This window comes from Hyperolius riggenbachi, chromosome 1 (assembly GCF_040937935.1).
Source record: "Hyperolius riggenbachi isolate aHypRig1 chromosome 1, aHypRig1.pri, whole genome shotgun sequence".
Taxonomy (NCBI): Eukaryota; Metazoa; Chordata; class Amphibia; order Anura; family Hyperoliidae; genus Hyperolius; species Hyperolius riggenbachi.
The window spans coordinates 679,390,673-679,534,851 of record NC_090646.1 but is presented as its reverse complement, the minus strand read 5'-3'; the positions used below and the strand labels follow the sequence as shown (position 1 = coordinate 679,534,851).

The following is a 144,179-nucleotide window of genomic DNA, read 5'->3' as shown; positions in this document are numbered from 1 at the left end:
TTAATTGTTTGGAGTCATTATATCTCATACTGGACCTGGTATATGAGTAGATATCGATGTCCAAATCTCACATGTAAAACAGAAATCTTCATTTTTTTCCACCAATTGGAGTTTTTTTTTTTTTTAAATCACATTTTTCAATATTTGGGGATCGAGCATTCTACAGAATAGAAAGAAGAATCAATATTATTATAGCTTTTAAAGTGCACTTGACTGATCCTGCGTGCATTATGATGAGATAAACATGGGTACATATAGTACTAAGCCTGCGTACCTGAACCTGCGTGTATCATGATGAGATAAACATGGGTACATATAGTACTAAGCAGGGCCGGTTCTCTCAGGAAGCAAGGTGAAACATTTGCATCAGACAAAGAGATTTCAGGGGTGGCATGTTTGTACTGTGTGTACCACCTTCATGAAGAGGAATGGAGAGGCTGAGGGTGAGCAGTGTGTTTGTCACAGCCGTGCAGCCAGCCAGTGTGCTATTGTGTTGAGCTGCAGCATGTCATGTGAAAACATGTAAATTGTCAGGTGAGGTGTGATCATTCCATTCAGGGTGTGTGTGTGTGTGTGTGTGTGTGTGTGTGGGTGGGGGGGACAACATCATTACAAGTTTGCCTCAGGCAGCAAAAAGTCTAGAACCGGTCCTGGTACTAAGCCTACGTACATGAACCTGCATGCATCATGATGAGATAAACATGGCTACATATAGTACTAAGCCTACATACCTGAACCTGCATGCATCATGATGAGATAAACATGGGTACATATAGTACTAAGCCTACATACCTGAACCTGCATGCATCATAATGAGATTACTTATGATTAAGGTCGGAGATCATCCCTGATATCATGTCATGTATATGGGGATGTAAATATAGCCACGGTGATAGCATTTACTGGAGTTGGGGCCCAGAATGTGTTGCCTGTTTGAATCGCTACCTTCTCATTTGTATGTTTACATGTATTTTACATTAGAAGATTTTCGTGACAGAGGTCCTTTAAGGGTCTTTTTATGGCAGTGCCCTGTGTTAGCAGTGCAATTGTTCTGATGTATTAATGCAATGACTTCCTGCAGGTCCAGCGTTACATGCGCGGTGCCCGGAGCACTACCGCCACATCGCACCGCAGGCACACGTCTCAATGACTATACTGGCCACTGTCACACGCTGCAGCTGCAGGAGGACTGTGGCACAACGTGACTCGGTAACTGTAACAGGGCCCTTAAAGGACAACTAAAGTGAGAGGTATACGGAGGCTGCCATATTTATTCCCTTTTAAACAATACCAGTTACCTGGCAGCCCTGCTGATCTATAAGGCTGCAGTAGTGTCTGAATCACACCAGAAACAAGCATGCAGCTAATGTTGCCAGATCTGACTAATGTCAGAAACACCTGAGCTGCATGCTTGTTCAGGGGCTATGGCTAATAGTATTAGAGGCAGAGGATGAGCAGGGCTGCCAGGCAACTGGTATTGGTTAAAAGGAAATAAATATGGCAGCCTTCATATCCCTCTCACTACAGTTGTCCTTTAAGCTAATCAAATCACAAAAAGTGATACCTCACTGTAAACACTGGATAATAAGGATGCATGAAACACCCAACATACACTACATTCAGACAGACTGCGGGACTGCAGGAATCTTGCACTGTTTATTGTTTGACGCAAAAGGCTAAGAACAGTTACAAACTGACAACTATCATACAAACAGTACAACACACCCCACTTGTATAAATCCACATCTATCAGCATGCCTGTATGAGAATGTAAGCTACAGATATATACAAAATACATGATATTGTATTAGTTGCAGCATTCACATGAATAGCGATATAAAGTACAACCTTCCCTCCGCTATACCTGAGGCTGCTGTAACTAATAAGAGGTGGCAGAGTCCTGTTTGTAGAGGTGTGCACTGTATAGAGACACGTCTGTATATTGCTTGATACAAGGGGAAGTGTTGTACTCTTTAGGGCAGCGGACAGTTTTTACTTGGTTTTGTCCTCCTGGATAGTGATGCTGAAATCCGATTCGGGAGATACCCGGATAGTTGCTATCCGGATATCTCCCAGTAAACCTGTGCGGGCTGGGCAGGGGGGGTCAATCTTACCTGTATGACGTCTTCTTCGTCCGTCCCTCGGCGCCTCCCACGATGCGGTCCACGCGTATCACGTGACTACAAACCCTTCCTCCTTCAACCCGGAAGGAGGAAGTGTTTGTAGTCACGTGACCACCACATGGACCGCATTGTGGGAGGCGCCGAGGGACGAACTAAGAAGACGTCAGACAGGTAAGTTTGACCCCGCCCCCCCGCCCAGCCCGCACAGGTTTACTGGGAGATATCTGGATAGCAACTATCTGGGTATCTCCCGGATCGGATTTGAGCATCACTGCTCCTGGATACACACGACTACTAGATTCATCTGTAGTTCTCTAGTAGTGCTGTTTTCACAGAAAGGAACAAACACTTTTTTCTATCAGGCATTTCACAATATTATATCCAGGATACTAGATTATTGCAGGGGGTCAGGAACAGTGTCGGACTGGGAGGTGGAAAAACTGAGGAAGCAGGCCAAGCAGCAGTAACCCTGTGTTATCCCTCCCAATAGAAACCTGCAGCAATCCTCACTGTGAGGAAATCCACCCGCTGGCCAAGCAGCAGTAACCCTGTGTTATCACTCCCAATAGAGAACTGCAGCAAGTCCTCACTGTGAGGATATCCACCTGCTGGCCAAGCAGCAGTAACCCTGTGTTATCACTCCCAATAGAAACTTGCAGTAATTCCTCACTGTGAGGAAATCCACCTGCTGGCCAAGCAGCAGTAATCAGATGTTGCTGCTCACAGTGAAGACTTGCTGCAGGTTTCTATTGGGAGAGATAGCACAGGGTTACTGCTGCTTGGCCAGCAGGTGGATTTCCTCACAGTGAAGACTTGCTGCAGGTTTCTATTGGGAGTGATAACACAGGGTACTGCTGCTTGGCCTGATTCCTCAGCTTTTCCACCTCCCAGTCCGACACTGTCTCTGACCCCCTGCAATAATCTAGTATCCTGGATATAATATTGTGAAATGCCTGATAGAAAAAAGTGTTTTTACTGCTGCTTGGCCAGCAGGTGGATTCCTCACAGTGAAGACTTGCTGCAGGTCTCTATTGGGAGGGATAACACAGGGTTACTGATGCTTGGCCAGCAAGTGGATTTCCTCAGCTTTCCCATCTCCCAGTCTGACACTGGTCAGAGATGACTTCCAATCTCTCTCCTGACAGGCACTTTATAGGAAAGCTGAGATACATACCTCCCAACTTTTTGAGATGAGAAAGAGGGACACTTAAGCCATGCCCCTGCCACACCCCTGATCACGCCCCCATCGTACCCCTAGTGATGCATACCATAAAGATTTCATGAGAAAAATATGATGTTTTATAATTCAAACCACACTGGTCCTTTCTATCCTGGTTCATTTTCCTTCAAATTAACATTTTAAAATAGGCAATATATGAAGTTAAAGGATGGGAATAAAGTTTAGAATCAAACACATTTTTAGTAGAGAAATATATATATATTTACATAGAAAGAGGGACAAAGTTCTGAAAGAGGGACAAATGAGGAGGAAAGAGGGACAGAGGGACAGGGCTCCCAAAGAGGGACAGTCCCTTCAAAAGAGGGACAGTTGGGAGCTATGGGGATATGGAGGCAGCCAGATTTATTTCCTTTTAAGCAATACACATTGCCTGGCTGTCCTGTTAATCTTCTTTGCAAGTGTGTTCTTAGGGCCCATTCACACTAGAAGCGCTTTTCGGAGCATCTTGCAACTGATTAGCAGTTTTTAAAATCGCTTCCATTCACTTTCATTAACCACTTGCCGACCAGTGGATTTTAGTCTGATCTGTGCTGCGTGGACTCTCCAGCCCGCAGCACAGATCAGGTTTTAGCCAGGGCGATCAGACTACCACCCTTTTTACCCCACTAGGGGGATGTCCTGCTGGGGGGGGTCTGATCGCCGACGGCTCTTTGCGCTTTGCGGGGGGGGGGCTCTTCAAAGCCCCCCTCCGCAGCGTTTTCGGCGCTCCGTCACGCTCCCTCCCTCTCCCTCCCTCTCTGTGCTGCGCAGGACGGATATCGGTCCTGCGCATTGTAGGATAGGCTTCAGCCTATCAAATGACGGCGATCCCCGGCCAATCAGAGGCCGGGGATCGCCGATCTGCCTTACGGCGCTGCTGCGCAGCAGCGCCGTATGATGTAAACAGCGGGGATTTCTTCCACGCGTGTTTACATTTTGCCGGCGAGTCACGATCGGCGGCTCTCCGGCTGTTCACGGAGACAGCCTCCGTGAACGGACATGGAAAGGCCGCTCGAATGAGCGGCCGTTTCCATGGAAACCCGCAGACGACCAGTTTACGCCAATCGGCGTTAGCTGGTCGTCAAGAGGTTAAAATTGCGACAAAAATTGCAGAAAAAATTGCAGAAAAATTGCGATTTTAATGAAAGTGAATGGAAGCGATTTTAAAAAAACACTAATCAATCCCAAAACGCTCAGAAAATCGCTTCTAGTGTGAATAGGCCCTTATACTGTTATTCTGCGTTGTGTTCTTTGTTTTCTGGCTTTGAACTGTGTTGTATTGTTATCTTTATGTGTTATACTGTGTTGTATTGTTATCTGGTTCTCTGTTATACTGTGTTGTATAATTTTTTGACTCTGAGTTATACTATTGTGCTGTGTTGTGCTTTTTCTGCCTATGTGTGAGGTCTACTAACCCACTACAAGTTGCAAATCGCTATCGCAGTTGCTAGCGTTTTTAATTAGCGTTCTGTAAGCGATTTCATGAGTGTTTTCTTGCGATTTTGGTACCGATTTTAAAAAGTGTAAGCTTTTTGCCAGCGATTGTGATGGCAATTTGCGATTAGCAATTTTAATTCTGATTGGTCCTTTCAAATTATTGTAATCTTTTTACAGTTTGCAGTAATTCATGAGCGATTTGCCAGCACTTCAATACACATAGAAGCGCAAATGCTCCCAAAATGCAGCATGTCCTGTGATTGTGATTTGGCTAATCGCAATCGCTACTATGGAATTTGTTGCAATTTTTTACATTGGGAGAGCACTTAGGGAAATTGGTAGCGATTTAAAGTGATCCTTAAGGCCTCTTTTACAGTGCGACGTTAAAGTCACACGTTAGAAATTGTCTCAACGCAGTCTAACACACAGCAATACTAAGTCTGTGTGACATTCACAGTGCACACCTTGTGTTTGTGTGTAACGTGTAGCATTATTAGAAGGTGCTGCATGCTGTGCATTATACAAGTTATTAGCTGCGTTGGACTGTTTGCACATGCTCAGTAATGCCCTGGAAGCATACTTTTCATTGCCTGTATCTTCTTCTGTATGCGACCAGTTTTTTTTAGGACTGCATTATGCTGTGTTGTATTTTGGTGCTGCATTGGTCTGTGCTGTTCTGTGTCATGCTGTGTTATATCATGCTGTTCTGTGTTATATCGCACTGTTCTGTGTTGTAGTGTATTATTCTGCAGTTCTGTGTCATGTTGTGTTATATCATGCAGGTCTGTGTTATATCATGCTGTTCTGTGTTATATTGTGTTGTTCTGTGTTGTAGTGTACTATCCTACATTATGTTGTGTTGTGTTTTGGTGCTGCATTACCCCGTGCTGTCAGGGCCGGATTTATACTTCTTACCGCCCAAGGCCGACTATTACCAGCCGCCCCAACTGAAACCATATTCTACCATCTCTCTCCACACACACACACACCCAAACATGTTTGGGCCGCTGGTGTCCTCTATTGCGGCTAGTGCCGAGGTCTTCATGGCAATATGAAGTGAATCAATCACGTCACACGGGGGAACTGGTCAATCAAGCGTTCTACAGGTGATGGGCATGGTGGGAGCCATCCACCACACACACATTGTCAAAAGTGGCTCACAATTGGACATTGGGTGGGGTCAGCAACACGTAAAAGTGAGTCCTGTACCCACTGCTGTTTCCAGGGTAACAGCGCTGGCCAATCAATAATTAAGAAATAGGTACTGTGAGAGGCTGCCTTCTGTATTCTGTACTATTTGCTGGTGCTGTCCCTGGTCCTTTCATCCCCCACACCAAGTGTGTGAGATTCGGCCTTCTGTAACTGCCTGCAGCTGCTGCTATGTCATTGGACAAGGCCTGGCTTTTTGCTAGTCACAGCAGCTGCCTGTAGCACAGCACAGGCAGATGCCAGCTGGTACTAATAGTGCAGTTATCCTGACCCCTTTCATTTGTTTGGACACTTGCAAATAATGCCCTGCAAATAATTCACACTGTCTGCAGGCCGCCCCTTGTTTATCTGGTGCCCTAGGCCATGGCCTATGTGGCCTTGCCAGAAATCCGGCCAAGCGTGCTGTTCTGTGTTATATCATCCTGTTCTGTGTTATATCATGCTGTTCTGTGTTACATTGGGCTGTTTTGTGTTGTAGTGTATTATCCTACATTATGTTATGTTGTATTTTGGCGCTGCATTACTCTGTGCTGTTATGTCACGGTGTCATGTTCTGTGTTACATTGTGCTGTTCTGTGTTGTAGTGTATTATTCTGCATTATGTTGTGTTGTATTTTGGTGCTGCATTCCTCTGTGCTGTTCTGTGTTACATTGTGCTGTTCTGTGTTGTAGTGTATTATTCTGCATCATGTTGTGTTGTGTTTTGGTGCTGCATTACCCTGTGCTGTTCTGTGTTATATCATGCTGTTCTGTATTATATTGTGTTGTTCTGTGTTGTAGTGTATTATTCTGCATTATATTGTGTTGTATTTTGGAGCTGCATTTCTCTGTGCTGTTCTGTGTCACATAGTTCTGTGTTAGACTCACAGCTGCACACAAGCAGTTCAGAAGCTGGAATCTTCAGCTGATGCCATCGTTCTCTCTGTCACGGCTTTTCCCCAACAGTCTCATCTGTGCTCGGTGTAGCGCGGATCCATCACCTGCCGCAAGTCAGCCTTAAATAGGTGAATGGTGTCTAAATATTCCTTGCTCCAGTAATAATACAGCTCATGCTGGCACGGCGGGCTGCGGCTACAATTCAGGGGGGAGACGGATTGTTGCTAAAACGGCCACCTCGCAGCTTGCATCAGGAACGTGTAAATCGGGCATCTTTACAGATAACAGAATATAATGAGAGAGGAAAAAGATGATGTACGAATAAAGCAACATTCTATTATAGGTATCCTTTTTCTGCTAATGTAATAGGCACACAAAATTTATTTTACAAAAATAAATGGTTATGATTTTGGGGGACAAACTAGTGAGAGTACCCGGCCCCAGAGGCTGTATGAGTAATACAGGGTGGGCTCAGAATGCCTCTTTGGACCCTTATCATACACTTTATCTTATTCCATCCTCAACAACACCTGGATGCCCGACAGGTGCTTCAAACTCAACCTGGAAGAACTGAACTTATAACATCCCCACCCCATTCATCAAACCCTCTCCATGACCAATCCATTCTTATCAACAACACGTCCATCACCCTCAACTCAGCACTCTTCTTCACCCCCCCCCCCCCCATCCAGAACATCTTCAGGTCTTGCCACTTCCATCTCCACAACATTACCAAAACTCACCCCTACCCAACCCCTGACACCGCCAAACTCTGGGACCATGCTCTGGTCATGTCCTGTCTGGACTACTGCAATGCCCTCCTCTCTGGACTTCCTGCAGTCCATTATGAACACAGCTGCCGGGTCCATTCACTCCTCCTGCCGCTCCTCTTCAGCTGTCCCTCTCCACAAGTCCCTTCGCTGGCTCCCCGCCCTTCTCAGAATTACATTCACACTGCTCTATCTGCAATTCAAATCCATCTACCATACCTCCCCTTCATACATCTCAGATCCCGTCCAGAGATACTCCCCAACCCCCTCTCTCCACCCCTCCAACACTCTACAAATGTCCACCCCTCGCATCACTAGCTCACTCGCAAAGGCTCCAGGACTTCTCCAGGACTTCTCCAGACCTGACCCTACTCTATGGAACTCTCTACCCCATTAGGCGCGCCCCCGCCTTCAACTCATTCAAGAAGGCCTTACAGACCCATCTGTTCACCACTAACATCTTAATGGCTCCTTACCTTTACCTTTCCTACCCCCCCCCCCCCCCACACACACACACACAGGTCCCTTTTCCTTCACTCCTTAAATTGTAAGCCTATTTGGCAGGGCCCTCTTCCCCATGTGCTCTTCTCCAACCCCATGTGGACATATATGCTATTGTAGCAGGTAGAAAGAGGGGGGATCTATTTATTTTTATTTTTATATTATTACCTGGCCAGCAGCTTTAAAGAGAAACTCCAACCTAGAATTGAACTTTATCCCAATCAGTAGCTGATACCCCCTTTTACATGAGAAATATAATGCTTTTCACAAACAGACCATCAGGGGGCGCTGTATGACTGATTTTGTGCTGAAACCCCTCCCACAAGAGGCTCTGGTACCGTACGGTACTCTGGGCAAACTGCCACAATGTAACAATGTTCACAGACAGGAATTAGCTGTTTACAGCTGTCTGTAACAGCCAAAACTGCTAGGAACAGCTACATAACCTGCCTACAGTAACAATGTCACCATGTAATACATGTCAGAATGTAAATCTGGGAAAGGAAAGATTTTACAATGAGCAAACACTGACTAAATCATTTATACATCATTATGGTAAAAAATGAAGCACTTTTTTCACTACATTATTTTCACTGGAGTTCCTCTTTAAATAGAGGCGCTGCTGACACAGGTTTGTTAAGTAAGGGCATTTTGCCCTTAGTTGTAATGGGCGCTGCTGTGTGGGTAGGCAGGGCTGATGGCTGAGGGAAGGTTGCTAAGCAACCAGACACGCGAGCAGGGGAGCCGTTAGGGAAGAATAACGGCTCTCTGAAGGGTTGAGTTGGCAGTTGGAGCGGACAGGGGAATGGGAAGGATGCAGCGGGCACAGCTGAGGAGAAGCAGGCCAGACACTGCGACAGCTGACATTTTGGGAGAACATTACTGCGCCATGATGATTCTTCAATCCTCCATAAGATAAGCCAGCCATCAGTCAATCAAAGCTGACAGGAAGGGAGGAAGCGGAGAGAGATTTTGGCAGATGCAAAAGAGCCAGGCAGATGTATAACCGGTAGCTGATGATACAGAGGTGCTGAGAAGATGTTTACAAATCTGACACGTATGAAATATGATTAATATGGTGATAAATCAGCGTGTGACAAGAAAGATGCTTGAACACTTTGACTACAGTGAATTGGCTATGGTGATGTCCCTAACTGCTGAAGTATAGTGCTGGTGAGGCTGACAATTGAGACTGACAATCCCTAATTTCTATGATTATCACCTTTATTGTTATTTTCATAAGTTTTCCTGAACTGTTGCGGAAATGAGAAGAAAGGGTTTTTTTTATGAAAGTCCAAAAACTGCCTATCACTGATGTACTATGTATGGGACTATGAAATAGTGATTTGGAGAAGAAAGTGTATCTGCTTAACCTGCTGGGCGGTCTGGACGAGCTCAGCTCGTCCAGTACCGCCGGAGCCTGCCGCTCAGGCCCTGCTGGGCCGATTTGGCTCAAATAAAAAGCAGCACACGCAGCCGGCACTTTGCCAGCCGCGTGTGCTGCCTGATCGCCGCCGCTCTGCGGCGATCCGCCGCGAGCAGCGGCGAAAGAGGGCCCCCCTAGCCGCCTGAGCCCAGCGTAGCCGGAACAAAAAGTTCCGGCCAGCGCTAAGGGCTGGATCGGAGGCGGCTGACGTCAGGACGTCGGCTGACGTCGATGACGTCACTCCGCTCGTCGCTATGGCGACGATGTAAGCAAAACAAGGAAGGCCGCTCATTGCGGCCTTCCTTGTTTATTCTGGGCGCCGGAGGCGATCGGAAGATCGCCTCCGGAGCGCCCTCTAGTGGGCTTTCATGCAGCCAACTTTCAGTTGGCTGCATGAAATAGTTTTTTTTTTATTAAAAAAAAACCCTCCCGCAGCCTGCCTGGCGATCTTAATAGAACGCCAGGCAGGTTAATGAAATAATCCAGTGCCCTGTCTGCTAAAGGCCTGTTATTTACCCTCATAGCCAACTGACTTTTAAAATATAAAGTGCAAAAAGCATTTTGGTTTTTTTTAGTGTGGTACAGTGCAAAGCTATATTTATTAAATACTTACCTTTGGGAAGAGTCGTCCAGCTGGGTTCCTGTAAAGAAAGGAGAAATAGTAAATATGATGATTTACCAGCAGTAATGGATGACTTGGAAGAAGTACCTGGTAATAGACTGTTTCCTGATAGTAGTCTGATCCTGCGAAAGAACAGAAGTGGTTGAATACATGAGCTACAGACTTGGATCTAAGAACTATTTTTATTGTTATTATTATTATTCATTTTTCTCAAGTTTTTTTTATTTTTGGAACAAGCCGAATGGATAGTTTTGCCTACAAGAACATGTGACGGAGTCATTCGCTCCCTTTTTGTTGGTTCCAGTCTTTATTTATTTTTTAACCAATTCAAGTAACACTATTAATTTACTAAATACTCATTAACTCGCTAACTCATCTATTTGTTTATTTTTTTTATTAATTTATTAACCAAATAATTTATTTATTTTTTTTGTTTATTAATTTAATTATTTTATTTTATAAAACCTGGCTGAAGTATTGAATGAGTAATATAGCCAGATTTATTTACCAGACTGAGAACAAAAGTGGAAGTACTCCATTTACTATTGAGGGTGTAAAGGATTTTTTGCTGATCAGGAAAGCTAGAAGTTGATGTCTATATAACTGTATTGATGCAAAGTATTGGAGTGAAATTTCTTCTTACAAAACTAATATTCAGGAGTTTATCTAATCCAAATAGGGTCCAATTTTAATTCTATATAACTGAAAGTAAAGTGGGTGGTTACTCTTAGTAGATACTTACCTGGTGGGAGAGTCCCGTATTGAATATAACCAATTTTCTTCCTAGCTCTAAGAAGTATCCTCTAGAAAGAAGACAAGAAGATATTTCGAAGACTGTTATATTCGAGATTGTATTGTTCATAATTTTCATTGGTTACATGGAGTAGAAATTGTATTTTTTTTTTATAACATTTTTTTGAATTTTACAACCTGCATTGGTGTCTTTGGAGTTCTCCTTCAGTTGGCGGTTAAAACCGGTTACACTATAAGTATCCCTACATTGTTACATAACAAGTGGTGGTCAGCAAAATTTTGGAGTCATAAACTATTAGAGCAGTCATTCCCCAACCCCTGTTGCAGCATGGGGTATGTGTTGCCACTCTGCTCTGTCTCTCCCCGTTTCTCCCTGCCTCTGCTTCACCTGTAGTTAGAGCAGGGCTACAAGAAAATAGCCGCCAATGTTCACAAATGAGCACATTGGCAGCCATTTTTGTAGCCCTACTTTAACTACAGATGGAGTGGAGGCAGGGAGAGAAGAGTGACGTCAGTGCTGGAACATGTGGAGCTGGTGAGTGAGCTTCCGCCACCAGCACATGCCACTGGGGGCACCTGTAGCTGACTACCTATACTGGAGGCACCTAAGCCTGGCTACCTATACTGATGCCCCTACACCCGACTTCCTATACTGGGAGCAGCTATGCTTTGCTACCTATAATGAGGGCACCTACACTTGACTTCCTATACTGGGGGCACCTATGCTTGGTTACCTATACTGACAGTACCTACACCTGACTTCTTATACTGGGATTATCACCTATAGCTGACCAACTAGACTGGGGGCACCTATGCCTGACTACCTATGCTGTGGGCACTCTTGCTTGGCTACCTTTATTGAGAGCACCTGTCGTTCTATACTGGGGACCACTATAGCTGGCTACATATACGGGGTCACCTACGCCTGGCTTCCTATACTGGGTGCACCTATGCTTGGCTACCTTTACTGAGGGTACCTACACCTGTCTTCCTATATTGGGGGCGCCTGTACCTGACTACCTACCCATACTGAGTCTAAGAACATTTTTTTTTGAGGGGGGGAACGCACCACGGCTATAATGCGTCATGCAAATTGTTGGTGCTGTGCGATCGTTGCAAATTGAGGAGGCCCTAACTGTCCCACTGATTGTGTTTTATTAATATTCATAAAAGGTTCTAGCCTTCATTTTTAAGTGTATTCAGGATAATGCACTCTTTCCATCCATTTTGTGGTTATTATAAGTATGTTTCTATTATACATGTGTGATGTGTCACGGAGATCTGAGCTTTTGGAGTGCTGTCACAACTTTTTTTTTTAAGAGAACCTGTATAAAAAAAATCCCCTGGGGGTACTTACCTCGGGAGGGGGAAGTCTCAGGGTCCCAATGAGGCTTCCCTTTCCCCTGTAGCTGCAGGCACTCCAGAGCTGGCTCCCCCGAAGTCCTCCCTCAACAAGCCTGACAAGGCCTGATATATTTACCTTGCCACAGATGCAGTAGCGGCTCTTCCTTTGGGCTAGGTGGAAATCCGCTCTACTGTGCAGGCGCAAAAGGACTCACGCCTGCGCAGTAGAGCAGATCAATCGCATTCGTCTATTTCCACCTAACCCGGACGAAAAGCCACTAGTGCGCCTGCGCTGGATCGTGGAGAGGTAAATATTGACATTTCCGCACTTCAGAGGACCCGGGCAGGCTAACAGAGGGACACCGGAGGATGTCGGAAGCCTTGTTAGGATCCAGAGGCTTCTCCCTCATGAGGTAAGTATCACCCAGAAGGGTATTTTTTTATTACAGGATTTCATTTATAATAAAAACTTAAAATGTGTTGTTCCAACTTATTACACACAACAAAGTCTCAGAACGTTTTATAGGTTGTAGTGATGCTCAAATCTGATCCGGGAGACATCAGGATAGTTGCTATCTGGATATCTCCCAGTAAACCTGTGCGGGGTTCAATCTTACCTGTATGACGTCTTCTTCGTCCATCCCTTGGGAGGCCCACGATGCGCTCCAAGAGGCGGTCACGTGATTACAAACACTTCCTCCTTCCAGGTTGAAGGAGGAAGTGTTTGTAATCACTTGATGCATGTGGAGCGCATCGTGGGAGGCGCCAGGGACGAAGAAGACGTCAGACAGGTAAGATTGACCCCCTCCCCACGCCCAGGTTTACTGGAAGATATCCAGATAGCAACTATCTGGATGTCTCCCGGATCGGATTTGAGCAGCCTTACCTGCCAGGACCTCATTTATATGCACATTATTATATCCTGCCTGTATCACCCATTAACACTTTGCTGTTTATTATATTTCCTCTGCACTACATACACTTTTTTTATAATGCTCAGCACTATAAATATGCACACTGCACTTTATCATTGTGTCATCTAATATTGCCATAATTTGCATAGTTTGCATAGTTTATGCAAATGCATAGTTTATGCAAAGGGAGGATTATGTCATGATATATTTTTGCCATATTTTTGGCACAGTCACTTTATATGCAAATTGTTCATGTTACTATTAACTAATTGTTGACCTGCATATATGAATTCACCTACATTCAGTGTTAATTCAGTGTTAATGCTGATGCACTTAAATGCATCAACAATCCTATTCCAGCCCACTTCATTGTGTCCACACTCTAAGCTCTGCCTTGCTCACACCCTGTGTTGTGTTTTTTTGTTTTTTTATATCATGAGCCAATAAAAATTGTTTCATTGTTTGGTAATTGTGCCTTGACAATTTATTTATCAACTGCTGAGTATTATTTGGCAACTCTGGTGCCCCATCCTCTCGTGACCTCAATCCTATTGAGATCCTTTGGAGCAAGCAAAAGATCTAGGAGAGTGGGAGGCTGTTTACAGCCAAACAGCAGCTCTGGGAGGCTTTTCTGATATCCTGCAATAAAATTCCATCAGAAACTCTTCATAATCTCACAACATCAATTGATGCAAAAATTGTAAAGCTGTTTTCAAATAAGGGGTCTTATATTAATATGTTCAACAAATGACCATTTTCAGGTCTTTAAAACCTATACAATGTTATGAAACTGTTGTGTGTAATAATTTGGAACAACACATTTTATTTTTTTTTAAATATTGAAAAACATACCATTGTCATTGGGAGGTTTGTTCAATAAAATTCAAATTATACTCTCATGGTTGATGACTCAAAAAATATGCTGACTGCCACTTGCGTCGACTATTCAGGAAAATCAGAGAAAAATATAATTTGCATAATATAATTTGGAATGCAATGTATGACCAGCCGCACTCCTCTCCACTTCCTGGTGAAGGGAAATTCTGTAGAGCAATTGTGTGAGACTCAGAATTTCTGCCCCAGTCATGAAGCTGAGTGATCTTCACTCTTATTTCCATTTTTAGAATGTTTCGGTCCCCTCTATTTCCATTTCTTTGCCAGTCCCTATATTGGTTTTTGCGCCTAAACCTAGGGAACCCCTTTTGGACTGTTTCTCTGGTGAATGTGCAAGAGAAGAGGGTGAAATCCTGACCTTCTCATCATCATATCCATGAACCATTTGGTACCCATGGGCTCTATACCAGATTTGAAGCATCTTTTTTTGAGTAGGTACAAATCTGTGACTAGCTCTTCAGGTTTCTTCAGGAGACCCTAGTATAGATGCTTTCCCAGTTTATGCAGGGCACCCCCCCCTCCCCCCACACTGGGTGGAGGAGGGTCCAGCACTTGATTTGCTAATGTTTATGGAAATGTGTTTCAGAATATTTCAGTAAGTATGGTATCAGTCACCCATCTTACCCAGTGAGGTCTCAACTTTCCGTGGTTTATTGAGGTTCAGGTCACATTAAATATGGTTGAACAAGCTCTTATTGCCGTGCCAGTCTTTAGGTGTTTGAGCCTATCCTGCTATTGGTCCTTAAAGTAGTCCTTTGAAGACACTTTAGAGACCTTGATTGAAGGTAGTTTTCTGGAACTGCTTGGACCCAGGTGTTTGCTTATCCCAGCCATAGTCCAGGAAGATACAATTTGTAAAGGCTTCCCACAATTAGAGTTGGGCCAAACCTCCGATTTTAGGTTCGCGAACCGGGTTCGCGAACTTTCGCGGAAGGTTCGGTTCGCGTTAAAGTTCGCGAACCGCAATAGACATCAATGGGGATGCGAACTTTAAAAAATAAAAAATTATGCTGGCCACAAAAGTGATGGAAAAGATGTTTCAAGGGGTCTAACACCTGGAGGGGGGCATGGCGGAGTGGGATACACACCAAAAGTCCCCGGGAAAAATCTGGATTTGACGCAAAGCAGCGTTTTAAGGGCATAAATCATATTGAATGCTAAATGACAGGCCTAAAGTGCTTTAAAACATCTTGCATGTGTATACATCAATCAGGTAGTGTAATTAAGGTACTGGTTCACACTGACACACCAAACTGTTCACTGAACAGAACAGGTATGCAGTGGCGGGTTCACTGAACAGAACAGGTATGCAGTGGCGGGTTCACTGAACCGTACAGGTATGCAGTGGTGGGTTCACTGAACAGGTATGCAGTGGTGGGTTCACAGAACAGGTATGCAGTGGTGGGTTCACTGAACAGGTATGTAGTGGTGGGTTCACAGAACAGGTATGCAGTGGTGGGTTCACAGAACAGGTATGCAGTGGTGGGTTCACAGTACAGGTATGCAGTGGTGGGTTCACAGAACAGGTATGCAGTGGTGGGTTCACAGAACAGGTATGCAGTGGTGGGTTCACAGAACAGGTATGCAGTGGTGGGTTCACTGAACAGGTATGCAGTGGTGGGTTCACAGAACAGGTATGCAGTGGTGGGTTCACAGAACAGGTATGCAGTGGTGGGTTCACAGAACAGGTATGCAGTGGTGGGTTCACAGAACAGGTATGCAGTGGTGGGTTCACAGAACAGGTATGCAGCCAGGGACAAGCTAAGCCTAACTAATCTTTTCCTATGAGAGAGTGTGCAGCAGCTCGCCCTACTCTAACTAATGCAGGCACACGAGTGACCGTAATGGTCGCCGCTGCCTGCCTTTTAGTAGGGGGGGGAGTGGCTCCAGGGGCTAGTGTAGCCTAATTGGCTACACTGGGCCTGCTGACTGTGATGTAGAGGGTCAAAGTTGACCCTCCATGGTGCATTATGGGGCGAACCGAACTTCCGCAAACGTTCGCCTGCGGGACGCGAACGCGAACCATGGAAGTTCGCATGGAACCGTTCGCGGGCGAACCGTTCGGCCCAACACTGCCCACAATGCACATGCAGAGAGACAAAATTTAGAGGATAACTAAAGGCTATGCCATTCTGGCAGTAAGTCTACTAGTCAGCCCAGTCAATCCAGTTAGTACAGGCCAATAGTCCTTCCAGCAAGCACACGCCTACTGTGCCCTTTCAGTCAGTCCAGGCCATTAGTCCATTCAGTCTCTCCTATCATCCAAAATCTTTCCACCAATCCATCCTGTCCAGCCAGACCTGTCTGTTTTGCTTTCCAGTTCTGTCAGTTTTGCCAGTCCAACCTGTCAGTCTTCTTTGTCCGTCCAGTTAGTTTTGTCTAGTTCATCTTTTTAGTCTTGCCAGTCCATCTTACCAGGTCTGTCCTTTCAGTCTTAATATTCTGTCCTTTCAGTCTTGCTTGTCCATCTTGTTAGTCTTGCAAAGTACGTCCTGTCAGATTTGCCAGTCTATCCATACACTTTCTTTATTGTTTCTTGCAATATAAAAGCCAATGTATCAGAGCCATGTAGGGCCCCTTTATCAAGGTACACGTTGCTGAAAGCAACAATCTGTCTGCTGCTTCAGGGTTAGAGGATCTGAGAAGTCCTATAGGGAGTCAAGGCTCCTCTTTGCACTCACAATTGTGGTGTGCATCGAGTGAGTGGCTGCAGCTGCAAATTTGGGCACCCAAAATAGTTGTTAGTAGAATAGCTGTAAATTTACCGCTATTCTACTATTTTGCAGTGCAAACTCAGATTTTAAAATATCAGAAAATTATACTAATATATACAGCTAAATATAACCCTACTCTTACACCGGTCCTTAATCCCCCCTTTAATGCCTAACTCTAACCAACCCCACTGCCGATGCCTAACCCTAACCCTAACCCCCCTCCCCCAATTATGCATAAAATTAAAAAAACACTGAAGCTTATCATAAAAAAAAAACAAAAAAACTGGGGCACCTAACCTTAAACCCCCCAGCAATACTTAACCTTAACTGTCCCGCAACTGCAAAACTGCTCAAAAAAAGTTTCAGCGACCACATAGTGGGTGGCTCCATTTCGCAGTATTTTATTGGGTGCCTCTGGCCCAAATTTCCTGCACTAGCCAATATTACTATGGGCCCATATCATGGCAACCAAAGTTCTGCTTTCCTTATTTCTTGGAGGGTACTCTAGTGAAGTCCCATGGGGTCACTTAGGCCTGGAAAAGCACAAGTCTAGTGGTGCCAGGATCAGTAGGGCCCTGAAAGAGGGTTGTCTGGACATCCACCCAAAAAGTCCTGGATCAGATGGTGAAGCCTGCTGCTGTCTGATCGGTATGTGCAGCTAGACCTGCTGACATGGACCTTGTCTGCCAGTGTGCGAATAAACCACATTGTCGCTCCCATACAGTATATCTATGCCCCTTTAAACTTAATTTCTATGGCTGGGGAGTATATATACATATCACGACGCCACCGCCGCTGTCCGCACTTCTCGCTGGCACACTCCCGTGCTTGTTCACATCGCCGCCCACTCGCCCGGAGATCAATAAATAGGAACACAGTTCCCATTCATTGATCTAAGTCCCCATAGCAATGATTGTCGGCTTCTATGAGAAGCGATCAATCTTAGAAAAAAAGTTTCCCATCCACAATACACTTCCTGTAAGCGTAAGTAGTATGTATACAGGACATTTAAAATTAACCCCTTCCCTCCAACACTCTTCCTAAAGTACCCAAACATTTTTTGTACAATAAAAAAATTGACAAAAAAAATACACAAATAGTTACTTTAGGGACTGATCTTTTTTTAATATGTATGTCAAGAGGGTATATTTTTTAAAGAGGGTATATTTTTTAAAGTATGGGCTTGTAAATAGTGATGGATGCAAAACTGAAAAAAAATGCACCTTGATTTTCAAATAAAATATTGGCACAAGACATTGCGATAGGGACATAATTTAAATGGTGTAATAACCAGGACAAATGGGCAAATAAATTACGTGGATTTTAATTACCTTAGCATGCATTATTTAAAAACTATAATAGCTGAAAACTGAAAAAAATAAAAATTTTTCCCCATTTTTTCTTATTTTCCTGTTAAAAACATTTAGAATAAAATAATTCTTGGCATAGTGTACCACCCAAAGAAAGCCTAATTTGTTAGTTCATATAGTTCATTTCATTGTGATAAGTAGTGATAAAGTTATTGGCAAATTAATGGAAGGAGCACTGAAAGGTGAAAATTGCTCTGGTACTCAAGGGGTAAACTTCCTCAGTTGTAAAGTGGTTAAGTCTTTTGGCCAGCTGACCACCTGTGACTTTGAGCAGGTGACTCATCTCTGCTTCTGCTCACCATTTCAATTTCTAATCTTTTTAAAAAGGTCGCATTCACAGCGCCGCGTTGCGGAGTTGCGTTAAAGTCAATGGGACCCAATTAGTTAAAAAAAAGGACAGATACTTACCTAAGGAGAAGGAAGGCTCTGGGTCCTAATGGGCCTCCCCTCTCTTCTCCCGGAGCCCTCGTCCCAGCGGCAGCTTCTCCGTTCAAATCCCCCGCCGCGGGGGACTTCGAAAAGTCTTTGGGAGCCGAGTTCTCCCGAAGACAGGCGGCTCCACACTGCACACGTATGAGTATTATTATTATTTAGTATTTATATAGCGCCGACATATTACACAGCACTGTACAGTGTATATATATATATATATATATATATATATATATATATATATATATATATATATAAATATATATATAAGTACAGAGGGGCTGCAGCACACAACAGGAAAACAGTGACAGGGGCTCTTGGTTACGCTTTAACGCGCTTAAGCTCACCAACTGCGCCAAAGTGTCCCCAATCTGGTGAGTCCTACTCTAACCAGGCAAAAATGCTAGTTTTAATCAGCGTTCTAGTGGGAACCATACCAAAAGCCCAAGGGTCAACTAAATGGCAGAAATGAAATTAAAAACACCTCACCTTCTACTAGCTACTAACTAAACTATGAGCACCGCTCATTTATATGCTTAACTGTGCTAGAGGTGGGCGTGGTCATGCAGGCTCACAGGGGAAAGTTATAAATAAATTACCAAATTACCTCACCTTCTACTAGCTACTAACTAAACTATGAGCACCGCTCATTTATATGGAGTCTGGGGACCTCCAGCGCTGCGTGCATGCTTTGCATAGAATTGCATAAAAAAAATTTGGTTTGTGCTGCTTACCCCTTGGTAATTTATTTATAACTTTCCCCTGTGAGCCTGCATGACCACGCCCACCTCTAGCACAGTTAAGCATATAAATGAGCGGTGCTCATAGTTCAGTTAGTAGCTAGTAGAAGGTGAGGTGTTTTTAATTTCATTTCTGCCATTTAGTTGACCCCTGGGCTTTTGGCATGGTTCCCACTAGAACGCTGATTAAAACTAGCATTTTTGCCTGGTTAGAGTAGGACTCACCAGATTGGGGACACTTTGGCGCAGTTGGTGAGCTTAAGCGCTTTAAAGCGTAACCAAGAGCCCCTGTCACTGTTTTCCTGTTGTGTGCTGCAGCCCCTCTGTACTTATATATATATTTATATATATATATATATATATATATATACACTGTACAGTGCTGTGTAATATGTCGGCGCTATATAAATACTAAATAATAATGATAAAAGCGTAACCAAGAGCCCCTGTCACTGTTTTCCTGTTGTGTGCTGCAGCCCCTCTGTACTTATATATTTCTTATGGAGTCTGGGGACCTCCAGCGCTGCGTGCATGCTTTGCATAGAATTGCATAAAAAAAAAAAAATTTGGTTTGTGCTGCTCACCCCTTGGTAATTTATATATATATATATATATATATATATATATATATATATATATATATATATATCTTGTCATTATACACGATAGAGGGCGCTCACGCATGCGCAGTTTGGAGCATCCCATCTTCAGGAGCACTCAGGCTCCAGAAGACTGCAGAAGCCTCCCTTTGGCGGCGGAAGTAGCAGTATTTGACCAATTTAGTCAAATACTGCTACGGGGGAGCCAGCGCTTGAACGGGCAATGACTTTAAAGCAGGGGTCTCAAACTCAATTTACCTGAGGGCCACAGGAGGCAAAGTCAGGATGAGGCATAAGGAATTTCACAATCGCGGTGCATCGCCGCCTCTGCCCGCCCCTCTCACTCTTCCTACACAGAGAGGGGCGGGGAGAGGCGGCGATCCGTGCGGCGATTGACGTCAGGGGGGGCAGAGCTGAAGCTGAAAGCTCTGCCTCCTCCAGGAAATGCCGGCGGATTTCCCCCGGGCAATTTGGGGGCTCTGCAGTCCTCGTTTAGCGGCGGGGGATGCGGCGGATTACTTGGGAGCACTGAAGCGAACTATAAGGAAGCTTTTGCTGGCGAGGGCCACAAAATATTGTATCGAGGGCCGCAAATGGCCTGCGGGCCGCGAGTTTGAGACCCCTGCTTTAAAGTGCTTACCGCACTGCAATGATAATCCTATGGGCCGTTCACATTGCAACGTTATCGTCACGTTGAAAATGTTGCATTGTGGTAACTCACTGTTTACAGTGCGTTACCTCTAAACGCAGACACGTTGCGACTTTATCATCGCATTAAAACCTCAACGTCCCACTGTGCATATGTCCAAATAAAAATAAAAAGGGTATATTTGGGAGGGAAATAACATTTTATTGGGAAACTAAACATACACAATAATACTACAACAACAAAATAAATGAAACACACACTGTAAAAAAATGTACACAAAAAAAGTATAACCTAAACAAATACACTATTTTCTTATACTTCAAAAACAAAAACTAGGATCTATTAGAAAAAAGGTTGTAAGTATGCATGAGACCACTAGCTAAGCCTCCGTCCACCCACCCTACGCCACCAACCACAAGAAACACAACTTTCCGCTAGTATATAGGACAAAAGCACTAAGCTGCCCACCCACCCACCCACAAGCTCGCACTAAGCCACCGCTCACCCACCAAAAGCTAAAGCACTACGCTACCAGCCAGACGCTCACAAGCCCATCCAAAGCTTCCGTCACCCACACTAAGTCACCGCTCACCCACCAAAAGCTAAAGCACTACGCTACCAGCCAGATGCTCACAAGCCCATCCAAAGCTTCCATCACCCACACTAAGCTGATACTCACAACGCGGACATCACCGTATGAACATTACCATGCAATGATGCCACACTAAACTGCCATTGACATTAAAGCCTGCACCGCCCATACTAAGAGGAAGACAGAAGAAATAAGAGGAAGAGAGAGGAAAAGAGGGAAAAGTGAAAGGGAGAGAGAAAGAGAGAAGAGAGATTGGAAACATTAAAGAGGAATGACACAATGGAGAGAAGGGAATGGGGAAGTGGGTGGGAGAGCACTGGAAGCTGGACTGGTAACCTGGGGGGGAGGGGAGAACAGAGAGAGAAGATGTGAGGAACACAAAATGATGAGAAAGCAGAGAGGGTGAAAATAGGGAAATGTGTAAGAAAGATAATGAGACTACTGGGAAGGGAGGGGGGGGGGGGGCATGTGAACATACATGGGAAATAGTAAACCCCCAATTCTGACCTTTGATTAGTATATTAGACCAGTAAACTCCCCTGATTCTCAAAACAACCACATGCCCACCCACTTGCATGGTGTCGGCGGTGTTCGTGTTGTAGGCAGTAGTTGTGAGGTGTGTCTGTGACGAGATGAGGGTCCATACACCACGAGCAGACCGACAATTGGAAGATAGCCAGGGGCGGACTGGCCCGGGGGGACGGGTGGCATTCTCCCCCCGGGCCACCGCCACCTCAATCGATCAGGGCCGGTGCTCCAACACTTTATCCTACACGTCGAACTAACCTACATCCCATAGACTTTTACTATCCCTTCCCCTCCCCCAACCCTAACCCCTAACCCTCCTTGTATACGTTTGATAGTGGATGTAGGCAAATTCGACGTGTAGGTTATCACGTCGGAACACCGGTGCGGTGGTAAAAAAGTTTAGAGCAGCTCTGCAGCCACTCGATTCAGCCCCGCCCCCAGCAGCCCACTGCTGTTCTGATAGGCTTACTCAGTAGGGCCAGGGAGCAGGGCATTGGCTGAAAGCTCCTGCTTCTCCCGGCATCCTCTCATTGTCTCATCTCACAGACTGCGTGTATGTGTGTAGGCTCCGCCCCCCGGCCTGAGGAGACCACGCTGAGACACACTTGCCAGGCTGCTGTGTGATGTGCATTCATGGGGAGAAGCAGCCAGGCCCCAGAGAAGAGAGACACCACACTGCACTGGGAGAGAATCAGATGCATGGCTGGGAATTTCTTCTGCTGCTGTGCATGGCTGGGAATTTCTTCTGCTGCTGTGACTCTGCATGCCTTTAAGTTTCTGACACCCCTCCCCCACTCCACAGCATTAGGTAGCCCGTTTTTCCCCTCCCCCTCTATAGAGGTACCATATCTCCCAGCAGGTTCCCCCCATAGAGGCACTACTGTTCCCAGCATGTCCCTCCCCTCCATAAAGGCACCACAAGTCCCAGCATGTTCCTTTCCCTCAAAAGAGGCACCAAAGCTCCCAGGAAGTCTCCCCCTCCCCAATAGAGGCACTACTGGTCCCAGCATGTCCCTCCCCTCCATAGAGGTACCACAAGTCCTAGCATGTCCCTTTCCCTCAATAGAGGCACCAAATCTCCCAGGAAGTCTCCCCCTCCCTTATAGAGGCACTAAAGCTACCAGCATGACCCCCCCCCCATGGAGGCACCATAGCCCCATCAAGTCTTCCCCCTATAGAGGCACTACTGTTCCCAGCAGGTCTCTTACCCTCAAAAGAGTTACCACAGACCCCAGCAAGCTCCTCCCTATAAGCACCACGGCTCCCGTCATGCTCCTTGCCTTCCCTAGAGGCACCACAGGTCCCAGCATACCCCTACTCCATATATTGTTGGGTTGTTCCCCAGGGCCCCACAGCTGGTTGCTGGGCCCCCCTTGGTCTCCCCAAATTGAATAGTGGACCCCCGGAGCCTCTGCTGAGTATTTACAGCGGAGCGTGCTCAGCTGTGTGCTAACGTCTCCATCCTCACAGGCACCTTATCTCAGTGACCCAGCAGCACATCGGTGTGTACATGTCACCAAGTCATGGAGATGAGGTGCCTGTGAGGATGAAGCACACAGATGGAGGGAGCCCGCTGGCTGGACAGGTGAGTGTGCGCCACTGTAAATACTCTACAGGGGCACCAGGGGAACATTATTCACATTGAAAAAAGCCTGGGGAGCCCTGGGGGCTATCTAATACTATATGGAGGAGGAGAGGCATGCTGGGAGCTGTGGTGCCGCTTTGGAAGGGGAGGAGCATGATGGGAGCTGTAGTGCCTCTGTGGAGTGGGAGAGGTATGCTGGGAGCTGTATCTGTACTCCGCATGCGCAAGTAACATCCACACATGCCCAGTCAAATGGAGTGCTTTTACATGAATGAAAAGAGCCATGCACAAGTGCCTTAGTTCTCCTGGGCATGTGTTGGCCTCGTTTGCACATGCCCAGTATGGACATGCTTTCCCACGGTCAAGCTTCTGCACTGAAGAAACCTATGTGACCATTTCCCTGTACTGTCACTGCCGTTAGATGGGGTATTGTGAAATACTGAAGGGAGGGGACAGGCAGTGTAGCTTTAAGGCTGGTACACACAATGCTATATTCCATCAGAACCACGGGTCGAATTGATAATGTCCGGCATGTATGATCTGCTCCCTATCGAGAACGGGATCGTTTTTTTTTTTTTTTTTTGTAGTACTAATCTGAAAATCGATCCCATTCTTGATCAGGAACAGATCAGACATGCCGGAAATTATTGATTTGACCCATCAATCTGACGGAAAATAGCATTGTGTGTACTAGGCATTATGAAGCTGGGGGCACCTGCTTCATTTAGGGACACTGGGCACCAATGACTTAGGGGGTGCGGCTGGTGGTGGCTGCATTAGGCCCATGACTGAGGGGACTCTGGCTGCACCCAACACTGCACTGAGCAGAGGAGGAGACACTCACTGCTATACTACTGTGCTCCCCTGTATGCAGAGTAGCAGCACAGCAGTCACAGCACACTCACTGCTATACTACTGTGCTCCCCTGTATGCAGAGCAGCAGCACAGCAGTCTCAGCTCACTCACTGCTATACTACTGTGCTCCCCTGTATGCAGAGCAGCAGCACAGCAGTCACAGCACACTCACTGCTATACTACTGTGCTCCCCTGTATGCAGAGCAGCAGCACAGCAGTCACAGCACACTCACTGCTATACTACTGTGCTCCCCTGTATGCAGAGCAGCAGCACAGCAGTCACAGCACACTCACTGCTATACTACTGTGCTCCCCTGTATGCAGAGCAGCAGCACAGCAGTCACAGCACACTCACTGCTATACTACTGTGCTCCCCTGTATGCAGAGCAGCAGCACAGCAGTCACAGCACACTCACTGCTATACTACTGTGCTCCCCTGTATGCAGAGCAGCAGCACAGCAGTCACAGCACACTCACTGCTATACTACTGTGCTCCCCTGTATGCAGAGCAGCAGCACAGCAGTCACAGCACACTCACTGCTATACTACTGTGCTCCCCTGTATGCAGAGCAGCAGCACAGCAGCCACAGCACACTCACTGCTATACTACTGTGCTCCCCTGTATGCAGAGCAGCAGCACAGCAGCCACAGCACACTCACTGCTATACTACTGTGCTCCCCTGTATGCAGAGCAGCAGCACAGCAGCCACAGCACACTCACTGCTATACTACTGTGCTCCCCTGTATGCAGAGCAGCAGCACAGCAGTCACAGCACACTCACTGCTATACTACTGTGCTCCCCTGTATGCAGAGCAGCAGCACAGCAGTCACAGCACACTCACTGCTATACTACTGTGCTCCCCTGTATGCAGAGCAGCAGCACAGCAGCCACAGCACACTCACTGCTATACTACTGTGCTCCCCTGTATGCAGAGCAGCAGCACAGCAGTCACAGCACACTCACTGCTATACTACTGTGCTCCCCTGTATGCAGAGCAGCAGCACAGCAGTCACAGCACACTCACTGCTATACTACTGTGCTCCCCTGTATGCAGAGCAGCAGCACAGCAGTCTCAGCACACTCACTGCTATACTACTGTGCTCCCCTGTATGCAGAGCAGCAGCACAGCAGTCTCAGCACACTCACTGCTATACTACTGTGCTCCCCTGTATGCAGAGCAGCAGCACAGCAGTCACAGCACACTTACTGCTATGCCACTGTGCTCCCCTGTATGCAGAGCAGCAGCACAGCAGTCACAGCACACTTACTGCTATGCCACTGTGCTCCCCTGTATGCAGAGCAGCAGCACAGCAGTCACTGCACACTCACTGCTATACCACTGTGCTCCCCTGTATGCAGAGCAGCAGCACAGCAGTCACAGCACACTCACTGCTATACCACTGTGCTCCCCTGTATGCAGAGCAGCAGCACAGCAGTCACAGCACACTCACTGCTATACCACTGTGCTCCCCTGTATGCAGAGCAGCAGCACAGCAGTCACAGCACACTCACTGCTATACTACTGTGCTCCCCTGTATGCAGAGCAGCAGCACAGCAGCCACAGCACACTCACTGCTATACTACTGTGCTCCCCTGTATGCAGAGCAGCAGCACAGCAGTCACAGCACACTCACTGCTATACTACTGTGCTCCCCTGTATGCAGAGCAGCAGCACAGCAGTCACAGCACACTCACTGCTATACTACTGTGCTCCCCTGTATGCAGAGCAGCAGCACAGCAGTCTCAGCACACTCACTGCTATGCCACTGTGCTCGCCTGTATGCAGAGCAGCAGCACAGCAGTCACAGCACACTCACTGCTATGCCACTGTGCTCCCCTGTATGCAGAGCAGCAGCACAGCAGTCACAGCACACTCACTGCTATACTACTGTGCTCCCCTGTATGCAGAGCAGCAGCACAGCAGCCACAGCACACTCACTGCTATACTACTGTGCTCCCCTGTATGCAGAGCAGCAGCACAGCAGCCACAGCACACTCACTGCTATACTACTGTGCTCCCCTGTATGCAGAGCAGCAGCACAGCAGCCACAGCACACTCACTGCTATGCCACTGTGCTCCCCTGTATGCAGAGCAGCAGCACAGCAGTCACAGCACACTCACTGCTATGCCACTGTGCTCCCCTGTATGCAGAGCAGCAGCACAGCAGTCACAGCACACTCACTGCTATACCACTGTGCTCCCCTGTATGCAGAGCAGCAGCACAGCAGTCACAGCACACTCACTGCTATGCCACTGTGCTCCCCTGTATGCAGAGCAGCAGCACAGCAGTCACAGCACACTCACTGCTATGCCACTGTGCTCCCCTGTATGCAGAGCAGCAGCACAGCAGCCACAGCACACTCGCTGCTATACTACTGTGCTCCCCTGTATGCAGAGCAGCAGCACAGCAGCCACAGCACACTCGCTGCTATACTACTGTGCTCCCCTGTATGCAGAGCAGCAGCACAGCAGCCACAGCACACTCACTGCTATACTACTGTGCTCCCCTGTATGCAGAGCAGCAGCACAGCAGTCTCAGCACACTCACTGCTATACTACTGTGCTCCCCTGTATGCAGAGCAGCAGCACAGCAGTCACAGCACACTTACTGCTATGCCACTGTGCTCCCCTGTATGCAGAGCAGCAGCACAGCAGTCACAGCACACTCACTGCTATACTACTGTGCTCCCCTGTATGCAGAGCAGCAGCACAGCAGTCACAGCACACTCACTGCTATACTACTGTGCTCCCCTGTATGCAGAGCAGCAGCACAGCAGTCACAGCACACTCACTGCTATACTACTGTGCTCCCCTGTATGCAGAGCAGCAGCACAGCAGTCACAGCACACTCACTGCTATACTACTGTGCTCCCCTGTATGCAGAGCAGCAGCACAGCAGCCACAGCACACTCACTGCTATACTACTGTGCTCCCCTGTATGCAGAGCAGCAGCACAGCAGCCACAGCACACTCACTGCTATACTACTGTGCTCCCCTGTATGCAGAGCAGCAGCACAGCAGTCACAGCACACTCACTGCTATGCCACTGTGCTCCCCTGTATGCAGAGCAGCAGCACAGCAGTCACAGCACACTCACTGCTATGCTACTGTGCTCCCCTGTATGCAGAGCAGCAGCACAGCAGTCACAGCACACTCACTGCTATGCCACTGTGCTCCCCTGTATGCAGAGCAGCAGCACAGCAGTCACAGCACACTCACTGCTATACTACTGTGCTCCCCTGTATGCAGAGCATCAGCACAGCAGCCACAGCACACTCACTGCTATACTACTGTGCTCCCCTGTATGCAGAGCAGCAGCACAGCAGCCACAGCACACTCACTGCTATACTACTGTGCTCCCCTGTATGCAGAGCAGCAGCACAGCAGCCACAGCACACTCACTGCTATACTACTGTGCTCCCCTGTATGCAGAGCAGCAGCTCAGCAGTCTCAGCACACTCACTGCTATACTACTGTGCTCCCCTGTATGCAGAGCAGCAGCACAGCAGTCACAGCACACTCACTGCTATACTACTGTGCTCCCCTGTATGCAGAGCAGCAGCACAGCAGTCACAGCACACTCACTGCTATGCTACTGTGCTCCCCTGTATGCAGAGCAGCAGCACAGCAGTCACAGCACACTCACTGCTATGCTACTGTGCTCCCCTGTATGCAGAGCAGCAGCTCAGCAGTCACAGCACACTCACTGCTATGCTACTGTGCTCCCCTGTATGCAGAGCAGCAGCACAGCAGTCACAGCACACTCACTGCTATACTACTGTGCTCCCCTGTATGCAGAGCAGCAGCACAGCAGTCACAGCACACTCACTGCTATACTACTGTGCTCCCCTGTATGCAGAGCAGCAGCACAGCAGTCACAGCACACTCCCTGCCATACTACTGTGCTCCCCTGTATGCAGAGCAGCAGCACAGCAGCCACAGCACACTCCCTGCTATACTACTGTGCTCCCCTGTATGCAGAGCAGCAGCACAGCAGCCACAGCACACTCCCTGCTATACTACTGTGCTCCCCTGTATGCAGAGCAGCAGCACAGCAGTCACAGCACACTCACTGCTATACTACTGTGCTCCCCTGTATGCAGAGCAGCAGCACAGCAGTCACAGCACACTCACTGCTATACTACTGTGCTCCCCTGTATGCAGAGCAGCAGCACAGCAGCCACAGCACACTCACTGCTATACTACTGTGCTCCCCTGTATGCAGAGCAGCAGCACAGCAGTCTCAGCTCATCCAGCTAGATGTCTGTCCTCTGTAGCGGCCACCTGCTCACTACGACTTGGTTATCCTGAACATCGCCTGATTACACACAATGTGCAGGAGATGGAGATAGACAGAGATCAGACAGCCACTAGCTGTGGAGGACGGACACATTGCTGGAGGAGGTAAGACTGTCAAGCACCACCGCTGCACCACTACTCTGTTTATACAGGAGAAGAGTGGGAGGGTGACCACTAGGGGAGCTAAATGAGGATAGGGGACCACTAAACAACCAAACCAAGGATTACTGTAAAAGGGGGAGAGGGGACCACAAGATCATTAGGGAAAGTTATATGGAGATCAAGGGACCATAAGACCACCAGGGAATACCTCGAGGGAGATTTTTTAGTATTTATAAAACGTCTTTTGCAGCGTTCTACAGAGTACATAGTCATGTTACTGATTGTCCGCAGAGGAGCTCACACTCTAATGCTACCATAGTCATAGTCTAATGTCCTACCAGATTATTATTATTATTATTATGTATTTATATAGCACTGACATATTCTGCAGCACATTGCAAAGTACATAGTCATGTCACTGACTGTCCTCAGAGGAGCTCACACTCTAATCCTACCATAGTCATAGTCTAATGTCCTCCCATATTATTATGTATTATATAGCACTGACATCTTCTGCAGCACATTACAGAGTACATAGTCATGTTACTGACTGTCCGCAGAGGAGCTCACAATCTAATCCTACCATAGTCACAGTCTAATGTCCTACCATATTATTATGTATTATATAGCACTGACATCTTCTGCAGCACATTACAGAGTACATAGTCATGTCAGTGACTGTCCGCAGAGGAGCTCACACTCTAATGCTACCATAGTCATAGTCTAATGTCCTACCAGATTATTATTATTATTATTATGTATTTATATAGCACTGACATATTCTGCAGCACATTACAGAGTACATAGTCATGTCAGTGACTGTCCTCAGAGGAGCTCACACTCTAATCCTACCATAGTCTTATGTCCTACCATATTAATAGTATATATTATATAGCACTGACATCTGCAGCATTGTAGAGTACATAGTCATGTCACTGACTGTCCTCAAAGGAGCTCACAAGCTAATCCCTACCATAGTCATATGTCTATTGTAGTCTAGAGCCAAATTAGGGGTAAGCCTTTTAACTTATCTGTATTTTTTTAATGTGGGAGGAAACTAAAGTGCCCAGAGGAAACCCACATAGACAAAGGGAAAACCTACAAACTTAATGCAGATAGTACCCTCAAAGGCCCAAAGTGCAACAAGAAAATGTCCCCCACACAATTACACCCCCAGCCTGAAATGCTGACAGGAGGCAAGATGGATGCATGCTTTCTTAACGTAAATGCAAAATGTATTGTTGCTTTAAACTACCATTGAAACATATCTTTATTGCGTGGAAATGTATTTGGGCTGGGGATTCCGTGACCGGGCCTCTAGGTTGTGTTTTCCCCCCAGGCCAAATGGTCCCAGTCCTCCCCTGAAGATAGCTCATTTATTCCATCTCTAGTGAAAATGCAGTGATTATGATAACAGTTTGGGGCCATGTTCTGAGCAGAGTTCTCTTCTGAGCTATTGCTATGAGTGGGGCAGAGGGGTGACATGTGACATCAGCTGAAAAGGATTAATATGGAATGGGACACTAGGCAAGACAGCAGTTTCTGCCCACCACCGATGATCACCTTTCTTTTTTAGTAAGATATGGTAAGGGCTAGCATTCACTAGACACCTAGGCCCCTATGCAATTATGTTTTTCTCCTGAGTTATAACCTACAAGATGATTTTTCATCTTCATCTTAAAGGTACCAGAGATAAATAATAAAAAAGATTTTATACATACCTGGGGCTTCCTCCAGCCCCATCCGCCTGGATCGCTCCCACGCCGCCGTCCTCCTCTGCCCGCAGCTCCGGTACCGGGTCTTCGCACTTCCGTCAGTCGGTGCCAGTCTGGTGTAAGAGAAGTGTGCTGTTTGCGTATCTCTGCAGCAGCCGCTGGAGAGATACATAGAGGGCGCACTTCTCCTGCGTAGGCCGGCTCTGATGACGTCAGCGACGGGACCTGGTTCTTGTAGCTGTGTGCAGCTGAGGACAGCAGCGTGGGAGAGATACGTAGAGGGCGCACTTCTCCTGCGTAGGCCGGCTCTGATGACGTCAGCGACGGGACCTGGTTCTTGTAGCTGTGTGCAGCTGAGGACAGCAGCGTGGGAGAGATACGTAGAGGGCGCACTTCTCCTGCGTAGGCCGGCTCTGATGACGTCAGCGACGGGACCTGGTTCTTGTAGCTGTGTGCAGCTGAGGACAGCAGCGTGGGAGAGATACGTAGAGGGCGCACTTCTCCTGCGTAGGCCGGCTCTGATGACGTCAGCGACGGGACCTGGTTCTTGTAGCTGTGTGCAGCTGAGGACAGCAGCGTGGGAGAGATACGTAGAGGGCGCACTTCTCCTGCGTAGGCTGGCTCCGGTGACGTCAGCGACGGGACCTGGTTCTTGTAGCTGTGTGCAGCTGAGGACAGCAGCGTGGGAGAGATACGTAGAGGGCGCACTTCTCCTGCGTAGGCCGGCTCTGATGACGTCAGCGACGGGACCTGGTTCTTGTAGCTGTGTGCAGCTGAGGACAGCAGCCTGGGAGAGATACGTAGAGGGCGCACTTCTCCTGCGTAGGCCGGCTCTGATGACGTCAGCGACGGGACCTGGTTCTTGTAGCTGTGTGCAGCTGAGGACAGCAGCGCGGGAGCAATCCAGGCGAATGGGCCTGGAGGAAGCCCCAGCTATGTATAAAATCTTTTTCATTTCATCTCTGAGTCACTTTAAAATAACTTTTCAGCATTGAGAAAAAACCAAAAGTATGTAAAATTGTACTATATTAATTATTGTGAGTTTTTTTCTTGCTTTTTGGTTGTTTAATGGTCAGTTTATGGGCAGGTTTACAACTATCACTTAGGAGAAAACTCAGGAGAAAAACTTAATTGCATATGGGCCCTAGACTTTCCCCAGGCCCTAGGCAAATGCCTAGGTTTGCCTTGTGGATGATACAGCTCTGGTGGCATGTGGTACCGGAGAGAGCGGCATGGAGTGGCAGGGGTATGGAGGGGAAAAATGGTCTCAGCCGGCACATCAGATCTCTAACTGACTCATCTGGAAAATAACAAACCGCTGTACAAGGCTTTGCTCCCCCTCTCTGCTACTACAATATCAGCATATATGACTCACCCCTCTCATATACCCGAGAGGTGAGATAGCCCCTCTCATAGGTTTCTATGTTACTATGTGACTGGTCATAGCTCAGAAAGTAACTCAGAGTTACAGATTGCCCAGCATGCTCCTGGTGAACCAGAACTCCTAGGAGTGTGTAAGGCGTACAAATGAAATCGCCGCCGGTAGACTTTGGCTCAGGATACAACTGATATACGGCTTATCCTGCTTCTGCACAAGTTCCCGGTGGTGTTAATTACTATTCCCCCTCCAGGTCCACATGGATGGTAGGGAATGATGTAATTCGGCTTCCAGCTATTGCCGGCGGCCAAATTACAGTGTTTTACAAGTAACTTCAGCTCCGTCTTCTGATGAAGCCGAAGTTACTCACTGTGCGCTGCTATAGCCGTAATTGCTATTGCGGCCTATGGTGGCGCCGGCTGCGGCCTAATCTCCTCATGAGTTTATATGTAAGGAGCTGAAAAACCAAAAAAGCTTCTTTACTAAAAATGTTATGCAAAACATGAATTTGAAGGCAGATTTGTATTTTGTAAAGTGACTCAGAACTCGGAAACCAAAAGTTTATTGTTAGTCCACACCTTGCTCAGAATGCGAGGAAATGTCTACCGGTCAGAAGTGTAGGCCTGTCTGAGTTTTTACCACATTGTTTTACCACAAAACAGGAAATAAAAAATAATGTTACATAGATGGTTCAGGGGGAGCCGCTTCCTCTGCCACAGCCTGATGTACAGAATAGATAGAGGGTGACTGAGCTCTGTGCACACTGCGTGTGGCTGGGGGTCTGGCTGCCTATGGCTGGGGGTCCGGCTGCCATGTCTGCTCGGTGGTCTCTCCTGGTGATCGCTATATGTCTGCTCTATAGAACCAGCCATGTCTCTGCTCGGAATAAAGGTAAGCAGAGATGATGTAACAGATGATGATATAACAGATGATGTAAATATTTAGTAGCTGCTTCCTGTCCCTGTTCCCCTCCTGTGACTGCTGGATATAGCAGTGTTTATCTCTTGCTCTATTGCATGAAGCTCATTGTGAAAGGTTTACTAGGGAACGTATAGCTTTGAGCCATTGGTCGTTTGTGTTGTGTATATTTATATCTTGCTAGTAAACCAGGCTCTATGAAATTCACCATCAGACAGGATGTTATGTATGGAGTGGACACCGCATGGAGCGAGCGACTGGCTGACTTAATTACACACCACACCACTGCTCCAGCTCTGCAGGGAGGCACAGGAGGGGGGCCCATGGAGAGGGAGGGAGGATGTTGTTGGCCCCCCTCCCCCAGTGTCACCTATATCTGCCTACCTATACTGGGAGGATGCCTGGCTATTTATACTGTCTGCACCAATAGCTGGCTACTTATACTGTCTGCACCAATAGCTGGCTACTTATACTGGGAGCACCTATAGCTGGCTACCTGTACTAGTAGCACCTATACCTGGCTACCTATACTGGCTGCACCTATATCTGGCTACTTATACTGGGAGCACCTATAGCTGGCTACTTATGCTGGGAGCACCTATACCTGGCTACCTGTACTAGTGGCACCTATACCTGGCTATCTATACTGGCTGCACCTATAATTGGCTACCTATACTGGGGGTACCTATAGCTGGCTACCTATACTGGGGGTACCTATAGCTGGCTACCTGTACTAGTAGCACCTATACCTGGCTACCTATACTGGCTGCACCTATATCTGGCTACTTATACTGGGAGCACCTATAGCTGGCTACCTATACTGGCTGCACCTATAATTGGCTACCTATACTGGGGGCACCTATAGCTGGCTACCTGTACTAGTGGCACCTATACCTTGCTACCTATACTGGCTGCACCTATAATTGGCTACCTATACTGGGTGCACCTATACCTGGCTACCTGTACTGCGGCACCTATATCTGGCTACCTATACTGGGGGCACCTATAATTGGCTACCTATACTGGGGGCACCTATAGCTGGCTACCTGTACTAGTGGCACCTATACCTGGCTACCTATACTGGCTGCACCTATAATTGGCTACCTATACTGGGGGCACCTATACCTGGCTACCTATACTGGGGGCACCAATATCTGGCTACCTATACTGGGGGCACCTATATCTGGCTACCTATACTGGGGGCACCTATATCTGGCTACCTATACTGGGGGCACCTATATCTGGCTACCTATACTGGGGGCACCTATATCTGGCTACCTATACTGGGGGCACCTATATCTGGCTACCTATACTGGGGGCACCTATATCTGGCTACCTATACTGGGGGCACCTATACCTGGCTACCTATACTGGGGGCATCTATACCTGGCCACCTATACTGGGGACACCTATACCTGGCTAACCTATACTGGGGGAACCTATACCTGGCTACCTATACTGGGGGCACCTATATCTGGCTACCTATACTGGGGGCACCTATATCTAGCTACCTATACTGGGGGCACCTATATCTGGCTACCTGTACTGCGGCACCTATACCTTAACTATACATATCTTATAACGTTGGATTCAGCAGAATCAGGGCTTTTACAAACCGTAAATCCTCATCTACACCATGTTCAAAAGAGTGAAATAATTTTTTTTTTAAATTCTGTTTTTTGTTTTTTGTTTTTCAAAGAAGAATCACATTTACTGATAAAAATGTTAAGCCACATCTACACCCTACAATTTTTTGTCCGATTTGATTCGATTCAATCCGACATGTCCGATCGGGATTCGATTGCAAAACAATGGCAAAATTGAATCGAATCAAACTGAATCCCGATCGGACATGTCGGATTGAATCAAATCAAATCCATGAATCGAATTGAATTGAATCAGACAAAAATTGTATGGTGTACATGGGGCTTATCATTTTTATCAGTAAATGTAATGTTTTTTCTTTGAAAACAAAAAACAAAAAAACAGATTTTTTTTTCACTTTTTTGAACATGTTTCACTTAAAAAATGTCTCCAGAAAAAAATACAACATTTTCAGTGTTCAAGCCCAAAAAAAACCAACAATATATAATATGTCCTATTTTATGTAGGTTTTCTTGTCAAAAATTACTAAGTAAGCCTGATGAGTGCAAAATGTCTAGAAACTGCTTGGCAGTAGATGTTCGCATTTAGGACCAATTGGCTGGCAGGGACAGGGTTCAGATTCTGGAAGTATCATTTTCAGGCCTTTACAGTAGCTTTTTTGTGCTAGTAGGTAAATAGGGTTATATGAGGAATACTCAAAATAAGTTTAATAATAATTCTCTCCATGATTCCCCAACTTGTTTGATTGTTCTACAGTAGTATAGACGCTAGATAATAACGTGGGGTAGTCCCATCCGCCCTGAGAAGTGTGTATTGTAAGAATCTTCTTGCTCAGTCTGGGGTGTTTGTTTGACCATACAAATTTACTGATAACTTTATCAGGTTGGGGACTGTTGTAACTACTGTAAAGTATATAGTATTATTGGCAGAATCATCATCTTTACAAGTGCTATTTTGCCTAGCCATGAAATAGTGCATTGTCTGTAGTCTTTATACCTTTGTTACTATTGGAGTATCATTTTCTAGGTATACAAAGGAACTAGAGGGAATTAGGTTTAGTCCTAAATATGGGGCTGATGATAGCGTCCTTTTTTACAGAAAGGCAGTTTGTATTTTTTACATAGATGGTCAGGGATACGTATTCCTAATATTTGAGATTTTCTGTAATTATGGCAGACCTAAGCTAAGAACTTAATCCTCTCTTCTCTAAAATATATGCAACAGCATAACAACCTTTTAATAAAAACATTTCTTTGTTACAGCAGATAAAAATCCTGCAATAAATCTGCAGTGTGTCTACTTCCTGCTTTCATGGAAGCAGACACAGGGTTAACACCCTGTGTTTACAAAGTAGCCCCTCTGCCGAGGCAGCCAGCTGACACAGCGGAGAGATGAAATTACAGTTGTGATTAGTCACATAAGAGGGGAGATGAGGAGGGATGAGACAGACTAAACTATCTAAATACATACAGGGTGCATTTCTCTATGTTAAAGGTCATACAGATTTGCTGGCTGACTTGTGTTTCTCATGGTCTCTAGGAGAATATCAGTAATCAGACATGATAATCTGTCTCACCACACTATATATACTCTATAATGATCTGTGTCCTCATCTCATAGAACAATGCAGAAAGCCAACTGTAAGAAACATGGAGCGGATCTATGCAGATAAGGAATATTATCACAGATATGAAGTGATAAGGGTACTGTGCAAACCTGGATGCAGGGCCGGGCCGAGGCATAGGCTGGAGAGGCTCCAGCCTCAGGGCGCACTGTAGGAGGGGGCGCAGAATTCATTCAGCTGTCATTCCTAATTGTGTTTGAAGAAGAAAGAGATAAGAAAATGGGATACATGGCAGTGACTGCAAGCCAGATAACTAGATATTAAGGTGTTGGGGAGGTTGTGGGCCCTGTGGCCCTCTTAGTCTAATAGCAATCAGTGTGTGACGGCTGGGGTGGCAGGGATGGAGGGGCGCACTTTGCTGTCTCAGCCTTGGGTGCTGGAGGACCTTGTCCCAGCTCTGCCTGGATGTTATCCATCATCATCCACACTCAGATGTGACCGTCGTCCTACTTACCAGAGCACTACTATTTACTGGGAGTGGTCTCCGCCCACTGTTACCTGTATAGGTGAGTCTAGCAACACAGTGTATCTCCATCACATGTACACATACAACATTTTCACACATAAATGACCTGTTCAGTATCCTGTTCACAGCAGCTGTTCTGTCTCTTACCCTGATAAAAATACCTGGATCACTTCATCATCCCGCTGTCAGCAATGCCATTTACATCGCTCCTTCTCTGTTATCATCTCCCCTTCTCTCTAGCCATGAATTATGCTTATTCCTCACCACACACACATCCTCTCCAGCTCCTCTTAAATAGAACTTTATCACATACAAATCATCAGAATCAGAAATTGGTTTATTCGCCAAGCACGACTGGGTCATGCCCGGAATTGGGTTTGGCACAGGTAAACAGCTCATATGACAATAATAATAGGAATATAATACAAATACTGACAAGAACATAGAGTAAAGAGTAAGAACAGATTTCAGCTATGTGTGGCCCTGTCGGCTGGTCCAGGTAGACAGCAGCTGATCTAGTCTACAGTTCTATCGAGAGCACTCGCCCTCTCTCTGCTGACCTGATCACCCTCTGTAGCTTGTACTTGTCTCTGTTTGAGGAGCCAGCATACCATACCAGAATGGATGAGCAGATGACCGATTCTATGGTGGCAGTATAAAAGTTTGACAGAAGCTCCTGGGAAATACCAAACTTCCTCAGTTGGCGAAGGAAGGAGAGTCTTTGTTGTGCCTTTCTCTGGGTGGTGGCAGTGTGAGCCTTCCCTCTCAGGTTGCTGGAGATGTGAGTACCTAGCAGGCGGACGTCGGCTACCCTTTCCACCTCAGTGCCATCGATAAAGATTGGAGTTGGGGTGGGGACGTGCTTCCTGTAGTCTATGATCATCTTGACTGTTTTGGACGTGTTAAGGACCAGCCTTTTTTCCTTGTACCATAGGCATATTCTGCCCACCTGCTGGCGATTGGCTTGCTCGTCATTCTTGGTTATAAGACCAACGATGGTGGTGTCATCTGAAAATTTGATGACTTTGACCGAGTCTGTTGTGGATCTGCAGTTATTGGTGTAGAGGGAAAACAAGATTGGGGACAGTACACAACCCTGTGGGGCACTTGTGTTGGTAACCCTTGGTTGAGAGGAAATCTTACCCAGCTTGACGACTTGGGATCTGTTGGTCAGGAAGTCTGTGATCCAATGTTGTAGGGTCGGATGGTCCTCCAGTGCCACCAGGTCGTGCTGAAGGATTTGAGGGCAGATTGTATTGAATGCCGAGCTGAAGTCCAGTAGGAGGATTCTGGCGTATGAGTCAGGTTTGTCTAGGTGATTGGTGATGAGCTCAAGGCAGATGTTAACGTCATCAGTGGATCTGTTTGCCCTGTATGCAAACTGGAACTGATCCAGTCGGGGCATTGTGGATTGCTTAAGGTCGGACAGGACAACCCTTTCCAAGGTCTTCATGATGACAGAGGTAAGGGCCACAGGCCTTCGGTTGTTGAGGTCGGAGATGCCTTGCTTTTTGGGGACAAGGGTGATTGTGGACCTTTTGAAGCACTCGGGCACTTTGCTCTCCTGAAGGGACTTAGATGGAGGTGAGGACAGGAGCCAGCTGCTGCAAGCATGATTTAAGGCATGCCGGCGACACACCGTCCAGGCGAAGGGCTTTTCTTGGGTTCAGCGTGGCCAGATGACGTTGGACCTCAGCCTCGCACACCCTCGGTGGGGGTGCACTCGCTCTTGGCTCTGTATCAATATTTTAGTGAAGGGCACCCGGGGGCCCTTCACCCAGCCTTGGCGCCAAACAGCTCTTGGGTCGTTTGAGCTTAGATTGTGTCTCAACTTCTCAGAGTACTCCCTTTTGGCCACCCTAAGTTCTCTGTTGAGGTTGTTTCTTGCTGCTCTGTAGTTTTCCAGGTTACCAGACTTGTGCGCCATTTCTTTGTGGTTCCTCAGTTGCCGTAGTTTGTTGGAGAACCAGGGTTTGTTATTTGAGTAAACTTTGAAGGTCTTGGTTGGGACATAGGAGTCTTCGCAGAATGCGATGTATGAGGAGACGTTCACCAAATCATATTCTCGACTTTGTCATCTCTGCCTGCTGCTTTTCCTTGCTGCTGGGAAGATATTGCCCATCCACGTCCCTCTCCTAGATCTCATTGCCTACACTAGACAAGGAGAGCATAATCAGAACAATCCGAGTCGGCAAAATATAACAGATCAGTGCAGTACAGAATCGCAGTGTGACTACGAGACAGTCCAGTAACAATCCAGATTGTTACTGGACTGTCTCGTAGTCACACTGCGATTCTGTACTGCACTGATCTGTTATATTTTGCCGACTCGGATTGTTCTGATTATGCTCAGTGTTATGTCATACACCCGAGATGAGAATATCACAATACAGGAGGGAGAAGACATGAGCAAGGTCAGGGAAATCCAGAGGTGTAGCTATGGGTGGGTAAGGTGGGACACATGTTCTCGGGCGCAGCACTGTAAGGGAGTGCAGAGCATGACCACCGCTTCCCCAAGTGAGTGAGAGGCAGCTCCCTGGCTGCCCGAAGTGCCCCTGCTTCTCTCCCTCCCTCTGCAGAGGCGTAGCTATGGGTGGGTAAGGGGGGACACATGTTCTCGGGCGCAGCACTGTAAGGGGGTGCAGAGCATGACCACCGCTTCCCCAAATGAGTGAGAGGCGGCTCCCTGGCTGCCCAAAGTGCCCCTGATTTTCTCCCTCCCTTTGCAGAGGAGTGCAGAAGTGTTAACAGCAGCAGAACAAGGGGGGTACATCTGGCTATCTAAAGGGGGCACATTTGGCTATCTAAATTGGGAGAAGGGGGCACATCTGGCTGTCATTTGTACATTTGGCTCCACCCATTACCACACCCACATTCTGATGCGTGGCCATGCCCAATTTGTCCATGGAGGGGCGCAAAAACTGTCTTTGTCCCCGGGCGCCGAAAAGCCTAGATACGCCTCTGGGGAAGTCGGTCCAGGCAACAATCCATTGGGAGGTCAACAGAACAGGCAAGATCAATACACAGTAGATCAGTCTAAGTGTTGCACACCCAGCAGTACCCTTAGGTAACTAAAACTATCACAGGCAGTTTGGAGAAAGAGCACAGCAAGGCTTCAGTACTCACACCCCAGTGGCTGACTACAATCACATTCAGCCAGTCAGGCACTTCCATCAAAAGTGACAGCTGCCAGCCTTAACCACTTCATTAATGAAGAGTTTTTCCCCTTATGGAACCTTAGCAGTTTTCACCTTTCAGCTCTCCTTCCATTCAGTCGCCAATAAATTTATCACTACTTATCACAATAAACTCACATATATTTTTTTTCACCACCACTTAAGCTTTCTTTGGGTGGTACATTTTGCTAAGAATTATTTTATACTACATGCATTTTAAGGGGATAATATGAAAAAAATGGCACAAATGTATTATTTCTCAGTGTTCGGCCATTATAGTTTTAAAATAAAACCTGCTGCTGTGGATTATAGCCACACTTTTTTTTTGTCCCGGTTATTATAACATTTAAAATATGTCCCTAGTACAATGTATGATGACAATATTTTATTTGGAAATAAAGGTGTATTTATTCTGTTTTGTGTCTGTCACTAATTACAATCTCTTATTTGGAAAAATAACAATAATATACTCTTTTGACATACATATTGAAAAGTTAAGTACCTAAGGTAACTGTTTATATATCGTTTTTAAATCTCACTTTTTTATTGTTTTTTTTTACAAGTGTTTTAATTTGGTTATTATGGGAGGGGAGGTAAGTGGTTAATTTATGGGGTCTTTTATGTATTTGTATTAATTGTGATGTATTAGGGTGCAGTTTTACTATTTGGCCACTAGATTCCCCCCACTTTATCTTCCTGTGCGTACTGCTAGTACGCTTACAGGAAGTAATGAGTGTATATATTTACCCTTATTTTGTCAATGATCGACACATCTGATTGATGCCAGTGATCATTGATCACAGGCACTTAGATCTGTGTAGTAATCGGCAACAACAAAAACGCACATAGGAGCACACACATGGACATGCAGCGGATGACTGTGGTGGCAGGCGCATATCTACGCCCTTGGGCAGGAACTGAAGTTGTGCAGGGTGTAGATACACTGCCGCAGATGGCATAAGTAGTTAAACATGCCCGCGTCTAAGAGAATAGGATGGGCGCATGATCACGTGCGCCAGTCCTCTGAGTGAGCCAGAATGTGCGTGCTTTGACCTGCTTGGAAAAGCATTGGCGTCGCTGAGTGCCCGCACACCCAGCACAGACCAGAAGTGCTAGTAACCGGCTCAGCACCAGCAGAGATGGCCGCATTGCTGGATCCAAGAGGTGAGTTGTGGACAGTACCCTTCCTCTGGATATTCCAACCAAGGTTTATCAGGAAATTTCAAATACAATTCTTTGACTAAATGATAAGCACATACCTGTCTCTCAGGGACTCTCTTCTGGTCCATAACCATTCCAATCAATGAGAAATTCAGATGTTCTCAAGTAGTGCTGTCCAACTTTGCGGGCTTGGAGGGCAATTTTTTTTCAGACTACATGGTGCAGGGCCGGCTGCCCCCAACACCCCCCCCCCCCCAAAAAAAAAAACACAACTCAATCTGAATGCTGCTGCTGCATCTTCCCACAAAATCCCCAATCTGGCTGCAGCTTTCAACAAAATTCCCAACCTGGCTGCAGCTTCCCACAAAATCCCCAATCTGGCTGCAGCTTCCAACAAAATGCCCAATCTGGCTGCAGCTTCCCACAAAATCCCCAATCTGGCTGCAGCTTCCAACAAAATGCCCAATCTGGCTGCAGCTTCCAACAAAATGCCCAATCTGGCTGCAGCTTCCAACAAAATGCCCAATCTGGCTGCAGCTTCCCACAAAATGCCTAATCTGGCTGCAGCTTCCAACAAAATGCCAAATCTGGCAGCAGCTTCCCACAAAATGCCCAATCTGGCTGCAGCTTCCCACAAAATGCCCAATCTGGCTCCAACTTCCAACAAAATGCCCAATCTGGCTGCAGCTTCCAACAAAATGCCCAATCTGGCTGCAGCTTCCAACAAAATGCCCAATCTGGCTGCAGCTTCCCACAAAATGCCCAATCTGGCTGCAGCTTCCAACAAAATGCCCAATCTGGCTGCAGCTTCCAACAAAATGCCCAATCTGGCTGCAGCTTCCCACAAAATGCCCAATCTGGCTGCAGCTTCCAACAAAATGCCCAATCTGGCTGCAGCTTCCAACAAAATCCCCAATCTGGCTGCAGCTTCCCACAAAATGCCCAATCTGGCTGCAGCTTCCCACAAAATCCCCAATCTGGCTGCAGCTTCCAACAAAATGCCCAATCTGGCTGCAGCTTCCAACAACATCCCCAATCTGGCTGCAGCTTCCAACAAAATGCCCAATCTGGCTGCAGCTTCCAACAAAATGCACAATCTGGCTGCAGCTTCCAACAAAATGCCCAATCTGGCTGCAGCTTCCCACAAAATGCCCAATCTGGCTGCAGCTTCCAACAAAATGCCAAATCTGGCAGCAGCTTCCCACAAAATGCCCAATCTGGCTGCAGCTTCCCACAAAATGCCCAATCTGGCTCCAACTTCCAACAAAATGCCCAATCTGGCTGCAGCTTCCAACAAAATGCCCAATCTGGCTGCAGCTTCCAACAAAATGCCCAATCTGGCTGCAGCTTCCCACAAAATGCCCAATCTGGCTGCAGCTTCCAACAAAATGCCCAATCTGGCTGCAGCTTCCAACAAAATGCCCAATCTGGCTGCAGCTTCCCACAAAATGCCCAATCTGGCTGCAGCTTCCAACAAAATGCCCAATCTGGCTGCAGCTTCCCACAAAATGCCCAATCTGGCTGCAGCTTCCCACAAAATCCCCAATCTGGCTGCAGCTTCCCACAAAATGCCCAATCTGGCAGCAGCTTCCAACAAAATGCCCAATCTGGCTGCAGCTTCCAACAAAATGCCCAATCTGGCTGCAGCTTCCAACAACATCCCCAATCTGGCTGCAGCTTCCAACAAAATGCACAATCTGGCTGCAGCTTCCAACAAAATGCACAATCTGGCTGCAGCTTTCAACAACATCCCCAATCTGGCTGCAGCTTCCAACAAAATGCCCAATCTGGCTGCAGCTTCCAACAACATCCCCAATCTGGCTGCAGCTTCCAACAAAATGCCCAATCTGGCTGCAGCTTCCCACAAAATGCCCAATCTGGCTGCAGCTTCCAACAACATCCCTAATCTGGCTGCAGCTTCCCACAAAATCCCCAATCTGGCTGCAGCTTCCAACAACATCCCCAATCTGGCTGCAGCTTCCAACAAAATGCCCAATCTGGCTGCAGCTTCAAACAAAATTCCCAATCTGGCTGCAACTTCCAACAACATCCCCAATCTGGCTGCAGCTTCCAACAAAATGCCCAATCTGGCTGCAGCTTCCAACAAAATGCCCACTCTGGCTGCAACTTCCAACAACATCCCCAATCTGGCTGCAGCTTCCCACAAAATGCCCAATCTGGCTGCAGCTTCCAACAAAATGCCCAATCTGGCTGCAGCTTCCAACAAAATGCCCAATCTGGCTGCAGCTTCCCACAAAATGCCCAATCTGGCTGCAACTTCCAACAACATCCCCAATCTGGCTGCAGCTTCCAACAAAATGCCCAATCTGGCTGCAGCTTCCAACAAAATGCCCAATCTGGCTGCAGCTTCCCACAAAATGCCCAATCTAGCTGCAGCTTCCCACAAAATGCCCAATCTGGCTGCAACTTCCAACAAAATGCCCAATCTGGCTGCAGCTTCCAACAAAATGCCCAATCTGGCTGCAGCTTCCAACAAAATGCCCAATCTGGCTGCAGCTTCCAACAAAATGCCCAATCTGGCTGCAGCTTCCAACAAAATGCCCAATCTGGCTGCAGCTTCCAACAAAATGCCCAATCTGGCTGCAGCTTCCAACAACATCCCCAATCTGGCTGCAGCTTCCCACAAAATGCCCAATCTGGCTGCAGCTTCCAACAAAATGCCCAATCTGGCTGCAACTTCCAACAACATCCCCAATCTGGCTGCAGCTTCCAACAACATCCCCAATCTGGCTGCAGCTTCCCACAAAATGCCCAATCTGGCTGCAGCTTCCAACAAAATGCCCAATCTGGCTGCAACTTCCAACAACATCCCCAATCTGGCTCCAGCTTCCAACAAAATGCCCAATCTGGCTGCAGCTTCCCACAAAATGCCCAATCTGGCTGCAGCTTCCCACAAAATGCCCAATCTGGCTGCAGCTTCCCACAAAATGCCCAATCTGGCTGCAGCTTCCCACAAAATGCCCAATCTGGCTGCAGCTTCCCACAAAATGCCCAATCTGGCTGCAGCTTCCAACAAAATGCCCAATCTGGCTGCAGCTTCCAACAAAATGCCCAATCTGGCTGCAGCTTCCCACAAAATGCCCAATCTGGCTGCAACTTCCAACAACATCCCCAATCTGGCTGCAGCTTCCAACAAAATGCCCAATCTGGCTGCAGCTTCCAACAAAATGCCCAATCTGGCTGCAGCTTCCCACACAATGCCCAATCTGGCTGCAGCTTCCCACAAAATGCCCAATCTGGCTGCAACTTCCAACAAAATGCCCAATCTGGCTGCAACTTCCAACAAAATGCCCAATCTGGCTGCAGCTTGCAACAAAATGCCCAATCTGGCTGCAGCTTGCAACAAAATGCCCAATCTGGCTGCAGCTTCCAACAAAATGCCCAATCTGGCTGCAGCTTCCAACAAAATGCCCAATCTGGCTGCAGCTTCCAACAACATCCCCAATCTGGCTGCAGCTTCCAACAAAATGCCCAATCTGGCTGCAGCTTCCCACAAAATGCCCAATCTGGCTGCAGCTTCCCACAAAATGCCCAATCTGGCTGCAGCTTCCAACAACATCCCCAATCTGGCTACAGCTTCCCACAAAATCCCCAATCTGGCTGCAGCTTCCAACAACATCCCCAATCTGGCTGCAGCTTCCAACAAAATGCCCAATCTGGCTGCAGCTTCCAACAAAATGCCCAATCTGGCTGCAGCTTCCAACAAAATGCCCAATCTGGCTGCAGCTTCCCACAAAATGCCCAATCTGGCTGCAGCTTCCCACAAAATGCCCAATCTGGCTGCAGCTTCCAACAACATCCCCAATCTGGCTACAGCTTCCCACAAAATCCCCAATCTGGCTGCAGCTTCCAACAACATCCCCAATCTGGCTGCAGCTTCCAACAAAATGCCCAATCTGGCTGCAGCTTCCAACAAAATGCCCAATCTGGCTGCAGCTTCCAACAAAATGCCCAATCTGGCTGCAGCTTTCCACAAAATGCCCAATCTGGCTGCAACTTCCAACAACATCCCCAATCTGGCTGCAGCTTCCCACAAAATGCCCAATCTGGCTGCAGCTTCCAACAAAATGCCCAATCTGGCTGCAGCTTCCCACAAAATGCCCAATCTGGCTGCAGCTTCCCACAAAATGCCCAATCTGGCTGCAGCTTCCAACAAAATGCCCAATCTGGCTGCAACTTCCAACAACATCCCCAATCTGGCTGCAGCTTCCAACAAAATGCCCAATCTGGCTGCAGCTTCCAACAAAATGCCCAATCTGGCTGCAGCTTCCAACAAAATGCCCAATCTGGCTGCAGCTTCCAACAAAATGCCCAATCTGGCTGCAGCTTCCAACAACATCCCCAATCTGGCTGCAGCTTCCCACAAAATGCCCAATCTGGCTGCAGCTTCCAACAAAATGCCCAATCTGGCTGCAGCTTCCCACAAAATGCCCAATCTGGCTGCAGCTTCCAACAAAATGCCCAATCTGGCTGCAGCTTCCAACAAAATGCCCAATCTGGCTGCAGCTTCCAACAAAATGCCCAATCTGGCTGCAGCTTCCAACAACATCCCCAATCTGGCTGCAGCTTCCCACAAAATGCCCAATCTGGCTGCAGCTTCCAACAAAATGCCCAATCTTGCTGCAACTTCCAACAACATCCCCAATCTGGCTGTAGCTTCCAACAAAATGCCCAATCTGGCTGCAGCTTCCAGCAAAATGCCCAATCTGGCTGCAGCTTCCCACAAAATGCCCAATCTGGCTGCAGCTTCCAACAAAATGCCCAATCTGGCTGCAGCTTCCAACAAAATGCCCATTCTGGCTGCAGCTTCCAACAAAATGCCCAATCTGGCTGCAGCTTCCCACAAAATGCCCAATCTGGCTACAACTTCCAACAACATCCCCAATCTGGCTGCAGCTTCCAACAAAATGCCCAATCTGGCTGCAGCTTCCAACAAAATGCCCAATCTGGCTGCAGCTTCCAACAAAATGCCCAATCTGGCTGCAGCTTCCAACAACATCCCCAATCTGGCTGCAGCTTCCCACAAAATGCCCAATCTGGCTGCAGCTTCCAACAAAATGCCCAATCTGGCTGCAACTTCCCACAAAATGCCCAATCTGGCTGCAGCTTCCAACAAAATGCCCAATCTGGCTGCAGCTTCCCACAAAATGCCCAATCTGGCTGCAGCTTCCAACAAAATGCCCAATCTGGCTGCAGTTTCCAACAAAATGCCCAATCTGTCTGCAGCTTCCAACAAAATGCCCAATCTGGCTGCAGCTTCCAACAACATCCCCAATCTGGCTGCAACTTCCAACAAAATGCACAATCTGGCTGCAGCTTCCAACAAAATGCCCAATCTGGCTGCAGCTTCCCACAAAATGCCCAATCTGGCTGCAGCTTCCAACAACAACCCCAATCTGGCTGCAGCTTCCAACAAAATGCCCAATCTGGCTGCAGCTTCCAACAAAACACAATTAGCCCAGGTTTCCTAGCAGGCTTTCTACCTCCCTTCCTGACATGAAGAACTGTTTCAACAGAAAAAAATGGTATCCTATGCATAGACTACAACAGAGGGGAATTTGAGGCAATGGAAATCACTGCACAGAGCTTGTTGTTTTTTTGGGTTTTTTTTTGGCGCAATGTGCAAAGCTCGCCACCGCAGAGCATAAAACCAGCACCGTGCAGTACTTTCCATTGTCACAAATTCCCCTCTGCTGTATTCTATGCATAGGATACAATTTTTTTGTTGTTGAAACAGTCTTTATGCTGCGGTCAGGGATGGAGGGAGGAAGAGAGCCTGGCATGCTGCTGTCGGGGGGAAGGGAGTGTGGTGAGGCAATCCTCAGACTGCTACTGGTCTCATTACCTCTCCGGCTTGCGGCAAGCATGGCTGCTTGAGGAACACTCAGCGGCATTCAAATGTGTATAAAAAAACCTCTCTGGGCCCCCCTGCAGATTTTCAGAGCGGGCCCCCTCCCTCCCTGGGGCCCGCTCGGTGCTGCTTTGTGGGGGCTGGAGGGGTCGCAGCATGAGGGGAGAGCTATGGCCACAGTCGGCGGGGAGAGGGGAAGTCCCCCCCTCTACCTCACCTCGGGGCTCTCCCCTCTGTGCTCCCCTCCAGCTTAAAGAAGTGTCCATGGGCAGCGCGAACAGCGGCGAGCTGCGGCGGGCAGCAAACAGATACATACCCTCCGTGTGCTCCAGCCAGTGCGTTCCTCTTGCTAGCCTCTGGCGCGACTTCCTGTTATACCGGAAGTCACATCAGAGGCTAGCGAGAGGAACGCAGGCTGGAGCGCACGGAAGGTATGTATCTGTTTGCTGCCCGCTGCAGCCCACGGACACTTATTTAAGCTGGAGGGGAGCACAGAGGGGAGAGCCCCGAGGTGAGGGAGAGGGGGGGGAACTTCCCCTCTCCCCGCTGACTGTGGCCTAGGCTTTCCCCTCATGCTGCCAACCCTCCAGCCCCCACAAAACGGCTCCGTGCCCCCCCCCCCCCCGTGGTAGCAGGGGCTGCAGGCCCTATTGTTACGCCAGTGCTTGGCAGATCTCCTGTCTTCCAGTCTCTATACCTCAATCTAATACCACGCTCTTCATCTAAATGACAAGCCCCATGTAAACAGGAGGAGACCTAGTAGCACCAACCTGTTCACAGTTTCCCCACAGGACTTCGGTGTGCAAGGTATAGGGACTGAGGCAGAGAAGAGAGAAGTACCACTGGAACCACACTGGACAATGAAAGTGTAACCTAGGGTGACCATATTTTGATTTCCAAAAAAGAGGACGATCACAACAGCATGTGGGCGTGGTCATGGGTGGGGCCAAATATACAAGACCTTAGCAGTTTGCTGTCCAACTTCGCGGGCATGGAGAGCAGTTTTTTTTTTTCAGACCACATGGGAGGGCCGACCGACCACAAAATGCAATCAGATTCGCAGAAGATTTCCCCACAAAATGCAATGAGATTGGCAACAGATTCCCCCACAAATGCAATGAGATTGGCAGCAGATTTCCCCACAAATGCAATAAGATTGGCAGCAGATTTCCCCACAAATGCTATCAGATTGGCAGCAGATTTCCCCACTAATGCAATAAGAATTGCTCCCACAGGCCACACAGCACCAGCGTGACAGATCTTATCTGGGGTTTCTTCCTGCTCTTGGCAGCCTATGTGTCCCTCACCTCAGCCCTGCTCCCAGGAGTTATCCAGGGGTCCCCTCCATAGCAGCCGGGGACCTGGTGAGGTTGGCCAGTTCTGCAACTGCACACAGCCATGCCACCTGCGCATAATGCTCCCGGCCACACCAGGTCGCCAACTGCTATGGAGGAGACCCCAGAATAACGTCTGGGAGTAGAGGGACACATAGGCTGCAAGGGGCAGGAGGAAGCCCCAGATAAGATCTGTTTGTTTTTTATAAAAAGCCTTGATGTTTCCTTTAAATGCAATGTACCAGTGCTGCAACAAGCTGATTCATTCAGCTAATACCAGCAATGAAAGGGTTACAGGAGACAGATGTGGGCTGTGCTAGCAGGGCTTGCCTGTTCAATGCACAGAAGACAAATGGAGAGAAGAGGTGTCGGCTTACCAATTAGAGTGTCTGTGGTGTCTGCACAGCCAGTGTGCAGTGTCCCTGTCCCATGGGAGCTTCAAGAGCCAGGATGCTGGGACTGAGCTGAGGGGACACTTGGCACTCTAGGAGCACGCTGCAGACACGAGGCAGGACTGGACTCTTCTGGCAGTCGCTGCCATTTCAAATGAGGATAGATGCACCGCGCTATCTCCGCATCTCCTCACTGGCTGGCTGCGTCTGGAGTGGACCCGACCCGACCTCCTCTGTCCTCCATCCTTCTCCTCCACCGGGCCAGCGAATTCTCCTGTCCACCCCTGGGCGGAGCAGAGCAGTGCAGCAGGGATTGATTGCCAAAGAGCCGTTTGGGGAGCCGAACATGACAGTGTCTCTGCAAGCGGCTCTTCTGACTCGTGTTCGGCTCTCTGTCTCTGCAAGCGGCTCTTCTGACTCGTGTTCGGCTCTCTCTCTCTCTGCAAGCGGCTCTTCTGACTCCTGTTCGGCTCTCTCTCTCTCTGCAAGCGGCTCTTCTGCCGCTGGTGTTCAGCTCCTGTTCGGCTCTCTCACCAGACAATTCAAAATCCCGGCAGGACGGCCCGGACAGGTCTGAAAAAGTGGACCTGTCCGGGCAAAAGAGGACGCCTGGTCAGCCTAGTGTAACCAGAACAATCCGAGTCAGCAATGCGTAACAGATCAGTGCAGTACAGAATCGCAGAGCAAGACACAGCCCAGTAACAATCCAGGGTCATACACGACAGATCAGAATATCACCGTACAGGAGGGAGAAGACTAGAGCAAGGAAGTCAGGGAAAGGTCCAGGCAGCAAACCAATGGATCCAGCTGCCAGCCTTAAATATGCCGGCATGTAAGAGCATAGGATGGGCATGTAATCATGTACATCCATCCTCTGAGTGAGCCAAAGTATGTGCACCATGACTTCAGCACTCCTCCAAGCAGGGCTGCACGCCCACACACCCACCACAGACCCAGAAGTGCCAGGAACTGGCCCAGCGTCAGTGGAGACAGCCACATTACTGGATAAAAGAAGTGACTTCCTGACAGACAGAATGCACCCAAAGCATAAATATTGCATCCCCATAACATTATTAGCCAGCAAGTCACATAACAAGTACAGTATGTAGGCAATGTGTCCCTCAGTCATTGCTGGTCAGCATTGCACAGAGCAGCTGTGAGGATAGATCGTGGCATGTCTCCTCCTAGCATCATCTCATCAGGTGTGTGTTGTTCCTACAGAGAGGTGTAAGAGGCCGGACCAGGATAAACCGTACACATTCTACCAGGATAGAGATTACTATAATCCCGAGGAAGAGGTGACAGTTCTGTGTAAGGAGGAGGGACATCGCCCGTCACATCAGAAGGTGAAATGTCTGGCTTATAGTGGAAGAGATGTCTGGGATCCTCCTCCTTCATGTATTGGTGAGTAGAAACAGTGGCGTACCTAGGGTGTTTGACACCCAGTGCTGGTTACTATAAGACACCCCCCCTCTCACTTCCCTCCCCCCCCCCCCAAAAAAAAAGAGCGAGTGCGGCATACTAACCGGTGGGTTATGGTGCTCCCTGTATAGTAAAGTGGGCAGCATTTCCCCAGAAATCGTAAAGTGGACAGCATTTAACCAGAAATTAACGTAAAGAGAGCAGCATTTCACCAGAAAATAATAGTAAAGAGAGCAGCATTTCACCAGAAAATAATCGTAAAGAGAGAAGCATTTCACCATAATATAATCGTAAAGTGGGCAACATTTCACCATAAAATAATCGTAAAGAGAGCAGCATTTCACCATAAAATAATCATAAAGAGAGCAGCATTTCACCAGAAATCGTAAAGTGGGCAGCATTTCACCAGCAAATAATCGTTATGTGGGCAGCATTCACCAGAAAATAATCGCTATGTGGTAAGCATTCACCAGAAAATAATCGTTATGTACGCAGCATTCACCAGAAAATAATCGTTATGTGCGCAGCATTCACCAGAAAATAATCGTTATGTGCGCAACAGTCACCAGAAAATAATCGTTATGTGCGCAGCATTCACCAGAAAATAATCGTTATGCAGGGAGCAATCACCAGAAGATAATCGTTATGCAGGGAGCATTCACCAGAAGTTAATCGTTATGCAGGGAGCAATCACCAGAAGATAATCGTTATGCAGGGAGCATTCACCAGAAGATAATCGTTATGCAAGGAGCATTCACCAGAAAATAATCGTTATGCAGGAGCATTCACCAGAAGATAATCGTTATGCAGGGAGCATTCACCAGAAGATAATCGTTATGCAGGGCGCAATCACCAGAAAATAATCGTTATGCAGGAGCATTTACCAGAAGATAATCGTTATGCAGGGAGCATTCACCAGAAGATATTCGTTATGCAGGGCGCAATCACCAGAAAATAATCGTTTTGCAGGAGCATTCACCAGAAGATAATCGTTATGCAGGGAGCATTCACCAGAAAATAATCGCTATGTGGGGAGCAATCACCAGAAAATAATCCTTATGCAGGGAGCAATCACCAGAAGATAATCGTTATGCAGGACGCAATCACCAGAAAATAATCGCTATGCAGGCAGCATTCACCAGAAGATAATCGTTATGCAGGGAGCAATCACCAGAAGATAATCGTTATGCAGGGAGCATTCACCAGAAGATAATCGTTATGCAGGGAGCAATCACCAGAAAATAATCGTTATGCAGGAGCATTCACCAGAAGATAATCATTATGCAGGGAGCATTTACCAGAAAATAATCGCTATGCGGGGAGCAATCACCAGAAAATAATTGTTATGCAGGGAGCAATCACCAGAAGATAATCGTTATGCAGGGAGCAATCACCAGAAAATAATCGTAATGCAGGGAGCATTCAACAGAAGATAATCGTTATGCAGGGAGCAATCACCAGAAAATAATCGTTATGCAGGGAGCAATCACCAGAAAATAATCGTTATGCAGGAGCATTCACCAGAAAATAATCGTTATGCAGGGAGCAATCACCAGAAGATAATCGTTATGCAGGGAGCATTCACCAGAAGTTAATCGTTATGCAGGGAGCAATCACCAGAAGATAATCGTTATGCAGGGAGCATTCACCAGAAGATAATCGTTATGCAAGGAGCATTCACCAGAAAATAATCGTTATGCAGGAGCATTCACCAGAAGATAATCGTTATGCAGGGAGCATTCACCAGAAGATAATCGTTATGCAGGGCGCAATCACCAGAAAATAATCGTTATGCAGGAGCATTTACCAGAAGATAATCGTTATGCAGGGAGCATTCACCAGAAGATATTCGTTATGCAGGGCGCAATCACCAGAAAATAATCGTTTTGCAGGAGCATTCACCAGAAGATAATCGTTATGCAGGGAGCATTCACCAGAAAATAATCGCTATGTGGGGAGCAATCACCAGAAAATAATCCTTATGCAGGGAGCAATCACCAGAAGATAATCGTTATGCAGGACGCAATCACCAGAAAATAATCGCTATGCAGGCAGCATTCACCAGAAGATAATCGTTATGCAGGGAGCAATCACCAGAAGATAATCGTTATGCAGGGAGCATTCACCAGAAGATAATCGTTATGCAGGGAGCAATCACCAGAAAATAATCGTTATGCAGGAGCATTCACCAGAAGATAATCATTATGCAGGGAGCATTTACCAGAAAATAATCGCTATGCGGGGAGCAATCACCAGAAAATAATTGTTATGCAGGGAGCAATCACCAGAAGATAATCGTTATGCAGGGAGCAATCACCAGAAAATAATCGTAATGCAGGGAGCATTCAACAGAAGATAATCGTTATGCAGGGAGCAATCACCAGAAAATAATCGTTATGCAGGGAGCAATCACCAGAAAATAATCGTTATGCAGGAGCATTCACCAGAAGATAATCGTTATGCAGGGAGCAATCACCAGAAGATAATCGTTATGCAGGGAGCATTCACCAGAAGATAATCGTTATGCAGGGAGCATTCACCAGAAGATAATCGTTATGCAGGGAGCAATCACCAGAAAATAATCGTTATGCAGGGAGCATTCACCAGACAATCCTGTAAAAAAAATAAATTCACTCACCTCACATGCGCAGGCAGCACCCCGACGATCCTCCAGCGACGATTCTCCTGCAGCCAGCCAAAAATCCCGCGCTGACAGTCAGGCAGAGTGCAGGGCTACGGCAAGATGGCGCCCGAAGCCCTGTACTGGAGACACAAATAGTCTCCAGTGCAGGGCTTCGGCAGCTATCTTGCCGTAGCCCTGCTCTGCCTCCGGGAGGCAATCCCTACACGGGGCTGCGGGGAGATGAACTTGGCGCGGGCGGGCAGTGGCGGGGGAGAGAGGCAGAAGGAGGGGACCCAGGTGAGGGAGGGGGGGATCTGTCCCCCCTCCCCGCCGCTGTCCTCCCCCTCCTTCTAGCGCTGCAGCCGCTGCTCTTCCATCGGGGGTCGTGATGACACCCCCCTGGGTGTCAGTCACCCGGGGCGCCCCGCCCCCCTGCGCCCCATGGTAGGGACGCTACTGAGTAGAAAGTATTCTCTATATCAGCAGCTGTGCGGATAGATTGTGCTATGTGTCCTCCTATCATCATCTCACCAGCTGTGTGTTGTCCCTACAGAGAGGTGTAAGAGGCCGGACCAGGATAAGGCGTACACATTCTCCAAAGATAAACGTTTCTATAACCCCGGGGAAGTGGTGACAGTTGTGTGTAAGGAGGAGGGATATCGTCTGTCACATCCAAAAGTGAAATGTGTGTCTACTGGAGAAAAAGATAACTGGGATAATTCCCCTTCATGTATTGGTGAGTAGAACGTGTTTCCTATTTTGGCTCATTGGGAAAATAAGGTGTCAAACACATGTTTTCTCTAATACTGTATCTTACAAAAGTAAGTACTTCTCTCACATTATATCTTTTTATGGGACAGCACTGCAGATGTGACACTGTGATACAATGTAAAGCAGTCAGTGTACAGCTTGTATAACAGTGTAAATATTGTATGATATCTTCTCATGGGACAGCACTGCAGATGTGATGCTGTGATACAATGTAAAGCAGTCAGTGTACAGCATGTATAACAGTGTAATATTGTATGATATCTTCTCATGGGACAGCACTGCAGATGTGACGCTGTGATACAATGTAATGCAGTCAGTGTACAGCATGTATAACAGTGTAATATTGTATGATATCTTCTCATGGGACAGCACTGCAGATGTGACACTGTGATACAATGTAAAGCAGGCAGTGTACAGCTTGTATAACAGGGTAAATATTGTATGATATCTTCTCATGGGACAGCACTGCAGATGTGACACTGTGATACAATGTAAATCAGTCAGTGTACAGCTTGTATAACAGTGTAATATTGTATGATATCTTCTCATGGGACAGCACTGCAGATGTGACACTGTGATACAATGTAAAGCAGTCAGTGTGCAGCTTGTATAACAGTGTAATATTGTATATCTTCTCATAGGACAACACTGCAGATGTGACACTGTGATACAATGTAAAGCAGGCAGTGTACAGCTTGTATAACTGTGTAAATATTGTCTGATGTCTTCTCATGGGACAGCACTGCAGATGTGACACTGTGATACAATGTAAAGCAGTCAGTGTACAGCTTGTATGACAGTGTAATATTGTATGATATCTTCTCATGGGACAGCACTGCAGATGCGACACTGTGATACAATGTAAAGCAGGCAGTGTACAGCTTGTATAACTGTGTAAATATTGTCTGATGTCTTCTCATGGGACAGCACTGCAGATGTGACACTGTGATACAATGTAAAGCAGTCAGTGTACAGCTTGTATAACAGTGTAATATTGTATGATATCTTCTCATGGGACAGCACTGCAGATGCAACACTGTGATACAATGTAAAGCAGTCAGTGTACAGCTTGTATAACAGTTTAATATTGTATGAAATCTTCTCATGGGACAACACTGCAGATGTGACACTGTGATACAATGTAAAGCAGTCAGTGTACAGCTTGTATAACAGTGTAATATTGTATGATATCTTCTCATGGGACAGCACTGCAGATGTGACACTGTGATACAATGTAAAGCAGTCAGTGTACAGCTTGTATAACTGTGTAAATATTGTATGATGTCTTCTCATGGGACAACACTGCAGATGTGACACTGTGCCACAATGTAAAGCAGTCAGTGTACAGCTTGTATAACAGTGTAATATTATATGATATCTTCTCATGGGACAGCACTGCAGATGTGACACTGTGATACAATGTAAAGCAGTCAGTGTACAGCTTGTATAACAGTGTAATATTGTATGGTATCTTCTCATGGGACAGCACTGCAGATGTGACACTGTGATACAATGTAAGCAGTCAGTGTACAGCTTGTATAACTGTGTAAATATTGTATGATGTCTTCTCATGGGACAACACTGCAGATGTGACACTGTGCCACAATGTAAAGCAGTCAGTGTACAGCTTGTATAACAGTGTAATATTATATGATATCTTCTCATGGGACAGCACTGCAGATGTGACACTGTGATACAATGTAAAGCAGTCAGGGCACAGCTTGTATAACAGTGTAAATATTGTACGATATCTTCTCATGGGACAACACTGCAGATGTGACACTGTGCCACAATGTAAAGCAGTCAGTGTACAGCTTGTATAACAGTGTAATATTATATGATATCTTCTCATGGGACAGCACTGCAGATGTGACACTGTGATGCAATGTAAAGCAGTCAGTGTACAGCTTGTATAACAGTGTAATATTGTATGATATCTTCTCATGGGACAGCACTGCAGATGTGATGCTGTGACACAATTTAAAGCAGTCAGTGTACAGCTTGTATAACAGTGCAAATATTGTATGATATCTTCTCATGGGACAGCACTGCAGATGTGACACTGTGATACAATGTAAAGCAGTCAGTGTACAGCTTGTATAACAGTGTAATATTGTATGATATCTTCTCATGGGACAGCACTGCAGATGTGACACTGTGATACAATGTAAAGCAGTCAGGGCACAGCTTGTATAACAGTGTAAATATTGTATGATATCCTCTCATGGGACAGCACTGCAGATGCAACACTGTGACACAATGTAAAGCAGTCAGTGTACAGCTTGTATAACAGTGTAAATATTGTATGATATCTTCTCATGGGACAGCACTGCAGATGCGACACTGTGATACAATGTAAAGCAGGCAGTGTACAGCTTGTATAACTGTGTAAATATTGTATGATATCTTCTCATGGGACAGCACTGCAGATGTGACACTGTGACACAATGTAAAGCAGTCAGTGCACAGCTTGTATACCAGTGTAAATATTGTATGATATCTTCTCATGGGACAGCACTGCATATGTGACACTGTGACACAATGTAAAGCAGGCAGTGTACAGCTTGTATAACAGTGTAAATATTGTAGGATATCTTCTCATGGGACAACACTGCAGATGTCACACTGTGATACAATGTAAAGCAGTCAGTGTACAGCTTGTATAGCAGTGTAAATATTGTATGATATCTTCTCATGGGACAGCACTGCAGATGTGACGCTGTGACACAGTGTAAAGCAGTCAGAGTACATCTTGTATAACAGTGTGAATTTGCAGTCCCGTGGAGTTGGACATGGCATGGAGGTCACTAGAGCCTCACCAGGTTGGTCACCTCCTCAAACGGCCGCATGAGCTTGCATGCATTTTGCATCAGTGTCCAGTTGTCGGGCCAGAACATCCCCATCTCCCCAGATTGTGTCCTACTTTAATCGTACAGGTACTGGGTGACGGCTTTCTCCTGTTCTAGCAGGCGAGAGAACATGACCAGGGTCAAATTCCAGCAAGTTAGGCCATCACATATCAAGCGTCTCACCAGCAAGTTGTTTCTCCGCTGAATGTCCGCAAAGTGTGCCATGGCCGTGTAAGACCACCTGATATGCCCACACAACTTCCTGGCCTGCTTCAGGACGTCCTCTAAGCCTGGATGCTTTGACACAAATCTTTGAATGACTAGATTCAGCACACGTGCCATGCAGGGTACATGTGTCAGCTTTCCCAAATTCAACGCGGAAATGAGATTGCTGCCATTGTCACACACCACGTTGCCGATCTCCAGCTGGTGCGGGGTCAGCCACTGATCCACCTGTTTGTTAAGAGCAGCCAGGAGAGCTGGTCCAGTGTGACTCTCCGCTTTGAGGCAAGACATGTCTAATATGGCGTGACACCGTCGTACCTGGCATGCAGCATAGGCCCTTGGGAGATGGGGCTGTGTAGCTGGAGAGGAGATCGCAGCACCAGTAGAGTTGAAGTGCCACTCAGCCGAGGAGGAGGAGGATGACAGCAAAGAGGATGTAGCAGGAGGAGAGGAGGTGGCAGGAGGCCTGCCTGCAAGCCGTGGAGGTGTCACAAGTTGGTCCACTGCACAGCCACGTACTCCCTGCTTGCCATCGGTCACCAGGTTGACCCAATAGGCTGTGTAAGTTATGAACCTACCCTGACCGTGCTTGGCAGACCAGGCATCCATGGTCAGGTAGACCCTTGACCCAACGCTGTGCGCCAGAGATGACACCACTTGCCTCTCAACTTCACGGTACAGTTTGGGTATCGCCTTTTTAGAAAAATAATTGCGGCCTGGTAGCCTCCATTGCAATGTCCCAATGGCCACAAATTTACGGAAGGCCTTAGAGTCCACCAGCTTGTATGATAACAGATGGCGAGCTAACAGTTCCACCACACCAGCTGTCAGATGCCGGGCAAGGGAGTGACTGGCAGAAATTGGCTTCTTCCGCTCAAAGATTTCCTTCACGGACACCTGGCTGCTGTGGGCAGAGGAGAAGGAACCGCTCAAGGGCAGAGGCGGAGTGGAGGAGGGTGGCTGTGAAGGTGCAGGGAGAAAGCGGCTGAAGATGCTGCACCTGAAGGAGGAAGAGGAGGCGGAGGGTGGCTTGTCTTTTGTGTGCTGCTTTTGCTCAGGTGCTCTTCCCATTGCAGTTTGTGCCTTTTCTCCATGTGTCTTCGTAAGGCACTTGTCCCTACGTGAGTGTTGGCCTTTCCACGGCTCAATTTTTGGAGGCAGAGACAACAAATGGCATTGCTCCGATCTGAGGCAGACACATTACAAAAATTTCCAAACCGCTGAGCTCACCTGGGGTGATGGCACTATGGTGGCATCAGCAGCTGACATTGAAGGGCATGTTGGCTGGCTGTACATAGGTGGCGATACATGGTGCCGGACACTGCCACCAGCTGTTTATGATGACGAGCTTCCCCTGCTTCTTTCAGGAACTCGTCTTCTCCTACTCCTCTCTGACTCCCCCTCTGAACTGTCCCCTTGATCATCTTGTCTATTAGGAACCCATGTAGGACCCGTATCATCATAATCATCATAATCATCTTGCCCAGCTTCGCTTGCCTCAGACACCTCCAAAACTGCACCAACAGCAGGTACTTCATCATCCTCCTCCTCACACGTTACGTCCATAGTGTCGCCTAACTCAGACATATGAGGTGGTGTAACTTGCTTAGCGCCTTCATCTGGTTGTAAAAATAATGGCTGTGAATCAGTTAATTCCCCACCACTTAACTCCTGCGAAGTGTCAAATGCAACAGATGTGGTGCTTGTAGTAGCGCTGGTGGCTGTGGAAGATGAGGTGTTCTGTGTTAAATAGTCAACCACGACCTGACAATCTTGGGAGTTGATGGAACGTGCCTTCTTCTGAGCACTGTACTTTGGGCCAGGGCCTCACAAAATCACATCAACACGACCTCGCACAGGCCTGACGGGTGGCCTTCCTCTGGGTATGCCTCAACATCTGCCTGTTTTGTCTGTTGTGTCAATATCGGGGGGGATGAAGTGAAAGGCATGCACTGACTTGACTAATACAATGTGCAGTCACACAGGTGCAGTTAACAGGTATGCATGGAGTGGTATATCACACTTCTGGTAGGTGGGTGAACTGAACACAACAAGTAGGTATATGCAGTGATGAGATGGGTGCACTGAACACAACAGGTAGGTATATGCAGTGATGGGTATTACAATGTGCACCTGTCACACACAGACAGGTATCGGACAGGCACAGTGACACTGTGTGCGCTCAACTCTAGGTAGGTGGGTGCACTGTGAACAACAGGTAGGTAGGTATATGCAGTAATGGGTATTACAATGTGCACGTGTCACACACAGACAGGTAGCGGCCAGGCACAGTGACACTGTGTGCGCTCAACTCACGTAGGTAGGTGGGTGCACTGTGAACAACAGGTAGGTAGGTAGGTATATGCAATCATGGGTATTACAATGTGCACCTGTCACACACAGACAGGTAGTGGCCAGGCACAGTGACACTGCATGCGCTCAGCTCACGTAGGTGAGTGGGTGAACAACAGGTAGATAGGTATATGCAGCAATGGGTATTACAATGTGCACCTGTCACACACGCAGGTAGTCTCTGAATGTGCTGGGCTGCTGGCAGTGGCACATACAGTATGAATTATCAAGGCTGTCTATGCAACACAAGTGTCAGTGGGACACACAGAAGAAAAAAAAAGATCACAAGAACAAGATTAGCTCTCAAAAGAGCTGTTGTGGGGTGCTATTTTAGCAATAAGAATCAGCCAGGAGCAAGCTAACAAGCCTACAAGAGCCTGACTAATCTTTACCTATGAGAGTCTGCAGCAGCGTCAGCAGCAGCTCTCCCTTCTCTATTTACTGCAGGCACAGGAGTGAGTAAAATGGCCAGTGATAGCTGCCTTTTATCAGGGGGGGAGTGGCTCCAGGAGGGAGTGTAGCCTGATTGGCTACAATGTGCCTGCTGACTGTGATGTGAAGGGTCAAAGTTGACCCTAACGGTGCATTATGAATTCAGAAGAAATCGCAGCAGAGACTGTTCTTCCTGCGCCAACTCAAAAAATGTGGCATGCCGCGGGAGCTGCTGACTAGCTTCTACACCGCAACCATTGAATCAATCCTCTGCTCCTCAGTCATTTGTCTGGTATGCTGGTGCGACGGCCTGCGACAGGTATAAACTGCAGAGGGTCATAAATGATGCAGAGAAGATCATCGGATCTCCACTGCCACCTCTTGATCTCCTTCACTCTGCTAGGATGACATCGAGGGCCACTAGGATCTCTCGCGACCCCTCTCACCCTGGCAGCAGGTACTTCAAGCTTCTCCCGTCGGGTCGCTGCTATAGAACTATCCCATCCAAAACTACCAGGCGCAGAAACTCTTTCTTCCCACAAGCAGTTCTTCATCTAAACTAGTGGGGGACTCCCATTAGCTGAGCATAATCTCCCAGCCGCTACCACCTTGGTCAGAATCTGAACTGTCCTTAAATTTCTGTTTTTGTAGGCCACAATGACCTCCTGGAAATGTAATTGTTATATGTACCACAGCACACCTGTAAATGTCTGTCTTGCGCATCTGTTTTGCCTTTCTTATGTAGTTTGTAGTTTGCCTATGCCATGTGTACCTCAAATAATTCTGAGTATGACTCCTGTTGTACTTGGCGAATAAAAATGATTCTGATTCTGATTATGAGGGCGAACCGAACTTCCGCAAAAGTTTGCAGTTCTCCGCGATCACAAAGCCCCGGAAGTTCGCCGGGAACCTTTCGCCGGCAAACTGTTCGGGCCATCTCTATCAACAGGCACTCTCTCTGCATGGGTCTTGAGTCCTAGGACAAGCTGCCTACAGTTTCATTGATCCCCCCCCCCCCCCCCCCTTGCACCAGACTGACCAGAACTCCCTGTAAAAACTTTATTTCCACAAACCTGACACTGAGGAGCAGATGTAAAACTCCTGCTGGCTTCTGGATTAACAGGTGATAAAGGCTTCTGCTGCAGTTTGCATTTGGGGACTCTGCAGGGAGCATATGCAGCACAGTCGGACCGTAAGATGCACTGACTTTCCCCCCACTTTAGGGGGAGAAAAAGTGTGTCTTAAATACGGTATCTTTAGAATTGGCTTTCTTCTGGAATGGCAGCCATGCAGACCAATGTTATGTTATGTGCAGCGTATGATCTGAGCACTGCCAGGTTTACCCCCACCCCTTTAACTTCTGTTTACTGTATTTGCAAAAGACAACCTCTGGATGTGGTTCTGAGCACATGCCCTCAAAACCTTTAGTCAACCATAGCGAGGCTTGTTTTGGGTGGAACCTGTCCTGATAAAACCCTAAATGGTCTTGGCCACTGTGCTGCAGCTCAGTTTGGTGTTGGCAATCTTTCTATAGGCTGATGTAGAACATCAATTCTTCTATAAGCTCCTCAGAGAGATCTCTGCCATGAGGAGCCATGCTGAGCTTCCAGTGACCAGTATGAGGGAGTGTGAGAGCGATAACACCAAATGTAACACACCTCCTGCTCCCCAGTCACACCTGAGACCTTGTAACACTAACCAGTCACATGACCCCGGGGAGGGAAAGTGTCTGATTGGGCAGAATTCCTCTATAAGCTCCTCAGAGAGTTCTCTGCCATGAGGAGCCATGCTGAGCTTCCAGTGACCAGTATGAGGGAGTGTGAGAGCGATAACACCAAATGTAACACACCTCCTGCTCCCCAGTCACACCTGAGACCTTGTAACACTAATTAGTCACATGACCCCGGGGAGGGAAAATGTCTGATTGGGCAGAATTCCTCTATAAGCTCCTCAGAGAGTTATCTGCCATGAGGAGCCAAGCTGAGCTTCCAGTGACCAGTATGAGAGGGTGTGAGAGAGATAACACCAAATGTAACACACCTCCTGCTCCCCAGTCACACCTGAGACCTTGTACCACTAACCAGTCACATGACCCCGGGAGGGAAAATGTCTGATTGGGCAGAATTCCTCTATAAGCTCCTCAGAGAGATCTCTGCCATGAGGAGCCATGCTGAGCTTCCATTGACCAGTATGAGACAGTGTGAGAGCGATAACACCAAATGTAACACACCTCCTGCTCCCCAGTCACACCTGAGACCTTGTACCACTAACCAGTCACATGACCCCTGGGAGGGAAAATGTCTGATTGGGCAGAATTCCTCTATAAGCTCCTCAGCGAGTTCTCTGACATGAGGAGCCATGCTGAGCTCCCAGTGACCAGTATTAGAGAGTGTGAGAGCTATAGCACCAAATGTAACACACCTCCTGCTCCCCAGTCACACCTGATACCTTGTAACACTAACTAGTAGGGATGCTCATCCGGATTCCGCGGAAATGCAATTTCCGAAATTCCGATCGGAAATTGCATTTCTGCATCGGAATGCGGAAATCGGTAATGCAAGTGCCGTAGGCGGATTTCCGCCGGAAATCGCGGAAATTTCCGCCGGAAATCGCGGAAATTCCACCCGACTTTAACATTGATTTTCTCAAAAACTATAAGGTCTTTTTGAAAACTTTTTTTTGCATCTTGTTCACAAGATTCGGTTTAATAAATGCTGAAAATTTGGTGTTTCTAGGACTTAAGGGGGCTTTTCTATTAACTGCTAAATTCGGCTGATTTTTACTGTAATGTAAAATGCAGAAAATCTGCATCTGCCTATTTTCTGCATTTTACATGACAGTAAAAATCCGCCGAGTTTAGAAGTTAATAGCAAAACCCCCGTAAGTCCTAGAAACACCAAATTTTCAGGGTTTATTAAACAGAACCTTCTGAGCAAGATGCAAAAAAAAGTTTTCAAAAAGACCTTATAGTTTTTGAGAAAATTGATGTTAAAGTCGGGCGGAATTTCCGCGATTTCCGGCGGAAATTCCGCCTTGGAATGCGGAAATTGGTAGCGGAAAGCGGAATCGGTAATCGGTACATAACGGAATGCGGAATTACCGCGGAATCGGAATTTGGCATTCCGACCATCCCTACTAACTAGTCACATGACCCCAGGGAGGGAAAATGTCTGATTGGGCAGAATTCTTCTATAAGCTCCTCAGAGAGGTCTCTGCCATGAGGAGCCATGCTGAGCTTCCAGTGACCAGTATGAGAGTGTGTGAGAGTGATAACACCAAATGTAACACACCTCCTGCTCCCCAGTCACACCTGAGACCTTGTAACACTATCCAGTCACATGACCACGGGAGGGAAAGTGTCTGATTGGGCAGAATTCTTCTATAAGCTCCTCAGAGAGGTCTCTGCCATGAAACGGCGCATAGGTAAACATGAGCTTCCAGTGACCAGTATGAGAGCGTGTGAGAGCTATAGCACCAAATGTAACACGCCTCCTGCTCCCCAGTCACACCTGAGACCTTGTAACACTAACAGGTCACATGACCCCCGGGGAGGGAAAATGTCTGATTAGGCAGAATTCTTCTATAAGCTCCTCAGAGAGGTCTCTGCCATGAGGAGCCATGCTGAGCTTCCAGTGACCAGTATGAGAGCGTGTGAGAGCTATAGCACCAAATGTAACACACCTCCTGCTCCCCAGTCACACCTGAGACCTTGTAACACTAACAGGTCACATGACCCCCGGGGAGGGAAAATGTCTGATTAGGCAGAATTCTTCTATAAGCTCCTCAGAGAGGTCTCTGCCATGAGGAGCCATGCTGAGCTTCCAGTGACCAGTATGAGAGCGTGTGAGAGCTATAGCACCAAATGTAACACACCTCCTGCTCCCCAGTCACACCTGATGCCTTGTAACACTATCCAGTCACATGACCCCGGGGGAGGGAAAGTGTCTGATTGGGCAGAATTCCTCTATAAGCTCCTCAGAGTTCTCTGCCATGAGGAGCCATGCTGAGCTTCCAGTGACCAGTATGAGAGCGTGTGAGAGCAATAACACCAAATGTAACACACCTCCTACTCCCCAGTCACACCTGAGACCTTGTAACACTAACCAGTCACATGACCCGGGGGAGGGAAAATGTCTGATTGGGCAGAATTCTTCTATGAGATCCTCAGAGAGTTCTCTGCCATGAGGAGCCATGCTGAGCTTCCAGTGACCAGTATGAGAGAGTGTGAAAGTGATAACACCAAATGTAACACACCTCCTACTCCCCAGTCACACCTGAGACCTTGTAACACTAACCAGTCACATGACCCGGGGGAGGGAAAATGTCTGATTGGGCAGAATTCTTCTATGAGATCCTCAGAGAGTTCTCTGCCATGAGGAGCCATGCTGAGCTTCTAGTGACCAGTATGAGAGAGTGTGAAAGTGATAACACCAAATGTAACACGCCTCCTGCTCCCCAGTCACACCTGAGAACTTGTAACACTAACCAGTCACATGACCCAGGGGAGGGAAAATGTCTGATTGGGCAGAATTCTTCCATGAGATCCTCAGAGAGTTCTCTGCCATGAGGAGCCATGCTGAGCTTCTAGTGACCAGTATGAGAGAGTGTGAGAGCCATAACACCAAATTTAACACACCCAATCCTCATTCACACCTGATACCTTGTAACACTAAAGAGTAACATGACCCCAGACATGTGTGTGTGGGGGGGAGGGGGGATTTCTAATTGGGCAATTGTTGTTGCCAGCAGTTCAGATATTGAGGGCTGTGCGTTGAGTTATTTTAATGGGACAGCAAATGCACACTGTTTAACAAGTTGTACACTGGCTACTTTACATTGTATCACAGTGTTGAATCTTCAGTGTTGTCCCATGAAAAGATATAATAAAATATCTACAAAAATATGAGTGATGTACTCACGTTTGTGAGATACTGTATCTCCAAAATAGCATAAGGCAACATATGCCCAAACAACTTCATTAGGGGGTATGTTACCTGAAACAGCATAATTATTAACATATCAACAAAAAAAAAAAAAAAGAATCCAGCATAACCCCCAAACAACATAATAAAGCAACATAATCCAGAGGCTTCTCCTGTCCTCCTTCTCTGGGCAGTTGCAGTGCTGTACTCATGAAAACTGTTGACAAGCCCTTGTTGATGGCTCATGCCTGTGCAGTAGCATGGACCTGCTCAGGCTTGGGTTTTCCGCTGAAGCCTGAGGGGGTCTGTGCTATTGCACAGGTTCATTTGAGGAGTATGCCCGTGAGCTTCATGTGGACACAACACTGGTGCAGTGAGGTGGAGGAAGACAGGGGAAGTCTGGATTAGGTAAGTATCTAACTATTACCTTAGAAAAACGTACAGGTTTGTTTTTAAAGAGAACCCGAGGTGGGATTTAATTATGCTAGTGGGGCACAGATGCTGGTTGTGCACACTAACACCAGCCTCTGTTGCCCCATGCTGTGCCTCCAGGACCCCCCTACGCGCCGCTATACCCCCGCAGTGCTGGCGACACACAGCGTGTCGCCAGCTCAATGTTTACCTATGCGCTGTCTGTCAGTGCTGCTCCCCCGCCTCCTCCGTATCGGCGCTACCCGCCCGTGTCCCTTCCCTCCTGCTGATTGGAGGGAAGTGACGCGGGCGGGTAGCGCTGATACGGAGGAGGCGGGGGAGCGGCACTGACAGACGGCGCATAGGTAAAAATTGAGCTGGCGACACGCTGTGTGTCACCAGCACTGCGGGGGTATAGCGGCGCACAGGGGGGTCCTGGAGGCACAGCATGGGGCAACAGAGGCTGGTGTTAGTGTGCACAACCAGCCTCTGTGCCCCACTAGCATAATTAAATCCCACCTCGGGTTCTCTTTAAGTAGCATGTCCTATGTATATCTACGCCACTGTATACTTCACTTGTGAATCAGTGGCATAGATATGAGTATCGTTTACTTACTAACGCATTCTCGATTCCCACGCCATTTCCGTTCGCTTCACGTTTGGAATCCCCTCCTTCTGTGATCGGGGTATGAGAGTCAGCTGTTACCAACCTTTATCACAGTGCCTGTGACGCAACGAGACGAAAGCTCTCGGTAAAAAGAAACCTGATGCTTCCGTGTTTCTATTGATAGTTTAGTGTAGCACTACCTTGTGCCCAAAAATTATAAACACCCAAATACACTATCATACACTTTTACATAGAAAAATTATTATTTGGTATTTTATTATTTTTAACTTCTTCCACCCCTGCCCCACAGTTACCAAAATAAAACACACAAAAAATACATAATTAAAAAAAATTACATAGTTACCTTAGCGATTTTTTTATATGTATGTCATGAGGGTATATTACTGTTGATTTTGGAAATAAAGTCTTGTAATATGTGATATAGTATTAAAAATCGCTAAATGGAAAGAATACATCTTTATTTCCAGATGAAATATAAACGCCATACATTGTACTAGGGACACAATTTATACGTTGCAGTAACCGGGACACATGGGTAAATAAAACATGTGGGTTTTATGTTTTGAAGCACATTTTATTTTAAAACTATAATGGCTGAAAACTGAGAAATATTTTTTTTTCCCTTGTTATTCCCTTTTCAATGCATATAAAATAAAATACTTCTTAGCAAAAAGTACCACCCAAAGAAAGCCTGATCTGTGGCAAAAAAACAAACAAACAATATATAGATAATTTCAGTGTGATAAGCAACAATAAAGTTATCCTTGAATGAATGGGAGGAGTGCTGAAATGTGAAAAATGTTTTAGTTTTAAGGGGAAAAAACCTGTGGTCCTGAAGTGGTTAAGAACTGATGTAAAAACATAAAAAACATAAAAAAAGCATTATAACCCCAAGAATCAATGTGCAACCAAAACATACAGTAATTACATAATGTACTTACAAAACACAGCTTTAGGTGTGGTAACTAGGGTGCTAAGCAGTTAGCACGCCCAAAAATGTTATTGATTGCGTGCAAAGTTTAGCGTGCGCGCGAAACATTGCACCGGGTGCTACTTTAACGTCGCACGTGGTGCCCCTAAAACGTCGCACCGGGAGCGCCCAAAACGGCACAAGGTGAGCCGTTTCGGGCAGATCCGGTGCAACGTTTTAGGGGCACCAGGTGCGACGTCAAAGTCACTCTCGGTGCGACATTTCACGCGCACCGCGCAGTGCTAAACTTCTTTGCGCGCAAAACTTTGCGCGTCTTAAAGAGCTTTAGGGGGCTTTTAGGTTGCGTGAGTTAGCACCCTTTTGTGAATCAAGCCCATTGTGTCCACTATGACATAATTAGTCAGCCAGTCCCATAAAACATAAGTAGGCAGTGTGTCCCTCAGCATTGCACAGAACAGCTGTGAGGATAGATTGTGCCGTGTGTCCTCCTATCATCATCTCACCAGCTGTGTGTTGTCCCTACAGAGAGGTGTAAGAGGCCGGACCAGGATAAGCCGTACACATTCTCCCAGGATAGAGATTACTATAATCCCGGGGAAGAGGTGACAGTTATGTGTAAGGAGGAGGGATATCGCCCCTCACATCAGAAGGTGAAATGTGTGGCTTATAGTGGAAGAGATGATTGGGAATACTCTCCTTCATGTATTGGTGAGTAGAAGGTGTTTCTCATATCAACAAGCCTTATCATTCCATTTAGTAGTAGCATATACCATTGTCGGCCAATAGCTTTTCGCATTATTGGGAAGAGGAGGTGCCTAACACTTTTTTCTATCATAACCCCCCCCCCCCCCCCCCTTCCACCCTCTGCTGCAGTGGTCAGATATTTATACTGATATCCCACAACAAAATGTAAAATCATAAATAGTGGACTGAGAAGATGGAGGGAAGGATAGACAACGAGGTCACTGTGCTGTGCACTCTCAGTAGTAGCTCTGATTATCCCCCTGCAGGAAGTATCAGGTCAGGTTTCCTTGCAGGGAGATCATGGGAATGGTCAGAACACAATGTAGCCGGTAGTGCTTCCTCCAGTTCCTCACTAAATAGCCCAGCATGAAACCGTATTATCTCACCCCACATAGTGGCTGGATAGTTAGGGCTCTGCCTCTGAAACAGGAGGCCTGGGTTCAAATCTCATTGCTTCCTGTTCAGTAAGCCAGCCATTCAGTAGGAAACCTTAGGCAAGACTCCCAAACACCGCCCTAGGGGCTGCAGCTCTGGCGCTTTAAATCCGAAAGGAGAAAAATGCTAAGTGTTACTTGTCTTGTCTAAACATGGCCCTTAACCATAATTTGTGGTCAGCGATGAGCAAATGAGGTGCATGCCAATCATATCCCAGTTGATCAAGGGGAAGGCAAAAAACCCTACAAGGCCTGGGCCAATTAGCCTTAAAGAGACCCTGTAACAACATGTTCAGCCTTATTTCTTCTATCCTATAAGTTCCTATACCTGTTCTAATGTGGTCTGTGTTACTGCAACATTTTTTAGTTGCACAGTGGCTGTGTTATCTCTGTTATATGATCTAATCTTCTATCTTCTGTCGGCTGAGGCTGGAATGTGTGGAATGTGCTGTGCTGCTTGAAGCTATACACACCCTCTCCAAGCTCTGTATGAGTCAGAGACTGACTACTCTCAAGCCTATCGCACTCGTTAGAAGCCATGCCTTTTGTTTGTAAACACTGCCTAAAAATGGCAATTACGAGCCAGGATTGCAGCATGGAGTGTCAGAAACAGCAAAGAGGTGCCCAGGAGAACATAATGAATAGAATGGTATGCTTTTTATTGTAAGAATTTTAGAGTACAGATTCTCTTTAAAAGAGAAAAAATCCTTCCCAACTTCAGATGCCAGTCAGATAAATCCCTGGATCAACTTTCCCAGGAATTACCTAAAAATTATAGCCATGGAAGCCCTTTAATGCGAAAGCATCCAAACCCTCTTTAACTGCAAATCAAACTTCTAACAAAACTTCCTGAGTTAAGATATTCCAGATTTTAACCACTCTCACTGTGAAGGACCCCTTTCTAAATAGATGGCAAAAACTTGTTTCCTCCATATGGAGATCATTTCCCCTTGTCCGTTGTACAACCCTAGGGACAAAAAGCTCATCGGCCAAGCTTTGTATTGCCCTCTGATGTATTTATACATGTTAATCAGGTCACCTTTTTTTCCAAGCAACAAAAGGGCCAGTTTGTCCAACCTTTCTTGGTAAGTGAGATCTTCCATCCCTCTGATTCATTTAGTGGCCCATCTTTGTACCTGTACTAGAAGGTCACTGTCCTTTCTATAATGTGGAGCCCAAAACCTTATTCTATACGCCAGATGTGGCCTCACAAGTGATTTATATAGAGGGACTAGTATACAGTACTAGCATCTTGGGATTTTATTTCCCATTTTATGGATCTCAGAATTGTATATGCTTTCACTGCTTGGCATTGTATGTGATTACCTAACTTGTTATCAACCAGTATTCCTAAGTCCTTCTCCAAGTCTGATGTTCCCAGCTGTATGCCATTTATTGTATATGATGATCTACCATTGGCAAGTCCAAGGTGCACAACTTTACATTTATCAAATTCAAATTTCATCCGTCACATGCCTGCCCATACGGCCACGTTGTTAAGGTCCTGTTGTAATGTCACTATCCATCTTAGTTTTGATAATTCTGCATAATTTTGTATCATCTGCAAATATGGCTACATTATTCTGTATTCCATTTACTTAATCATTAATTAATAAACTTTAAAAAAAAATTGGACTAAGAATTGGCCCTTGTGGTACCCCACTGCTAAGTTTCCTATTTTTGGTATGTTCCATTTACCACCACTCTTTGCCTTCTATACCTTAACCAGTTATATATCCACATACACACATTTTCTCCTAATATCTGTGCTTCTGCATCTGGCTATTGTGGGGAACAGCGTCAAAAGCTTTTTCTTTTATGGAGGTGACTCCAGGAATGGATGGAGGAAAAACTGCACAAGACTCCCAGCTGTACATTATTAGGGTTTAGTGTTGAAGAAATCATGGCTGCTTGTGAAATTGTGGCAATACTGGATGATGGAGGCGAGTATTCCATAGGTGACCACCAGGAGCAGCACTAAGGCTTGCATGGATGGATCAAAAAGAAGTTCCTAAAGCTCTGAGTCATATAAATGTTATTAGTGGGAGCAGTCAATGGATTTGCATGCTTTTGTAGGTTTAGGGGAACCTCCAGCCCCCAGCTAAGGGCTAATTGAGTGTCATGGCAAAAAGTGTACATTATAATGAGAATTTGTAGGAATGACAAACATTGTATGTGAAGCTACTGGCATGCATCTGACGCAGACACGTGCTGTGGTACCCGCTCCCTCCGGGGTCTGCATCTTTGCCCTCTCACGGACTCCACTGAACACTCATGGCTGGGAGTATCCATACGGACTGACACAGCTCCCACATTTCTGGATTGGAGGTGACTCTAGCTTGTATGCTGGCAGTTGTAGGAGATTTTGGCATTGATTATGGACGTTCCAGACCCTGGAATGTGACTCTCTGGCAACACTGTGTGTGAAGTGGACCTCACTGGCACTATATGGTCGCTCCCCTAGCCGTGAGCTCTGGCTTTGGGTTGAGTAACCTGAATCACATGATTTCTTCTGCAACTTTCACTACACCACACCAGGAACTGGTATAGTATGTTTCTGCCTCTTGTTGTTATTTTGCTGGAGACTTTCTGGGGCTAACCAGCTATCTTGCTTTCTCCAACACTCCTACTTGCTACAACTTACTGGCTTATCTGCTAATATTTGCTTTTTTTTTGCATTTGGAGCTGAATTAACATTGCTACTCATTGCTGGCTACTTACAAACTTTCTTACAGATCTGTCCCTGAAAAATGGGAACCCTAATCACTGTAGGTGATCTGAGTTATTATTATTATTATTATTATTTAGCATTTATATAGCGCCGACATATTACGCAGCGCTGTACAGTATATATATATTGTCTTGTCACTAACTGTGCCTCAAAGGAGCTCACAATCTAATCCCTACTATTATCATATGTCTATGTTTTGTATTATGTAGTGTAAGTACTGTAGTCTAGGGCCAATTTAGGGATGAGCCAATTAACTTATCTGTATGTTTTTTGGGATGTGGGAGGAAACCGGAGTACCCGGAGGAAACCCACGCAGACACAGGGAGAACATACAAACTCCTTGCAGATGGTGCCCTGGCTGGGATTCGAACCGGGGACCCAGTGCTGCAAGGCGAGAGCGCTAACCACTACGCCACCGTGCTGCCCATGAGTTAGGAGTGGTTGAATGTGGGCATGGGTGTAGTGGAGTGTGGGCTGCATGTGTTGGTGCTTAATTTTTAACATATGGTTCTTGAACTAATAATTAATAAAGATTTTTTTGTATATTTATATTTAAACCTCTTTTGGTGGTCCTTGCGCACATGCCCTCCAAACCCCCTGTTTCCCTTGATTTTTGCGTATGTGAAACTACAAAGCAGAGCTGTAACAAAAAATCCTTATGGCACCTCCTCCCCAAAAGAGTTTGGACAAAGTCCCTTCTTTTTAAAATCAAAAAGAAACCCCCAAATTACATCCTAAATCAAATAATTAGATATCCTAACTCCCAACAATATTACTATGCAATATATCTCCAGAGGAACCCCGAAAAACATAATTAGGAAGATGCTCCCCCAAACAACATACTTAATCAACATTTCTCCCACACCATAATTAGATAGCATTTGTGCCCACAAAAAATAGACAATATACAGTGGTGTGAAAAACTATTTGCCCCCTTCCTGATTTCTTATTCTTTTGCATGTTTGTCACACTTACATGTTTCTGCTCATCAAAAACCGTTAACTATTAGTCAAAGATAACATAATGGAACACAAAATGCAGTTTTAAATGATGGTTTTTATTATTTAGTGAGAAAAAAAACTCCAAATCTACATGGCCGTGTGAAAAGGTGATTGCCCCCCTTGTTAAAAAATAACTTAACGGTGGTTTATCACACCTGAGTTCAATTTCTGTGGTCACCCCCAGGCCTGATTACTGCCACACCTGTTTCAATCAAGAAATCACTTGAATAGGAGCTATCTGACACAGAGAAGTAGACCAAAAGCACCTCAAAAGCTAGACATCATGCCAAGATCCAAAGAAATTCAGGAAAAAATGAGAACTAAGGTACTGTAATTGAGATCTATCAGTCTGGTAAAGGTTATAAAGCCATTTCTAAAGCTTTGGGACTCCAGCGAACCACAGTGAGAGCCATTATCCACAAATGGCAAAAAAATGGAACAGTGATGAACCTTCCCAGGAGTGGCTGGCCGACCAAAATTACCCCAAGAGCACAGAGAAAACTCATCCGAGAGGCCACGAAAGACCCCAGGACAACATCTGAAGAACTGCAGGCCTCACTTGCCTCAATTAAGGTCAGTGTTCACGACTCCACCATAAGAAAGAGACTGGGCAAAAACGGCGTGCATGGCAGATATCCAAGGTGCAAACCACTTTTAAGCAAAAAGAACATTAAGGCTTGTCTCAATTTTGCTAAAAAACATCTAAATGATTGCCAGGACTTTTGGGAAAATACCTTGTGGACCGACGAGACAAAAGTTGAACTTTTTGGAAGGTGCGTGTCCCGTTACATCTGGCGTAGAAGTAACACAGCATTTCAGCAAAAGAACATCATACCAACAGTAAAATATGGTGGTGGTAGTGTGATGGTCTGGGGTTGTTTTGCTGCTTCAGGACCTGGAAGGCTTGCTGTGATAGATGGAACCATGAATTCTACTGTCTACCAAAAAATCCTGAAGGAGAATGTCCAGCCATCTGTTTGTCAACTCAAGCTGAAGCGATCTTGGGTGCTGCAGCAGGACAATGACCCAAAACACACCAGCAAATCCACCTCTGAATGGCTGAAGAAAAACAATATGATAACTTTGGAGTGGCCTAGTCAAAATCCTGACCTGAATCCTATTGAGATGTTGTGGCATGACCTTAAAAAGGCGGTTCATGCTAGAAAACCCTCAAATAAAGCTGAATTACAACAATTCTGCAAAGACGAGTGGGCCAAAATTCCTCCAGAGCGCTGTAAAAGACTTGTTGCAAGTTATTGCAAGCACTTGATTGCAGTTATTGCTGCTAAGGGTGGCACAACCAGTTATTAGGTTCAGGGGGCAATTTCTTTTTCACACAGGGCCATGTAGATGGAGTTTTTTTCTCACTAAATAATAAAAACCATCATTTAAAACTGCATTTTGTGTTCAGTTATGTTATCTTTGACTAATAGTTGACAGTTTTTGATGAGCAGAAACATTTAAGTGTGACAAACATGCAAAAGAATAAGAAATCAGGAAGGGGGCAAATAGTTTTTCACACCACTGTATGTAGACAGTGTGTCCCTCAGTCATTGCTGGTCAGCATTGCACAGAGCAGCTGTGACTGTGCGGATAGATTGTGCTATGTGTCCTCCTATCACCATCTCACCAGCTGTGTGTTGTCCCTACAGAGAGGTGTAAGAGGCCCGACCAGGATGAGCCGTACACATTCTCCCAGGATAGAGATTACTATAATCCCGGGGAAGTGGTGACAGTTCTGTGTAAGGAGGAGGGACATCGCCCGTCACATCCAAATATCACATGTGTGACTTCTGGAGGAAAAGACAACTGGGATAATTCTCCTTCATGTATTGGTGAGTAGGAGGTTTTTCCTCTATCAACAGCCTTTCTCATATACCCTTGCCTGCCAATAAATTGTTTGGCCTATTGGGAACAGGAAGTGCCTAATACACTTTTATTTCCTATGTTATCTCTTCTGACCCTCTTCTGCAATCACCAGTAGGGATGAGCTGGCAAATTCACAAGATTCTTGATGAACATCTGACTGTTCTGTGAGAGTACAATAAATTAGTTTTGCATTGCTGTAGTAGTGTGAGCATAGTGTGCTGTGTGTGAACACTATCTTTATGTTCATTATTGTGTATTTATATAACACTGACATCTTCTGCAGCACTTTACAGAGTACATAGTCATGTCAATAAAAACAAGGAACACCAAGAGCCCCAATAGTATAATATGTACTGGTAAATGGTTACTAGATAGAGTAAATATTAATACTCACAAACCAGGGTTACCATTAGGCAACCACTGTAAAGGCAGGTGGGGAGATTTTCCTTACCCCACTCAGGAATAAGAAGTCGCTCTCTGTAGATGAGAAAAAGGGGGTTCAACCCTCCACCAAAGGTGAGCTCAATATTATGCAGGAGAACAGAGGCGCCAAAAGGATAAAAGGAACCTAAATGAGCTTAAAAACCAAATTCTTGGTAAATAGAGGAGGTAGTGGTGGACTTACCCCCACCAAGTAGACACACAACGACTGTAGTAAAGACTCTGAGGTGCCTGGCTCTTCTACTGACCACATATGCTATTGCTCCGTTGTTATTGCCTGATGAAGCGGGATCAAACCTGCGAAACGCGTTGCATATTTGGACTTCATAAATAAAATATATTGACTGTCTTTACGACAGTCGTCGTGTGTCTACTTACAGGAGGTAAGTCCACCACTACCTCCTCTATTTACCAAGAATTTGGTTTTTAAGCTCATTTAGCTTCCTTTTATCCTTTTGGCGCCTCTGTTCTCCTGCATAATAGTCATGTCAATGACCGTCCTCAGAGCAGCTCACAATCTAATCCTACCATAGTCATAGTGTAATGTCCTGCCATATTATTATTATGTATTTATATAGCACTGACATCTTCTGCAGCACATTACAGAGTACATAGTCATGTCACTGACTGTCCTCAGAGGAGCTCACAATCTAATCCTAACATAATCATAGTCTAATGCCCTACCATATTATTATTATGTATTTATACAGCACTGACATCTTCTGCAGCACTGTACAGTGTACATAGTCATGTCACTGACTGTCCTCAGAGGAGCTCACACTCTAATCCTACCATAGTCATAGTGTAATGTCCTACCATATTATTATTAGGTATTTATATAGCCCTGACATCTCCTGCAGCACTGTACAAAGTACATAGTCATGTCACTGACTGTCTGCAGAGGAGCTCACACTCTAATCCTACCATAGTCCTAGTCTAATGTCCTACCATATTATTATTATTGATTTATATAGCACTGACATCTTCTGCAGCACATTACAGAGTGCATAGTCATGTCACTGACTGTCCTCAGAGGAGCTCACACTCTAATCCTACCATAGTCATAGTCTAATGTCCTACCATATTATTATCATGTATTTATATAGCACTGACATCTCCTGCAGCACATTACAGAGTACATAGTCATGTCACTGACTGTCCTCAGAGGAGCTCACACTCTAATCCTGCCATAGTCATAGTGTAATGTCCTACCATATTATTATTATTATGTATTTATATAGCGCTGACATCTTCTGCAGCACATTACAGAGTACATAGTCATGTCACTGACTGTCCTCAGAGGAGCTCACAATCTAATCCTACCATAGTCATAGCCTAATGTCCTACCATATTATTATTATGTATTTATACAGCACTGACATCTTCTGCAGCACTTTACAGAGTACATAGTCATGTCACAGACTGTCCTCAGAGGAGCTCACAATCTAATTCTACCATAGTCATAGTCTAATGTCCTACCATATTATTATTATGTATTTATACAGCACTGACATCTTCTGCAGCACTTTACAGAGTACAGAGTCATGTCACAGACTGTCCTCAGAGGAGCTCACAATCTAATTCTACCATAGTCATAGTCTAATGTCCTACCATATTATTATTATGTATTAATACAGCACTGACATCTTCTGCAGCACTTTACAGAGTACATAGTCAGAAAAAGCAGCTTTATAGGGTTATCAAGGTTGCCCAGAGAATAGTTGGCTGTCCTCTTCTTCAATTAGAGTTATATAGTTCTTGTTGTCAGTGGTGGGCCAAAATTTTGCATAGAATTCGCAATTACGCATCGTAATAGTTTTGCAAAATTTCAGAGAAAATCGTAATAAATTTTGTATTCAATAGTAGTATTTCATAATTTCGCATAATTTTGTGCCGACTTTAGTTGTTAAAAGCAAAGCCCCCATACATGGTATTGCTACCAAAATCGCTACATATGTTACGGAAAATAGTGGGTACAAGCCAAAAAATAATAATTTTTCAAAACCACCTTGTAATTTTTGAGAAAATCTATTTTAAAAAATGGTATTTAAACTGTAATTTTTATTAGTTTATAAACCATTTTTTCTCTACATTTTTAAAATCGATTTTCTCAAAAACTACGAGGTCTTTTTGGAAAACTATCCGTAACATGTGTAGCAATATTGGTGTCAATAGCATGTATGGGTGCTTTGCTATTCACTGCTAAAGTTGGCATGACATTACGCAAAAATTACATGAAATTTTACGGGAAATTACAAATGACTATGCAAAATCTATTAAATGTACAAATCATAATTACGTATAGGCATAATTGATAAAATGTACATGAAAATTTGCATAATCGTAATTAGCTGATTACGAGCATTACTACTTGCTGTTTCAGGAATATGAAGAGCATTTTAAGAGACGCCTCACAACCAGGAAATGTGTTATTTGATCGTCTGTAATGCACAAGCGTAAATCGTTCCTAGGGACAGGAGTGCAGCGGGGGAGCGCAGACGTGACAGAGCACAACTCGGCTAGTCTTTCATGGACAATTATACACAGAATGAAATCACACTATTTCCACCTGACCTATACAATATAGGTTAGACCGCCGGTGCCAGAATCCAGCAGGGACACCACTCCTGCATACACTGCAAGCAAACACAATTATAGACAACAATGGCTCAGCAATCAAACTGTATTGGGAGCACACAGAGGTACACACCACATGCTTTGGGTGTTGCATGAGGAAGGGCAATGCCCGAAACATGTCGTGTGTACCTCTGTGTGCTCCCAATACAGTTTGATTGTTGAGCCATTTGTGTGCTGTCTCCAATTTTGTTTGCATTCTGGGACAATTGCGGGTGACAGGAGTGACCCGGGGAGACAGCGATGGACAAGCAGCCTTAGCTTAACCATGTCAGGACCACAGACTTAAACCCCCACAGTGACCAGGCCATTTTTCACAATACAGGCCACTGCAGCTTTGTCAGCATGTTGCACAGACCTACAGCTAAGCACACAATTGAATTTAACTTTCTTTTCTTGTCCTTAATAGGACACTCTTTGGGAGGTCTCTGATCGCTGCTGCAATCTTTTTTTTTTTTTTTTTTATTAAAAAAAGAGGCTTTTCCCTCCCTTTCACTCCCTCCCCCCTTTGCCGTCCTAAATCATAAATTTAATTAAAATAGTGATTTTTATTTAAAAAAGACAAATACATTAAAAAGAAAAAAAAACGTTGCAGCAATCAGATGCCACCAGCAAGAAAAGAGGACAAGATTCATTTTGTGCTCAGTTGTATGGCCCTGCAGTGAGTTGTTAAAGCTGCAGTGGCCTGAATTGTAAAAAAAATAGCCTGGTCACTAGGGAGGTGTAAGCCTGTGGTCCTCAACTGGTTAAAGGACTACTGTAAGGGGTCGGGGGGAAATGAGTTGCTTCTAATGGTCCCTGGCAGATCCCCCGCAGACATCCTGTGCCCGCGAAGCCACTCACCGATGCTCTGCACGGCTGTGTCCTCCCTCCTGCTGACATCACTAGGAGTGTATTGCGCAGGCCCAGTATAGTCTGCGCCTGCGCAGTACGCTTCTGGTGACATCAGCGGGGATGAGGACACGGCAACGCAGGTGCAATGGTTTTCAGACTTTAAAGTTGGAAATTCCAGAAGTGAACCGGATGCGGGGCCGGAGCATCGGTGAGTGGCTGCGCAAGCTCAAGATGCCTGCGGGGGACCTTTAGAAGCCCCGGGTAAGTTCAACTCATTTTCCCCCGACCCCTCTACAGTATTCCTTTAAGGTGGTCAGTGTCATGAATGATATGGAAGTTGAGACGATTAGCGATTTGGTATCGTTCCGCAAAGCAGAGCAGAATGTCACTTTCTGTTTAAATGTACAACAGATGTCTTTTCCTTCTCTTCTGAGTAAAAGCAAACCCATCACCCACTCTGAATTAGAGTCCCTTTCCTGGCCAGTAACACAGATGAGTGAAACCCTAGCCTGGTATAATATGTCAAAGTTTGTTCTAGCTGGTCACACTCAGATGCTAATTGAGACCCAAAAGTTCCTTTCATCACAGGAAAAGCTAAGGCAGCTTTCCCAGCAGGAGTCCAGCCGAAGCGGCTCCAATTAGGAACAGATTTAAATGCATGTAGTTTATGATTTCGGTCTGTTAAATGAAAATCGTGTATAGCACAGCTATAAAATTAATATAGTCTTAAAATCTGCCCAATGTGCTGATATAAAATTCATAACCATAACCCGTCCGGTTATTGGTGTACGACCCTTCTTGGGGACAGGACAGCCTAACGCACTCATGCAAGATGTATTAATCGGTATTTTCTGACAATTATCAATCCGCTATCCACCTAAATATGAATTGTATAGTTTATAAGTTACAATTTAAGCTCAAAATCCTCCTAGGAGGAAGTGGACTGTCATTGGTGGGTAATTCAGAGGGGGCAGGCATTGCCACACCCCCAAACCAGCTGCATCAAAAGCACATTGCCAGCAGGCGGACTTCAGTCCTCCAAATCCCATCTTCACAAGAGCCTGCTGTTGCTAACTGATCAGGTTGTGCTATCCTGCTCTTTGTGCCGGCCTGGTGGGGGAGGTGTCATGAATGATACAGAAGTTGAGACGATTATCGATTCGGTATCATTCCGCAAAGCAGAGCAGAATGTCACTTTCTGTTTAAACGCACAACAGATGTCTTTTCCTTCTCTTCTGAGTGAAAGCAAACCCATCACTCACACTGAATTAGAGTCCCTTTCCTGGCCAGTAACACAGACGTGTGAAAACCTAGCCTGGTATAATATGTCAAAGGTTGTTCTAGCTGGTCACACTCAGATGCTAATTGAGCACCAAAAGTTCCTTTCAGCACAGGAAAGGCTAAGGCAGCTTTCCCAGCTGGAGTCCAGCCAAAGCAGTTCCGATTAGGAACAGATTTAAATGCATGTAGTTTATTATTTCGGTCTGTTAAATGAAAACCGTGTATAGCACAGCTATTTAATTAATATAGTCTTACTTGTTAAAATCTGGCCAATGTGCTGATATAAAATTCATAACCATAACCCATCCGGTTATTCGTGTGCGACCCTTCTCGAGGACAGGGCAGCCTAACGCAATCATGCAAGATGTCATATTAATCGCTATTTTCTGAAAATTATGAATCCGCTATCCACCTAAATATGACCTGTATAGTTTATGAGTTACAGTGTTTTACAATTTAAGATCAAAATCCTCATAGGAGGAGGTGGACTGTCATTGGTGGGTAATTCAGAGGGGGCAGGTGTTGCCACGCCCCCAAACCAGCTTCATCAAATGCAAATTGCCAGCAGGCGGACTTCAGTCCTCCAAATCCCATCTTCACGAGAGCCTGTTGCTGCTAACCAGAGCACCATGTGGTGGTTAGCGGCCATCTTGGAACTGTAACATCTGCTTGGATTACAAAATATACCTAAAGGCCTATGATTCGGAAACTAAGGACTTTGCATTTCTAGTCCCAGAAGGAAATATCCCCACACAGACTGCATTTCGGCTAAGTAAACCTTTTCACAATTATTCCCTTTTATTTTAAGCTTTGTGTGCATATGTTAATTAGTGTATGTAAATGTGTGTAATGCATTTTTGTTATTAAAACATTTAAAAATCGTTTTACGGTTATGACCTGTTCCTGAACATACACAATCGTATGTACTCCTCCGAAATGTTACCTTGTGTTCTAGAGTATCCTGTATTTATAACCCGTATGCTTGAATCGGGCACAGATAGACAGATCTGGCACCAATCCCTGCATACAGCTAAGGGTTACCTTACAGTGTTCGCAGTGTGCTAATATATTTACAGTCGTGTGCTGACTCACATGTGGTGGCAAGTATTTGAATTGTACATGTGTGGTGAATCCTTTGGAGTCAGGACGCTCCTCTCGGCTAGTCGGCTCATAGATTGTGAATCCACATTTGGGCATCAATGCGCAAAGCGACGGCGAGACAGAGTTTCTGACTCTGAGCGATTGACCCGATCAAAGACCGGCCCGTGCGGTCTATTACAGTCACTACTTGCTAAAGGGTATGCTGCCTACCTAAAGGATGGGAGGTTTTATTTTAAAAGAGAATTAATGGGCAGTGTCTATCTCCCCTAACTGTGTTACTAAGCTCCCACCAGGCTGAGCATTTTACTAACTTCCTATAGGGATGTCATTATATGATTTTCATTCCTCTGGCCTAGGACAATCATCTCTTACACGGCTTTCAAACCTCCAAGGTTTATAGACTCATGTTAAGTTTGGATACAATATGCATTGTTCTTATACTGTTTCTAAGTTGATACAGCACTGTAATATTTGTTACAATACTATGACTGTTGATCTTGCTTTTGTTAATACCAAAATTAATAAAAATTATTGAAACATAAAAGAGAATGAATGCCTGCTTAAAGGGCTGCCCATATAGATCCTGCCATCTGCCAGCCATGACTTCCTTTTAACTGCAGTGTGATACAGCCAAAATGACATCATTTGTAACCCCACGTATGCAGTGGGGCTACCAGCCTTCAGAAAAATATGATGTTAGATGTTACTCAGTAAAGTGGTGCAAGGAAGCAGCTGGCAGGTGGTGAATTCACCACCTTCATCTCCAGTGTGCCCAGGGGTTATTTAATAAAATGGAGTCCGATCGCCAGGAAAAGTTTGAGAACCACTGATGAAGAGTAACAGAAGAAAAAAAATTAACTTCTGGTCAGTGAGATGACGGTTGCATTATATGGTACCAATTTTGTAATTTTTTTATTTTTTTTTACTGTTGTCTTTGTCAGGTGTGACAGTGACGGATGTAGCAGCCACCTCCACCAGCATCAGCTTCTGGACCTCATGTTCTCCTGATTGTCCTCCTGGCTGGGGATTTACCACCACCTGCTGTGATGAGACAACATCTCCTCCGTCATGTAACAGTTCATCTGATGGAAGAAATGTGACATTCTCCAGCCTACAGCCTCTAGCATTGTACAGGATCACCACCACACTGCACAGTGATGAGACGTCACACCTTATATGGAGCAGCAACATCACAACACAGAAGTCAGGTGAGTTGCTACTCGGTTGATACGATTCTACATCCTATGTGAAAGAACTTGGATGGTAGAGTTAAAGTACATCAGTAACAAAAAAAACAACCCCTATGGAGTACTTACCTCGGGAGGAGAAAGCCTCAGGCCGGTTTCACACTACAAACTGGTGGCAGCGATGCATTGTGCCCACCGCACCACCAGAAATAGGCCTTCAGGGAACAGGTTAGTATGCACATGCGCACCCGCCACGCGCACACCCACCCACCCCAAAGATAGAGTAAGACTATGTATGTATATGTATGTGTATATACTGTACTAGGTGACCTAAGCCCATTTAAAAATGGGCTCTAGGTCTGTGTCGAATCCCCATCCCCTCTCCTCCACTCCCCTCCCACCTCCCCTCTCCTCCCCTCCCACCTCCCCTCTCCTCCCACCTCCCCTCTCCTCCCACATCCCCTCTCCTCCACTCCCCTCCCACCTCCCCTCTCCCACCTCCCCTCCGCAGTGTCACCGCGCATGCGCGCACCCGCCGCACGTGCACGCCGCCCGCTGACCCGCCAGACGCCTGCTGACCCGCCGCACGCCCGGCCGCTTGCTGATGCCGCCCGCTCGGCTCCCTGGTCCCAGGCTATCCCTGTGTAGCATTGTCCGTGCTGCGCAGTGCACACAACGATTCAGCACGGACAACGCTACACAGGGACAGCGCACGGACACAGGGGTTTTATATACTGTATATACAGGTCCTTAGCGAAAAATTTGCATATTGTGATAAAGTTCATTATTTTCTGTAATGTACTGATAAACATTAGACTTTCATATATTTTAGATTAATTACACACAACTGAAGTAGTTCAAGCCTTTTATTGGTTTAATATTGATGATTTTGGCATACAGCTCATGAAAACCGCAAATTCCTATCTCAAAAAATTAGCATATTCCATCCGACCAATAAAAGAAAAGTGTTTTTAAAACAAAAAAAGTCAACCTTTAAATAATTATGTTTAGTTATGCACTCAACACGACGAGTCCACAGCACCACGTCAGTAATATATAGCAGTGCAGGGGGACTGCCATGGAGTCAAATGTGGCCCCCTCCTACGCAAATCTTTATATGGGCCTCTATGAGGAGGCATTTGTTTATATACATGAGTATTATTGTACCATGTTGTATGCTGGCTACGATATATCGATGATATTTTTTGCATATGGCGGGGGTTCCAGGAGGCCCTGGCGGTCTTCGTTACTGATCTTCATGAGAGTTGTTAGAGTATTCAGTTGACGGCTCATGTGCACCCTGACCATGTTGCCTTCTTGGACACTGTGGTAATCCGATCTGGAATGACATTCCAAACTGACTTATTTGTCAAACCAACTGACCGAAATTCCTTACTGGAAATTACCAGCTTTCATCCTATTTCTACCCGTGAACATATTCCGGGTGGCCAGTTGGGTAGAGTGAGAAGGATTGTCTCAGACCCTGCAATCAGAGAGACCCGCATTGTAGAAATGAGGGAGAAGTTCAGGCGTAGAGGTTATCCGGAATATACCCTGGAGCAATTGCCTTCACGTAGGAAACGTGTTTCCGGGCCAAGACTCCCCTTTGTTTCCCATTACAATACCTGCAGCAATCAGCTGGGGTCTATTGTGAGAAAACATTGGGGCCTCTTGAAAGAATCTTTTCCTCATATTGAGGAGTTCCATTATCCGCCCCTATTTTCGTTCAAGCAGGCCCTTACAGCGAGAGATAAAATTAAATCTAAGTCTGTTAACCCTGCGGTGACTTCCAGACGGGGCACTTTTCTATGTTTGGGCTGCCATTTATGCCGCCATATTGTGAGGGGGGATACGTTCGCGCATCCATCCAGGTGTGAGAGGTTCTCTATACGGGGCCTCTACACCTGTGATTCCTTGTACGTTGTATACTTACTTAGATGCCCTTGTGGGTTGGTATATGTGGGTGAAACCACACAGCAGTTGCGCAAACGTATCTCTTCTCACAAATATGCTATTAGGACACGTAACATGGAACAAGCTGTTTCTCAGTATTTTACTATGTGCCGCCATACGGTCTCGCAATTAAGGGTCCAAGTCATACATCGGGTTCTCAGTGATTTCAGGGGTGATAGAGCAAAGGAGATCCTCAGGAGGGAAGCTTTTTGGATTAACTGCCTGGGCGCATTGGGTAATAGTGGATTGAACAGGGACTATGATCTCTCTTTTTGCATTTAGCTCTGTTGTGTTTGATACTTGGATTGGTTTGGTCATGGGTGGGGGTTAGGGGACAACATGCTGGTGATACATTGTGATCCACAATCTCTTTTCCTTTTAGGGCAAGTAGCACTTACGTTTACGTGTGTGTTCATGCGTACGTCATGAGGTCAACATGACATTTCAGGAAGATTTTTGGCATGACACACGGGGAGTGAACTGCAGTTCCTCTTCAGGTCCTCTGTATTTTGTCAGTTAGAAGGAGGAGATAAGAAACATTTTAAATTCCTAGGACAGAGTGTGATTGGTCTTGTGTCACAGTGGGTGTTACATAGTTACATAGTTATTTTGGTTGAAAAAAGACATACGTCCATCGAGTTCAACCAGTACAAAGTACAACTCCAACCTGCTCCCTCACATATCCCTGTTAATCCAGAGGAAGGCGAAAAAACCCTTACAAGGCATGGTCCAATTAGCCCCAAAAGGGAAAAATTCCTTCCCGACTCCAGATGGCAATCAGATAAATTCCCTGGATCAACATCATTAGGCATAACCTAGTAATTGTAGCCATGGATGTCTTTCAACGCAAGGAAAGCATCTAAGCCCCCTTTAAATGCAGGTATAGAGTTTGCCATAACGACTTCCTGTGGCAATGCATTCCACATCTTAATCACTCTTACTGTAAAGAACCCTTTCCTAAATAAATGGCTAAAACGTTTTTCCTCCATGCGCAGATCATGTCCTCTAGTCCTTTGAGAAGGCCTAGGGACAAAAAGCTCATCCGCCAAGCTATTATATTGCCCTCTGATGTATTTATACATGTTAATTAGATCTCCTCTAAGGCGTCTTTTCTCTAGACTAAATAAACCTAGTTTATCTAACCTTTCTTGGTAAGCGAGATCTTCCATCCCACGTATCAATTTTGTGCTCGTCTCTGCACCTGCTCTAAAACTGCAATATCTTTTTTGTAATGTGGTGCCCAGAACTGAATTCCATATTCCAGATGTGGCCTTACTAGAGAGTTAAACAGGGGCAATATTATGCTAGCATCTCGAGTTTTTATTTCCCTTTTAATGCATCCCAAAATTTTGTTAGCTTTAGCTGCAGCGGCTTGGCATTGAGTACGATTATTTAACTTGTTGTCGATGAGTACTCCTAAGTCCTTCTCCAAGTTTGATGTCCCCAACTGTATCCCATTTATTTTGTATGGTGCTAGACCATTAGTACAACCAAAATGCATGACTTTACATTTGTCAACATTGAATTTCATCTGCCATGTATGTGCCCATATAGCCATCCTATCCAGATCCTGTTGCAATATGACACTATCTTCCTGAGAGTTGATGATTCTGCACAATTTTGTATCATCTGCAAAAATAGCAACATTGCTCACTACTGCATCTACTAGGTCATTAATAAATAAATTGAAGAGGACTGGACCCAGTACAGACCCCTGTGGGACCCCACTGCTAACAGTCTCCCATTTTGAGTACGATCCATTGACCACAACTCTTTGTTTTCGGTCCATTAGCCAGTTCCCTATCCATGCCCACAAACTCGTCCCCAGTCCTTGCATCCTCAACTTTTGCACCAGACTTCTGGCTATCTTGCAGTTCCCCATCAGGTCCTCCATGTCCTCTCTGCATCCTGATTGGTTATTTTGTATTGATGACTAGTATATATAAGAGTAGCAATTGTGTTGTATTTCAGAGAGAGCCTGATACAGCTTGAGGAATGATCTTGTCCGAAACAGCGTCTGTCGCTGTTATGGCTATCTCTTTGCCTTTTTAAATAATAAAAGAGCTATATATTACTCACGTGGTGCTGTGGACTCTTCATGTTGGACTTTGCATGACCCACTGAGGGCTACTGGGTCTATCCACTTTAGCACACGTCTGTCTGTCCCCATTTGGGTGCTGGTCTATCCAGTTTCTACAGTTATGCACTCAATACTTGGTCGGGAATCCTTTTGAAGAAATTACTGCTTCAATGCGGCGTGGCATGGAGGCAATCAGCCTGTGGCACTGCTCAGGTGTTATGGAGGCCCAGGATGCTTCGATAGCGGCCTTAAGCTTATCCAGAGTGTTGGGTCTTGCGTCTCTCAACTTTCTCTTCACATTATCCCACAGATTCTCTATGGGGTTCAGGTCAGGAGAGTTGGCAGGCCAATTGAGCACAGTAATACCATGGTCAGTAAACCATTTACCAGTGGTTTTGGCACTGTGAGCAGGTGCCAGGTCGTGCTGAAAAATGAAATCTTCATCTCCATAAAGCTTTTCAGCAGATGGAAGCATGAAGTGCTCCAAAATCTCCTGATAGCTAGCTGCATTGACCCTGCCCTTGATAAAACACAGTGGACCAACACCAGCAGCTGACATGGCACCCCAGACCATCACTGACTGTGAGTACTTGACACTGGACTTCAGGCATTTTGGCATTTCCCTCTCCCCAGTCTTCCTCCAGACTCTGGCACCTTGATATCTGAATGACATGCAAAAGTTGCTTTCATCCGAAAAAAGTACTTTGGACCACTGAGCAACAGTCCAGTGCTGCTTCTCTGTGTTCAAAAGTGGCTTGATCTGGGGAATGCGGCACCTGTAGCCCATTTCCTGCACACGCCTGTACACGGTGGCTCTGGATGTTTCTACTCCAGACTCAGTCCACTGCTTCCGCAGGTCCCCCAAGGTCTAGAATCGGTCCTTCTCCACAATCTTCCTCAGGGTCCGGTCACCTCTTCTCGTTGTGCAGCGTTTTCTGCCACACTTTTTCCTTCCCACAGACTTCCCACTGAGGTGCCTTGATACAGCACTCTGGGATCAGCCTATTCGTTCAGAAACCTCTTGCTTGAGGGTGTCAATGATGGCCTTCTGGACAGCAGTCAGGTCGGCAGTCTTACCCATGATTGCAGCTTTGAGTAATGAACCAGGCTGGGAGTTTTTAAAAGCCTCAGGAATCTTTTGCAGGTGTTTGGAGTTAATTAGTTGATTTAGATGATTAGGTTAATAGCTCGTTTAGAGAACCTTTTCATGATATGCTAATTTTTTGAGATAGGAATTTTGGGTTTTCATGAGCTGTATGCCAAAATCATCAATATTAAAACAATAAAGGGCTTGAACTACTTCAGTTGTGTGTAATTAATCTAAAATATATAAAAGTCTAATATTTATTAGTACATTACAGAAAATAACGAACTTTATCACTATATGCTAATTTTTTGAGAAGGACTTGTATACATAGTCTTACTCTTTCTTTGGGTAATTCTGTATTTTTTTCTGGAATTGTTACATTTTTTAGTCATTCTACACAGAAAAATTAGAATGAAAAAAAGTATATTTATGCCAAAATATACTTTTTTTCATCTTACATTCTTCCTAATTATCACATGACGTGTCACAGTTATAAAATATATATATAAATAAATATATACACACATGAAGTTTGTAGGCGCCACTCTATTTCTCTATCACCCGCTTATCAGCTGCTGAGTTCTCAAGGTGTGGGGTATCCCCTTAGCCCCCACCAATCATAAGGTATCATAAGGTATAAAAGAAAGGAAGAGAACAGTGCTTAAGCTTCAATCTATTGCACTAATAGTTTTTATTGCTTTTATATATACAATTTCCAGTTGTTCCGGAAAGCATGTAATCATAATAAACATAAAAACATCATAAAAAACATGTGTTATCCCTAAAAGAGTTTTTCATCCAATAGCCCCTAAATATAACTCCTATCTATCTAGCACAAGGAGGTTTGGATAATAAGCCCCACTCGTATTTACATACATACAACCATACGCACCTTGGAGCCACCTGATTCTCTAAAAAAAATCCTCCTAAAAAAATCTTTTTCCTTTTTTGATAATCCGTGCGATGGACTGATATAAATGAATCCTTGTAGGTGTTCAAACGTTAATGGGATGGATAGTTCACTTCCTTTTTATCATTAAGAGGGTTTGATCCCTTCCCAGTGTAAACACTAATGTCACTTACGCGTCTTGTAGTCTCAAAAGATGTCCCGTGTGGGCTCCGGCCGGTAGCCTCGCAGGCAGGGATCTTAAAGATTTAAAGAAGGATATTGGATACCCAATTCATATGGACAACCTATGAAAAAGAAAGGAAAAAATTATAGAGATTAAATTGAATGGAGGTCGCTATGAACAACTAATGGAGTTCCCCTTTAAGAGGTGGTGGATATTGAATGGAGGGGATATCTATAAAAAGCAGGAAATGGTGGCCAGTGGGTATTCCCTAATCCTGATGAAGATAGTCGTAATACTATCGAAACATGTCGATGTAAGGGCCCCTTGCTAACCCATCAGGTTGTCTTGAGCGGTTCCTATTTGACTGCAACAGAATCCGCGATATAACTACGCAGATACGGCTTGTCAATACAAGTTTTATATGAAGTAGCCGCAGTGGAACGCATGGTGGGACGCAGGAGCCTGGAAGGGAAGTGACGTCACTCCCAGCTGGTCCATCACCCGGAAGCCGCAGAGCCGGAACGAACGGAGCCGCAAGAGACCTGCACACAGACGGACGTCAAACCGGAGGAAGCGGCTAAACAGGGCTGGAAGCTAATCCCTGCCTGCGAGGCTACCGGCCGGAGCCAACACGGGACATCTTTTGAAACTACAAGACGCGTAAGTGACATTAGTGTTTACACTGGGAAGGGATCAAACCCTCTTAATGATAAAAAGGAAGTGAACTATCCATCCCATTAACGTTTGAACACCTACAAGGATTCATTTATATCAGTCCATCGCACGGATTATCAAAAAAGGAAAAAGATTTTTTTAGGAGGATTTTTTTAGAGAATCAGGTGGCTCCAAGGTGCGTATGGTTGTATGTATGTAAATACGAGTGGGGCTTATCATCCAAACCTCCTTGTGCTAGATAGATAGGAGTTATATTTAATAAATAGATTGAAGCTTAAGCGCTGTTCTCTTCCTTTCTTTTACAGTCTGGCACAGAAGCTGAAAGGTTTGATGTTTGCTTTAGATGGTGTGAGCAGGTGGGCAGAGGTTTATGAAATGTGGTGCTCCTGCCCCAACTTATGCTGTTTTTGTTGAATTCTTTTCATCAAGTATACTGTTATGTATGGCTTTGTTATTACATGAGAACACTGTATGAAGTTGTTTCTCCTCAGCTGTATCTCTCAGCTTTGCACAAGTTTACAGTTTGCCTAAAGACCTTTTTTGCTCTTTGAAGTTTGTAGTCTTGTTATGACTGTTCAGTAGTCCAATATGAGGAGTTCCTACCCAGTCATGACCTCTCACTGTTTATTCCACAGATCTCCCCAGGGAGAGGACAGACGATGCCTCCATGCTGTAAGTAGATTTCTCACAATGGAATGATACATTTTTACCTTACTATTACATTTTTAATAACATTTACATAACATAGCTGACAATACTCACTCCAGACAAAGACAAGACAAATAACATTTATATCGAGCTTTTCTACTGGCTGACTCAAAGCGCCAGAGCTGCAGCCACTAGGAGGCGCTCTATAGGCAGTAGCAGTGTTGGGCCAGAGCTGCAGCCACTAGGGGGCACTCTATAGGCAGTAGCAGTGTGAGGCCAGAGCTGCAACCTCTAGGACGCGCTCTATAGGCAGTAGCAGTGTTCGGCCAGAGCTGCAGCCACTAGGGGACACTCTATAGGCAGTAGCAGTGTGAGGCCAGAGCTGCAACCACTAGGGGGCACTCTATAGGCAGTAGCAGTGTTAGGCCAGAGCTGCAGCCACTAGGGGGTACTCTATAGGCAGTAGCAGTGTTAGGCCAGAGCTGCAGCCACTACGGGGTGCTCTATAGGCAGTAGCAGTGTTAGGCCAGAGCTGCAGCCACTAGGGAGTGCTCTATAGGCAGTAGCAGTGTTAGGCCAGAGCTGCAGCCACTAGGGGGCGCTCTATAGGCAGTAGCAGTGTTGGGCCATAGCTGCACCCACTAGGGGGCACTCTATAGGCAGTAGCAGTGTTAGGGAGACTTGCCTAAGGTCTCCTACTTGAATGGGTGCTGGCTTACTGAACAGGCAGAGCCGAGATTTGAACCCTGGTCTCCTGTGTCAGAGGCAGAGCCCTTAACCATTGCACCATCCAGCCACGGTGGCAGGTGGCATGTGGCAGGTGGCAAAGCCCTGGTGGCCACATTGACAAGGTGGTTGTGAGGGAAAGGCGGGTGTAGGGGGGCCACCAGGTCAGTAAACAAGTAAAATCTAGCTGCTGCAGCAAACTAAGAAGGGGAAGGGGGTGTTCAGAGACAAATACATGTTCATGAGGCAGGTGAAATCAAGCTGAGGTACGAATCAGAGATGAAAATCAAGTCCTTAGAGTTGAGAATGAGGTCCATCGAGTATATAACAATGAGATGTTGGGAATGCAGAGAGATATGGCTTTGCCTAAGTTCTGGTGAGCAATCTTTCCTCCCAAGGTAAAGCCATGGCTGTGGCCAAGTCTTGGGAACCACCATTTCCTCCCCAGGTAAATACATGGCTGTGACCAAGTCCTGGGAACCACCATTTCCTTCCCAGATAAAGTCATGGCTGTGGCCAAGTCCTGGGAACCACCATTTCCTTCCCAGATAAAGTCATGGCTGTGGCCAAGTCCTGGGAACCACCATTTCCTCCCCAGATAAAGCCATGGCTGTGGCCAAGTCCTGGGAACCACCATTTCCTCCCCAGGTAAATACATGGCTGTGGCCAAGTCCTGGGAACCACCATTTCCTCCCCAGGTAAATACATGGCTGTGCCCAAGTCCTGGGAACCACCATTTCCTTCCCAGATAATGTCATGGCTGTGCCCAAGTCCTGGGAACCACCATTTCCTTCCCAGATAAAGTCATGGCTGTGGCCAAGTCCTGGGAACGACCATTTCCTCCCCAGGTAAAGCCATGGCTGTGGCCAAGTCCTGGGAACCAACATTTCCTCCCCAGGTAAATACATGGCTGTGACCTATCTCCTTGCTTTGCAGAAGGTTGTTACTATGGATTTATAATCCATTCTTGCTGCTGAAGCTTCTGGCCGCGGTGACTATCGCAGTGATTCCAGGTATTCCATGGAAGCAGCAGAAATATACCAGAGTGAGTATCTGACATCGTACTACATTTTACATTTTACTTTTGCTTTAGAGCTCCTAGTGTACAGGTCAGTGTAGGGGGCGGGGCTTGGAGAGGGATACCTTCATGTGGTGCCCCCTGCTGGTCACATGATTATGGACAGGTCAGTGTAGGGGGCGGGGCTTGGAGAGGGATACCTTCATGTGGTGCCCCCTGCTGGACATATGATTAGGGAAAGGTCAGTGTAGGGGGCGGGGCTTGGAGAGGGATACCTGGATGTGGTGCCCTCTGCTGGTCATATGATCAGGGACAGTTCACTGTAGAGAAGGGGGCCTGGATAGGAATACCTGCATGTGGTGCCCCCCTACTGGTCACATGATCAGGGACAGGTCAGTGTAGAGGAGGGGGGCTGGAGAAGGATACCTGCATGTGGTGCCCCCTGCTGGTCACATGATCAGGGACAGGTCAGTGTAGGGGCGGGGCTTGGAGAAGGATACCTGCATGTGGTGCCCCCTGCTGGTCACATGATCAGGGACAGGTCAGTGTAGGGGCGAGGTTTGGAGAGGGATACCTTCATGTGGTGCCCCCTGCTGGTCACATGATCAGGGACAGGTCAGTGTAGGGGGCGGGGCTTGGAGAGGGATACCTGCATGTGGTGCCCCCTGCTGGTCACATGATCAGGGACAGGTCAGTGTAGAGAAGGGGGCCTGGATAGATATACCTGCATGTGGTGCCCCCTGCTGGTCACATGATCAGGGACAGGTCAGTGTAGGGGGCGGGGCTTGGAGAGGGATACCTGCATGTGGTGCCCCCTGCTGGTCACATGATCAGGGACAGGTCAGTGTAGGGGCGGGGCTTGGAGAGGGATACCTGCATGTGGTGCCCCCTGCTGGTCACATGATCAGGGACAGGTCAGTGTAGAGGGCGGGGCTTGTAAAATGATACCTGAATGCAGTGTCCCCTGCTGGTCACATGATCAGGGACATGTCAGTGTAGGGGGCGGGGCTTGGAGAGGGATACCTGCATGTGGTGCCCCCTGCTGGTCACATGATCAGGGACAGGTCAGTGTAGGGGGCAGGGCTTGAGAAAAATACCTGCTCGTGGTGCCAGCTGCTGGTCACATGATCAGGGACAGGTCAGTGTAGGGGGCGGGGCTTGGAGAGGGATAACTGCATGTGGTGTCCTCTGCTGGTCACATGATCAGGGACAGGTCAGTGTAGGGGGTGGGTCTTGGAGAGGGATACGTGCATGTGGTGACCCCTGCTGGTCACATAAATCAGGGTTAGGTCAGTGTAGGGGGCAGGGCTTGGAGAGGGATACCTGAATGCAGTGCCCCCTGCTGGTCACATGATCAGGGACAGGTCAGTGTAGGGGCGGGGCTTGGAGAGGGATACCTGCATGTGGTGCCCCCTGCTGGTCACATGATCAGGGACAGGTCAGTGTAGGGGCGGGGCTTTTAGAGGGATTCCTGCATGTGGTGCCCCCTGCTGGTCACATGATCAGGGACAGGTCAGTGTAGGGGGCGGGGCTTGGAGAGGGATACCTGAATGCAGTGCCCCCTGCTGGTCACATGATCAGGGACAGGTCAGTGTAGGGGGCGGGGCTTGGAGAGGGATACCTGAATGCAGTGCCCCCTGCTGGTCACATTATCAGGGACAGGTCAGTGTAGGGGCGGGGCTTGGAGAGGGATACCTGCATGTGGTGCCCCCTGCCGGTCACATGATCTATGATTGTGTATGACTGAGCTCTCTCTCCTGTCTATGGCCGATTGTCCATCTCAGCTCTTGCTAGATTTGGTCCTGCAGACACAGGTGCATGCATTTTTATTCTATTTTATTTTATTGGCTGACAAGAAAAAATACATATATCACCTCAAGCAAAAAAAATGTAAATAAGTTATTAGGGAGGTGCTAAAGGGGGTGTGGTCAGCAAAAGAGCAAAAACAGTTAACCCTTTGCACTCTCACATGCAAGTGTTCAAGCAAATACATTTACAGGAATCCAGACAGACACCAATGTTATCCCTACAGTTAAGTTAAAAGCCGGGTCTAATGGTGCCCATACATGGTACAATTTTTTCTTTTTTTTCGATTAGATAAATTCGTTCGATTCGTTAGATCGAAAAAAATCGCAGAGCTGTTTTCAAGGTACCATACACGAACGTTCAATTAGGCTGAAAATCCGGGGAAAATGATCGAATATGCCCATAAATCAAATTGAGAAATAAGATAAAGATAAAGATAAAATTAAGTATTCGATGGAATGGTTTATTCGATCGGAAGTGACGTTTTTTCAACCGGAATCTCTTTTTTTTTCAACTCGAGCTGTATTTTACCTCAGATAGTTAACACAGACGGCAGTTGAAAGCGTCTATTGAGCTGTATGTTTCCTCTGAGTGGTTCAGTTTATTTATTGTGAAGTTAATATTACCTCAGAGCAACTATATAGGTGTGTTTTACCTCACAGTGTTGTTGTTTTTCTTTTCGTGCTGAGGGAATTTTTACCACAGAGTGATTACAAAAAGCTCTATTAACCTATTTTAGTTCCTGGACGTAGAAACTACGTCCAGGAACCATGCGCGCTCCCGCGGCCGATCGCACGCTTTTTCTGGTTGTTACCTCCCCCATGCGTCTCTCTAAGCGTATGTTACGCTTAGCGTAACGTCATGTAAACAAACTCATGGCCGCCATGGTGTGGCCAAAAAGTAAAACTACAACTAAAAGTAAAAAAAATTAAATTCAAGACACATTTACATTATAAAAACTATTGTTTACATCCCACCCTCCCAAAAATACCCAAATAAAATGTTTAATATAAAAAAAAAAAACATTACAATAAAAAAAAAACATGTAAATATTTACCTAAGGGTCTAAACTTTTTAAATATCAATGTAAAGATGAAATATTTCTATATTTTTTTCTTTTAAACCAGTGCTGGGCCGAAATTACGCATGCGCGTAATTACGCACCGTAAATTACCGCTATTTTACGCGTAAGCGCTACGCGTAATTTACGGTCTTACGCGTAAGTATGCACGCGTAAAGCCGTAAAGCGGTATTGTAATTACGCCGGCTACCGTAATAGCGTAGGCATGCGTAATTTTACGGCAAATTACGCGTAATTTTACGCGTAATTTCGTAGGCACAACTCCCCTTTTCTAGGAGTAGCCAATCAGTTATCAAGTTTGTTTGGGAGCTACATCCTAAGCAACCAATAGTATCTTCTCCCGCCCTTCAGTATATAAGCTGTCAGCCATGATCTGTGTTCTTTGTGGGTTGCTTTCACTTTCTGAGGAGAAGGAGTGAGACAGAGAGTGATACAGTTACACATCCATATTAATTGCAATTCTATTGCATTTTCTTACATCTTTGATCTGTGTGATTGTAATTGTAAGCCTGTGTTAGGAAGTTGATTATTGTAGTTAGGGCTTTGTTTAGGGTTAGAATTCTGTTGTTTAGTGAGGCAGGGAAAACTGATTATAGGGCTTGTGATTTTACAGTGAAAGCGTGTAGATTGTAGAGACAAGAGAGGGCCTGTGATATGTAATAGAGTGAAATCAGTTAGATTCAGGGATCGTGTGCTGAGAGTGAATTGTATTTGTGTTTTTTTGTTTTTTTTAATCATTTTAATTATTTGATTTGATTGAATTTTATTTTCATTTTTTTTGTGGGGGGATTTATTTCAAGTGCGTTGTCCCAAAGCAATTGATATATAATTTGGACTAGCTCTTCAGTCCTCTCCTTCCTCATTACATTGAAATTTTAATTTGATTTATTTTTATTTTATACGTTTATCATTTGTCACTTTCCCCTACATTTCAATAAAACACTAACGTTTGGCACTTGCTGAACATATTCCCTACAATGTCTGGCAGAGGTGGAGCAGGCCGTGCCCGTGGCCGAGGAATTGAAACCACTGCAAAAAGATGTTTGTTTGACACCTTGACAGGCAGTGATCAAGAACCAGCAGCCCAAAAAGTACATCCCTATTTCACAGCAGGAAGGGGACGCTCTGCACCGGCAGGGGTCAGTCCAAAACTGGCAGGGGACAGTCAGTTGGTAGTGGACAATCAGTGCGAGGTAGTGGCCAATCCTCAACAGGCACAGTGAGGAGTGAAGATGTAACTCCAAAAAAAGTCTACAACCTTATTCGCGATTCAAGGATGATGAAGGGCCCACGACGCCCCATTATGGAGAGCCAGGCTGCTGATATTGTGGAGTTTGTGACGAGAGATAGCGGTTCTCAGTCCCCCAATCTTCAGGCCCTGGAGAGTAGCAGCAGTACCAGCAGCACACCCATGCCTGCTCACAGATCTGCCACCAACATCCAAAATGAGCCTTCACTTCCATATACTGCACATATTGCAGACCTTGTGGACAAAGCTCTTTCGCAGTCCGACATAAACCTAGAGTCTGATGCCCAGAATTTTTTTAATGAACCTCAGAATGTTATCGATGAGGGATTGGCGGGTGATGATCATGATGACAACTTGTACCATGCCCGCGATCAGTCTCAGTCCTCAATGGGAGAACATAACATCCAGGATGAGGGCTCTCCCAACCTTCTTTCTCCCAATTATCCTGATGATGATGAGCTGGGTTCTTATAAGGGATATAGTGACGATGATCTGGATAGGGACTATGCCCCGCCTGAACGTCACGATGATGCCAGCTCAGATGATTCAGAGCCGCAGAGGCTGCATCAGCATACCGTGAGACCTAGTGGAAGCAGTGGCTCCTCTGGTAGGCTTTTTCAAACGAGGCAGCAGCCACAGCCTGAGCCTGCATCTGAAAGCACCCTCTCCCAAATTGTTGTGCCTGAGACTGAAAAAACAGTTAAAAAATCATCTAAGAAAGCCCCAGTTTGGAAGTACTTTACCGTTGATGAATCTGATCCCCACATTGCCATATGCAACATTTGTGGTCATAAGGTGCGTTTAGGGAAGGACTTGTCAAGAGCGGGCACAGGTGGACCACTCTCCCACATAAAAAAGCATAAGAGAGAAAATCAGCTTGTTCAGGAAGCAATGGGTAAAAGACCCCGCACAGTGCCCCATCCTTCTTCCCATTCAGGTTCTGACATCGGCACCCCTTCCCCCTGCCTTCACTCCGCAACACAGTCTGGCAGTAGAGGCCACATGCAGTGGCGGATCTAGAGGGGTGCAGGCATGGCTAGTGCCATGGGCGCCAGCACACCATGGGCGCCATGCCTGCCCCCATGCTGCCTGCCACCTACGCATCCTTGCCGCTCTTTCCACTATCACTATGCCTCCGGTCCCCCGCGCCCCCCCCCCCCCCTCGTTCCTTTCCATGGGGGATATGCTATTCGCCACTTTCGCATCTTGTGCTTCCCAGCCCTCCCTCCCATCCATGCTAGATCCCTCCGGTCTCCCGCGCCCCCACCCGCCGGCTCTCTGTCCCTGCTTTCAGACTTTAGTTTAGCGGCAAGAGGCGAGACAGAGAGGGCGCACTCCATACACCCGTCGCGTCACATGCGGAAGTGACGTCATCAACTACTTCCTGCATTTGAAGCGCACCGGGCGGGAAGTGTGCGCCCTCTCTGTCTCGCCTCTTGCTACTAAACTAAAGTCTGACTGACAGCAGGGACAGAGAGCCGGCGGGCGGGGGCGCGGAAGACCGGAGGCATCTACCATGGGAGGGAGGCACAAGATGCGGAGGTGGCGAAAATCTAACTCCGGTCCAGGAACAGAGAGCCGGGAATGTGGTAGAGGTGAGCACTTCATCCCTCCTCCTTTTGCAAGTCTCAGGGCCTCTTTACTTCTTTCTGCTATATGTCACCACAAGGCCTCTTTACTGCATTCTGCTATATGTCAATACAGGGCCTCTTTACTGCATTCTGCTATATGTCACCACAGGACCTCTTTACTGCATTCTGCTATATGTCACTACAAGGGCCTCTTTACTGCATTGTGCTACATGTCACTACAGGGCCTCTTTACTGCATTCTGCTATATGTCACTACAGTGCCTCTTTACTGCATTCTGCTATATGTCACCACAGGACCTCTTTACTGCATTCTGCTATATGTCACTACAGGACCTCTTTACTGCATTCTGCTATATGTCACCACAGGACCTCTTTACTGCATTCTGCTATATGTCACCACAGGACCTCTTTACTGCATTCTGCTATATGTCACCACAGGACCTCTTTACTGCACTCTGCTATATGTCACCACAGGACATCTTTACTGCATTCTACTATATGTCACTACAGGACCTCTTTACTGCATTCTACTATATGTCACTACAGGGCCTCTTTACTGCATTCTACTATATGTCACTACAGGGCCTCTTTACTGCATTCTGCTATATGTCACCACAGGACCTCTTTACTGCATTCTGCTATATGTCACTACAGGGCCCTTTTTACTGCTTTCTGCTATATGTCACTACAGGGCCCTTTTTACTGCTTTCTGCTATATGTCACTACAGGGCCTCTTTACTGCACTCTGCTACATGTCACTACAGGGCCTCTTTACTGCATTCTCCTATATGTCACTACAGGGCCCTTTTTACTGCTTTTTGCTATATGTCACTACAGGGCCTCTTTACTGCACTCTGCTACATGTCACTACAGGGCCTCTTTACTGCATTCTCCTATATGTCACTACAGGGCCTATTTACTGCATTCTGCTACATGTCACTACAGGGCCTCTTTACTGCATTCTGCTATATGTCACTACAGGGCCCTTTTTACTGCTTTCTGCTATATGTCACTACAGGGCCCTTTTTACTGCTTTCTGCTATATGTCACTACAGGGCCTCTTTACTGCACTCTGCTACATGTCACTACAGGGCCTCTTTACTGCATTCTCCTATATGTCACTACAGGGCCTCTTTACTGCATTCTGCTATATGTCACTACAGGGCCCTTTTTACTGCTTTCTGCTATATGTCACTACAGGGCATCTTTACTACATTCTGCTATATGTCACTACAGGGCCTCTTTACTGCACTCTGCTACATGTCACTACAGGGTCTCTTTACTGCACTCTGCTATATGTCACTACAGGGCCTCTTTACTGCATTCTGCTATATGTCACTACAGGGCCTCTTTACTGCACTCTGCTACATGTCACTACAGGGCCTCTTTACTGCATTCTGCTATATGTCACTACAGGGCCTCTTTACTGCATTCTGCTATATGTCACTACAGGGCCTCTTTACTGCATTCTGCTATATGTCACTACAGGGCCTATTTACTGCATTCTGCTATATGTCACTACAGGGCCTTTTTTACTGCACTCTGCTATATGTCACCACAGGGCCTCTTTACTGCATTCTGCTATTTGTCACCACAGGGTCTCTTTACTGCACTCTGCTACATGTCACTATAGGGCCTCTTTACAGCATTCTGCTATATGTCACTACAGGGCCTCTTTACTGCATTCTGCTATATGTCACTACAGGGCCTCTTTACTGCACTCTGTTACATGTCACTACAGGGCCTCTTGCTATCATTGTAATTTGCTTATGTGATTCCATCCACACTTTTGGTGGTATAATAACAATGTATAATATTACAGAATCACGTTTTATTATTCTGCTCAATATAGGCTGGTTTTCTTTACATCACAGGAGGCTGATTTCTGGGACTCTTGTATGAAGCAATGTTTGGCATTAGTGGAGTGACGATGTTAGAGTAGCAGGATATCCAGAATTAGATGCTGTTAGACTCTGTTGTCTCATCTAATTTACCATCACAGGGATATCATTTAGTTGTGATTTATCATCGGAATCATTTGTCCTCTGCAATGCATTTGCTAATTCTGTTACAGGGGTGCAGGTATACCTTGTGTGGGGAGGAGGGGATCGGGCTGGCTGTGCAAGAGGAGCTTACAATCTAACTTTTGCCGCACTTGGCTACCTAATTATTTGATCTTGATGCCCCTGACTGTAATGCTTATTGTGAGGCACCTGGTTACTGAATTATTGCATCTGGAGGTGTGTAACTTCTTAATAAAAACTACTAATTAAAAATGTAATTGGAGGCAGTGACTACTTGATTATCTGGAGGCATGTGACTACTTGGGGGGGGGCGCAATCTCAATGTTTGCCATGGGCGCTATATTGCCTAGATACGCCTCTGCTCTGGCCACATGTCAGCTACCTCAATTGCACGTTTCTCGTCAGTGGCTCACAGCACCCAGCCCTTAATTACTGAGTCGATAAGGTCGACAAAGCCACTGCCTTCCCATCACAGCAGGATCCGGAGGCTGAATGGGCTGCTGTCACAGGCTATGGTCCAGCAGTTATTGCCCTACAGTCTTGTAGAGGAGGGTACAGCCATTCGCGAGCTGCTGAGGTTTGGCATACCAGAATGGCGGATCCCCAGCCGCCATTTTTTTGCTAGGACAGCAGTACCTGACCTGTATCGCCACACTGTGGATAATGTGACCCTGTCCCTTGACTATTCTGTAGGCAACAGGGTACATCTCACGACAGATTGCTGGACCAGCAGTCATGGCCAGGGACGTTATATGTCCTTTACGGCACATTGGGTCACCCTCCAATGTCAACAGGAGGGTTCCAGTCCTGGGGCGGCCAATGAGCTGGTTGCGCCGCCCCGTGGTGTCAAGGGGAACAGTTCCACACTTGCCTCTAGTCATGTCGCAACCGCTACAGCTGAGGCCCCCAGTAAGCGTGCCCGTGGGACTGGCCACAGCAGAGTGGTACATCGACGCTGTCAGGCGGTTCTGGGCTTAGTCAGCGTTGAGCAGCAGAGACTTACTGCACCAAATGTCCTGGCCATTATCAACGGACAGGTGCAGAAGTGGCTGACCCCAAGAAGACTCCAGGCTGGTCATGTTGTATGTGACAACGCAGCAAATCTGATTGCCGCCCTGAATCAGGGCAACATCCCCCATGTGCCATGTTTTGCCCACATACTCAACCTGGTGGTGCAGCGCTTTATACGCACCTACCCAGGTTTGAGTGATGTGGTGCAGCATGCAAGAAGAGTTGTATCGAAGTTACGTTATTCTTCAAATGCCAAAGATTCGCTGTCTAAATTGCAGGAGAAACATGGCCTGCCCCCCCATAGGCTCATTGCAGACAGTGCAACACGGTGGAACTCCACACTTCGCATGCTGAATAGGTTGTGCGAGCAGAAAAAGGCGGTTGCAGAGTACCTCCGAGGAGGACATGGCACCCAGGGCGCACCTGCCCGATTCACCCAGGAAGAGTGGCGGCTGATGTATCAAGTCTGCCGTGTCTTGTCCCCATTCGATCAGGCTACAACATTCGTAAGTGGGGCACAAGTCTGTATCAGCGAAGTGATCCCTCTCGTGTACATGCTGGACGAGAGTCTGAGTAGCCTGATGGCAGCTGGGGAGGATGCGCTTGATGAGCTTGAACAACAAAGCTTGCTCCAAGCCACCCAAACTCAGGCACATGAGGAGGAGGAGGAGGAGCTTACTTTCACGCGGGACTTACTTGAGGTGCCTGACCATTGTGAGGAGGGAGAGCAGGCCAGTGCGGCATCTGTGGTTCATGGGTGGGTAGACATTGGAAGGCAGGACGAGCAGCAGCAGCAGTCAGAGGATTTTGATGTGTTGAGCAGACCGGATGATTTGGAGGCGCAGGCTCATCTCTTCCCCATGGCTGTTCATATGTTGAAATGCTTACGCAGAGATCCAGGGATCCAAAACATTAAGGAGAGGGATGACTACTGGTTGCCGCCCTTTTAGACCCTCGATGCAAGGGGAAACTGGGTCAGTTCATTCCAGCAAGCCGGCAGGAGGAGAGGATGCGGGAGCTGCAGCAGGCCCTAATACGTCATGTGCAGGAGGCCTTTCCACAGTCTGAGATCACAGCTATCCCCACTCATCGCACCCAGGAAGTAGCTGAGCCAAGCAGACCCATTCTTCCTGGAGACCTTTTTGGAGCAATGAGAAACTTTTACTTCTCTGAGCGTCCAACAATAACAACAAGAACAGTAGAAGGAAGTTTTCACCAGCGGGTGAGCCGCATGGTCAGTGATTACATGGGGTCACTTGGTGCATCTGACAGTATGCGTACAGAGGACCCTATGGAATTTTGGTCCGCCAGACTGGAAACCTGTCCCGAGCTGGCGCAGTATGCGCTTCAACTTCTGGCATGCCCGGCTTCCAGCGTCATTTCTGAGCGTGCATTCAGTGCGGCAGGTGGGGTGGTTACTGAAAAGCGATCCTGTTTGTCTACAGATTCAGTGAACAGACTGACCTTCTTAAAAATGAATCAGTCCTGGATTGATGGTGAATACTCAGCCCCTGCCCTCAGAGACAGAAACTGAATGAGATCGCTTTAAACTCCCTCTGATATACCTATATGTCTGTAAGATAACATTAAATATTTAATGTTCAGTTGTGTTCCCAACATTAGGGTGCACTGCACAATTTGATTCAAAGGTACAGCAGTCTTCCCACTCTTATGGAGCCCTAGGGTTAAAAAAAAAATAAAAAAAAATGTTATTGATATCGTTGCTCACACCGTTAGAGTGCACTGCACAATTTCATTTTTTTTCTGCTCCTGCTGCAAAAGTATTTCAGTGTTCCTACTTTCATGGAGCACTGCTATGTCCTGCTATGTTTACTGGTGTCCCTGATGTTGCTGCTGTTTTGTTTATTGGTCTTCCACCTTTCGGGTGACTTTGCCTCCTACCTGCCACCAAAATGGCTTGGGCTTACTGAGGGTGATGGTCAACTTACTATATGACTGAGCCGCTGCTCCTCTCAGGGCCACAAGCTAGGACTTTGCCTACTACCTGCCACCAAAATGGCTTGGGTTTACTGAGGGTGATGGTCAACTTACTATATGACTGAGCCGATGCTCCTCTCAGGGCCACAAGCTAGGACTTTGCCTACTACCTGCCACCAAAATGGCTTGGGTTTACTGAGGGTGATGGTCAACTTACTATATGACTGAGCCGCTGCTCCTCTCAGGGCCACAAGCTAGGACTTTGCCTACTACCTGCCACCAAAATGGCTTGGGTTTACTGAGGGTGATGGTCAACTTACTATATGACTGAGCCGATGCTCCTCTCAGGGCCACAAGCTAGGACTTTGCCTACTACCTGCCACCAAAATGGCTTGGGTTTACTGAGGGTGATGGTCAACTTACTATATGACTGAGCCGCTGCTCCTCTCAGGGCCACAAGCTAGGACTTTGCCTACTACCTGCCACCAAAATGGCTTGGGTTTACTGAGGGTGATGGTCAACTTACTATATGACTGAGCCGATGCTCCTCTCAGGGCCACAAGCTAGGACTTTGCCTACTACCTGCCACCAAAATGGCTTGGGTTTACTGAGGGTGATGGTCAACTTACTATATGACTGAGCCGATGCTCCTCTCAGGGCCACAAGCTAGGACTTTGCCTACTACCTGCCACCAAAATGGCTTGGGTTTACTGAGGGTGATGGTCAACTTACTATATGACTGAGCCGCTGCTCCTCTCAGGGCCACAAGCTAGGACTTTGCCTACTACCTGCCACCAAAAAGGCTTCTGCTGACTTAAAAAAAAACAACTCACCTTTTTCTTGTTCAGTTTCTTGGTGTCCCCACCGTTAGGGTGCACCGCACTTTTTTAAATAATTTACCACCTTCTCTTGATTATAGATAGCTGTGTTCCCACTGTCAGGGAGCACTCCACAAAGAAAAAAAAAAAAAAAAAAAAAAAACTCACCTGTTCCTGTTCAATTTCTTGGGTGTCCCCACCGTTAGGGTACTCCACACTTTTTATTATAATGTACCACCTTCTTTTGATTATAGATAGCTGTGTTCCCACTGTCAGGGAGCACTCCACAAAAAAAAAAAAAAAAAAAAAAACTCACCTGTTCCTGTTCAATTTCTTGGGTGTCCCCACCGTTAGGGTACTCCACACTTTTTATTATAATGTACCACCTTCTTTTGATTATAGATAGCTGTGTTCCCACTGTCAGGGAGCACTCCACACAAAAAAAAAAAAAAAAAAAAACTCACCTGTTCCTGTTCAATTTCTTGGGTGTCCCCACCGTTAGGGTACTCCACACTTTTTATTATAAAGTACCACCTTCTTTTGATTATAGATAGCAGTGTTCCCACTGTCAGGGAGCACTCCACACAAAAAAAAAAAAAAAAACTCACCTGTTCCTGTTCAATTTCTTGGGTGTCCCCACCGTTAGGGTACTCCACACTTTTTATTATAATGTACCACCTTCTTTTGATTATAGATAGCAGTGTTCCCACTGTCAGGGAGCACTCCACACAAAAAAAAAAACAAAAAAAAAAAAAAAACTCACCTGTTCCTGTTCAATTTCTTGGGTGTCCCCACCGTTAGGGTACTCCACACTTTTTATTATAATGTACCACCTTCTTTTGATTATAGATAGCAGTGTTCCCACTGTCAGGGAGCACTCCACACAAAAAAAAAAAAAAAAAAAAAAAAAAACTCACCTGTTCCTGTTCAATTTCTTGGGTGTCCCCACCGTTAGGGTACTCCACACTTTTTATTATAATGTACCACCTTCTTTTGATTATAGATAGTAGTGTTCCCACTGTCATGGAGCACTCCCAAAAAAAATAAAATATACTGAAACTGAATTTCTGGGGGGAGGGTGGAAGGGGTTCAGGTCTGGTTACCTATGGATTACTGGGGGGAAGAGGAGAGGTCTGGCTACCTATGAACTACTGGGGGGAGGGTGGAAGGGGTTCAGGTCTGGTTACCTATGATTTACTGGGGGGAGGGTGGAAGGGGTTCAGGTCTGGTTACCTATGAATTATTGGGGGGAGGGTGGAAGGGGTTCAGGTCTGGTTACCTATGGATTACATGGGGGGGGAGGGTGGAAGGGGTTCAGGTCTGGTTACCTATGGATTACTGGGGGGAAGAGGAGAGGTCTGGCTACCTATGAACTACTGGGGGGAGGGTGGAAGGGGTTCAGGTCTGGTTACCTATGATTTACTGGGGGGAGGGTGGAAGGGGTTCAGGTCTGGTTACCTATGAATTATTGGGGGGAGGGTGGAAGGGGTTCAGGTCTGGTTACCTATGAATTATTGGGGGGAGGGTGGAAGGGGTTCAGGTCTGGTTACCTATGAATTTCTGGGGGGAGGGTGGAAGGGGTTCAGGTCTGGTTACCTATGATTTACTGGAGGGAGGGTGGAAGGGGTTCAGGTCTGGTTACCTATGAATTATTGGGGGGAGGGTGGAAGGGGTTCAGGTCTGGTTACCTATGAATTATTGGGGGGAGGGTGGAAGGGGTTCAGGTCTGGTTACCTATGAATTTCTGGGGGGAGGGTGGAAGGGGTTCAGGTCTGGTTACCTATGGATTACTGGGGGGAAGAGGAGAGGTCTGGCTACCTATGAACTACTGGGGGGAGGGTGGAAGGGGTTCAGGTCTGGTTACCTATGATTTACTGGGGGGAGGGTGGAAGGGGTTCAGGTCTGGTTACCTATGATTTACTGGGGGGAGGGTGGAAGGGGTTCAGGTCTGGTTACCTATGGATTACTGGGGGGAAGAGGAGAGGTCTGGCTACCTATGAACTACTGGGGGGAGGGTGGAAGGGGTTCAGGTCTGGTTACCTATGATTTACTGGGGGGAGGGTGGAATGGGTTCAGGTCTGGTTACCTATGAATTATTGGGGGGAGGGTGGAAGGGGTTCAGGTCTGGTTACCTATGAATTATTGGGGGGAGGGTGGAAGGGGTTCAGGTCTGGTTACCTATGAATTTCTGGGGGGAGGGTGGAAGGGGTTCAGGTCTGGTTACCTATGATTTACTGGGGGGAGGGTGGAAGGGGTTCAGGTCTGGTTACCTATGAATTATTGGTGGGAAGGTGGAAGGGGTTCAGGTCTGGTTACCTATGGATTACTGGGGGGAGGGTGGAAGGGGTTCAGGTCTGGTTACCTATGGATTACTGGGGGGAAGAGGAGAGGTCTGGCTACCTATGAACTACTGGGGGGAGGGTGGAAGGGGTTCAGGTCTGGTTACCTATGATTTACTGGGGGGAGGGTGGAAGGGGTTCAGGTCTGGTTACCTATGAATTATTGGGGGGAGGGTGGAAGGGGTTCAGGTCTGGTTACCTATGAATTATTGGGGGGAGGGTGGAAGGGGTTCAGGTCTGGTTACCTATGAATTTCTGGGGGGAGGGTGGAAGGGGTTCAGGTCTGGTTACCTATGATTTACTGGGGGGAGGGTGGAAGGGGTTCAGGTCTGGTTACCTATGAATTATTGGGGGGAGGGTGGAAGGGGTTCAGGTCTGGTTACCTATGAATTATTGGGGGGAGGGTGGAAGGGGTTCAGGTCTGGTTACCTATGAATTTCTGGGGGGAGGGTGGAAGGGGTTCAGGTCTGGTTACCTATGGATTACTGGGGGGAAGAGGAGAGGTCTGGCTACCTATGAACTACTGGGGGGAGGGTGGAAGGGGTTCAGGTCTGGTTACCTATGATTTACTGGGGGGAGGGTGGAAGGGGTTCAGGTCTGGTTACCTATGATTTACTGGGGGGAGGGTGGAAGGGGTTCAGGTCTGGTTACCTATGGATTACTGGGGGGAAGAGGAGAGGTCTGGCTACCTATGAACTACTGGGGGGAGGGTGGAAGGGGTTCAGGTCTGGTTACCTATGATTTACTGGGGGGAGGGTGGAAGGGGTTCAGGTCTGGTTACCTATGAATTATTGGGGGGAGGGTGGAAGGGGTTCAGGTCTGGTTACCTATGGATTACTGGGGGGAAGAGGAGAGGTCTGGCTACCTATGAACTACTGGGGGGAGGGTGGAAGGGGTTCAGGTCTGGTTACCTATGATTTACTGGGGGGAGGGTGGAAGGGGTTCAGGTCTGGTTACCTATGAATTATTGGGGGGAGGGTGGAAGGGGTTCAGGTCTGGTTACCTATGAATTATTGGGGGGAGGGTGGAAGGGGTTCAGGTCTGGTTACCTATGAATTTCTGGGGGGAGGGTGGAAGGGGTTCAGGTCTGGTTACCTATGGATTACTGGGGGGAAGAGGAGAGGTCTGGCTACCTATGAACTACTGGGGGGAGGGTGGAAGGGGTTCAGGTCTGGTTACCTATGATTTACTGGGGGGAGGGTGGAAGGGGTTCAGGTCTGGTTACCTATGATTTACTGGGGGGAGGGTGGAAGGGGTTCAGGTCTGGTTACCTATGGATTACTGGGGGGAAGAGGAGAGGTCTGGCTACCTATGAACTACTGGGGGGAGGGTGGAAGGGGTTCAGGTCTGGTTACCTATGATTTACTGGGGGGAGGGTGGAAGGGGTTCAGGTCTGGTTACCTATGAATTATTGGGGGGAGGGTGGAAGGGGTTCAGGTCTGGTTACCTATGGATTACTGGGGGGAAGAGGAGAGGTCTGGCTACCTATGAACTACTGGGGGGAGGGTGGAAGGGGTTCAGGTCTGGTTACCTATGATTTACTGGGGGGAGGGTGGAAGGGGTTCAGGTCTGGTTTTCTATGAATTATTGGGGGGAGGGTGGAAGGGGTTCAGGTCTGGTTACCTATGAATTATTGGGGGGAGGGTGGAAGGGGTTCAGGTCTGGTTACCTATGGATTTCTGGGGGGAGGGTGGAAGGGGTTCAGGTCTGGTTACCTATGGATTACTGGGGGGAAGAGGAGAGGTCTGGCTACCTATGAACTACTGGGGGGAGGGTGGAAGGGGTTCAGGTCTGGTTACCTATGATTTACTGGGGGGAGGGTGGAAGGGGTTCAGGTCTGGTTACCTATGATTTACTGGGGGGAGGGTGGAAGGGGTTCAGGTCTGGTTACCTATGGATTACTGGGGGGAAGAGGAGAGGTCTGGCTACCTATGAACTACTGGGGGGAGGGTGGAAGGGGTTCAGGTCTGGTTACCTATGATTTACTGGGGGGAGGGTGGAAGGGGTTCAGGTCTGGTTACCTATGAATTATTGGGGGGAGGGTGGAAGGGGTTCAGGTCTGGTTACCTATGGATTACTGGGGGGAAGAGGAGAGGTCTGGCTACCTATGAACTACTGGGGGGAGGGTGGAAGGGGTTCAGGTCTGGTTACCTATGATTTACTGGGGGGAGGGTGGAAGGGGTTCAGGTCTGGTTACCTATGAATTATTGGGGGGAGGGTGGAAGGGGTTCAGGTCTGGTTACCTATGAATTATTGGGGGGAGGGTGGAAGGGGTTCAGGTCTGGTTACCTATGAATTTCTGGGGGGAGGGTGGAAGGGGTTCAGGTCTGGTTACCTATGGATTACTGGGGGGAAGAGGAAAGGTCTGGCTACCTATGAACTACTGGGGGGAGGGTGGAAGGGGTTCAGGTCTGGTTACCTATGATTTACTGGGGGGAGGGTGGAAGGGGTTCAGGTCTGGTTACCTATGATTTACTGGGGGGAGGGTGGAAGGGGTTCAGGTCTGGTTAACTATGGATTACTGGGGGGAGAGGGGAGAGGTCTGGCTACCTATGAATTACTGGGGGGAAAGGGGAGAGGTCTGGCTACCTATGCATTACTGGGGGGAGGGTGGAAGGGGTTCAGGTCTGGTTACCTATGATTTACTGGGGGGAGGGTGGAAGGGGTTCAGGTCTGGTTACCTATGAATTATTGGGGGGAGGGTGGAAGGGGTTCAGGTCTGGTTACCTATGAATTATTGGGGGGAGGGTGGAAGGGGTTCAGGTCTGGTTACCTATGGATTACTGGGGGGAAGAGGAGAGGTCTGGCTACCTATGAACTACTGGGGGGAGGGTGGAAGGGGTTCAGGTCTGGTTACCTATGATTTACTGGGGGGAGGGTGGAAGGGGTTCAGGTCTGGTTACCTATGATTTACTGGGGGGAGGGTGGAAGGGGTTCAGGTCTGGTTAACTATGGATTACTGGGGGGAGAGGGGAGAGGTCTGGCTACCTATGAATTACTGGGGGGAAAGGGGAGAGGTCTGGCTACCTATGCATTACTGGGGGGAGGGTGGAAGGGGTTCAGGTCTGGTTACCTATGATTTACTGGGGGGAGGGTGGAAGGGGTTCAGGTCTGGTTACCTATGAATTATTGGGGGGAGGGTGGAAGGGGTTCAGGTCTGGTTACCTATGAATTATTGGGGGGAGGGTGGAAGGGGTTCAGGTCTGGTTACCTATGGATTACTGGGGGGAGAGGGGAGAGGTCTGGCTACCTATGAATTACTGGGGGGAAAGGGGAGAGGTCTGGCTACCTATGAATTACTGGGGGGAGGGTGGAAGGGGTTCAGGTCTGGTTACCTATGATTTACTGGGGGGAGGGTGGAAGGGGTTCAGGTCTGGTTAACTATGGATTACTGGGGGGAGAGGGGAGAGGTCTGGCTACCTATGAATTACTGGGGGGAAAGGGGAGAGGTCTGGCTACCTATGAATTACTGGGGGGAAAGGGGAGAGGTCTGGCTACCTATGAATTACTGGGGGGAGAGGGGAGAGGTCTGGGTACCTATGAATTACTGGGGGGAGAGGGTAGAGGTCTGGCTACCTATGAATCACTGGGGGGGGGGGGGGGGGGAGAGGGGAGAGGTCTGGCTACCTATGAATTACTGGGGGGAAAGGGGAGAGGTCTGGCTACCTATGAATTACTGGGGGGAGAGGGGAGAGGTCTGGCTACCTATGAATTACTGGGGGGAGATGGGAGAGGTCTGGGTACCTATGAATTACTTGGGAGGGTGGGGGATTAGGTCTGGCTACCTATATTTAACTGGATGGAGAGGTCTGGCTACCTCTATTTATATGTGTATCAGATATACATGCATGGAGATTTATTATCAGATGCATATATATATATATATATATATCTATATATATATATAGATATATATATTTTATTTATACATATACTGTATATACATATGTCCCCAATATCCACCAGCTGTGATCACTTGAAGCCGTATTCATGTGCTTGTCGGTTGCTTACTTGAACCACCAGCAGAAAAAAACGCAAACCTGCTCCAAAATATTCACTGAAACCTCCAGCAACATCTTTCAGCCCTCCTGAAACTCCTAGCGGCTTTCTGCAATCCTCTTTGCATGGAAGCCGGCGTGTTACCTGACCTGCCTAGAGTCGAGTGATACACCTGCTGCCGTGAACAGAGTACGTCGGAAAGCCAATAGGAGCATGCTAGGAGCTTCAGGAAGGCTACAAAACGCCGCTGGAGGCTCGGTAAGTATTTTGTAATGCCTGCAAACCAGGCCCAAATTCTTCTCCCCCACCCTAAAGAAAGAACCCCTGAAAGGGACACTGAGCAGGGGCACAGGGTATGTTTTTAAAGGGACTCCAAGATCAAATTAAACGCAAAATGTGAACTTACCCGGGCTTTGCTGTAGCCCAGTGTTGGTCTGTAGTTGGCCGGCGGATCCTGGTGACACTCGGGCCGAGTGTCGGGCTCCTTCTTCCGCATACATCACGCGTAACGTCATTACGCCGGCCGCCTCGCGTCATCACGGTGGCCGGCGTGACAGTACGGCGCATGCGCGATTAAACCACGCATGCGCCGTACTGTGACGCCGGACACCGTAATGACGTTACGCGTGATGTATGCGGAAGAAGGAGCCCGACAATCGGCCCGAGTGTCGCCAGGATCCGCCGGCCAACCATTTCTGAAGAGGCATTGGGAGAAGACCCGGAGGTACGTCGTGGGAACTACAGACCAGCACTGGGCTACAGCAAAGCCCGGGTAAGTTCACATTTTGCGTTTAATTTGATCTTGGAGTCCCTTTAAGTATACCCAAGTGTATATGAAGTGTATACACTTCCTCTCTTAATCCCTCTCCATCCCGGTATGCCCACTCTCAATGCTATTGAAAACATGGCTCCTACAGAAAGTAGAGCTGAAACATGAAAAATGATGTCTGTGGCAGTGGGTCCTTACAGCGCATGCGCAGTCTCTGTCTCCTCGAATTCTTTTCCGACTCTCTGCATCGCATCATAGTTCCGTGCACTATGACGCGTGCCACAGAGAGGAGGGGAGGAAGAAAGTAGAGTAGCCTGAACCTGCATGCGCTGTAAAAGAGAACTAAAAAGCAATGAATAATTGCTACATATACTCTTTACACTTTAAATGTCTATTTTGCACACTGGTGCTTTGTGTTGGACACAGAAGAAGATCTACAAAATTAAGGGATTGCATCACACAAGCAATGTGACACATACAACTAAGTATTCTGCATAAATATATGTTTTTGAAATGCATTGTATTAACAATGTCATTGCATTTCTTTAGCGATTATTTAGTCCAACACAATGTGTCAGTGTCAGAGATCGTACAACAAAAGAGAAGAAACTTATCCTTTTTTAAGAAAAAAATTTATTTTTTTGTGAAAAGTTTTTTTTTTCTTTTTTTTTTTTTCTTAAAGCGGATCCGAGATGAAAAACTAAATATAACAAGTAACTTGTCTATATTTCTTATCTAAAGTTTAGATAGTTTACACAGCAAATCTATCTTCAAACAGCTTCAACAGCATATTAATATTTTTTCCTGTGATACAATGGGAGCAGACATGTTTTCTGCTTGTCACTATTACACAATTACACACACAGGCAAGCTTATCTGTATCTAGGGCAATGCTAATCTGCCTATCTGCATATTCTGTGAAAACTCCACTCTTATCTCCTCCATTACAAAGGCAACTGATCTGTATCTGCACTGAAGCTCTCAGATTGTGAAAACTCTGCCTCTGAAATCTATAGCTAGTGGTAATGCTGGGAATACACGGTTCGTTTTTGCCTTCGTTTAAACCTTCGATTCGTTCGGTAAACGAATCGAGTGTTGAAAACGTATGTGAAAATAGTCATAATCTCATTATAGTTTCGATTAATAGACCCCAAAAACGAACGACTAGTGATCGAACATGTTTGATATTATCTCTCTTTATCCATCTAATCGAGCCATTGGTAGGCTTGATGGCTGTTCAGATCGATTATATATTCGTTTATGCTAGTCCGTCCCTGTAAAAAGGGATTTTCGTTTCGTTTCTTTGCAGCCTTCGATCATTGGGAAAACGAAACCATCAGAATCGAAAAAAAAAACGAAACCGTGGCTGGTGATATTAACCGTATGATCGATTATTTCGGGATCGAAAAGGACAAAAGGCACAATCGAAACGAAGGTTTAAACGAAGGCAAAAACGAACCGTGTATTCCCAGCATAACACCTTTTTCACCTGCCCAGACTGATATCCCACAATCCCTTGCAAGCGCCAAGGCATTCTGGAGAAGCTGTGGGTGTGGCTTGTTTAGTTTATAGGAAATTAGGGTATTAAAACAAAACAAAAAAAGTATTTGGCTTGAGGAATGCCCTATAAACTATATGTAAGGAACACAATTATGCAATGAGTAAAAGTTCATCTCGGATCCACTGTAAAGGGGAACTTCAGCCTAAACAAATATACTGTCATTAAGTTACATTAGTTATGTTAATTAGAATAGATAGGTAATATAATCTCTTACCCACCCTGTTTTAAAAGAACAGTCAAATGTTTGTGATTCATGGGGACAGCCATCTTTGTCATGGGGGCAGCCATCTTTTTGGTTGAAAGGAGGTGACAGGGAGCAGGAGACACAGTTCCAACTGTCCTGTGTCCTGATCATCCCTCCCAGCTGCACACCCTAGGCTTCAAATGTCAAATTCAAAATGTTAAAAAAAAAAAAATTGCACAAAAACAGCAGAACGAGAACAACAACATCAGAAATCCCATCATGCTTTGCCCGGATTCAGGGTTAAACTGCCCGGGCAGTTTTCTTCTGTACAGCTAAAAATGAGGCTTGTATAAGAGAAACAAAGTTCTGATGCTGTGAAACTGTTAAAGAAACACCAGGCCTTTTAAGTGCTGCTGAGTGCACTTAACCATGCAGCAGCTACATCACCTGCCAGCAGTAAAAATGTTCAACAAAAAAAAAAAAAACAACAACAAAAAAAAAAACCCTCAGTCCACCCTACCCCCTGTCCCCTTCAACTGGCGGACCTCCTCCTCCACATTCGCCATATGCTGGCGCATCTCCAGCATCTGTGTCTTCAGTATGCGGATTTCCCGCTCATGCCTCCTCTTCGTCTTCGTCAGCCTCCTCACCTGGCCGCTCAGCCTCGTATATGTTGATAGAGGAACTGTAGAAAAAAATGTGCAAAATAGGTAAACCCAGCAATCCATCAACTTGTACATATTTCAATCTCATTGATCATCCCTAAAATTAAGAACCTGTAATGTAATACATATAACATAGCATTTACTTGCTTTTACATAGTATGCAATGTTAATCATACAGTAAGAGAATTTTACCATAAAGCGGTGTCCTGGCTCGACTACGATAAGCCCTCTGGCTATGATGGCTGGGGCCAGGTGAGGAGGCCCTTGACGAAGAAGGAGGCCTGGGTGCAGAGGATCCCCGGGGCCGGGCAGTGCGGGCACCACTTGCAGCTGTAGTAAGGAGTAATGAATAATACAATTTAATCAAAATATATGATAAAATGGATAAAAAGTAATAACTTTATTGTTTGAACTACAATTACTTTTATTTCTATTTTCAAGTGAACTTTGATAAGGACCTTACTGTAAACACAGAACAAAAAGTCATATTCTTATTCCTTTAATGTATTTATTATACATGAAAGAATATGACTCTTCAATACAGTCAAATAAAACTAGGATAGGCTTTAAAGTGATCCTTTGCGGCTATTGCGGCCTCCGGGACGTAATAGTAGCATAGGGGGCGATATTTTTGCTGGGAACACGAAGAATCACTCGCGTTCCCAATGCCTGTCAGTTCCTGACAGCGAAACCGGAAGTGGTCGCCGTGGGGTCCAGGAGGATCTGAGCGTGGCGGCGAGGGCACCGATCGACTGCAGGGGGCTCAGGGAAGCCACAGTTGAGTCAAAAAATTTTTTTGTTTTTTTACAGGCTTAAGGATCACTTTAAAGAGAGCACTTGGAACGCAGACTGGGGCAATGGTTCATCTTGTAGTAGGAATACGACCCTGGGCACACAGTCAAGATATCAATGGTGTGGCTCCGAGACAACTCTGTGTATGTCCTTGAGTGGCCCAGCAAGAGCTTAGGCTTCAATACGATTGAATAGCTCTGGAGAGATCTTTAAAAAAAATTGCTGTGCAACAAAGCCGGAACATCCACAAGGCAAACCTAGCCACTTGCCTAGGGCCTGGAGAGGATATAGGGTCCAGATGGACGACAGCACCTATCAAATTTTTCTAAAAAAAAAAAAAGTTAATTGATCATCAGTGGTTATCAAAAACCAATGTTAAGCCTAGGGGCCCATTTTTTTTAATAACTTTATTTGCATGAATGCAGTATAATCAGTACATATTGCACAAATATCATCACTATGCCCACACAGGAGCACAAAATAATATGTTTAAACCCATTTTGGAATAAGCCCCTAACAAAACAAAATGTGGGAAAAGTGCTGCACTGTGAATACCTTACGGATATATACTTTAACTGTACATACTGCACAACTCTATAGTATTCAGCCCATGGAATTATTTTTTAGGATAAATACATACAGCATATAAAACCCAAAATAGACATACATAAACTAATAGTTTGCTGACTTACATCCAATTTGGGCAACCACCCGCCTGAGCAGGTCCTGGTCCCTCCTCTTAAGGTCGCTCCATAACATTTGGACCTGCTTGGTGGTGAGGTCCCGCCGGTACTCGGCCCTCAGGATCCCCTGCACCCTTCTCACCACGTCCCGCTTCTCCCTCGCGGTGGTGAGGTCGTACCGGCCTCTTGTAAATTCCTGGAAAATAAATATTACAGTATTAATGACCACTGTATTATACCTTCATTAATTAAGAATCTTCTTACTTACAGCATAATGTAAACGATTATAATATTATTCATAATGACAGTTTTCAAAAATTGTGGGAAGCAACCAACTATGACTTCGGGCAGATACTAGGGATCAACGATGACTAGTGCCACCTATAACTGCTGACATTGCTAGCCATAATAACTACATCATTTCATTTCATGTGTGATTGGACTGACAGAGAAGATCCTGTGACAGCAAGCATCAAATATATAATTGAATGGATTCCATGAACTGGCCGCGGCGTCTATAGACTTTGTGCCAGTTCATAGCCATGGGCGTCCGCACAAAATTTTCCAGGGGGGGGGGTGCAAAAAGGCAGGGAAGAAGTGGTGTGCCGCAAATTTTAGAGAAGATGTGTGCGCCGAAAAACCTGAGGGTTATGTTGTGCGGCGCACGTACGCGCCACCCCCAAAAATGCGTGCGGCCATGGACCAGAATGTGGGTGTGGCCATGGGTGGCGACAAATTTTCGTTTACTTAGCAATGTGGGACATTAGATTAGGACAGTGGTGGCGAAACTTTTGGAGGCCGAGTGCCCAAACTGCAACCCAAAAGTCAATTTATCTATCGCAAAGTGGCAACAGCAATTTAAAACTTCATACAAACGTTTTAACTCATACATGAACATTATTGAAAATCCAAGTTGCAAATAAACTGTGAAGATAAACAATTTCTTTCATCCTACTCCTGAAAAATGTATTCGTTTTTTAGAACCTCACAGTTTTATTTTCCGTTTTAAAAAGCAAAAATGTAGGTTTAATGCTATTGTCTCATAGGATAATGATTCAGCTTTTCCCAGAGGCCCCCAACAAGACAAATGTAGCAATCATGAGGCCCCCAAGAAATCATCAGGCTCCCAACAAGACACATTCAGCAATCTTGAGACCCCCAACAAGACAAATTCAGCAATCATGTTGCCCCCAACAAGACAAATTCAGCAATCATGAGGCCCCCAACAAATCATGAGGCCCCCAACAAGACATTCAGCAATCTTGAGGCCCCCAAAAAATCGTGAGGCCTTCAACAAGACGAATTCATCAATCATGAGGCCCCCAACAAGACAAACTCAGCAGTCATGAGGCACATAAATAGACAGGATTTCACATAAATAGGCAGAATGCCCCCTTAATATGGTAGACACCTCTCACCTGGATTCTCAATTCTCCTCTACTGGCTGTTGTGCCTGGCAATACTGTTTTTGGTTGGATTGGGGATGACGTGGGGACTGAAAGGCCTTGCGTGATGCTTGCCTGAAATGTGTCCCAAATTGCGATTTTTTTCCCTGCTAAAATGTGGCCTAAATTGAGTTTGTTTTCTGCTAAAATATGGCCCAAATTGCGTTTACTTTCTGCTGAAATGTGGCCCAAATTGCGTTTATTTTCTGCTGAAATGCAGCCCAAAGTGCGTTCATTTTCTGCTGAAATGTGGCCCAAAGTGCGTTTGTTTTCTGCTAAAATGTGGCCTAAATTGCGTTTGTTTTCTGCTAAAATTTGGCCTAAATTGCGTTTGTTTTCTGCTAAAATGTCTATATTTGCTGCTTTGGGGTTACGGTTACGCTCCACCCATACAATGTCATGACCACACCCATTTTTTGGCGGGGCGCCAAAAAAAGGGCGTGGTCATGACATTGTATGGGCGGAGCGTAACCGTAACCCCAAAGCAGCAAATATAGACATTTTAGCAGAAAACAAACGCAATTTAGGCCAAATTTTAGCAGAAAACAAACGCAATTTAGGCCACATTTTAGCAGAAAACAAACGCAATTTAGGCCACATTTTAGCAGAAAACAAACGGGCCTGGGGGGCGTGTGCGGCACGCATAGTGCGCCCCGCACTATGCGCGCCGCACACGCCCCCCAGGCCCGTTTTCCGGCGCGCTGCGACCCCCTCCCCAGCCGTCCACAGTCCACCCCCCACCTTCACTTGTCCCAGGTTGGTACCAGAAAAAACAGGTCACTGTAGTGAATATGTCTCACTCTACTATTAACAGTACTGCTACAAATGCAAAGTTACAGAGATAAACTAAAAACAATTCTCTACTACACTAACACCTATGATATCCTTTTACATGATGGGACATATAAAGATTAGAGAAATGCAGTCAGAAACAGTAGCCAAAAACTATACATTCTGTTAATAGATTGCTTAAGTTACCTCAATTAGCATCTCTTTCATCCTGAGGGGAATCTTAGGAGGCATGGTGGATGGTTGATGGCAGTGCTGCGTGTCTGATGCCTGTGATGCGTCCTCTCCACGCGTTTGCCGGTGCCTGCTCTGGCCAACTTCCTGTCTCTACGCATCAGCCAATCAAAACTTCCGCTTGTGACGTACGCGTGTACGTACGTGTACGGAGGCAAAGTACGCATGCGCGCGCGCGGTGGTTGCGGAGCGGATACGCATGGTTGTACGCTTGCCGACTACAACATACGCATCGTTGGCAATCCGGTGCGCGCATGCGCGGTACAATCAGGGGTAACGCGTAAAGAAAATCCGCATGCGAGCAGAATGTTACGCATACGGCTACGATAGCTACGCGGAGATGCGAAGTTCAATAAGTAGTTTACGGTATCCTTACGCGTAACGTCGTAAGTTTACGCGTAATTACAGTGATGTACCGTAGATAATTTCCTACGCCGTAACCGTAATTGCGTAATGCGTAATAGCGTAAAATTACGCGAAATGATCCGTAAGCGTAGATTTTTCCATTACGACCAGCACTGTTTTAAACTTGTAAATGGTGATAGATGCAAAACGGAAAAAATGCACCTTTATTTCCAAATAAAATATTGTCGCCATACATTGTGATAAGGACATAATTTTAACGGTGTAATAACCGGGACATATGGGCAAATACAATACGTGAGTTTTAATTATGGATATTTACAAGAAGGTACTGCACACCCTATGTATGCGAATTAATGCACTGGGTGCAATGGGTGCTGACTCTGTAATTAGGCTAAAAAGCCCTAGAGACAATATATATGTTACGGCCAGAACCCGAAGTTTGGCCAGAACTAGAAGTGGCCGGCCACTTCGGGTTCTGGCCGGCCAATGTGCGAACTGGCCGCTGCGCTGCGGCCAATGTGAGAAATGCAACAATTCCTGTAAAGTTAATGTGATGTTGTGGCCGCAGCGCAGCGGGCAAATGTATCACACATCTTACTTTATTCAATGACATTAAGCCGCCCGGCTTTTTCTCTGCCTCTCTCCTCCCCCCCGCCTCTCTCTCCTCCTCCCCCCGCCTCTCTCTCTCTCTTCTCTTATGGGCAGCCGGGCGGGGACACGCGTGTCCCTCCGGAGTCGTTCGTCGCGGCAGGGGAATCCTGCCGTTCTTGCAGAGCGGGTGCTGGCAGAAGCAATGTCTGCAGCCTCCGCGCTCTGCTCTCCTGCCGCGACGAACGACTCTCCTGGACACGCGTGTCCCCGCCCGGCTGCCCATAAGAGAAGGAAGAGAGAGAGGCGAGGGGAGAAGAGAGAGGCGAGGGGAAGAGAGAAAGCGGGGAAAAAGCCGGTCGGCTTAATGTCATTGAATAAAGTAAAATGTGTGATACATTTGCCCGCTGCGCTGCGGCCACAACATCACATTAACCTTACAGGAATTGTTGCATTTCTCACATTGGCCGCAGCGCAGCGGCCAGTTCGCACATTGGCCGGCCAGAACCCGAAGTGGCCGGCCACTTCTAGTTCTGGCCAAACTTCGGGTTCTGGCCGTAACATAGATACAAAATGACTCGCACACCAGCATGAGATTTATCAAAATTATATTGTAAACACAACAGCAGATTATATACAAACAAGTGCAGATAATGCACTATGCACAAATAACATAAGTGTATTGGCAACAAGAGACCAAACCAGTCAAAAGAAATACAGCATAATGGTATATGTCAGCAAAACATGAAGTAAATGGCTGCACAAGCAGTATCCCTTTAAGAGCAGTCTCCTGGATGGCAGGCTGCACTGCCGGTTAATTCCTGTACCGGAAGTGATGTCACGGCGAGCGCGGCATGGCCGCGCCACGCCCTCTGATGTCATAGGGGCTGGCCCCAGGTGTCCAGGGCAATCTAGGGGATTCTAACAGCATTTAAACAGCGCTGATCGCTGTGGAAGTTAGCAGCACTGAGCCAGGTGATACCCTCTGAGGAAGGGAACCCCCGAAAACAGCCGCTGTCAGGGTATACCCTTCATGTTGTAACTGCACAATTGTTTGACTGTATCCCTTGCTACCTTACCACTAGTATGTACAGCATTCATGTTTAAAACTTTGCTTGTGTTTTTTCATTGCTGCTCTTAAAGAGAAACTCCAACCTAGAATTGAACTTTATCCCAATCAGTAGCTGATACCTCCTTTTACACGAGAAATATAATGATTTTCACAAACAGACCATCAGGGGGCGCTGTGTGACGGATTTTGTGCTGAAACCCTTCCCACAAGAAGCTCTGAGTTCCGCCTATACTCTGGGCAAACTGCCACAATGTAACAATGTTCACAGACAAGAAATGGCTGTTTACAGCTGTCTCTAACAGCCAAAACAGCTAGGAGCAGCTACATAACCTGCCCACAGTAACAATGTCACCATGTAATAAATGTCAGAATGTAAATCTGGGAGAGGAAAGATTTTACAATGAGCAAACACTGACTAAATCATTTATATATAATTATGGTAAAAAATGAAGCACTTTTTTTACTACATTATTTTCACTGGAGTTCCTCTTTAAAGGGATACTGCTTGTGCAGCCATTTACTTCATGTGTTGCTGACATATACCATTATGCTGTATTTCTTTTGACCGGTTTGGTCTCTTGTTGCCAATACACTTATGTTATTTGTGCACAGTGCATTATCTGCACTTGTTTGTATATAACGAGTTTTAATTATGGAGGCATGTATTATTTTAAAACTATAATGGCTGAAAACTGAGAAATAATGAATTTTTTTCTGTTTTTTTCTTATTCTTCCTGTTAAAATGCATTTACAGTAAGGTAGCTCTTAGCAAAATGTACCCCCCAAAGAAAGCCTAATTGGTGGCGGATAAAACAAGATATAGATCAGTTCATTGTGATAAGTAGTGATAAAGTTATAGGCTAATGAATGGGAGGTGAACATTTCTCAAGTGAAAACAACGGAACGCGAATGGGTTAACTAACAGGAAGAAGGCAAAAATTGCATTTGCTTTGTACCTGTGGATTCTCCTTGATGAGGACAAACCTACTTTAGTAAAAAAAAAATATATAATTATAATAAAATGATAATAATGATAATATTCATACACATACTTCAATATTTAATCTTGTTATGAAGACAATGCACATAAAGATTACAGTCTTTGAAACAATTCTTCAAATTAGGATCTAAAAGATGGTTTCATACAATTTAACCCTCCTGGCGGTCTAATGTTTTCCGCCAGGAGGCAGCGCAGCAGTTTTTTTTGTTTTGTTTTTTTTTAAATCATGTAGCGAGCCGGAGGCTCGCTACATGATAGCCGCTGCTCAGCGGCATCCCCCCGCCTGCTTCGACGGCGTTGTGACATCTTTGGGAGTCACAATCCACCCCTTGGCGCTGCCTGGCACTGATTGGCCAGGCAGCGCACGGGGTCTGGGGGGGGGAGGGGCGGTGCGGCGGAGCGGATAGCGGCGATCGAGCGCGGGCCGGCGGCGATCGGTGTGTTGATGCAGCTAGCAAAGTGCTAGCTGCGTTCAGCAAAAAAAAAATTAAGCAAATCGTCCCAGCAGGGCCTGAGAAAACCTCCTGCGCGGCTTACTCCGAACTACGTTCGGGGTTACCGCCAGGAAGGTTAGGAAAACAAAAGTTTGCTTTCTTAAAACAGAAAGAATTTGCGATAATTCAGGTTGGAGTGAGCTTGAGATGTCTCCCAAGTCATCACTGCTGAATATATGCAAATTAACCATTGTACCCTTAGAAGCTAAACACACCTCCAGACAGGGGTGCCTCTAGTCATTTTGTCACTCCAGGCGAGAAAACCTGTGGCTCCCCCCCCCAGCCCCTCCCCCCCAGGAAAATAATCATAATGCAGCATCGTTTCACCAGAAAATAATCATAATACGGCAGTGTTTCATCAGAAAATAATAGTAATTATCGTAATTCAGAATCGTAATTCACCAGAAAATAATCGTAATGTGGCAGTGTTTCACCAGAAAATACACCTATTGCAGCAGCAGTTCACCGGAAAATATTCGTAAGGTGGCAGCGTTTCACTAGAAAATACACTTATTGCAGCAGCATTTCACCAGAAATTAATCATAGGGCAGCAGCGTTTCACCAGAAAATAATTGTAATGGGGCAGCGTTGTCAGAAAATAATCGTAATGCAGAAGCGTTTCACCAGAAAATACACGTAATCTGAGCAGAGGGAAAGAGTAGAGAGGGAGAGGCAGCATAAGATGTAAGAGGGGGGTAGAGGAACAGAGAGAGGGAGGGATAGACAGCATAAGATGGAAGAGGGTGCAGAGAAACAGAGGGGAGAGGAAGAGACAGCATAAGATGGAAGAGAGTGCAGAGAAACAGAGAGGGGTAGAGACAACATAAGATGGAAGAGGGGGCAGAGGAACAGAGAGGGGAGAGGGAGAGACAGCACAGCACTAAAGCACAGGTTTACAGCTTTACCAGCCTACAGCCTAACCAGCTTTCAAAGAAAACTCTAGTATCAAAAGAGCAGGGCACATTCTAGCAGTTATAACAGTACTGGGAGTCTGCACACAGGACAGGAAGTGTTCTTAGCAGCCTGCTGCATACCTTCTCTTCTGCCTGTGCATGCAGCTTATCATCTCTGGAGTAGTGATGGGTCGTTCGCGAACAAGCCGGCTCTAAGAGCTGGCTCTTTGCTGTGAACGACAAGAGGCGGTTCTCAGTTTTGAAAGAGCCGATGCCTCAGCCGCCCCACAGAGCTCTGCTTTGCTCTGCAATAAAGGGCGCTGAGGCATGTTGGGAGATGTAGTCCTCCTCTTGCAGCTTGTAGGAGTGTATGGGGCGGAGCAGAGCAGTAGAAGGAGGGATTGCCCCAGTCAGAGAAGAAGTCTGGAATTGTCATGGAGACAGGGGCGGGGCTTTTACTCCGATTCTGAGTGGTGTTTAGTGATATTTAATGAAGAGCCGATTCAGAGCCGTAAGAGCCGGCTCTTTAATGGGAGCCGATTCAGAAGAGCCGATTCTCTGAAAAGAGCCGGAATTCCCATCACTACTCTGGAGCAGAAACTTCCCTTCTCCCGGGCTGTGTTGCTGTCTTGTGCGGGGGCGGGGCTCCAACACGGACACATCACATTCTTCTCTCTGTGACTGCATCTGTCCCCTGGCTGTCTCGCTCCTGTGTCTGTGTGCAGCCAGTGACACAGGTGGGGGGTCAGACTGTCGGGGGCATAAGCTGGCTGGCCGCTGGCTCCTGGTTTGACTGGCGTGGGGCGGAGTTAAAGGCTGGGCCACACGAGGTAAACACTTTACCTGTGTGGCTACTGAGAAGAAGGGGCACGGCTTTAAAGAAGGAGCCTGGCAGAGAAGAGCAGTATTGATTGCTCTATTGGCTGGGGAGAAGTGGAGGTGGAGACACTGCTGAGCACATGGTAGCATGCCGAGCACCGGGGACTGAGTCGGGAGGTAATATAATATAAAAAAACAAAAAACAAAAAAAACATGGTCACGGTAGCAGAGGTGGGGGAATGCGCCTCACCACCTCATGGCGCCTCACCACCTCATGGCGCCCCAGGCAACCGCCTATACTTGCCTGGTGGGTGAGACGCCCCTGCCTCCAGAACCGCTGGAATGCAATGATGTGTCAGCTTGTTAATTTGTACAGAGCCATAATAATCCAACATGCATACAGACTGTTTCGGATTGTTTGATCCTCATCAGTGCATGGCATGGATTAATTTGGCTCAATGCAGTAGGGCTTGTAACACCGAGAGGGACAGACTAACCAGCAAGCTCATGGTGACCCAGAACTCATTGGAGTCAGGAAGGTTAACATACATGATACAATTACAACACACAATCATCAACATTTTTCCAGCATGTCCGATCAGATGTTTTTTGAAAAAACTGGATAATCGTTCAAATTTCTTGATTGAAAAAAAAAAAAAAAAAGATTAGTTTTGACTTTCATTCGATTCAATTGTTCAGATTGAATAAACGGAAAAATCGAACGTTTTTATTGTACCGTGTATGGGCACCATACATGGTACAAAAGAATGCACTCCCTTGCATAGTCACCTACACTGCGTAGACTTACCCAGGTATTTGTAGGTGTCCTAACTCTGGCCCTGCAACATGCATAGTGCAGACATGCAAACCTTCATTGCATCAAACATATCTAAAAGATTAGGCGCACAGATCCCAACGTCCTCTCCTGGGACAGAGAGTGCATCGAACTAAACTCACAAGGGAGTTAATGTCCACTATGCACACACCAGCATCCTGACAATGGTCACAGACAAGGGAAAGAGCCTGCATATGGAGAATGATTGCCGTAACACTCAGTAATGACAATTATTCTATTGAGCTGAATACAGGAAGTAATTGACTTCCTGTAACATGACCTTGCACGTGCATGTCCGCGTGCGTACCCACATGCCCCCTGTTCTGCAGCACCATTGGTCAGAGGGATCATGTGATCCCCTGAGCCATGTGTCTGCTGTGATTGGCCCAAGGGATCATGTACTCTCTTGGCAAATCAGTGTCCTCCAATCCCTCAATGATCACTATTACTGCTAATAGTGATTATTGATTAAAAAAAATGTATAATCAAAATGATTAGTGTCAAACGTGTGACCAAAGTAATGTTCCGCTCAATCAATATTAAAGAGAATCTGTACTGTTAAAATCGCACAAAAGTAAACATACCAGTGCGTTAGGGGACATCTCCTATTACTCTCTGTCACAATTTCGCCGCTCCTCGCTGCATTAGAAGTGGTTAAAAACAGTTTTAAAAAGTTTGTTTATAAACAAACAAAATGGCCACCAAAACAGGAAGTAGGTTGATGTACTGTATGTCCACACAGAAAATACAACCATACACAAGCAGGATGTATACAGTATTCCTTTTGAATCTCAAGAGATCATTTGTGTGTTTCTTTCTCCCTGCAGTTCTCATGCACTGAAGTTTCAGGCTGCTCTTTTCTTCCTGCAAACAGCTTTGCCCTTGTCTGTAATTCTTCAGTATGTGAAAGCCCAGCCAGCTCAGAGGACGATTTATCCAGCTTATGTGGGATAGTAACAGGGCGCTCTACAGTGTTCAGACACGCTATTCAAATACAGATATGATTGGGACTTATTGAAATACTGTCCATCAACAATGTATAAGCTGTAAAGACATGATAAGGAATCAATTGAAAACAGACTCAATAACGAGGTGAAATAAAGTCCCAAAAGTCTTCCTCCAAACTTTCTCAGGAATGACGTTTTGCACTTCTCCTGACACATACAATCAAATATGCGCTCACCAAATTACTGCTGGTCTGTGCTGGGTCAGCCAGGCAATACGGTAAGAGGCTTTATTGACTGCTGGTGGTGGAGCACTGGGTGCCGGTGTGTAAACTGGGTGCACTGGTGGAAGTGGCTAACCTTTACCATACAGTATTACACTATTGGAGTTTTCTTTTATGATTGGAGCCACTAGGAGGAAGGAAAGGATTCCTGCATCTCGAGGAGTCACTGGCTGGGCCAAAAGTGTTTTGGGCTGATCCTGAGAGGGGCAGCTGTCATCTTTGGTGAGCGCATATTTGATTGTATGTGTCAGGAGAAGTGCAAAACGTCATTCCTGAGAAGGTTTGGAGGAAGACTTTTGGGACTTTATTTAACCTCGTTATTGAGTCTGTTTTCAATTGTTTCCTTATCATGTCTTTACAGCTTATACATTGTTGATGGACAGTATTTCAATAAGTCCCAATCATATCTGTATTTGAATAGCGTGTCTGAACACTGTAGAGCGCCCTGTTACTATCCCACATATCATTTGATAGAGTGATACACACACTCAGCACAGGAGCGATCCAGGCCGCTTATATCAGCTACTAGGAGTTGAGGAGCGCACTTTTTGAGGTTTTTTTTTTATTTATCCAGCTTGTAAAAGATAAGAGAGAAGAGAGAAGCTGCTCTAATCTAAATAATACACAGGCAGTGTGCATAGAGGGGCCTGGAAGGGGGAATTCATAGCAGAACCACAACACTGAAGAACTTGGCAGCCTTCCAGACACAGGCTGACAAGTCTGACAAGGGAAAGATACATTGATTTATTACAGAGACTGTGATAGCAGAAAGTGCTGCAGTAAGCCAGAACACATTAGACTAGCTTTTGGAACTTGTAGGATGATAAAAAACAGGATGCAATTTTTGTTACGGAGTTTAAAGCATTACATGTCACTGAACAAACATAACCCATTCCTTGTCTTTTCTGTATATTTCAGGCTAAGAGACGGTAGGAAGATTAAAGAGAAGGCCTCCATGGAAGGAAATGATTATCAGGAAATGGGTATAAGTCACAGAGATCATGGACCTGAGTCATAGAAACATATTACTTCCCAGAATCCCCAGAATCCAAAGCTGGACACTGATCTGATACACAACACTGGCCTCCACATCTAGTAGATGTCCTTACAGTTTAGCCTTTGGGCCCGGGAGTGTTTTGAAGTGGTTAGCAACACAATGGGGCTAAAGAAGGCTAATTCTTATTTTTTCTGATATTCAAAAATGTATACATAAGTAAAAAAAAGTAGCATTATTTGTGTAACATTAGATTTGAACTTTAGATTGTAAGCTTGCAAGGGCAGGACTCTCTCCCCCTTTTGTGTCATGGAATGTTATTCATGTCATAGCTGGCACTCTGTTATACATTTTATTCATCATGTGACATCTGTCAGTGTAATCACCAGTTCTGTATTTTGTACCAGTGTCCAGATTTGATGTATATCATTGTCTGTATCATTATGTACCTCATGTTTGTTTTGCTAAAAACTCCCTGCGCTGAGGTTCGCACCACCTAATTAAGCTAATTATCCTTCAACAGAGGAATTGACCATACAAGATGCTATGTACCAGGTAGCCATGGAGATGGCTGGTGGCATAGAGAAGAGTATTCCCAGCTGTGGGCCTTCTGAAAGTGGAACTGGATAGATCCCCACCTCTAATAATAACCCCCCACCACTAATCAAACAATTTTGATTGTCCAACCTTACCAAATCTATACAGTAGAAGTATAAACTGAGTGAATATACTTTGAATGGATACTTTAGGTATCCCATCATCTTACGGTATTATGGTATATTTAGGTATCCCATCATGTTACGGTATTACGGTATATTTAGGTATCCCATCATATTACGGTATTATGGTATATTTAGGTATCCCATCATATTACGGTATTACGGTATATTTAGGTATCCCATCATATTACGGTATTATGGTATATTTAGGTATCCCATCATATTACGGTATTATGGTATATTTAGGTATCCCATCATATTACGGTATTATGGTATATTTAGGTATCCCATCATATTACAGTATTACGGTATATTTAGGTATCCCATCATGTCACTACTCATTTTATTTGCTTTCAGGTGCTGGCTTTAAGTGCCACAATTCTCTTAAGCTTAGAATTAATGGTGCATGTAACTAGCCCAGTTACAATTTGAACTCGGAATTTACGATGTCTCCCCATCACCAGAATCTGCTTCATGTCATGTTGAGGGAACTGTTGATCTTATCAATTTAGCCAGGATGCCTGGGAAAGCCTCCTCAGCAACAGTTGAGGCATCTAATTACATTTATATTTGCTAAAGAATGTTTCTCCTCTGTATGTCAGTGTATATAAGCTGTGTTTTTCAGTTCTGGTCAGGAACCAGTCCGACGAAGGCTTTTTATAAGCCGAAAGCTCACTGTTTATCCATCTCTAAGTTAGCCAGTAAATGGTATCATCCTGATCCAAAACTCCTTGCATATTACGGAGAAAGGGTAAGATTGTATAATCAAGATTGTTTTATCAATGGGCACTGTCACATGCCCCCTGGGGGCCGGACCGCACAATGCCTTCCAATCGGTTTCAGCACACAGACCATCCAATCTCGTGGATGCAATCGATGAGCTGAAATCATTGGAATTTTGGCAGCAGACAAACTAAAGGGAGGCGTGCAAACTATAAAACCAAAATACTAGGCTGCCACCATCTCTATTTTTAAATGGGAAAGAGAAACTCACTCTGACTGACTCTAAGACCTGCGGATAAAATGGTTACGACACACTCTAATTTCTCTGGCTATGTACAGTGGTAGCGACTCTTCAGAAAGCTAGGACTCCTTCTGTGTGGCTGAATAGTAGGTGTAGATGAGCAAATAAATAACTTAAGAGTCGTTTATTAATAAATGCAATATAAATAATTAATATATACAAAAAATCATTAAAAGTAAGAATTAGACAATGATATCCCAGTGTAAAAAATAAAAAGGGAAGAAAATAAACCAATACTTAAGTCAGGTGAAAATGTCCCTTTTGGGGAAAACAAGTTCCTTTGTTTCCAGATCAGGGGACTCAGCGTCAAAGTCCAAACAGGATGGGTGCCAGCATGTCCTCAAGCTGACAAGCTGTAATCCGGATGATGTTCAAGGTGGAGGACACCTCCCCTCTGCCTGAAGCTTGGTTTTATTGAGTCCAGTTTTGGGGTGGGACCAAGCCTGCCCCCCTCCGGTTTACAACCATTCACAGTTCACCTCCTTGGAGAGAGATTTTTAGGTTTAACTTTGGGCCACTGTAAGTCAGAAATGATAACTGCCATATTTGTGCTGATGAAAGATTAATACACAGTGGATCCAGGGGATCATACAGAATCAAGAATCATGAATTTAGCCCAATTGGTTGCACCAAAATTAATAACTCGGCTTAGGAAAGAGCTAGGAACTTCCATGATATCTTAAAATGTGCGCAACTTCAACTGCGCCTAAATGAGTTATTATTGTAGAGATAGTCAGTGGCATCCTGCTACAATCTTACCAAAAAATGAGGAGAGCGCTGATCAGAAATGCAGTCAAGAGGCCCATGGTGACTCTGGACGAGCTGCAGAGATCTACAGCTCAGGTGGGAGACTCTGTCCATAGGACAACTATTATTCTTGCACTGCACAAAGTTGGCCTTTATGGAAGAGTGGCAAGAAGAAAGCCATTGTTAAAAGAAAAGCATAAGAAGTCCCGTTTGCAGTTTGCCACAAGCTATGAGAGGGACACAGCAAACATGTGGAAGAAGGTGCTCTGGTCAGATGAGACCAAAATGGAACTTTTTGGCCAAAATGCAAAACGGTATGTATGGCTTAAAATTAACACTGCACATCACTCTGAACACACCATCCCCACTGTCAAATATGGTGGTGGCAGCATCATGCTCTGGGGGTGCTTCTCTTCAGCAGAGACAGAGAAGCTGGTCAGAGTTGATGGGAAGATGGATGGAGCCGAATACAGGGCAATCCTGGAAGAAAACCGCTAAGAGTCTACAAAAGACTTGAGACTGGGGCAGAGGTTTACCTTCCAGCAGGACAACGACCCTAAACATAAAGCCAGGGCAAAAATGGAATGGTTTAAAACAAAACATATCCATGTGTTAGAATGGCCCTGTCAAAGTCCAGATCGAAATCCAATCGAGAATCCGTGGCAAGATCTGAAAACTGCTGTTCACAAACGCTGTCCATCTAATCTGACTGAGCTGGAGCTGTTTTGCAAAGAAGAATGGGCAAGGATTTCAGTCTCTAGATGTGCAAAGCTGGTAGAGACATACCCTAAAAGACTGGCAGCTGTAATTGCAGCAAAAGGTGGTTCTACACAGCATTGATTCAGGGGGCTGAATAATTATGCACACCCCACTTTGCAGTTATTTATATTTAAAAAATGTTTGGTATAATGTATTATTTTCATTCCACTTCTTACATGTACACCACTTTGTATTGGTCTGTCACGTGGAATTCCAATAAAATTGATTCATGTTTGTGGCAGTAATGTGACAAAATGTGGAAAACTTCAAGGGGGCCGAATACTTTTGCAAGCCACTGTAAGCATCTGCAAATTTTGATGACAGGTGGTCTATGAGGGACCGAATTTTTTAGAACCGGTCATAAGCAGGGTGGCCTCTTACATGACAGGTTGTATTGGCACTGATGTGCAGGAAGTTCTCAAATCGTGACCTGGACATGGCAGCAGAGAACATGGGCATGTGATGTATTGGGTGCGTAGACCAATAAGACCGCAATACATTATTTTTTACTAGACCCATGTTAAGGATATATACCTAGCTGTTTTGTTGAGTTAACCCACCTCATCACTGCATATTCCTAGCTTTTGTGTTAAGTGAACCCACCTCATCACAGCATATACCTAGCTATTGTGTTCAGTGAACCCACCTCATCACTGCATATACTTACCTACCTTTTGTGTTGAGTGAACCCTCCTCATCACTGCATATACCTAGCTGTTTTGTTCAGTGAACCCACCTCATCACTGCATACACCTAGCTGTTGTGTCGAGTGAACCCACCTCATCACTGCAGATACTTACCTACCTTTTGTGTTCAGTGAACCCACCTCATCACTGCATATACCTAGCTGTTGTGGCAAGTGGTGTCATCATTGTCCGCCATAACAGATTCTCGTTAAAGGATTTAAAGTTAATTAATTTCAAATACAGCAGGGCCTCAAAAGTCGTCCTGTATTGTTATTTTTGGTCACTACCTCGGGACGTGCATGTCATGCCTGCTGCCTTCCTTGGATGTGTGGTGGTAGCCGTTCCTGCTCCTTTGCCCACAGCAGGCCTGCTGCCTTCCTTGGATGTGTGGTGGTGGTAGCCGTTTCTTAGGCTCCCACTCCTGACCGGAATCGAACCAGGATTCCCCGGCCATTACCCCTGGTCAGTCACCATGGTACTGAGAAAGTACCATCAAAAGTTTCACACAGTTGAATGAATGGCAGACTTGCCCTCCATAACACATTCTTGACAAATGCGTTCAAATTGGTTTGTCTTCCGCTGGGTCAAGGGTCCATCTGACCACAGATGCCTGGTCTGCAAAGCACAGTCAGGGCAGGTACATTACTTATACAGCATGGGTCTCAGGCTCCCACTTCGGACTGGAATTGAACCATGACTCCCCGGCCATTACCCACTGGTCACAATGGCAGACTTGCCCTCCAGAATAGATTCTCGTGAAAGGCAAGTGGTGTCATTGTCCCCCATAACAGATTCTTGTTTAAAGGATTTAAAGTTAATTCATTTCAAATACAGCAGGGCCTCGAATGTCCTCCTCCTGTATTGTTATTTTTGGTCACTACCTCGGAACGTGAATGCCATGCCTGCTGCCTTCCTTGGATGTGTGTGGTGGTAGCTGTTTCTTAGGCTCCAACTCCGGACTGGAATAGAACCAGGATTCCCCGGCCATTACCTGTGGTGACTCACAATGGCAGACTTGCCCTCCATAAAAGATTCTCGCCTCCTTGAGGAGGAGACCAACCTCGTGAATCGCAGTAAAGGCACCATCAGACTTGCCCTCCATAACAGATTCTCACTAAAGGATTTAAAGTTGATTTATTTCACATACACAGCAGGGCCTCGAAAGTCCTCCTCCTGTATTGTTATTTTTGGTCACTACCTCGGGATGTGCATGTCTGCCTGCTGCCTTTCTTGGATGTGTGGTGGTAGCCGTTTCTTAGGCTCCAACTGCGGACCGGAATAGAACCAGGATTCCCCGGCCATTACCCGTCACAATGGCAGACTTGCCCTACATAATATATTCTCATTGCAGGTACTGAACCGCAAGCAGAAAATGTAATGTAAAAAAAAAAATAGATGTAAGCTTTAAAGTGAACAAAAAAAAATGAGATTAACTCACCTGGGGCTTCCCTCAGCCCCCTGCAGACGATCGGTGCCCTCACAGCCCCGCTCTGACGCTCCAGGACCCGCCGGCGAACACTTCTGGTTTGGCCGTCACCGGCCGACAGGCATGGGAACGCGAGTGATTCTTCGCGTTCCCAGCCTGTATATCGCCCCCTATGCTGCGATTGCGACCTCCTGGCATAGGGGGCGATATACAGGCTGGGAACGTGAAGAATCACTCGCGTTCCCATGCCTGTCGGCCGGTGACGGCCAAACCGGAAGTGTTCGCCGGCGGGTGCAGAAGCATCTGAGCGGGGCTGCGAGGGCACCGATCATCTGCAGGGGGCTGAGGGAAGCCCCAGGTGAGTTAACCTCATTTTTTTTGTTCACTTTAGGTTCACTTTAACAATGGTAGAGAAAGAACCATGGAAAGTTGATAAGGCTGTCAGACATTACCTAACCTGACATCACTGAGTGCGGATGAGCAATCTCGCCATGGTGCACAGTAGTCCAGCATGGCCGTCACTACACAAACAGTTGTTTGCGGTGCGTTACACAGTGAGTTTTGTGTGTCAGTGTGAAGCAGTACACTAATTACACTCCCTGATTGATGTATACACATGCAAGATGTTTTAAAGCACTTTAGGCCAGCAATTTAGCATTCAATGTGATTTCTGCCCTTAAAACACTGCTTTGCATCAAATCCAGATTTTTCCCCCAGACTTTTGGTGTCTATCCCACTCCACCATGCCCCCTCCAGGTGTTAGACCCCTTGAAACATCTTTTCCATCACTTTTGTGGCCAGCATAAGTGTTTCTAGTTTTCCAAGTTCGCCTCCTTATTGAAGTCTATTGAGGTTCGTGAAAGTTCGCGCAAACCGAACCTTCCGCGGAAGTTCGCGAACCGAAAATCGGAGGTTCGGGCCATCTCTAATGGTAGCATGCATTATTTAAAAACTATAATGGCCGAAAACTGAAAAATATTTTTTTTTTCGAAATTTTGTCCTATTTTCCCATTAAAACACATTTAGAATAAAATAATTTTTGGCATAATGTCCCACCTAAAGAAAGCCTAATTGGTGGTGAAAAAACAAGATATAGTTCGTTATAGGCAAATTAATGAAAGGAGAGCTGAAAAGTGAAAATTGCTTGGATGCTGAAGGGGTAAAACCTCTCAGTAGCAGGGACGGATCTAGGGGGGGGGGGGGGGGGGGCAAGCGGGTCTCTTGCCCCAGGCGCAGTTTGGTGAAATCTTAAAAAAGGCGGCAAAATTTGGATGGGGAATGGCAGTTTAGGCGCCAAAACTTGGCCTTGCCCCAGGCGCAACTTGGGGCAACTTGGTCTAGATCCGTCACTGCTCAGTAGTGAAGTGGTTAAAGGAATATTGTAGGGGGGTCGGGGGAAAATGAGTTGAACTTACCCGGGGCTTCTAATGGTCCCCCGCAGACGTCCTGTGCCCACGCAGCCACTCACCGATGCTCCTGCCCCGCCTCCAGTTCACTTCTGGAATTTCAGACTTTAAAGTCTGAAAACCACTGTGCCTGCGTTTCCGTGTCCTCCCTCCCACTGATGATACTAGGAACGTACTGCGCAGGCACAGACCATACTGGGCCTGCACAATACACTCCTGGTGACATCAGTGGGAGGGAGGGTGCGGCTGCGCAGGCACAGTGGTTTTCAGATTTTAAAGTCTGAAATTCTGGATGCTGGATCATCGGTGAGTGGCTGCACGGGCACAGGGTGTCTGTGGGGGGCCATTAGAAGCCCCGGGTAAGTTCAACTCATTTTCCCCCGACCCCCCTACAGTACTCCTGGAAAATCCTGAAGGTGTGTGCACATATTGAATTACTGTTGCCATAGAGATTGTGACTTGATCCTTCAGGTGATGGTTCCTGGCCGAGTTCTGTACAGAGTTCTCTTCTGTGCTATTACGATGGAGTAGGTGAAGGAGGGATACATGTGATATGTGGTGCGTGAGAGAGTGGCATGGAGCAGGAGGGGTACTTAGGGCAAACAATGGAGTTGAAGAGCACCTCGGATCTGTCATTGCGAGGCACAAGCCCCTGTACAAGGCTTTGCTCTCTCTCGCTCTACTAGTACTACTACTACTACAGAACCAGCACTTTGGCTATCATTCATAAAAGGGTTGTCGGTAAAGTAAATCCATGCGGGAAAACACAGCTGGCGGAATTTTAGACTTCTGGCTGCTCATTCATAAAAATGTATCTAGTTGCGATAGCAGTGCGGAGATTCCCCGAACTAGGCTGGCGGTAGGCAGGCTTGCGGAAGCACAGTAAGCTGCCGAGTTGATACATTTCTCCGTGTTCCGCTCTACTGCAGCTGCCTGGGAGGTCTGTGTCTCCATTCACTTACATTGTTATCGCCACATCAGAGGGAGCGGTACTTCCTGACCTCACACCGCTTGCTCTAATCTTTATGAATTAACATTTTGTTACATTTAGTCCGATAATCACCGCACAAGGCAGTGATTTATCACTCTGCTCGGTAATGTCAGCTTTCCATGCGGAAAGAGCCTTTATGAATGCAGATTTAGCTTTGTGGTCGGTAAAGTCAGCTGTTTTAAGCATTTCCGCATGCGGAAATGCTTTATGAATGATAGCCTATGGCTACAACTTTCCACTCTGCTATACCGAGAGGTGAGATAGCCCCCCCCCCCCCCCCCCCCCCCCATAGGTTGCTACATTTGTTACTAGAGCCTCTGACTGGTTGCAGCTCAGAAAGTAATTCTGTATTTAAAAGTTTGTGGAGGATTTCTGATGGTCAGAGGTGTGGACCTATCTGTGTTTTCACCTCATTGTTTTACCACAAAACAGGAAAAAAAATCATTTTATATAAATAGTTCAGTTGAAGCCGCTTCCTCTGTCACAGCCTGATGTACAGAATAGATAGACGGTGACTGAGCACTGTGCACACTGCCTGTGGCTGGGGGTCCGGCTGCCATGTCTGCTCGGTGGTCTCTCCTGATGATTGCTATATGTCTGCTCTATAGACTGGGGACCAGCAGTGTCTCTGCTCAGACTACAGGTAAGGAGAGGTGTCTGTTACTCATTCTGAATGCTGTATATGGAACATTACAGTTCCTGTGCCCTATATAACCCTAACCCTAACCCTATATACGTTGCCTGCAGTTCCTTTGCTTATTTCCATTGCCATTGAAGTGGCCCAAGCATGGCATCTTTGAGTTGTGACAATTATTACCAAATCACAACAAACATTGTAAAGCCAATGCAAGCTGAACCCAGATTGATGGCACCACTCTTGAACCTTGCTAGGCTGTGCCTCCTCTCACAGTTGAGTTTCATCCCACTTTAAGTACCCCAAAAAACTACTTTGAAGAGATTCCATCCCTGTACGGATCCTCTGACATATTCCTTAAAGGACATCCGAAGTGACATGTGACATGATGAGATAGACATGTGTATGTACAGTGCCTAGCACACAAATAACTATGCTGTGTTCTTTTTCCTTTCTTTGCCTGAAAGAGTTAAACATTAGGTATGAAAGTTTCAGTTTCTGTCCGCGTCGGGACTGGGTCAGACGATAGCATAACGCTCACTGATTAGGAATTACAGCCATAAAACTTTTTCCTGGCAGTAAATGGCTTCTGAGAGCAGGAAAAAGATAAAAGGGTCAATAGTTCATAGATTTTAGCTCTGGCATACTTCAATGAATGTATCATTGAGCAGAGACACAGAGACAATCAAACCGTAATAACTTAAAAAGTAGATATAAATTTAAAATAAAACTATGGGATGTCTTAAAAAGTAATTTTTAGGAGGAGGAGGATAGATACAAGTGTATCTCATCAGTTTACTTTTACCTTGGATGTCCTTTAACATGATAAGGGAAATGCTTTGCATTTTATTTTCTGTAAATTAATTTACATGCTGAATTTGACTGTTTTTAAGATGTTAATTCATGTCTATGAAAATAATAATAATAATATGAAACATTACAGATGATGAAGAGATTTGGGGGAATCCCTGAGTGTCCCATGCAGCAGCTGCTTCCTGTCCTCCTCCTGTGACTGCTGCATTTGCACAGTCACACACTTAAGGCCTGATTCACAAAGCGGTGCTAACAGTTAGCACCCTGGTCAAAAACTCAGTTTAGGGGCTCGATTCACAAAGCGGTGCTAACCCAGTTAGAGACTTTAGGCGTGATAACCATTGCACCACGCTGGTGAAAAGCCAGTTTAGGGGGGCGCATGCGTGCAGCCACTGAGAGCAGATGAGTGCTCCGTGAGCTCCACACCACCGTCACCAGTTGCCACCTTCATGACGACTTTTAACAAGATATGAGACCATATTTCGCAAGGGGAACACCCACGCAATGAGAAGAGGCACCAGCGACTACAATACACGGAGCAAAAAGCACTTTTTAATCAAAAGTTCTCACCAGGGGTACACGAGAGCTTCAAACAAGATGGCCGCAAGCTCCGCCCCCTCCGGCTCCTCTTCCGGAATCCGTAGCGGTAAAGCTTCCCACGCTGAGTCTTCAGCTGCAGCCACCACTACGAGAGGCACTGATGCCCGCTCCCAGAAGCCTAACCCTAAGAAGCCCGACACTTCACCTACTCCAAGCTCGCCGGCGGGATCGAGCGGCAGGAACTCGGACGAGCTGCTAAATTCGGCATCCCCAGCATCCCTCCGCTCTTCTCCGGCCAGCTCTCCGCGCTTGGTCTCCGCCATCAATGAGCAGCCCTTAGAGGCTCGTCCAGGCAAGCCAGAGGTATCACCAGCTGGGAGCTCTTCATCAGAAACAAGCAGCAGGAGAACGAAGGCAAACCCTAATAGGGCATCCCCTGCATCCCTCCGCTCTGATATAAACGGATCTCCATATATGCAGCACAGTAGCATGGAGCAGAGAGCTTCCACCTCATCTCCTGTGACAGAAGAGGAAAGGATCTCTAATAAAGAAATGATCGACACTATCAGAGGTATGTTCAGGGCCGAGCTGCAGGAGGCTGTGGCAGAATTCTCTAGACAGATCACAGTTTTAGGTGAGAGAGTATCCACACTAGAAAATCAGACTGACAACATGGCCACCGCTATCAAAGCTGACAGAAAGCTAGTACAGAAGCACGACTCTCGTTTGGACACTGTTGAATCCAAATTGGAGGACCTTGAAAACAGGAGCAGGAGGGCAAACGTCAGGATCAAGGGACTCCCAGAATCTGTTACTGATCTGGAACCGGTAGCTAATAACCTGTTTTGCGCATTGCTTACACAAGTTGACCCTGCCATATTACGCATCGTTCGCATACATAGAGCCATGGCGAGACCCAGAAATCCCGAGCTCCCTAGAGATGTAATCGCAAAGCTTTGCACCGAAGATGCAAGAGATAAGATACTATTGGCAGCTCGAGACCTAACTGTACTTCCGGGCATGTCACAGTCTGTCCAGATCTTCCCCGACCTGGCACCCCTCACAATCCAAAAACGAAGATCGTTTAGGCCATACACCTTGGCTCTTCAACGAGATTCCATCCGCTATAGCTGGGGATTTCCATTTAGACTCTCTTTCCGTTTTAATAACAAGACCTACACCTGCAGGACAACCCAGGAAATGGAAGATGCATTAAATGATGCCGGCATCACCTTTGAACTACCAGTGGACTTGAACCAAGATCCTGGGTCGTCCTCCACCAGCGGGCTACGTAGGGTCTGGTCTTCGACCAGAAGATTCCAATCTTCCACCTGAAAACATCCTTTCTGCAGCTTCCCTTGCCACATTTAGGCCACATCCCTGTTTGCTAATGACTGATCACTTTATGATGCTGATCAGCCTTACCCCCAGTGTTTCTCTATGTGGCCCTGGCTCTTCGTCCTCTTATTGTGGGGGATCATACCTCACTATGGTCTAGGAATAACTATTGCCTGACCCTCAGCCCTCGCGCAGGCAGGCCCAGCTTAACTCTTCTCGGAACTAGGACCCCTGTGCCTCTATAGGCCTCTGACACTGTTGTTGGTCCCTGATCCCACCACCGCACACCCTTAATCATATGCTATGCCTCCCAACGCTGAACTTGCAGGTTCACTATGGCACTTTTAATAACAGGTTTCTGGACAAGTTTGAGAGTCCGTAAGATACAGCGCTTTTTGTTTTATACACTGTAACACTTAATCTCATGATGTGCCTATAGTCATAGTCTTAATCCATATGACGATGCTACCCTTGCACATCTTAGGTTAAATGTGTTGACTGTGGTTTCATCACTATGTCCTGTATATTAGTTTGAATATTGTTGTGAAGCTTATATAATTTGTTAAATATCTTTCTAATAGTCCATGGCAACTGGTGAGGTGTTACCATGTTGGTACCCCACTTGGTGCTTGTCGGTCACCCAACTAATAATGGGTCACCCCACAGCACAATGCCACTTGTTAGTTCTCCCCTCCCCCTTGATTGGCTTTCTCCCTTCAATACCACGATCAGCTTTCTTCTCAGGTAAAAAAAAACATTATTTGCCCAAGGACCTCGCCCCCCCGGGCAGCCACTTTGTATCCTATCATTATATCCTATACCTTATGTCATGGCACCCCAGCTAGTTAAAATTATATCACATAATGCCAGAGGCCTTAATTCGCCACAGAAAAGAAAAAAGGCCCTCTCTGATTATGCAAAACATAAACCAGAGGTGCTGTGTATTCAAGAGACACACTTTCCTAACACATTCATCCCCAAGAGTCTTCATAAGAACTATAAACGGTTCTATAAGTCTTCAGCTAAGAAAAAGCATAGAGGTGTTTTGACCCTTCTCTCAGACTCCTTCCCATTTGAATTACAATCCCAAATATCTGATGCTGATGGTACATACCTCATACTACTAGGGACCCTTATGACTAAAACCATATGTATTGTTAATGTATATATCCCTCCTGAAAAAATCTCGGCCTCTCTCTCAGCAGTCTCAGATATCTTGCTTACACTCAAATATGATACCATCATCTGGGCTGGAGATTTCAACTCTACCCCTTGTGATGATATAGACCGCTCTCAGACCCCCAAGAGATCATCAGCCTCCAGACAGTCAAAGGATCTGTTCCTTGAGATTTTTAGATTACATTCAGTCTTTGATTCATGGAGAGAATTTAATGGCAGCAAGAGGGGCTATACGTTCTTTTCGCACCCACATAACTCTTACTCCAGAATCGACCTAATCTTACTTACGGCCGCATGTGCCTCTGACCTAGCATTTTCCAGGCATCTTATTTGCCCTTGGTCAGACCACGACATGGTTTTCTCAGCACTGCTATCTCCTGTCCCTCAGCTCTGTAGATCACCCTGGAGGCTGAATGAGACTCTTTTACTTAATCCTGAGATATCTGGACAACTGGATACATGCCTTAACAATTATTTTCTCGAAAACGATATAGGAAATATTAACCCAGGAATATGCTGGATGGCCCACAAAGCCGTAGTTAGAGGTGAGCTTATTGGCCATGCATCCAGATTGAAGCGTGATAAGGCGATCATTATCCAAAACCTTGAACATAAGATTTTAAATCTTATGACTGCCAATCAACTGACTCCTTCACGATATCTGTGTAAGCAGATCTCTGAATCTCGTCTTCAGCTTGATGCCCTGCTTAATGATCACCTGGAAAAGAGTTTGAGATGGACTAAGGCAATATCTTATGTTCAATTGAACAAGCCCAACAAATGGTTGGCCAAAAAACTCCGCAGTCAACAAACAATAAACAAAATCATCAAGATTAGACAATCATCCGGACAAATCACCACTAACCCAGATAAAATATATAAAACATTCCTTGAGTATTATTCTAATCTCTATAAAGATGATACCCCAGATGCTTTTTCCTCTAAAAAACACTCCTTTATAACCCAGACAATACTACATAAGCTAGCCCCTGATTCCTCTAAATTTCTTAATCTACCAATTTCACACGAAGAAATTCATGATGCTATCAAGAAATTAAAACGGGCTAAAGCTCCAGGCCCAGATGGCCTATCTGCCATCTATTATAAAAAATATGCCAATATTCTAATTCCCCACCTTCTGAAGTTCTACAACTTCATGATGAGAGGGGGCGCCCCTCCTCCTGAATTCCTCAAATCTTCAATTACGGTTATCCCAAAGCCTAATAGAGACCATCTTGACCCGAAAAATTATAGGCCTATCTCCCTTTTGGGAGTCGATTACAAAATGTTCACGTCCATCTTAGCTACAAGATTGAACAAAGTTTTGCCTGCCCTTGTTCATGGGGATCAGGTGGGATTCATCCCCATGAGGCAAGCACCAGATAATGTTCGTAGGACCATCAACATCCAACATTATTGCAAACGTTACTCCAAACAGCTCGCCATTCTTTCCCTAGACATGGAAAAGGCCTTCGACCTGATAAAATGGCCCTATATGGTCGATGTCCTCAAGAGATTTGGATTCTCTGGTGAATACTTAAATGCCATTCAGGTTCTTTATTCCTCCCCCTCAGCAAACCTTAAACTTCCCTCTACCTCCCAAACCACTTTTCCGATACAGAGAGGAACGAGACAGGGGTGCCCCCTCTCACCGGGAATCTTCGCTTTAGTAATGGAGCCCCTGGCAATCAAAATCAGATCTTCACCTGATGTCCAGGGCGTCAGAATTGGGCAAAACGAATATAAAATGAGTCTCTTTGCGGACGATGTCCTTTTAACCCTCACGAGTCCCTACACCTCTATCCCTAATCTTTTACAAATTCTCTCGGACTTCTCCACTTTCTCCGGCTTCCGTTTGAACTTGGATAAGTCCGAATTAATGGTAACTAATATGTCCACTCAAACTGCCATTGATATGGCCCAATCTCTAGGCCTCAAGTTGCAAACTAAATACATTAAATATCTAGGGGTTAATCTTCCGTTAAACCCAGACACTCTATACGAAACTAACTACCCCGCTTTGTATCATAAGTTATCAAATGATTTACAAACTTGGGCCTCATATCCTCTGTCTTTATTAGGAAGGGTGAACTCCATAAAAATGACCCTCTTACCAAGACTTTTGTATCTCTTTAGAACCCTTCCTATCAAACTCCAGCCTAAACCATTTAAAGAATTCCAAAATAAGGTTCATAAATTTGTCTGGCAGAATAGGAGAGCAAAAATTAATAAAGTGGCCCTGTCCAGGAAAAAGCATCTGGGAGGTCTTAACCTTCCCAACCTACCGATCTACTACAAAGCAGCTCAGATTGCCCAAATGGCTGCAATTAATGCAAAAACCCATACGCCTCTATGGGTTCACCTCGAGTCGCAGCTATTAGCCCCTTTGACCCTACCTGGGATAATGTGGGCCCAGAACATCCCATTAGCTTCCATTAGAAAATCCTCGCCTATATCAGCTCACTCCTTCGCTATTTGGCAGAAAGTTAGGTTCGCACATAAGCTACAATCACCGACCACACGTCTAACTGAAATTTTGGGCAACCCTGACTTTCCACCCGGCCACCAAATCAACCTCTTTAAATGGTGGATTGAAAAAGGTCTTACGAAAATGGGCAGCTTTATTAGTGCTTATAAGCTTATCCCAATCCGTCAGTTTATGACTGAACATCACCCCCCTCCAAGCGAAATCTTCAGAGTATCACAAGTTTTTCACTTCCTTAGATCACTAAATCCCTCCAATTCCATTACCTCCTACATGGCTTTCGAGGTCCGATGTAAAGATTCTCCACTTGAGAGGGGTCTGATTTCAGAACTATATGATATATTTACACAGGTCCCCCCAGACACTAAGTTTCCCTTTCAATCCAAATGGGAATCTGATATGCAGTTTGAGCTCTCGACCAGCAGATGGACTCATTGCTGCACCTCTGTATTAAAAAACAGTGCCTACTACTCATCCATTGAAACTTCGCTCAAACTCCTCCATAGATGCTATATAACCCCAGCAAGGATTCATGACTTTGACAGATCAGTCTCGCCCCTATGTTTTAGAGGTTGTCAGGCTCGAGGTGACATCTGGCATACCTGGTGGACTTGCCCGATAGCTCAGGCATTCTGGTCTGCTATTTGGTCCAAATTGTGTTTCATTGCTAAAGTCTCTCTACCAATTGATCAATCAGCTATCCTTCTTGGGAATAAACCGCCTACGCTTAACTATACTACCCATAGACTATTCCAGCATGCCTTTGCTCTCGGGAAGCGACATTTAGCCTCTCGATGGAAGTCCCCCTCTCTATCGCCAGAAACAGTATTTTCAGATTTAAATTCCACTATGTTATCTGCACACATCATGGCAAAGATTCAGGATAACCTACCTAACTTCTTCAAAACTTGGAACGATTGGATAGAATGGCAGGACAATAATGGTCTTAATTATGTACTTCACTCTTTCTAGCTATATACCTCTGGCACGACATGGCATAAGCTGGCTGGCTGCCTAGGGTATGTAGGTCCCCCCAATCTTACTTTTTCCACTTCATGAGATGAACACTCAACTCATATGTGGTTTCTGAGAAGGCCTCCCCTTCCCCATATCCTTCCCCACCCCGTATCAGCGACCCATTGGCATGTTGTGCTTTGCACCCATGGGTCCTCCAGGTCTGTCTAATCCTTTGTTGCCCCTCCCTTCCCTTCTCTTACCCTCCCTATAGTTACATATTCTATAAAATGTGTTTTCTCTTGATATTTTTATGAACGTTTCATATCTTTGCTATTACTGAAGTTGGCTCTCAAGCTAATCCCCCTGCGTGGGGAAATATTGTTCGCTGTGAAATGTTCATGTATTTGCGTTTCTACTTTAATAAACACCTTTGAAACGAAAAGCCAGTTTAGGCGTGACAAGTTTAGGCGTGACAAGTTTAAGCGTGACAAGTTTAGGCATGATAAGTTTAGGCATGATAAGTTTAGGCGTGATAAGTTTAGGCGTGATAAGTTTAGGCGTGACAAGTTTAGGCGTGACAAGTTTAGGCATGATAAGTTTAGGCATGATAAGTTTAGGCGTGATAAGTTTAGGCGTTATAAGTTTAGGCGTGATAAGTTTAGGTGTGATAAGTTTAAGCACCAACTGGGTTAGAACCGCAGTGCACAGCTGATCAAAAGTTTTTGCGCTAGCAAAGTCTGGTGCACTTCGCATAGAATTTAATGGCGCTGCTTTGCGTGCGGGACTTTGCGCGCAATCTAAAGTTTAGGTGTGATAAGTGTGATAAGTTTAGGCATGATAAGTTTAGGCATGATAAGTTTAGGCATGATAAGTTTAGGCATGATAAGTTTAGGCGTTATAAGTGTGACGGACATTACAGAAAGTCGTGCGCGTAAACGCCAACGATTTTCGTATGGTCGTGCACAGTTCCTGTCAGTCCTGGGTAAATGCACAATAGATGTCAATTTCCCTCTCTCTTACTGAGTACAGTAACCTTCCCCCCACATCCTGTGTCAGGAAAGAATTTCACAAGTGGCTCGCTTCCCTGGGGAGCAGCCATGTAGTCACTCAGCTCATCTCCACCAAACCAGCTCAAACTGGTTGAGATTCAAATTTCCCTCCAAGCTCATAGCTTCACAAAATGAGAACATTTGTTTTATTAATAATTCAAAATAGGTTTGGCACAGCAAGACCAAAATTACATTTCCTGATACCTAGGAATCAGTTCTATCCTACACAGGAAGTGCACTTTCCTAGCTATCAGGAATCGGTAGAGAATCTACTTTATCCGGCCTGCGTAGAGCGAATGCGACAGACTAGGCATGTATAGCCTCGTTTAATACTGCTTGTGAATATGGTCTCGGATTTGCGATGCACCAATCTTGGGCCGAGTCACACAAATTATTAATAAATTGGTACATTTCTTGCTCTAAGTCTGAGGGTGGCAACCTGGCTTCCAGGAGGTAACCCTGCCTTAAACACACCTACTTTCCAGGTAGTGACCGCCCCAAAACTGAGGTTAGTAAAAAAGTGTTTGCGAGGAACTCCTCCTCAGTTCTCCAAATTCCATCGACTAAGGAACGTCTATGCAGGCGCTAAGGAGAGCCAGCGCCTGCAGTGTACAAAGGACTTTTAACCTGAATGCCTACTTTTAAACTGGACTATTTTCTTCATGCTTCAAATGGACTGCTCAGCTAACTAAGTAAATAACTTTCTGAGTTTATTCCTTTTTATTTTTAAGCTCTGTGTTTATGTGTTAATAGGTGTATATAACTGTATGTAATGCATTTTTGTTATTAAACGTTTAAAAATCGTTTAGCGGTTATGACCTGTTGCTGAACATACACAATCGTACCTATTCTCCTGAAATCGCTACCCTGTGTTTAATAGAAGTATACACTTATAACCCGTATGCGAGAACCCGACCCAGATATAACGATCTGACCCAGGTTCCTGCATACTGCTAAGGGTTAATAGAGCGTTCTCCAAGTCCTAGTAAAATTACAGTAGCGGGCTGTGTAACTCGCTTGGTGGCAGATCTTTGAATTGTATATGTGTGTGGTGAGTCGGTTGGTATCAGAACACTCCCTTCGCGAGTCAGTTCATCAAATTGCGAATGCGGGTTACCCTTTGTGATGAACCAATGACCGTGTGAGAGGATTTCTGACGCTGATCGACTGACCCACCCGCAGACCGGCCTAGCGGTCTGTGACACTAAGTTTAGGCGTGATAAGTTTAGGCGTTATAAGTTTAGGCATGATAAGTTTAGGCGTTATAAGTTTAGGCATGATAAGTTTAGGCATGATAAGTTTAGGCGTTATAAGTTTAGGCATGATAAGTTTAGGTGTGATAAGTTTAGGCGTGATAAGTTTAGGCGTGATAAGTTTAGGCGTGATAAGTTTAGGCATGATACATTTAGGCGTTGTAAGTTTAGGCATGATAAGTTTAGGCGTTATAAGTTTAGGCATGATAAGTTTAGGCGTTATAAGTTTAGGCATGATAAGTTTAGGCGTGATAAGTTTAGGTATGATAAGTTTAGGCGTTATAAGTTTAGGCATGATAAGTTTAGGTGTGATAAGTTTAGGCATGATAAGTTTAGGTGTGAAAAGTTTAGGCATGATAAGTTTAGGTGTGATAAGTTTAGGCGTGATAAGTTTAGGCATGATACGTTTAGGTGTGATAAGTTTAGGTGTGATAAGTTTAGGCGTGATAAGTTTAGGCGTAATAAATTTAGGCGTGATAAGTTTAGGTGTGATAAGTTTAAGCACCAACTGGGTTAGAACGGCAGTGCACAGCTAATCAAAAGTTTTGCGCTAGCAAAGTCTGGTGCACTTCGCATAGAATTTAATGGCGCTGCTTTGCGTGCGGGACTTTGCGCGCAATCTAAACTTATCTGCACTTAGCCTAAACTTATCATGCCTAAACGTATCATGCCTAAACTTATCACACCTAAACTGGCTTTTCACCAGCATGGTGCAATGGTTATCACGCCTAAAGTCTCTAACTGGGTTAGCACCGCTTTGTGAATCGAGCCCATAGGCTCCCTGGACACCAGCCCAACACATACAGTGAATCCAACAGACAGGTGGGGTTATAGCTGATTAAAGTTTAAAGGTAATAAGAGTCTCCTCTGGACACCTCAGCATGCATCCCTGTATCAGTCCATTTTCCCCTCTCTTCCTCCTGACCTGTGTGGTGCACTCTAGGCTGTCATGTGTTCTCATACATGCACTAAGCACTAAGAGAGTGGGCAAGACAGCTGTACGAATGTGAATGTTGTAAGGCACTGGTGGTGTAAGGAATTGGCAGTGAAAATAGTGGGGTACTATGTCTTAAAGTGAATGGGAACCCGTTTTTAAATAAAAAAAAGTCAGATACTCACCTAAGGAGAGGGAGGCTCTTGGTCCCATAGAGCAGGGGTCCCCAACCACCGGGCCGCGACCCACTGCCGGTCCGTTGGCAGTCTCCTACCAGGCCGCGGCGTGTCTGGCCTCTCGCCCCTCCCCCCGCTCCTGTTACCTTATGAGCGGCGGCCGCTTCCTTCCTTATAGTCCCCCAGGCGCCGCTCTCCTCTTATCGGCAGCATCTTACAGCAGCGCGTATTGCGACTGCTGTAAGGAAGGGAAGGAAGCGCATCAGCGGCTTCCTGTAGCGGCGATATGCATCGCCGTTACCATGGGAACCGCTGACGCGCTTCCTTCCCTCCTTACAGCAGTCTCAATACGCGCTGCTGTAAGATGCTGCCGATAAGAGGAGAGCGGCGCCTGGGGGACTATAAGGAAGGAAGCGGCCGCCGCTCATAAGGTAACAGGAGCGGGGGGAGGGGCGAGGGACACTACCTACACACCCACCCATACTAGGGCGCTACACTGGGCACTCACCTAGCTATACTGGGGAACTATACTAGCCATACTGGGGCGCTATACTGGGGCAAAATACTAGCTATACTGGGGCACTATACTGGCTGCACTGGGCACTATACTAGCTATACTGGGGTACTATACTGGCTGTACTGGGCACTGTACTAGCTATACTGGGGCACTATACTGGCTGTACTGGGCACTATACTGGCTGTACTGGGGCACTATACTGGTCACCATACTCGCTGTACTGGGCACTATACTAGCTATACTGGGGCACTATACTGGCTGTACTGGGCACTATACTAGCTATACTGGCTGTACTGGGCACTATACTGGGGCACCATACTGGCTGTACTGGGCACTATACTAACTATACTGGGCACTATACTAGCTATACTGGGGCACTATACTAGCTATACTGGGGCACTATACTGGCTACACGGGCACTATACTGGCTATACTGGAGCACTATACTGGCTATACTGGGGCACTATACTAGCTATACTGGGGCACTATACTGGCTACACGGGGCACTATACTGGCTATACTGGGGCACTATACTGGCTATACTGGGGCACTATACTGGCTATACTGGGGCAACTATACTAGCCATACTGGGGCAACTAAACTCCCTATCTCCCTATACTGGGTCAACAACCCTCCCCCCAACCCACTGCATATGACACTGTCCACTAGGTCGCGCATCGCCGACGACCCCTCCCCCCCAACCCCGGTCCCCAGAGAAAAATTTGGTCAGAAAGCAGTCCCCGAGCCGGAAAAGTTTGGGGACCCCTGCCATAGAGCGTCCCCTCTCCTCTCCCCGCTGCTGTCCTAGCACCCCCATAGCGGTATTCGACCGTTTCAGTCAAATACCACTGTTTCCTGGCCGAAGGGAGGCTTTAGAAATGCTTTGTGAACATAAGTGCTCTACACTGCACGCGCGCACGCCCTCTATGACGCACTCACATGTGCGCAGTATGGAGCCGCCAGTCTTCGGGAGAACTCGGGCTCCCGAAGACTTCTGAAGTCCCTCATGGCGGCGGATGTGAACGGGGGACTCAGCGCAGCACCGGGGGCACCGGGAGAGGAGAGGGAAGGCTCATTAGGACTGGGCCTTCACTCTCCTTAGGTGAGTATCTGACTTTTTTTTATTTACATAACGATTCCCATTAGCTTTAAGGGCATTTAACATAGCAGTGAAGTGTGGAGCAAAGAGCAATATAACAATGGGTGTTTCGAGAGAGGAGGTGTGCTCCAGTGGTGCAGAGCCGGCAGTACCATGCAGAGACCTGAAGCCATGCTTAAGGGCAGCGTTTTGCAAAGGTAGAAAACTGTTAAGGGCCCGTAAAAGTTAAGTGTCCATAAAATACAAACAAACAAAAACCTGTCTGCTCTTCTGCTCTCTGTACAATTGCTCTAATGACTGCATCTGCCCACCACACATTAATCTAAAGAAAACCAAAAACATGGTGTTCCAGAGGAAAAACACAAGGTCAGCCCAGAGCCCATCCTTTACACCCAATGACTGTGAAATCATCAGAACTGATAAATATACCTACCTTGGTATGGAAATCAACCAATCAGGAAGCCTTAAGTCAGCCATGGAGGCCCTAAAAGCCAAAGCATGCTGAACGTTGTATGCCATCAGGAAAGAACTGTACCACCTCAAACCACCAGTAAAGGTCTGGCTGAAAGTATTTGACCTACTCTATGGAAGTGAAGTACGGGGCCCAACCACTAGAGATGGGCCGAACCTCCGATTTTAGGTTCGCGGACCCGGTTCGCGAACCTACCGCAAAAGTTTGGTTCGCGCGAACTTTCGCAAACCGCCATAGACTTCAATGGGGAGGCGAACTTAAAAAATTAGAAAAAATTATGCTGACCAGAAAAGTAATCGAAAAGATGTTTCTAAGCATCAAACACCTGGAGGGAGACATGGTTGACTGGGAAAGACGTCAAAACTCCCGGAAAAAAATCTGGCTATTTAAGCCTGAATGGGGGACAAGGGGTTAAAAAGGCTTGGGAG

The 144,179-nt window shown here is 46.1% G+C and overlaps 1 protein-coding gene across 1 annotated transcript; it reads left to right on the top strand.

Annotated features, from left to right (window-relative positions):
- The first annotated feature begins 63,383 nt into the window (after positions 1-63,383).
- LOC137544506 (uncharacterized) lies at positions 63,384-122,677 on the top strand. The gene is made up of 7 exons (XM_068265595.1): positions 63,384-63,465; positions 66,289-66,471; positions 72,326-72,508; positions 79,775-80,041; positions 87,524-87,560; positions 89,199-89,307; positions 122,472-122,677. The coding sequence occupies exons 1-7, from the start codon at positions 63,384-63,386 to the stop codon at positions 122,484-122,486; spliced, it is 876 nt and encodes a 291-aa protein (XP_068121696.1). The 3' UTR covers positions 122,487-122,677.
- The last annotated feature ends 21,502 nt before the right edge of the window (positions 122,678-144,179 follow it).

What these genes read in the sequence shown, in the direction of transcription:
- LOC137544506 (XM_068265595.1), top strand. Translation starts at nt 63,384, where the DNA reads ATGTCTGATTGGGCAGAATTCTTCCATGAGATCCTCAGAGAGTTCTCT. An exon ending in TGCTGAGCTTCTAGTGACCA is followed by an intron (nt 63,466 to 66,288) that starts GTATGAGAGAGT and finishes TTGTCCCTACAG; the next exon opens with AGAGGTGTAAGAGGCCGGAC. An exon ending in ATACTCTCCTTCATGTATTG is followed by an intron (nt 66,472 to 72,325) that starts GTGAGTAGAAGG and finishes TTGTCCCTACAG; the next exon opens with AGAGGTGTAAGAGGCCCGAC.